The sequence below is a fragment of the Oenanthe melanoleuca genome, unplaced genomic scaffold (genome assembly GCF_029582105.1).
Source record: "Oenanthe melanoleuca isolate GR-GAL-2019-014 unplaced genomic scaffold, OMel1.0 S006, whole genome shotgun sequence".
In the NCBI taxonomy this organism is placed as follows: Eukaryota; Metazoa; Chordata; class Aves; order Passeriformes; family Muscicapidae; genus Oenanthe; species Oenanthe melanoleuca.
This window is the reverse complement of record NW_026612655.1, coordinates 44,037-174,637: the sequence shown is the minus strand read 5'-3', so window position 1 is coordinate 174,637 and position 130,601 is coordinate 44,037. Positions and strand designations below refer to the sequence as shown.

Sequence of the window (130,601 nt, the reverse complement as noted above, 5' to 3'; positions counted from 1 at the left end):
GATTTCAACACTGCTGTAGGGGCAGCATCAGCCCTGCCCAGGCTCCCTCTTCACCCAGCCCTTGGCAACTCCAGAGCAGGGCTGTCTATGAATCCTGGCATGGGTGTGTGGTGGGACTGGACACTGAGATCTGGAGTGGACACCCTGGTGGGGAACATTTGCCCACCCAAAACACTCCCTGTGCTGTGCCGTGTCTGATGAGGGGGATGTGGGGCCTGTGGGGCCAGGGGGGCTGTGCTGCCTCAGGGAAAAGTGACAGGAATGAGCCACAACACAACGAGCAGGAGAAAGAATTCATAAATGTGACCTCAGTGTGTGTTCATGTGTTTAGGAAAGCCAAAGCTCAGCTGGAACTAATGGAGGCTGCAGGCAACATCCAGAGCAAAGTGAATTCAGTTGCTGTGTTTGCAGTAAATGGCTGCAAAAGGAACAACCTGCTATTAAATGAAGCTAGGAGGGGCAAATCTAGGATCATAGAATTGTTTGGGTTAGGATCCTAAAGAGTATCCAGTTCCAATCTCCTGCCATGGGCAGGGACACCTTCCACTGGACCAGATTGCTCCATCCAACCTGGCCTTGAACACCTCCAGAAGTGTGGAGTCTGCAGCCTCTATGGGTAACCTGTGCAAGGGCCTCACCACCCTCACTGGGAAGATTTCTTCCCAATATCCCACCTAAACCTGCCTTCCTTCACCTCAGGGCCATTCCCCCTTGTCCTGTCACTCCCGGTCTTTGGACAAAGTCCCCTTCCAGCTCTCTCAAAGCCCCTTTAGGTGCTGGAATGGGCTCTAACATCTCCCTGAGCCTTCTTGTGCCCAGGCTGAGCAGCTCCAGCTCTCTTAATCTGACTGCAGAGCTGAGGGGTTCCAGCCCTCTAATGTCCATTGTGACACTGCAGGGTTCCTGTAACCAAGGGTCCATTGTCTCACTGTGGAACCATGGAGACCCTTGTGACACTGGGGTGCCCCATGGAAACAAGGGACTGTTGTGACACAGCAGAGCCCCATGGAACCAAGGAGAGCATTGTGACACTGCAAGGGCTCATGGAATCAAGGAACCCATGTGACAGAGGGGTCACAAGTGTCTAATGTGACATTGTGGGGCCTCAAGGAGCCGAAGGGCCATTCTGAAACTTCAGGGCCTGCTGAAAGCAAGGGGATCATTGTGGCACTTCGGGGTCTTGTATAACCAAAGGTCAGAGTGGTGCTGCAGGCCCTCATGGAACCAAGGGTCATTTTAAAGCTGCAGAGCCAAGCAGAACTTTGGGACACTGTGGGGCCTGACTGAACTGATGGGAATATCATGACACAGTGAGACCTTATGGAAACAGGGATCCATTGGGACCCTTTGAGGACTCATGTAAGCAGGAGTCCAACTATGACACTGCAGAGCCAAGGAGATCATGATAACATTACAGGGTCTCATGGAACCAAGGGGCCATTGAGACACTGCTACAAAAATCAGCAAAAAAACAAACCAAACTCATTAACAGCAAGGGAGCAGTAAGAAGCAGCATTCTTTATTCAGCCAGAGGCACAAGGGGAGAATAGCTCCCCCCAGAGGTGTGCATGCTGAGTACAGGGAAGTTCCTGCATACAAACTGTCTTTTACATGTTCAGTGATTATCCCAGAATAAACATACATATGATAATCAATTCCCTGAAATCATCAACATATTTTCCGTCCACTTCGCAGGTTTGTTGTTATGTTCTGGGGGTCTCTTTGGTGGCCTCTGGTGGCTGGTAATGCCAGTCTCATCTGACTGCTCAAAAACTGCTAAAAGTTGGCACAACTGGAGCTGGTCTCTTTCCAATTCTCACACAATGGGTGTTGTGCAGTTTCATGGGCCAGTGGGTTTTGAAGAACAAGCATTGTGTGTGCTCCCCTGGTAGAGATGGTTTCCATAAGGTAACATCCCCCATTTGAGGCTTGTGAAGCTTCTCTTCAAGCATCATATCTTCCTAAGCATCATATCAGTGTCTGCTGGAATTCAATCTTTCCCCATTCCCCAGCAGCCATGCATTTCTCTTCTCCAACATTGCTCTCCAGCACAGCCATGGAGGCTCTTTGGGCTCTTGACATTTCCTGCAGCCACCAAGGCCAGCTGAGCTCTGCCCTTGCCACAGCCAGCCCTGCCCAGCACAGGCAATGCACAGCAATTCCTTGTGTGTGCCTGGCCTTGCTGCCAGTCCCGGCAGCTGCTCCATGGCCCCTTTGTGCTGCGCTGGCCCAGCCATGGTGGCACAGCCCCTGTGCAGGCCCAGCCCAGGACAGGAGCATTGCGGGTGGGCACGGCCCCTGTGCTGTGGTGCCCACAGCAGCCCTGGGGCTCTGTGCCCCTGTAAGAGTCGGTCTGAAGTTTCTCTGATCTGCCTCACGACCATCATCAGAGACTGGGACCTGAGATTGCACCACTTGCCCTGAACCGGAGCTCTGGCCTGGCCGAGGTGGATGCTTGCAGGCCAAGGACTGTTTGTAGCTGTGCCTGGTGCTTGTCATGGTACGCTGCAGGGTACTGGTTATCGCACCCTGTCCCCGCACCTGCATCATGGAGCTACGATCGCCACATACAATAGTCCATAAATTTCCCCACCTTTTGGCCAGAGGCCATTCACTTTGGAAAAGGATGATAAAAAGTGACTTTCTTAAAGAAGACTTCGAAATCTCTTTCTCCCCAACGGATTGAAGACACGTCTTGTTTCGTCGGACAGCCATGAGGATGCGTCTTGTCAGTTGGTAGCTATATCCCATCCTTCTCTCTCTCTCTCCTTTTGTCTCTCTCTCTCTCTCTCTATTTCTCTCTCATACAAAACTTGGTTGTTCACTCAATAAACTGCATTATTGCTCTGCTTAACAAACCTGAGTCTCTCTGCCTTTTGTCTTTTGCACCCTGGGGTCGAACGAACCCTCATGACTCCCGCTCGGGCTGAGTGGATCGTGACAGCCCCATGGCCTCCCTGCTGGGCAGCCTCTGCCAGCTCCTGCACAGCCCGTGGCACCTGTGGGCCTGCACTGACAGCCCTGCCCCGGGCTCTGCCGGGCTCTGGGCCAGCAGAGAGGCCGGGCAGGGCTGGCCATGGCCGGGAACAGGCCCTGAGCCCCGCAGGAGGATGGAGCTGGGCCACAGCCAAACTCAGCCCCGGGCAAACCTGGGCTGAGCAGCCAGGGCTGGCAACAGCTGGGGACAGAGGCTGGCACTGACAAATGTCCTGGGCCCCCTCCCTGCTCTGTGCATGCCACCAAGGGCACAGAGCAGCCTCCTCTCTGGGCCACTTGCCTGTTTCCAATGCCTTCCACAGGCGCTGGCCCTGCCCCACAAGGCCTTGGCTGAGTCCTGCCCCTGCACGCTCAGCCAGGCTGAGATGGACACTGCTGCTTTCTCTGGCAGGCTCTCTCAGGCCAGCCCAGCTCCCTGCAAGCTGTGCCAGCTGCCCTGAGCTCTGTGCAGCACCAAGGGCCTCTCCCCAGCACAGCCCAGCCGGCTCTGGCCCCACAGCTCTGCTCAGGGCAGGGGGCTCTGGGCAGTGGCCCCACGGCCTCAGCCCCTGGCAAGGGCACAGCAGCAGCTGCAGCTCAGAGAGGACTCAGCCCCAGCCATGGGCAAGGTGCTTGGCCAAGGCAAAAGGAGGCTCCCTGTGTGCCCTGCTGCCCTCTCCCTGAGCTCCTGAGAGCTCTGCAGCCCCTGCTGCCATCCCATCTGCCCAGGCCAGCACAACAGCCCCGGCCTTGGGGCCCTGCAGAGCTGCTCCTGCTCCAGGCCCAGGGCCCATCCCAGAGCTGGGGCAGCCACAAAACTCTTCCCATTTCTGATCATTTCTGCTCTGATGAGGATGGATCCTCAGCCACTTGGAGTTTGATGATGAATTTTACTAGTCCAGACCTCTCCTCTTTCTTGAGCTCCTCAGTTTAGGAATTAAGCCACAAACGCTGATAAATATTTGTTCAAAACACCCAAACAAGAAAAGCCCCTGGGAATAATTTCAGTTTTCAATTCTTTTGTGGTTAATTAGACAGATTTCAGAAGTGCATTCAAAGTGAATATAATATGTTTTAAAAAATGGAGAGTGAACTTTTTTTTTTTTTTTTTCTAGTTTATAGATTGATATTACCAATGCTCAAAAGATATTGATCCCCACCACTTTCTAATGCAGTATTAATAGACATGAAAATAAAGACCCTTCATGGCTCACAATCAATAACACATAGTCCTCACCCCCTCCCCACCATTTACCTTATCCAACTAATTGAACACCTTTGGATCAGGAACAGTGTGTCCGGCAGGACCAGGGCAGTGATTCTTCCCCTGTGCTCAGCACTGGTAGGGCAGCAGTTTGAGTGCTCTGTCCAGTTCTGAGCCTCCCAATTTAGGAGGGACATGGAGGGACTGGAGTGTTTTCAGAGGAGGGCAAGAAGGCTGGTGAGGAGTCTGGAACACAAGTCCTCTGAGGAGCGGCTGAGGCAGCTGGGAATGTTTATCCTGGAGGAGAGGAGGCTCAGGGGAGACCTGATCACTCTCTACAACTCCCTGACAGGAGGGTGCAGCCAGGGGGTGGTCGGGCTCTTTTCCCAGGGATCAGTGACAGGACAAGAGGATGCAGCCTTAAGCTGCACAAGGGGATGTGTACGCTGGATATTAGGAAATATTCTTCATAAAACTTCTTACTAGGCCTTGCAATGCCACAATCACAACATCATTCCAGGCAGCCTGTACTGAGCATGTGACTCCTGAGTGGGGTTTCTTGTTTAGGAAACCTGCTCAGGCTTTTCCATTCTTTCTGTACCAACAGGAAAATTTCTCTTGGGCCTGTGTGCAGGCAGAGCCCTGAGGAGAGCAAGTAGGACATGGTACAATGGGCTGGGACACCCAGCTGCAAAGCTCAGGGGACAAGGTTCTGGTGCAGGGCACAGGGATGTCAGTCCCAGGTGGGCAATGTCAGACATGGTGAGGCTGGGGGTGAGGAGCAGATTGCCCAAACGTTAGCCTGCAGGAGGTCATTCTTCTGTGTCCCCAGACCACCTAAGGAGGCATTCATCATTCAAGATCTCTTCAATCGCTTCAATCACCTCTTCTCTAAACAGAAAAAAAAAATATTCTCTTGACTAAAAAAAATAATCATGAGTTGCATTTTGAAATCCCGTTCCTTAAGAGATCTCCAAACTTTCTCCAAGCAGAAGCAAAAGCCCTGGGACTTGAAGACAATTGAAGGAAGACAAAGAGCTCCCGAGTGCTTTCTGTATTTTAACGATCCCCATATGAGGTTTTGGGGCTGAGTCCAGGACACTCAGGCACTGAGAGAAGGTTAAAGAAGATGCTCCAGGAGTCAGAAGCAAAACTCCAAGTATTTGGAGCATCAGTGGCCCCACTGAGGGCAGGGACTGCCAAAGGCTCCCCAGGGACTGCTGAGAGCAGATCCTTGAGGGCAGGAATGCAGGAGCCAAAGGCTGTGAGCAGGGAACTGCAATGCTGAGCAAGGCCTGGGATGGTTGGAGGCAGCAGAAAGGCCAAGACCTGAGCCCAGGCCTGGCCCAGCAGGGCCTGTCCCTCACGGGTGGCTCGGGGCTGTTCCTGGGGCACTGGGATGGGAGGGGCAGCAAGGACAAATGTCATCAACCTGTGTGACACTCCAGATGCTCATGGAACCAAGGGCCAGTGTGACACTGTGGGGCCTCATGGAAAAAAGAGGCCATTGTGAGCCTGAGGGGCTGTAACACCCCAGAACTCTGAAATGCTGTGGGTAAACAAAGGTTCCTTTACTCGAGTTTGGTGCACAGGAGAATCCCCAGCCAGATATTCTCAAGAGGTCAAAATGACACAAAATTTTACTGGCAAAATATAAAAATCCAAGGAACTTTGCAAAAAGGATTTAATACAATATCCAATTCCACACAAAACACTTATCATGACAGGAACTTCATTAACTTAGCACATTACACCTAGAAACCTTTAAACACTTCAGTTGTTGAGATACCCAAAACTGTTCTATATAAAGAGCATTAGAAGAAGAGGAAAGAGAGACAGAAAGACAGAAGCTCTGTAGAAAGACACACACACACAGCTACCAACTCCTTGGGTTCCAGTGTGAGTGAGACTCAGATCCCAGCAGAAGGCAGGGTAAGGACCATGGGCTGAGTGCCTGCTCTGTGTTTTAAGCCCCTGGGCATTTGTGGGCCTCCCCCTACGTGGGACTTGTGATTGTTCAGGCAATGAGAGCCTGGGTCAGCAGCAGCCCACTGTGTGACTGACTGACAGCTCATCCCGAGGTGTCTGGGACATTGATCTCATCCAGCCTCTGACAGCGACCATGGTGACACTGCAGAACCTCATGGAACCATGGGTCAGTTGTGACAATGCAGGTTCAGGGACACCATGGAGACACTATGGAACCTCATGGAACCAAAGAGACCATTGTGACACTCTGGTTACTCATGGAATCAAGAGGACCATTGTGATACTCAAGATCCTTATGGAACCAAGGGTCAGTGATGAAGCTGTGGGGCCTCTAGAACCAAAGAGCAGAGAACCATTGTCACAGGAACCATTGTGACACAGCGGGGCCACATGGAGCCCAGGGGCCATGGTGACACTGCCAGACCTTATGGAAGCAATAGGCCTTTGTGGCACTACAGAAGCAAGAAGAATATTGTGGCAGTGTGGGGTCTCATGGAACCAAGGGAACAGGAAACAGGTCTGGCTGGCTAGGGGTCCTGGGGGCACCTGACAGGTCTGGCTGACTTTGGCATCTTGAGGGCTGCTTCTCATCTCAACTGAAACACTGGGGCTCTGGGCTTTCTTTCCTGTGCGAAAGAACTGTCCTTGTCCTCCTGGTGCCCATGGTCAATATGGGGAATCCACCTCCAGAATTCCCTATATCCATGGACAGCCCCCAGACAAAAGCTGCCATGACTGACAAGTCTGGCTGGCCTTGGCTTCCTGAGGGCTTGTTCTCATGTGCCTTTGGAAACACTGGGGCTCTGTGCTTTCCTTCCAAACAAAAAGAACTCTTCTTCCATTCCAGGCACCCACAAGCAAAATTGAGATTCTACCTCCAAAAATTCCTATGTCCAAGGATATCTCCCAAGTGAAAGGTGTCAGGAGAGATAGGTCAGACTGACTTGGCCCAAGGTTGGCCATCTCTCATCTTCTTCCAAAACACTTGGACTTCTCACTTTTCTTTCCTGTTGAAAAAACCATCCATCTAGACCAGGCAACCATGGCACAAAGTGGGATTCCACTGAACCACAGTATTCTGTTACAGCTTAAATAATTCTGTGTTTGAGGAAGCAAGTTATGGGATATCTTAGAAAGTTTAGAAGCTGGAGGTTAGGAATGTAACCCATAAAGGTATACATCTTAGTATAGGGATTAGAAGTTGATAAGGATTGATTGTTTAACATTCAGAACCAGCCAAAATACACATATGGAAGCATTTAAGTGAAAACTAATATACATTAGAAAATACTCAGAGCCAGCCAGGTGAGACCCATACATCATAAATTTTGACACTGAAACTAATAAAGACCAGAATGAAGGGATTAACAAGTCAGGTAGTCATAGTAACAGGAGAGAGTTAAAAAGTTTAGAGCCAGGTAGACAGTCCTTACTTCCTTCCCTGAAACCCTCCAACTCATTTAAAAGACCACCGACCCAATACCAAGGGAACACTATGCAACCACAATGAGTGTGCAACTAATTTTAATACCCAGCGGGGAATGGACGGTGACAGGTAATAAATATGTATAGATGTCATGGAATATGCATGACTTTTGTGAATAAATAGAGGGCTAAAAGCCTTTGGGAGCAATCCCCTGTGTCCACCCAGTGCTGAAATAAACATATCCTTTTGACTAAACTGGTTGAAAGTTATTTTGTCCTTGCCTTTTTGTGAATCATTTTGGGGGCTGCAGCAGGACCTTCTCTTCCTGCAGGAACAGACGGGAGCGTGACAGCTCCAGGTGCACCACCCGAGTCCCTCATGGACAAGAGACCTCCAATCCCACCTGCTTCAGTGCTGGAGACAGACAAGTTTGCTGGCCAAGGACAAAATGGTATGTCTATGATTTTAAAATTACTCCAGGGTAAGAGGGCTAATTGGTAAGACATAGAAGATATCCTACGCACATTGTGGGCTGAAAGGTATTGCTTGCAAGTAGAGAGGATTGTTTAGTTTACCGGTGAAGGGATTCTGCTGTGCCATAGAGGGCATCACTAGCATGTTCTGGGTGTGTGCTTGAGCGAATCCTGGTGTTTAAACATCCAGTGGAAGGATTTGTGGTGCTGTAGTGGGCACCGCTAGGAATTCTGGGGGTGAGTTTGCTCAAATCCTTGTTTATTGCTGCTGTTTTGGCAAGCTGTTGTTGTGGTTGTGATCGGATGTGTATGTTTCTGTGAGGAGTGCCACATGAGATTTTCTACAATTCATGTATTTTTTTTGAGGCAACACTACCATCTTGTGTCAAAAGTTGTAGTTGCAGTAAATTAAAAGTCAGTTCATTTGTGATACAACACTACCATCTTGTGCTAAAAATTATAATTGCAGTGAATTGGGAAATTTTGTGTAAAACGGGCCATTTGTTTGTTCCTAATAAACTGTTAAAAGTGGCCAGCAAAGCTCAGGCATGAGCTGCAAGTGCCCAACCATCCAGGGAAGGGCTCTCTAGATGGTTTGGGCTCCAACCAGGTGAATATTTAGCTGAAGGAGGAGACAGGGCTATTGTTGAATGGGGAAAAGGGAGGAGAGAGAGGGTGTTTTTTAGGGGATTGTATTAGATTTGAACAAGTAATTATTTGTTTTTTGTCCTGGTATGAAGGACAGTTATCTGCCAATAAAGGCAGAAGCATCTCTTTGAAATGGAGAATGTAAACCCCCTCCCTCCAAATTATTATAAATTTGAAATTAAGGGGCTCTCAGGTAAAGATATGGGAATTAAGAATAACAGTTCTTTACTGGGAAAATTAAAATAGAAAACAGTATTACAAAAAACAATCCCAACCCAGAGTCAGAATACAACCTGACACCCATCAGTCAGGGTGTTGGTAGCAGTCCAATCAAATGGTGGCTACAGTACTCCTGCAGTGGCAGGTGTGGTTCAGGTGAAGCAGTGCTCCTGTAGAAGGGTGCAGCCTTCCTTTAAAAGTCCAGGGATGACGTAGAAAGGTCCGGTTTTCCTCTGGAATCCAGTGGAATGAAGGTATCTTGGCATCCATAATCTCAGTTTTTATCTAGGTAGGAAAGGCTTGGCTCCTCCCCCTGGCTGGAGCATCTCCCAATGGGATGATGTAATTTTATCAGTCATACAGTGGGACTTAATGGCTCAGCACCAGAAGATATCTTCCTGGAGGGAGGATGAGTTGTGGAAAAGATAAAGATGATTGCCCCATCTAGTCTTAAAGATGTCCCACTAGCAGATAATATGTGCCATGGATATAAGGAATCACTACCCCACCCAGCTTTAACAGATTGTGATAGAATACACATTTCTGGTCACATCAACCCAACACATTATCCACCCCTTATTCTACGCAATCTGTGTAATGAAAACCTTACACACAGTTCTCATTTAAAATTAGGTTTTCCCTTCGGTACACAATGGGTTTCCCCATCTTTTTGCATTACCAAGTGTAACCAGGTCCTGGAGCAAAGACAATCCCATGGGAGAGATGGGTTTCTCATTGCCCGGGGTGGGACTAATCCAAACATTCTTTCCTAAAATATCTTCTATGTGTACTACAGGCACTTTATCTCCATACACTGTGTGCAAGGGTTCAGACTGGGCAGGACCAGCTCGATTGATGGACACTCGGGTGTTGACCGTCCAGGTGGCCTTTGCTAAATTTCTTTCCTAATTCTTGAAGACTCTCCCACCAAGTGCCTTCAGGGTAGTCTTGAGCAGGCTGTTGCACAGTTCAACTTTCCCAGCAGCTGGTGCATGATAGGGGATATGATATATCCATTCACTGCCATGTTCTCTGGCCCAGGCGTTGATAAGGCCATTCTTGAAATGAGTCCCGTTGTCTGACTCAGTTCTTTCTGACTCAATCAGACTTGCTTTTCCAGGTCCAGGATGGTGTTCCGAGCAGTGGTGTGAGGCACAGGGTAGGTCTCCAACCATCTACTATGGTCAGCACGTATCGCTTCCCTTGGTGGGTCTGAGGTAGTGTGATGTAGTCAATCTGCCAGGCCTCTCCATACTTATATTTGGACCATCACCCTCCATACCAGAGGGGCTTCACCCGCTTGGTTTGCTTGATGGCAGCACACGTCTCACAGTCATGGATAACCTGAGAAATACTGTCCATGGTTAGATCCACCCCTCGGTCTCATGCCCACTTATAGGTGGCATCTCTGCCCTGATGACCTGAGGCATCATGGGCCCATCGAGCCAGGAACAATTCTCCCTTGTGTTCCCAATCTAAGTCTATCTTTGACACCTCTATCTGTGCAGCCTGATCTACCTGCTCATTGTGCCAGTGTTCTTCATTAGCCCAACTCTTGGGAACATTGGCATCCACATGACGGACTTTCACGGGTAGCTTCTCTACCCGAGTGGCAATGCCTTTCCACTCATGAGCAGCCCAGATTGGTTTCCCTCTATGTTGCCAGTCAGCCTTTATTTACCTTTCCAGCTACCCCCACAGAGCATTGGCTTTGAGTTCAGCAAGTTGACTTGATCCATCTTCTCCTTCAGTAGCTTGTGCAACCTGTCGTGTGGGGCTCCATACGGCTGCTTTTCACTTCCAGTTCATTCCCATGATGTGGCAGGAAGCATCGGTGAAAGGAATGTAGCATTTTTCATCTGCTGGCAGTTGGTTGTAAGGTGGAGCTTCTTCAGCCCGGGTCACTTTTTTCTACTGCTCTTCATCGGTGAGACCAAAAACTTCACCTTCTGGCCAGTTTGTAATTATCTCCAAAATCCCTGGGCAATTTGGGTTTCCAGTATGGGTGCGTTGCTTGATGAGGGCAATCCACTTGCTCCATGTGGCATCAGTGGCGTGGTGGGTAGAGGGAACCTTTCCTTTGAACATCCACCCCAGCACTAGCAGTCGGGGTGCCAGGAGGAGTTGTGTTTCTGTGCCAATCACCTCTGAAGAAACTTGAACTCCTTCATAGGCAGCCAAGATTTCCCTCTCTGTGGGAGTGTAATTGGCTTCAGACCTTTTGTAACTTCTGCTCCAGAATCCCAGGGGTCGGACTCGGGTCTCACCAGACACCTTCTGCCAAAGGCTCCAGGACAGACCATGGTTCCTGGCTGCAGAGTAGAGCACATTCTTTACCTCTGCTCCCATCCTGACTGGGCCAAGGGCTACTGCATGAGTGATCTCCTGTTTGATCTGGGTGAAGGCTTGCTGCTGTCCAGAGCCCCAGTGGAAATCGTTCTTCTTGCGGGTGACCAGGTAGAGAGGGCTCACAATCTGGCTGTACTCAGGGATGTGCATTCTCCAAAAGCCTATGGCACCTAGGAAAGCTTGTGTTTCCTTCTTGCTTGTTGGTGGAGACACTGCAGTGATCTTATTGATGACGTCAGTGGGGACCTGGGCCCGTCCATCTTGCCACTTCACTCCCAGGAACTGGATCTCTCGGGCAGGTCCTTTGACTTTGCTCTTTTTAATGGTGAAGCCGGCTCCCAGCAAAACCTGGATGATCTTCTCTCCCTTCTCAAATACCTCCACTGCCATGTTCCCCCACACAATGATGTCATCAATGTACTGCAAATGTTCTGGAGCCTCACCCTTTTCCAGTGCAGCCTGGATCAGTCCATGACAGATGGTGGGGCTGTGTTTCCACCCCTGGGGCAGTCGGTTCCAGGTGTACTGCACGCCCCTCCAGGTGAAAGCAAACTGAGGCCTGCACTCTGCTGCCAAAGGAATGGAGAAAAACGCATTGGCAATGTCAATGGTGGCATACCACCTTGCTGCCTTGGACTCCAGCTCGTACTGCAGCTCCAGCATGTCCGGCACGGCAGCACTCAGCTGTGGAGTCACTTCATTCAACGCATGATAGTACACAGTCAATCTCCATTCTCCATCCGACTTGTGCACAGGCCAGATGGGACTGTTGAAGGGTGAGTGGGTTTTACTGACCACCCCTTGGCTCTCCAGCTCACGGATCATCTTGTGGATGGGGATCACAGCATCTCGAGTTGTCCAGTACTGCTGGCGGTGCACTGTCGTGGTGGCAATTGGTACCTGTTGCTCTGTCACTTTCAGGAGCCCCACTGCAGATGGGTTTTCTGATAGTCCAGGCAAGGTGTTCAACTGCTTAATGCTCTCTGTTGCTACAGCAGCTATTTCAAAAGCCCACCTGAACCCCTTTGGTTCTTTATAGTAGCCATTCCTGAGGAAGTCTATGCCTAGAATGCGCGATGCCCCTGGGCCAGTCACAATTGGATGTTTCTGTCACCCCTTTCCTGTCAGGCTAATCTCGGCTTCCAGCAAAGTGAATTCCTGGGATCTTCCCCTCACCCCAACAAGGAAACAGGTTCTTTCCCCACATGTTCTGATGGTATCAGGGTGCATTGTGAACCAGTATCAACTAGTACTCTATGTTCCTGTGGCTTTGATGTGCCAGGCCATCGCACCCACACTGTCCAATAGATCCTGTCATCCCATGCCTCTTTCTGGCTAGAGGCAGGGCCCCTCTAGCCCTGGTTATTATTTCTTTCCTGGGCATACATAGTGGAGGTTCCTTCCAGGGGATTAGGCAGACCATTCTCTCTTCTGTGATACCCTGCACATTTACCATGGGAGGTTGAGGCTACCTTTGTTTTAGCGCGGTTCCCTCAGTTAGCATTTCCCTCCCTGAGTTGACACACCCGTGCTGCCAGGACAGAAGTGGGTTTCCCATTCCATTTTCCCATGTCTACCCCATGGTCTCACAGGAAGAACCACAGGTCAGTTCGTGGGGTGTACCCTCTCTCCCTAGCTCGGGGGCGTTGGGTTCTAGATTTGGGGCCTATGACTCGCACTGGTGCTGCACTGATCTTTCTTATCTCCTCCCTCATCTCCTCTCTCATGTCCTCCATCCTATCTTGGACCTCTTGGAGGTCCCTGGCCACGGCAGAGGCATTGGCCTGCATTGGGCCATTCATCATACTCTCAAAATTTCTGAGTCTGTCTCTTGGTGATAATCAGCATTGATCATTGCAATGAAGGTGGTATACCAAGATGGCCCCAGGGTTGCCAAATTTCATAGCATCTGCCCTGTGCACCTGACCTTGTCAGGGTCATTGTCATGCTGTCCATCCCTCCCAAAGAGTACCTCTAATACTGCCACTTCTCTCAGCTGCTGGATCCCTTCCCCATGAGTCTTCCAGCCCATTCTACAGTGGTGCTCCTGCATTCTCTCTTTGTGGACAAACCTCTCTCTCACACTCATTAAAAGCCGGTCCCAGAGGGAAAGGAGGCCTTGCTCCCTTACAAATATCTGGTCCACACCTGAATCCTGGGCCAAGGATCCCAAATTCCTGCCTCAGTTCCATGCAGTTGCACACCTGTTCCCGTAAGGTCCCAGACCCGGAGTAACCAAGTTGTAAAAGGCTCACGGCCTCGCTGTGCAATGTCTTTACGCAGGTTACGGAGACTGTCGTATGAGAGGGACTCGGTGACAATCTCAGCCTCTGGCTCCCTTGCTGGTTGTGAGGACCCTCCTGGCTGATCCCCATTATCTAGGTGCCTTGTTTTAATCTTAGATTTTCTAGTTTCCACAGGGGCAACTGCTGCTGGCTGTGGCTGCCCCTGTGATCCAGCTGGAACCTGGACAGATACAACATCTATGGGTTCCACTGCAGCACCATCTGACTCTCCCTCTTTAGGGCAGGGGGAGGGTTTCTCACCAGCTGGAGAAAAGTGCTCCTTCAACATCTGGATGTGCTCCTTCAACATCTGGCCTCTTTCACTAGAGCTCCCACCCACTCTGGATGGTTCATTTCTGCGGTGGGCTGTGGGGCAGCATCCCTATCCCCTGGGGCAGGGTCATGTTTTGGGGCAACATCCCTAGTCTCTGGGGCAGGGGCAGGTTCTGGGGCAGCACCTCAATTTCCTGGGGTAGGTATCAGGGTTGTTATCCAAGCCAATATTCTCTTGTCTCTGAATGCTAAAAAGAACAAGGCATATCAGCAACACCAGCCACTGTGTGATATCATTAGCATTTAAAGCAAATCTGAAATCCTTGAAAACTGGTGGGGTAGCCTCAAAAAACTGGGTGATGGTTTGGGAGAAAATTTCCCTTGCATTCATTACCTCACAGTAAGTACCATTATTGAAATAACCCCAGAAACACGCAGTTAGAGTACGATAGCTCTGGATCCATGTGGCCACTTCCCAGAGAAAATTAAAAAAACATGAATTCCTGACATAATCAATCCATCAAACTAATCGGATAATAGCTACAGTAAGTTTGGTGAGGGGGCCCATATTCAAATAAGGGCTTGCAAATGGGAGAGAGATATCCATGACCACATGGAGCCCAAACCAGATTAAACTGGACAGCATGTTGCCACTCAAGAGAGCTGTTACTCCTGTCTCAACTCTCCACTCAGTGCCCTCTGCCCCACGTCTGGGGGCCAAAATCTTTCCTGGTTTGAAGGACAGGTGGCTACCAATAAAGGCAGAAGTTTTCCTTTGAAATAGAGACTTTAATTCCACTCTCCCCAAGTATTATAAATGTTTGAATCAAGGACTCTGAGGCAGAGATAAGGGGGTAGGAATAACAGCTCTTTTACTAATATATCTAACCGTACAAGCAGAAACAACAGTAGTTGTTAAAGTTACCAACAAAACAGGACAATAAACTCGGTTCCAGTCCTTTCTTTAGCTGTGGGCACACTTTCTCGTGGCGGGAGCAGAGGTGGGAGGGGGCGGCAGCGGCTATGCAGGTCTTGGGTGGGATCAGGCTGGAGAGGGCAGCTCCTCGCTCACCGTTTGTGTCCAGGTGATTCGCTGTGTCCTCAGAGGCAGGAGGCTGCAGCGGGGCAGATGCAGGGCAGGTGATCGCAGAGGGTCTGGCTCTCCTGCCTTCGGCCACATGGCTCCAGACTGGGGAGTCCTCCTCTGAGCTCACAGGAAACACGAGTCTCCTCCAGAAGGTCCTGGGTGTAACCTGGCCAGCTCCATTGGCATGATAATGGGAAAAATTCTTTAAATTGACACAGTAATAGAAAACCACTCAACCCCCAACACCTGGAAACAAAGAAGAACCAGGAAAACCTCAGTCAATAACCGCTGGTCAGGAAAATTCAGGGGGAGCCATGTGGGGGTTTGAACTCAGGGGGATCCTGCTGGGGTTGGGTGCCCCCTGCAGCATCTCCTCAAACACCCCCAGGCTTGGGGGCCTTGGTGGTCTCACCCCCCACCTCCATCCTGGGGCTCTCAGGAACTTGGGGTGTCCTTGTCCCACATCCCTGTGCTCCAGGTGATCTCGTGATGTTCTCCAGGTTGGGAGCAGCGAAAGCAGCCACAGGGTTTGGGGCTTGGGCTCTGCAGGAAGTTTTGTGTCTCCGCTTCGGTGCCATGTCCAGGACTTCAGGTCCTTGGCACACCCTTGGCACGTGTGATTTCCTAGAGTTGGTGGTGAGAAAACCTGGGTTTAGGTGGGAAAAGCTTGGTTTAGGTGGGAAAAGCCAGGTTTAGGAGGGAAAAGCCAGGTTTAGGTGGGAAAAGCTGTGTTTAAATGTTGCCTTTGGACAGTGGGAGAAACATTGGGAATTCTGGTGCTGACAGGGGTTCTGCAGCTTCCCTGAATATTTCCCTTTGCTTTGCCTTTGATGAATCTGAAAGAGCCACAGTCAGTCTGGGGTGAGCTCAAGACTCAAGAGAGATGGAAAAGATGTGGGAGAACCCAGAGGCTGACTGGGAACACTGGGAGTGAACTGGGAGCACTGGGAGTGAAATGGAAGCACTGGGAGGGAACGTCACTTCCAGAGTGATGTGGGGATAGCACTGGGAGCACTGGGGGAGACGGGGTGAAACTGGGATGATTCTGCAGGGAGCAACACTGAGTACACCAGGAGTGAACTGAGAGTCAGCTGGGAGCACTGGTTGGAACTGGGAGCACTCAGGGGAACCAGGGTGTCCTGCTGGGAACACTAGTTGGAACTGGGAGCACTGAGGTGAGGTGCTAGGAGCACTGGGAGGGGGCACTGGGAGCACTGGACACCCCATTGTGTCCCATTTACTTGAGTCCAGCTCCCCCCTGGCTGGGCAGGCGGGGAGGTATCGGGGTGTCCCTGCGGTTTTCGGGTTGCTCCAAGCAGTGAGGGTTTGATTGACAGCTGAGGGGGAACGGGTGGGGAGGATGCAGGGGGCTGTCCAGATGGGGGATTTGGGGTGTACTGGGAACAGGAGTGGCCCCCAGGAATGAGGGAATCCAGGAATGAGCAACCTGGAGCCCCTGAACTCCCCATTCCCAGACACAGAGACCCTCCTGAACCTCTGTTCCTGGGCACAGAGAGCCCCTACACTCCCTTCCCTGCCACTAGGACCCCCCTGAATGCCCTTATCCTGAACTGAGACCCCCCTGAACGCTCTTATCCTGAACTGAGACCCCCCTGAACACCCTTATCCTGAACTGAGACCCCCCCTGAATGCCCTTATCCTGAATTGAGACCCCCGCTGAACGTCCTTATCCTGAACCAGGACCCCTCTGAACACCCTTATCCTGAACTGAGACCCCCCTGAATGCCCTTATCCTCAAGCAGGACCCCCGTGAACCCCCTTATGCTGAACCAGCATTACCCTGAACCCTCTTATCCTGAACCAGGACCCAAAATGGGGAGATTATTCTGGAGGTAAAAGATGAAAAGTACATAGAGGCACTTTGAGTTTGGTGTTAACAGCCGTTCAAATGGAGGGTGAAATTAGTGAAGAAATAATAAATCAAGTGTTTCCTGGAGTGTGGGCTTCTTATGTACTAGGGAGGACAAAAACTGCACCTCCTATAGTAATTAAACTTAAGGAAGGAAAACAACCAGTTCGAATTAAACAGTATGCCTTGAAAAGAGAGGACAGGGAAGGAATTAGCCCGATAGTTGAAAACTTTTTGCAATTAGGGTTGTTAAAAGAATGTCAATCTGACTTCAGTACTCCCATCTTACCGATCCAAAAAGCTGGTGGGTCATATCGGATAGTACAGGATCTAAGGGCTGTTAACAAAATAACTGAAAATTTCTATCCCGTGGTGTCTTGGTTTGGAGGACAGGTGTCTGCTAAGAAAAGCAGGAGCTTCCTTTTTAAATGGAGAATGTGAACACCTTCCCTCCAAATTATTTTAATTTTGAAATTAAGGGGCAACGATACAGGAAATAGGAATAACAGTTCTTTATGAGGAAAATTAAAATAGAAATACAGTGTTACAAAGAACAAACCTAGAAACACTGACAAAGTAAGAATACAACCTGACACCCTGTCAGTCAGGGTGTTGGTAGCAGTCCAATTAAATGGTGGCTACAGTCCTCCTGCAGTGGCAGATGTGGTTCAGTTGAAGCAGTGCTCCTGTAGAAGGGTGCAGTTTTCCTCTGAATGTCCAGAGATGATGTGGAAAGGTCCAGTTTTTCTCTGGAGTCCAGTGGAAAAAGGGCTACCTTGGTGTCCAAAATCTCAGTTTTTATCTTGGTGGGAAAAGCTTGGCTCCTCCCCCTGGCTGGAGCATCTCCCAATGGGATGATATAATTTTATCAGTCATGCACTGGGACTTAATGGCCCATTAACAGGAGATATCTTCCTGGAGGGAGGATGGGTTGTGAAAAGATAAAGATAATTGTCCCACCTGGTTTTAACAGATAGCCCATTAGCAGATACTATCTCTCATGGAGATAAGGATCACTGCCCCACCTGGTCTCAACAGATGGTGATAGATTACATACTTTTGGTCTCATCCTGTATTGCAACCCAAGACATGTGATAGCAAATCCATACACTTTGCTAATGTGCCTAAGACCAGAGCTAACTTGGTTTACTGTTTTGGACTTGAAAGATGCCTTCTTTTGCCTCTCTCTCCATGAGGCCAGCCGATTTTTACATTTGAATGGGAAAACACTAAAAGCGGGTACAAATCCCAGCTCATGTGGACAGTGTTGCCTCAGGGATTTAAAAACTCTTCTACCCTGTTTGGAGAACAACTTGCCAAAGATCTGGAATCCTGGGAGGCTCCCCCAGAAGAAGGAAAGCTGCTGCAGTATGCAGACAATCTCCTCATAGCCACCTGGATGAAAGAGGCATGTGTAGCCTGGATGGTAAGCCTCCTAAACTTTCTAGGACTTCAGGGATAGAGGGTATCAAAGAAAAAGGCCCAGATAGTGAAGTGAAAGGAAATTTATCTGGGTTATGAAATTAGTGGGGGACAACAGACTCTAGGGCAATATTGCAAGGCAGCAATCTGCTAAACCCCAAAACCTCAGACAGTGAAGGAACTGCGAACATTCTTAGGAATGACAGGGTGGTATAGGCTATGGATACATGGCTATGGGCTGCTTGTAAAACGTCTCAGTGCGCTCATTGCAAATGGAAACAGAGACCTCCAGTGGACAAAAAGAGGCCACGTGGGCCTTTTACCAGCTGAAGAATGCTTTAATGTCAGTCCAGCTCCCAGACATGAGTAAACCTTCTTTCTGTTTTTCCATGAGAAGCAGGGAATTGCCCTGGACATACTGGCCCAGGACCTGGGTCCATACTGGAGAGCAGTGGCTTACTTCTCCAAGCAACTAGACACAACAGCCAAGGGATGGCTGGGATGCCTCAGAGCCATTGCTGTAGTGGTGCTGAATATTCAAGAGGCACGAAAATTCACCCTGGGCCAGAAAATTACTGTATTGGTGTCTCACGCAGTGTCTGCAGTCCTGGAAGTAAAGAGCAGGCACTGGCTCTCCCCACAAAGGTTCCTGAAATACCAAGCCATCATGGTGGAACAAGACGATGCAGAGATAGTTGTGACTAACATTATCGATCCAGCTTCTTTCCTTAGTGGAAATCAAGGGGAGCCTCTACACCACGACTGCCTGGAGACTATCAAAGCCACCTACTCCAGCCACCCTGATCTGAAGGACACCCCTTTGGATGACACAGAATCTGGTTCACTGATGTCGTCAGTGGGAAGCGACATGCTGGGTATGCAGTTACCACCTGCAAAGAGGTAATAGAGTCTGGACCCTTGCCAATAGATACCTCTGCACAAAAAGCTGAGATAATCGCTCTAACCCGTGCCCTAGAGATTGCAAAGGGAAAGAAAATAAGCATTTATACAGACTCAAGATATGCATTTGGGGTTGTACACACACATGGAGCCATCTGGATAGATAGTGGACTGATAAACTCACAAGGGAAGAACATCAAACATGTGCAGGAAATATTGCGACTACTGGAAGCAGTTCAGTTACCTGGGCAGGTAGCATTTATGCACATTAAGGCACACCAGAAGGTGAGCTCAGAATTGGAGGAAGGAAATGAGCTGGTGGAGAGAGGCAAAAGAAGCAGCAAAAGGTGAGATGATGATTGAGGGAGCTTTAATTCCAGATGGACAGGTCTCCCTTGAAGGTAAGCCAGTATATACCAGAAGAGATAGAAAACTAATAAAGGATCAAGGAGGAACATATAACCAAGAGGGATGGGGGTTACTGTAGAAGGGATGATGGTCATCCCTTCTCATCTGTTATGGCCATTAGTAACAGAAGAGCACCAGAAAGCATATTAGGAAGTAGATGCCCTGTATAACTATCTAATTGGAAAGATTAACTGTCAGAAATTTATACTCAACTGTCATTTAGGTAAGTAACACTGGGTGACAATGAACTGAAATTAAAACTTACTCAAGCAAAATGAGCACATTGTGGTACAGCCTGTAGAAATCTAGTCAATAGAATTGTTTTGTTTGTTTTGCTTGTAGTCATAAGTGTAATCCAGGAATTGGAATGTACCTCTAGCCAGAAATATGCTGAATGGCCTTGGTCCTAAGGTTTCATTCACTACACAAGATCCATGGAAAAGCATTCTGATATAAAAGATCTAAACCTATCAACTGTGTCATGCATGAAAACCAGGTATACAAAAGGCAAGAATGGCAAAAACAAAGGTTGTGGTCCACCAGAACCCCAAAGCAGGGACCCTCAAGAGAGGGGAACCCCCGGGATTCCCGGACCACCAGCGGGGGCTGCTGGGGCTGGAGGGGCACGATGGCCAGAAAGGGGTTCGGGGGATCCCAGTGCCAGAAATGGCTGCTCCCAGTATGAGCCCAGTCACTCCCAGTATGATCCTGGTCACTTCCCCTCACCGCCTGCATGATCCCTGTTTCTCCCAGTATGAACCCAGTCATTCCCAGTCATTTCTTCTTATGATTCAATTTGCCCCCAGCTGCTGACAGTTCCTCCAGATTTTGTCCAGTGTGTTCCCAGTTCTCCCAGTTGACCCTAGTATAGTCCCAGTCACTCCCAGTATGATGTCTGTCTCTCCCAGCAGGGCCTCAGTCACTCACACTTGCCCCCAGTTCTCCCCAGCACATTCCCAGTGGCTCCTAGTGTGGTCCCAGTCACCACCTGCATGGTCTCAGGCACTCCCAGTATATCCCAGCTGCTGTGAACATTTTCATAGTCATTGCCAGGCACTCCTAGTTACCTCAGTATGGTTCAGTTGCCCCAGGATTACCCCAGTCACTTCCAGTACATCCCAGCTGTCACCAACATGCATCCTGTCATTCCCAGTTCCTCCCAGTGTGTGCACAGTTGGCTCCCAGAATGGGCCTGGTAGCTCTCAGTAGCCCCCAGTCAGGGTCTGTTGACACCCACTATAATCCCAGTATGATTGTAGCCACTCCCAATATGATCCCAGTTGTGCTCTCAGTTCCCTCAATATGGTTCCAGTACCTTCCAGTTGATCCCAGTTGCTCGCAATGTCTCCACATTTGCCTCCCAGCATGGGCCCAGTAGCTCCCAATAACCCCCAGTCAGGTTCCATTCACACCCATTGTAATCTCAGTGGCTCCCAGGATGATCCCAGGAGGACTCATAGTCACTCCCAGTATGGTCCCAGTCACTCCCAGTATGGTCCCAGTCACTTCTGCTACAATACCAGTTGTTCCCAGTATGATCTCAGTCAGTCCCAGACATTCCCAGTATTATTCCAGCCATGCCCAGAGTGATTCCGTGTCCCTCCCAGTGTGGGCCCAGTTGCTCCCAGTCACCTCCAGCATAGTTTCAGTCACAGCCAGCAATTTTCCAGTCATTCCCCATCTGATTCCAGTAGGATCCCAGTCACTCTCAGATACTCCCAGTACTATTCCAGTCACTCCCAGTCTGATGCCAGCCACTTCCAGCAAGATGCCAGTATGACCCAGGCATGGGCATAGCTGCTCCCATTATTATCCAATGTGGTTCCAATTGCTCCAATTTACCCCCACTATGGTTTCAGTCTTTCCCAGTGTATCCCAGTTGCTGCTGGCATGTTCCTAGTCACCCTCAGTGCAGTCCCAGTTGCTGCCAGTATGATCCAGTATGGTCCCAATGTCCCTCAGCATGCTTGTAGTAATTCCCAGTCACTCCCAGTGATGCCAGTCCTGGGATGCCGCACCCCTCTCTGCGTTCCCCCCTCCCAGACTCCCGAGAGGAGCCCCAAGGGCTGGCAGTCCCTGCCCAGGGTCCCCACCAAGCCCCAGTTTGGATCTGCAGCCCCCAGACTTCCCAGTTTCCCTCTCCTGTTCCCCGGGCCGGGTTCCCCAGAGGGTGGGAGCAGCCGAGAGCCCCGCGCTGCCCATCCCGACCTGTCCCGGCTCCATCCCCGCTCCTGCCGCGGGCTGCGAGGGCTTCGGGAACGAGACACCGAGGGTGTCACTGCTGCTGGGGACAGGAGGGATGCAAGAGGAGAGCTGGACAGGGAGAAAGGATGGGAGTAGGAGAAGGAGGTGGGGCTAGGGAGACTTATTTGCTGACACCCAACACAAAAATGATAGAAGAACACAAACGTAGAGAGAAGAGGTTCGTCAATCAATATAAATCTGACTGGGATGATAACTTTAGGGCCTGGGATTTTGAAACCTCCAAAACTCTCCTTCTGCCTCAGACTGCTTCAGGGGCAGCCTTGAAACAATTGAATCAACTAGGTTGTTGGCTAAGTATGCAATCTCGTGCCATTTCTCTGGCACTGAGCAATTTGTTAATTGATGTTCATGGTGTGAGACATGCAACTCTGCAAAACAGAGCACAGGTCCATTTTCTTTTGTTAATGCATGGACATGGATGCAAAGACTGTTGGAATGTGTTGCATGAATCTCTCTGACCATTTGGTATCTATACATAAGAGCATACAACAATTCCAGGAGGATATGACCCAACTCAGAGTTGAAGAAGGAACATGGTTAAGTGATCTGTTTGGTTGGCTGAGCCTTACACCACTGTGGAGAGAACTTTTGAAAATAGGCATGTACGTGTTGATTGTCATCATAGTTATCATGGTATTTGTGCCTTGTGTACTTCATGTATCCCGCAGAGGTTTGACAAAGCTGTCCTTTCTCCTTGTGTCCAGTCTGGACCTCCCCAGCTGCCCTTGGTGCCAATATTTCTTTTTCAGGCTGTTTTATATAATGAAGGAAAGCTCCACTATCTGTGGAACCTCCCTTCAATCCCCCTCAGGCTTCTCCTGTTCTGTCCTCAGTCTCCACTGAGCCCAGGGCCCTCAGACTCTGCCTGATGGTTATGTGATGAGGCTTCCAAACCCAGTCTTGGGAGATTTTTGGGTCCTCTCCAAGGTCTTTGAAAATGGAAACATAGTGGTCAAAGTCCAAGAAAAATGGACTTTGATTTTCTCCCAGATCTTTCAGTGACAAAACAAGGGTCCATATCTTTAAACTGAATCAGGGTGGATTTACATTTGTTAGAAGGAGGAAATATTTTACAATGACAGTGGCACAAAACTGCAACTGCTTTTCCAGAGAAGTGTTGCTGTATAGGCGGGTGTGACACACACAGACACTGCACACTTCAGGTGGCCAAATCTGTTTATTACAATAGCATGCTGTCTTTTATACCCTCTACACAGTTTACAGTTTCTTCATTGGCTACAATAAATCAACATAACAATCATTGGCAGAAAAATCTTCACTTCTATTCTTCCCATGGCCTTTCTAATAATACTTTCCCAGCTGCAGGGCTTTCTTCCCTGGTTATCTTCTTTTTCCTTCTTTTCTTCTTGGTCTCCATGCCAATAGCCTTGGTCAGAGAATACTTTTCAAAACAACCTTCACTCACTAACCCTCTCTAACCCATAGACCAGCTGTGGGTCCTACCATAGAGAAGTAGATGCCCCATGCCAGAAATGCTCCAGGAGCAGGAACTTTGTGCAACCTGACATAGTGAAACCCCTCCCCAAGGATGGAATTCCTCTTGTGTGGGTTCTCTGATGTGCTGGGTGACCTCACAACACTTGTGGCCAGAATGTCTGCTGAGGGCCAGCCAGGCTGCTGCAGGGGCAGTGACCTCACAGCCATCACCATTGCAGCCCTGTGCCCTGGGCCTGGCCCTCCCCATCCTCGGTCCCTGTCTTGTCTCTGCTGGGATGAAGAGTTTTGTCATTAATATCTTGTCCCCACGGTGCTGGGGCCAATTGCTTCCCAGTCAGGTTCCTGGAGCACAAGTGGCTTTGCAGAGCCCAGCCAGAAATGACTCCTGAAGCAGCAGCTCTGCAGTGGTGGCCACCAGGCTGGCTTGCCAAGGGAGGCTTCTGGCCATGCCCTGGAAGCAGCTGCTGCTGCCAAGGTGCCTTTGGCTCTCCCTGGCACAGGTCCCACCATGGCACTGTATTTGTGCCTGAGCCCTTCCCTGTGTTGGAGCTGGCCTGGGGCTTTTCCTGCAGTGGGACCTGCCCTGGCCATGGCACAGGAAAGGCAGTTCCTGCTGGAGCAGGAGGCTCTGCCTGGAATGGGCTCAAACAACTCCAACAAGGCTCTGTTTGCAAAGCCCCTAGTGGGAAATGAAGTAGGGGGATCACACTGCTTTTAGGGTGAATAATGCTGAAACCAGCCTGACTCCTCCATCCCAAAGTTCAACATCCTGAGAGGGAGCTGAAGCTGTGGCAGAGCTGGGAAAATCCCCAGAGAAAGGAACAACCAAGTGCCACCACTGAGAACTTCTGCAGACCTGCTCAGCTGGCATGGCCTGGGCACATCTGACTGACAGGGCAGCACTTCAGACTGGAAAAGCCCCGTCCCAGATTGTAACAGCAGCGTGTCCTGACATTTCCCTCCTTGGAGGGTGTGGGCCTTCCTCCCTGGAGTGGGGACACCCCTCAAGGACACTGCTCCAGGCTGAGCCAATGGTTTTGGTTTGGGTGAATGATATCAATCTCTACTTAATAACTGGTTTTGCTTTAATACAATTGCTTCAAAATTGCTTCCTGTCTCACTCTGAGTGTCCCTGCAGAGGAACAGGGACACACACTTCCACAAGCTCAGGTTCTCCTTTGATGGGGAATCTGGGATGCAAATAGCCTTGTCAGAAGGATAAAAGCATAAGGAATGGACTAGAAAAAATTACCCTTCTTGCAGACAATGTTCACCAAGTTCACAAAGTTCACCTGCATTTCTCCTTTTTAGATTCTTTTTGTCATCTACTCTGGGCGGTCCAGCTTGGTCTAGTGCTTATCATGAACAGATTGTGCTCTTGATTTATACCAGTGCAAGAGATGTAGAATGATCTAAGCTGAACACAGAAACAAACTACGTCTGTCAGCCCATTTTCACCGTCTAGGTTACTTTGCAGGTGTCCATGGAGACGCGGGAATGATTATCACACAACTCTCCACTTCCAGCTGCAGGCTCTGGAGATTCTTTCTCTGAGTTCAGTCAAGGTTGCATTCCCTAACAATTCCTGGTACCACCTCCTGTTTTCCAAGCTTGGAACAATCACAATGAAAACCTTACCAACAGCACAACTCCCCAGACCACAAGGAAAAGAAAGGATAACTTGTAAAGTTCTCCAAACATTTGTCCTGCTTTGCTGCAGAACTTGTGCTGCAGCACAGTGTGGAAAGCCAAGAGAAGCTGCAGTTGGTGGCACAGCTTATGACAAAAGCTCAACCTCGTTCTCCATGAAAGGTTCTTGAAAAGAGCAGACAGGACTGTGGAGAAGATTCTTGGAAAACTGAAACAGCTTTCCAGAAGTGAAAATGGAAAGAAACGATCCAAGATGTTTTCATGTATTTATTTCTATGCTCCCCTTTTCTAGTGTTTTATTTAGTGTTGCACTGCTTTTCCATGCCATTAAGTCCAAATGGATCTCACCTCTAAGATCGATGGCTTGTGAGTTTTAGACACTCTAAAATACCATAAGCCACAAAGAGTTTGCCTTCCCCTGGTTTTGTTGGAAAGCAATGCTGGAGACATAAGTGCAGTGCTTGGCTCGGGCAGGAATCCTCCAGCCAGGAAAGGAGCCCCGACAGTGTCTGAGCCTCAGCAGGGCCAATGCACAGCAGGGACCCAGGGGATTCCTGTGTCCCCGTGCGGGAGTCAGGACTCTGGGCCTGGGCTCAACAGGGCAAAGTTCTCGTGTTGGGACAGACTCAGGGGCTGCCCCTGGGGCGCCGGGGCTCGGCCATGGGGCGTGTGGGGCGAGCGTGGAACGGACACGCGGACAAGCGGACACACGGACAAACGGCCCCGGCGCTTCAGTTGCGGCGGCAGCGGCGGCAGCGGCGGCAGCAGCAGCGGCGGCAGCGACAGCGAGTCTACAGACCCTCTCGATCTCTTGTTCCTCCTCTCTCGCAGTCCCGCATCCTCTTCCCCGGTGTCCCTTTCACGGACCCTCTCCCCCTCTCCCCTTCTCCCCCCCTTCCCCTGCCGGGCCATGCCCCGAGCCCGCCCCCGGCCCCGGGCGGTGCTGCCCCTGCCCCGTCCCCGTCCCCGGGCCCGCCCGTCCCGCCGCGGTCTCGCCTCCGCCCGGCTCTCGCTGTCCTGGCTGTGGCGCTGTTGTCTGGGCACCAGTGCCTGGGGCGGGGGCGGCATCGCCTCTCTTTGGCTCCGCTTGTCCCGGCCCCGGCCCCGGCCCCAGACTTGGCCCCGGCCCCAGCTCCAGCCTTGGCCCCAGCCCCAGCCTGGCCCCATCCCCAACTTTAGCCCCAATTTTAGCCCCAGTCCCAGTCCCAGCATTGGCTTCAGTCCCGGCCCCAGCCCCAGCCCCAGTCCCAGCCCTGGCCCCAGCCCCAGCTTTAGCCCTAGCTTTAGCCCCAGTCCCAGCCCCAGCCTTGGCTTCAGTCCCGGCCCCAGCCCCAGCCCCGACCCCAGCCCCGGCTCCAGCCCCAGCCCCAGCCCCGGCCCCAGCCCCAGCCCCAGCCCCGGCCCCAGCCTTGGCTTCAGTCCCGGCCGCAGCCTTGGCTTTAGCCCCAGCCCCAGCCCCAGCCCCAGCCCCGGCCCCGGACCCAGTCCCAGCCCCAGCCCCAGCCCCGGCCCCGGCCCCAGCCCCAGACCCAGCCCTGGCCCCAGACCCAGCTTTAGCCCTAGCTTTAGCCCCAGTCCTAGCCCCAGCCTTGGCTTCAGTCCCGGCCCCAGCCCCAGCCCCGGCCCCAGCCCCAGCCTTGGCTTCAGTCCCGGCCCCACCCGTGGCTTCAGTCCCGGCCCCAGCCCCAGCCCCGACCCCAGCCCCGGCCCCAGCCCTGGCACCGGCCCCAGCCTTGGCTTCAGTCCCGGCCCCAGCCCCAGCCCCGGCCCCAGCCCCAGCCCCGGCCCCGGCCCCGGCCCCAGCCCCAGTCCCAGCCCCGGCCCCAGCCCCAGTCCCAGCCCTGGCCCCAGCTCCAGTCCCAGCCCCGGCCCCGGCCCCGGCCCCAACGAGTGCTCAAACCCCGGCCCCGGCTCCTCCCGAGCTCCGCCGGGGCCCGGGGCGGGTGCGGATTCCCGGCCCAGGGCGGTCGGGGGGCGGTCGGGGGCCGTGTCTGGCCCCGGGCCGAGCGCTGACAGCCGCGTGTCGCCCGCAGGGAAGTCGCAGGAGGCGTTGCAGGAGCGGTACCGGATGGGTTCGCTGCTGGGCAGAGGCGGCTTCGGCAGCGTCTTCTCGGGCACCCGGCTCGCGGACGGCGCCCCGGTGAGTGGCGGGGCGGAGGACGAGGAGGAGGAGGGAGGAGGAAGAAGGAGACGAGGAAGGGGAGGTTGGAGCGCGGCGTGCCGGGCGGCGAGCTCAGCCCGCTGCTGCCCCTTGCTCGCAGGTGGCCATCAAGCGCGTGCCGCGGGGTCGCATCCGGCGCTGGGGCGAGCTGGTGAGTGAGCGGGGCCAGCGGCAGAAGCCGGGGCGTGCCGGGCGGCGAGGAGCCGGGGCCCGGCAGGGTGGGAGCCGCCGGGAGCCCTGCAGGGAGAGCGGGCGTGGGGTGAGCGGGGGTGCAGAGCATCCCGGGCTGGCTGAGGAGTCCCAGAGCCCTGGCACGGCCTCAGCCCCGCTGACGGCATCGTGCTCCTCGCGCAGCCCAACGGCGCCCGTGCGCCCATGGAGATCGTGCTGCTGGACAAGGTGTCCACTGGCTTCCCTGGAGTCATTCAGCTGCTGGAGTGGTTCGAGCTTCCCAGCTGCTTCTTGTTGGTGCTGGAGCGTCCGGAGCGATGTCAGGACCTCTCTGATTTCATCGCGGCTCGGAGGTTCCTGCCGGAGGAGGAGGCGCGGGGGCTGTTCCGCCAGGTGCTGGAGGCCGTGCGGCACTGCAGCAGCTGCGGGGTCCTGCACAGGGACATCAAACCGGCCAACATAATCATGGACCTGGACAGCGGGCAGCTCAAACTGATTGACTTTGGCTGTGGCACCTTTCTCCAGGACACAGTCTACACCCAGTTTGCAGGTGAGCCGAGCCTGGGGGATGCTCCTGGGCATCTCATGGCCCAGCCTGGCTGTGGCACCAGGGATTCCCCCCTTTGCTGCAGGCCATGGCATTGCTTCTGCAGCCAAGTTGCTTTTGGGTGGGGGTCAGAGGGGGGCCAGCTGCCAGCCCTGCCAACCGCATTCACCACCCACGCAGCCGTGGCTGGAGCTGGGGCAGCCAGCCCGACACAAACCCCATGGGGGTGGCAGAGAGGGGGTCAAACCTGGGCACCGCTCAGTTTGGTGTGCAGGCGAGGAAGGGCTTGGACTGCTTTGCTGCCCTTGTTTGCCTTAGCTTATTAATGTTTTTTGAGGGCAATGCAGGCAGGGAGGAGAGTGGGTTTTTCTCACCATTGGGTGGGTTTTTCTTCTGTGTGTCCTAGTTGCGCCTTCCCAGGGCTTCTGCTGCCCTCTCCCAATAGCAGTGGCTTCTTTTCCAGCCCCAGTTTTGTACACAAGAGCCAGGTGCTCACAAGGAGGCAGTGGGTCACCCCCTTTGCCACTGGTGCAGCCCCCCCATGCCCAGGGATGCTGGGGCGAGGCTCTGGGAGCAGCAGCATCCCCCTGATGAGCTCCATCTGTATTCCATAGGAACACTGTCCTACAGCCCCCCAGAATGGACCCACCTCAAATGCTACCATGGCGAGGCAGCAACGATCTGGTCCCTGGGTATCCTGTTGTACCAGATGGTCTGCGGGAAGCACCCGTTCAAGAAGGGCCGGGACATCATCTGGGGCCAGCTCAAGTTCCCACAACAGCTCTCTCAAGGTGGATCCTCATCTCTGGGCACAGGGAATAGCAGTGCTGGGAGACAGCTGTGGGCTCGTGACCATCCTGCTCTGGCAGCTGCTGAGGAGGTGGCACATGTCCTGCTGTCCTCCAAAACGGGGAATTGACTGGAAAGTTTAGGCACAGCTGTGAGAACATCCAGCAGAGCCCAGGCATGGGAATGGTGGGGCAAAGCAAACAGGATCGTTCTCCAACTGTCTGGTGATTTGTGGTTTCTCTCCCCAGAGTGCCAAGATATTATCAGTTGGTGTTTATCCATGCGCTCCTTGGACAGGCCATCTGTGGAAGATCTGTTCTATGACCCTTGGCTGCAGGGTGTTCATCTGCCCTAGAAAATGGGAGACATTCACAGGCACCATTTGATCCAGGAGCCTGGATCAAACAGCTCCACACATCTCTTGGTGATAAGAAGCAAAGAAACCCAGACTTCTTCGTCCTGCCTGTACCATGGAGCAGGGGTCATCAGATGGGAACATCTGTTCTGGAGCTGAGCTGGTCTTGCAAGCACTGGCGACCACCATCCAACCTGGTTTTACTTGTCCTGCTTCAGTGATGGCTGAGTCCCTGGGCAGAGCACTGACAGCCTGGTGTGGCCCCCAGGGAAGGAGAAGCAGCCCCTGGAGAAGCTGTCCCAGGTGGGCTGCTACAAGGACAACCTCAAGGATGACAACCTCTTCCTCGACCTGGCCACTGGCAGCTGGAGATGATCGACTTTGATTCTGGCACTTTCTTTAAAGACATGCTCCACACCCAATTTGCAGGTGAGTCCCCAGCCAGGGGAATGCTCCCAGATCTGGACATGGCGCAGCCTGGCCGGGCACCAAAGGTTCCCCCCTTTGCTGAGTGGATGCAGCAAATTCTTCAGTGGGCTGCCAAGCTGCTTTTTGGCTCTGGGCAGCTGCTGAGGGGCTGGATGTGCCATGGCTGGCTGCAGGCTGGGCACACGTGCTGCCCTCCTGCTCTGCTCTCAGAGGCAGCAGTGATTGGGAGGTTTGTGCCCAGCTCTGGGCACAGCCAGCATGGCCTGGGCACTGCGGGGGCTGGGACAAGGGGGACAGGAGCCTTCAGCTGACGGGTGGGTTCTGGTTTCTCTCCTTAGAGCTGGGCTCTGCAGATGCTGAGGAGCCCTGGGCTCTGCTGGGCTCAGCCCTGGGCACAGGGCTCTGCCCTCACAGGGCTCTGACAGCTTTGCATCAGACGAGCCCGTTCCGAGCACACCGCCTGAGCTTTCTGCTTTTGCAGGTGAGTGAGACGCTCCTGCAGGCCAAGAGATTGCAGTTAGGGACACACACCCAATTGGCAAGAATCCAAACTCTCCATGGTCCCAGCTGAACCCCTGGATCTCCACAGGATGTTTTGTCTGTTCTGCTCTTCATTCCTTCTTGGCTGGAATTGTGCAGTTGCACTTTCTCCTTCCTCTAGAAGTGCCACGAGTGGGCAAAACCTGGCGAGCCGTGTTCCTAAGGCAGTGCAGACTGGAGCTGATGGATGGAGAATTGTCCTTCTACACTTCCAAGCCAGAGCAAAAAGCTGTAAGTGGGACTTTCCATCTTTAAGAAATCACTGACAATTTAAAGGAAATGTGCACCTCATTTGAAGGGTGAGAAGGAAGGGCATCTTCTAAAGGATTTGGGGGTTGACAGAGTTTAGATTCCCAGTCCTGCTTGAAGCTGGCAGGGCACAAAGCCATTTCATCTTGCTTCAACCACAATTTAAAATAACAATATTGGAAATAAACCCCAAAATTGTTTTAAATAGTCTGCTGAGGTCAGTAAGATGGACCCATGCCATCACCATCAGCACAAAGTAAATAACTTAGTTCTTCTTTTAAAACAATCAGTTACTCCTTTATCCAAAGGTATGAACTATTTTTCAGTAACACCTTCATTTTGTTTTTATCTTTCACATTTTTTCCGTGGTTTTTCCTTTTATTTTTTCTTTTCTTTTCCTTAAACCAGAAAACATGCCATAAAAAGAGTGTCCTTGGCTCCTGGTTCCCGTGTGGAGCAGCTCCTTCCCGCTGGCTGAGCTGCTCAGGCAGAGCCCGGCAGCTCCTGGCCCTGCAGGGCTGAGGCTTTTCCCCGTTGCTGGGCACAGACTGATGGAGCAGCACTGCTGAACACGGGACACACAGAGGGACCAGGAGCAGCTGCCTTTGCCCTCCTGGAGCTCCAAGGGCCAAACTCTGAGCAGACAGGGCTGGAAGAGACTCGCAGCCTCCTTGTTTGCTGTGCTGCCCCACTTGTGCCCAGCCCAGCTCTGTGTGGGGCAGAGGGAGAACAAGGGACAACTCCCTCCCAGCCCAGGGACCCCTCTGGCCCTGGGGCTTGGGGCACTGTCAGCACCCACTGCTCCAGCCACCGCTTCTGCTGGCACTGACAGCAACACCCAAACTGTGGCTGGTCCCGAGGGAGCAGCAGCAGTGCCTGGATCTGATCCCTGACTCTGGGGCAGGGCTGGACAAATGACCCCCAAAGCAGCAGCAGCAGCAGCAGCAGCAGCAGCACATGGACCTGACTTTCAGCACAGCCCCTGCCACTCTTCCCTCCCGTGTGCAGTGGTGTCACAGCAGCCTGGGGCACCTGGGAGCCCCCAGTGCCAGCAGGGACTTGAGATGGCAGCTCTGGGCTCCTGGAGGTTGTGCAAGGAACAGAGGTGGGGACTCCCTCTCATGTGGGACTTCCAGATGTGGAAAAGGCTGCTGTGAGCAGGCAGCTCCAAGGACAGAGAAAGGAGGGGCTGGAGCCCTTGATCTGTGCCAGTTCCACAGCCCTGGGCAGCAGCCACTGAGCACAGGGGGAACAGAGGGCACAGCAAGAGGGACAAAATCAGTCAAGGTCAGAGACTGGGAAGAGCCAGAGCTGGAAGCAGGAACAGCTGCTTCATTGCACTCTTGGAGAAAGCTCTTGGCTGGTTCAAAGTGCTGAAAGGTGTGAAGGGAAGGGAGGAGGCGACACCAAACCATGCTCCTGGGTTCCACACCCTCCCCTCTCAGTGTCCCAGAAGGAATTGGATGAACTGTATTCTTCTCTCCGAGTCGTCTTGCCCAGCATGAGCAGCTTAGCACCAGGAGCTAAAAGAGCTGAAGCCTTAGGCCACAAGAGCTGAGCAAGAGGGAGCTTTTTGACCTAAGTAGTGCTGCCAACATGGACCTAACTGAGCCCAGCAGATGGAATCCTGGAATTACAGAATCTTTTCTTTGGGAAAGTCCTGCTGTTTACCCAGCACTGTCAAGCCCACCACTAGATCACATCCCTAAAGTACCAAAGCCTGGACAAGAGGCCCTGACTGAGGGCTGAACAACAGGCCCTGAGCCAAAGGTGACTCTGGATGAACCTTCCAACCAAAGGTTATCTTTGTATCCACTCATTAACGAAATATGCATGGTCATTAGCACTCTGATAGATGTGTGCACTCATTAGTGAAACATGGATTGACCTTTCTGTATTTAGAAGCTGAACAAGGCCATGGAATCCAACATGCCTTGTTTGGGGGTGTATGGTCAAAGTCAACTCCCTTGGTACCTCCTTGAGCCCTGGCCAGGCTTTGGGAGGAACCCAAGAGGAGAATGAAGCCAGCTGTTCCTGCACTAGGAGTGCTGTCAGTTTGTTTATTCAGCACTGTCAGAGCTGGGCCCTCTCACAGCGGGGTTGGAAGCCTCACCTGTGGCTGGAGGCACCTGCAGGAATTCCCAGTGTCCGGGAGTGGCTCTGCAGCCCTTGGCTGTGACAGCTTCCCCCAGCTGATGTGTGCACCTGGGTGATGGTAAAGTCTGGGGGTAACTGGTGATGGATCTTTCTAAATCACTGTGGGCAATCTTTGGTAGTGATGATTGGGTGCATTGCTGAGCTTCTCCTTTTGTGATTCTTTGCTGCTTTGAACTTGAGAAAATTACACTGATTCCTTCAGTTGGTGTCTGTGTCTTTGGTGCTGACCTTGCCCACTGGTAAAACCAAAGTGGCGTCGTCTGGTTGGATCACAACAAAATGTCACTTTTTAAATGCAAATGTAAGGAATCAGGCCCATCCAAAATTCCTGGATGCAAAGCCCTTCCCTAGAGTTCGCTGTCTCTGCAGTGGGCTGAGGTCAGAGCACTGTGTGAGCAGTGGAGCAGTCAGTTAAAAGAGGCTGAACCACTGGATGTCTTAAAATGCATCCAAAAATTGCATATGGAAAAAGGAAGAGAACTTATGGGTTTGGGATGATGAGGATGGATTTTGTTAACAGCATATTGGACACAGCACCAACCGAAGGAACAATTTTTTGTTGGAACGCTCCCACATGGAGCCACAGAAGAATTTTTAATCTTGAGTTTGAATTTCTTTGTACTAGTGAAATAATAATGATATAATATATATATATGTATCAAATATAATCAATTTGTATTTGTAGATAAAGTAAATAATAATAATGTGAAGTAATGCTGACAATACTAATGTGTTAGCTTTGGTTGCTCAGGGATGTAACACTAAATAGCCTACAGAAAAGCATTAACAAGGATATAAAGGTCATGGTGAACTTTGTGAGATTATTATGTATAATGAATAAAGTAGGAAGGGATGAAATTGGCTGTTTTAATGGGGTTTGCTGATACTGTGATGTGGAATGTGTTATCTGTTACTGTGGAAAACATGGTGATGAAGATTGCTGGGTTTTTCATATACCAGACTATCCACAATCTGGAGGATTGAACAGATGAATGTTTGTTAAAAGAACAGTTTAAAAAATGAAGAGATGAGAGCTTGTTCTGATGGAAAACCCATCTCCCAGATGTGCTCCATGCCCTTAACAATGGGCCCACAGGGAAATGGAAAGCCCCTGGATGTGCATGGCTGCACCCAGTTTGCAAATACAGCCATGGCCAGTGAGACTTGGACTTGCTGGGAAATTGTTCTGCGTGCCATGGCCCCTGACAGAGCCACCCCAGAGGCTGCAGAGGTGGACTTGGATGCAGTGGAATTCATTAGGATGAATCAGAAGCAAATGAGAGTTTTCAATACAGAAAGAGGAATTCCAATTACTCCAGGACACTTTGGTTGGGGAACTGCTCACTGGAGCTTGGCTTTGCAAAGTGTTCATGTCACAGGAAAAGTAATTGATGCAGATTGTCAAGGAGAAATCAAAGTAATCCTTTTACACAATAGTGAACAAGACTGGATTATTTAGCCCTATGACACAGTAGCACAATTATTGATATTTAAGTTTTAAAAACAGTAGTGAGAAAAAGAGACCCACCTCAAATCACCACTGTTTGTGGAGATAAAGCATTTGGATCCAGGAGCCCTAATAATGGAGGCAAAATGTGGATGCAGAGTCCAAATGCCCCTCCCAAGCCAGCTGAAGGAACAGCTCTGGGGAAAGACAGCACTTGAACCCTGAAACCTGGCCAGGAGCGATGGGAATGTGTCCCTGCAGCCGAGTGTCCATGTGAGAACAAGTGGATGTTATGGGATATTGTTTTACAGATCCTGCCAGACCAAATCTCCCTGTGTGCCCCAACATCTCTTTGGAAAATGCTCTGATCCACGGGGCTCCATGTGAAGGCTGATGTGACACTGAGGCACTTCCACACGAATTCCAACCAGGAGCCTGGGGCCCCTCAGGGACTGGGACCCGGCACCTCTCCAGCTGGAGGGGAAAGGACCCCACCAAGCCTTGTCACCCACAGACAGCACGGGAAAGCTGAACAGCAAAGGACCTTGGAGACATGATTCTGGAATTAAAAAGGCACCAGCTCCATGGACAATGGAATTATTGCTCCTAACCCGGATGAGACTGAGGAAAAAGAATGAGTAACCTTGTCCCTAAAGTACTGCTTATGTCTGTAAGTTGTATCTTGAGAGTCAGCCAGAATCTTGTTCACCAGAAACGCCTCTAGAGTTTCACCAAGGATTAGTCATGAAATTATTATGAAAATTTAAAGAGTGAAGTAGCCAAAATACTCCATGTAGCCAATTGCCGGGTATGTTCTCAACTGATGTTGGGAGGAGTGGGGTTCCCTGTGGGGTGGCAGACCTCTGTCAGTGGGCTCTGACTCATAACAGAGTCAGTGCAGGGACAGATACAGAAAACTGTACTGGGGAACAAAGGAATCAGTTTTACAGGATTCACTAAGATTTCTCTTCAGTAGAAACCGAACCCTGTTAGAGTTAGAGGCCACAATGTGAAAGGATTTCTGTGCTTTACCCTCACTCCCAATGTCAGTAGAACTCGGGGTGCTGGAGCTGGTCAGGGTCAGTGTTACAGCACTCCCAGCTGCAGGGCCACTGTGAAACTCCTCTGGCCCAAAGGCACTGGGGACACAACAGGAGCACAGGGAGGAGCCCTGGATCCATCAGCAGCCCACAGTGGGAAATGGGAAATCAGACCTTTGGTACTGGGAATGGGCCTGCTGGATGTGCAGAAACAATGCCTGTAAATGGCTTCCTAAAGGATGGTTTGGGTCCTGTTCCCAGGCTATGCTGATGCCTCCCTTGAGGGTACTTCAGCAACAACCACCAGGAAGAGTTAGGGCTGAGAGAACATTTTCCCCCTAAAGAGTGCCTTTGGTCTCAGGAAGCCAAAGACTCTGGTTCACCCTGTGCCCCATGTGCACTGCCTTGTCCTGTGGAGTTTACATTAATAAGCTGCATTGATTATTAGAAGAAGTAGAAAATGATACTGTGAAAATATCCAATAGCACATCCTATGAGCTCCAACAAACACAAATGGGCTCTACAGAACCGCATGGTTTTGGATTATCTGCTTGCTGGCCAAGGAGGAGCCTGGGCTATCATGTTAGAGTTGTTGTGACACTTTGTGCTGGGAAATTGAGTATTGAGACTTGTCTAAAAAGAGGCACAGTCTCAAGAAAAAGTGGGGATTTGATAAACAACAGAGAATACAACTAATTAGGCATGTTTTAGAAGGAATGTGACTTACAGCTCTGAGTAATGAACTTGAACAGCACTTAATTGAAGAACAAGAGGTGATGCCTTTATGCCTCACACCTAAATCTAAGACTCAAGTATTGAAAGAATTGTTATGAAGGTTGTAGTTCATGCCTTGGTCAAAGCACTGATTGAAGTACCAAGGCCTGAACACAGACTCTGAGCCAAAGCTGACCTCTAGATGAACCTTCCAACCAAATGTTATATTGTTACCTGCTCACTAATGAGGCATTTTTAGCAATATGATCTGTGTATGTCTGCATTGGTGAAACATTCATTTACCTTTCTGTGTTTAGAAACCAAACAAGATCCCATCTGTCTTTGTTTGGGGATATTTGGTCAAAGTCAACTCCCTTAGTTCCTCCTTGAGCCCTGGCCAGGCTTTGGGAGAAACCAAACAGGAGAGTTAAACCAATGTTCCTGCACTAGAAGTGCTGTCAGATTCTTTATTCAGCACTGTCAGAGCTGGGCCCTCTCACAGCGGGGTTGGAAGCCTCACCTGTGGCTGGAGGCACCTGCAGGAATTCCCAGTGTCCGGGAGTGGCTCTGCAGTCCTTGGCTGTGACAGCTTCCCCCAGCTGATGTGTGCACCTGGGTGATGGTAAAGTCTGGGGGTAACTGGTGATGGATCTTTCTAAATCACTGTGGGCAATCTTTGGTAGTGATGATTGGGTGCATTGCTGAGCTTCTCCTTTTGTAATTTTTGTTAACGATTATGTGCTTTGCTGAGCTTCTCCTTTTGTAATTATTTGCTAACAATTATGTGCTTTGCTGAGCTTCTCCTTGTGTGATTCTGTGCAGTTTTGTGTTATATAAATTACACATTCCTTCAGTTGGTGTCTGTGTCTTTGGTGCTGACCCTGCCCACTGGTGGAACTGAGTCTCATCCTGCTTGTTACCTTGGAAGACAAACACCATCACTCCAAATGTCCCCTCAATTCCTGCCTCCTTTCCCCACTTTATACACTGAGCATGATGTGCCATGGTCTGGGATATCCCGGGGTCAGTTGGGGTCACCTGTCCTGCCTGTGTCCACTCCCAACCTCCCCTGCAGCCCCAGCCCCTCCCCAGCGTGGCTGGACGAGGGGCAGGAAAGGCCTTGGCTCTGTGCAGGCTCAGCAAGAACAAAACCATCTCTGTGTGCTCAGCCCTGTGCTCAGCACCGAGCCCAGCAGTGTCTCAGTGCCAGCGGCCGTGGCATCAGCCCCTCCCAGGGGTTTCCATGGCAAGTGCCACCACAGGTGACCCAGGTGTGCTGTCCCAGGGATGGCTGCCATGGAAACAGTGCCCAGCTGACCTTTCTGTCTGGCTGACCTGGCCTTTGGCCCTGGGCTTTGCTGCTGGTCCCGCTGCGCCTGAGCAGCCAGCGCGGCACAGGGCAGGTGGCCACGGCACAAGCCCCCAGCAAGGGATCCCCTCTGGCTCTGGGCAGTGACACCAGCCCTGAGCAAGGGGCCCAGGGCAGGTTTCCATGACAAGCAGCCATCACAATGGCTCCAGGCCTTGGTTGCTGTGGCACAAACGAAGGAAGGGTCTCTGTGGCTGTGCCATGGCCCCTGACTGCATCAAGGAGCGTCAGTGCAATTGTACCAGGAACAGCCCTGGCACCGCTTTGTCCTGAGGGTGCCGTGGCAGCCGAGGACACAACAGCTCTGCATGCAAGTGGGCATGGAGCCTGACTGCAGAAATGGGTCCTTGGGGTGGTTTCCAAGGAAACTTGGACTGATGAGCATTGCCGTGGCACCCAAACCCAGCAGTGGGGTCAGTGCAGTGTCCATGGCCACAGTCCCTTGCAATGGCCCAGTGCAGGTTGGGATGATGATCCACCCTTCCAGCTGGCCCAGGGCAGCTCTGCAGTGGTCGTGGTGGTGCCTTGGGTTTGGCACACACTTGAGGAGGGTGTCTGTTTTCAATGGGGAGCTTTTTTTTTGTAGCAACCTAAACTATTTTAGACTGTTTGGCTGTGTGCAGCCGATTCTTCCAAGCAAAGCAGGTCTCAGGTGAGTGAGGAGAGACAGGATGGGGCTGGGAAATGTGAAGCAAGGTTGTCCACATTGGGTCAGACCTCAAGGCACAGCTTCTCTGAGCAGGCCAGGCCTCCTTAGGAGACACACTGGTTCAACATCAATCATGGAATGCTGCAATCACCTCTAAAGAGAAATTTAATAAAATACACCCTTGTCCTGGTTTAGAGCAAATTTGGGAGGAAACCTCTGAATGAGGGCCCTCAACTGGTTCAGGGAAAAAATATTCCCTTAGAGAGAAGTGGGGAAAAAACTGTTTATTTAACTGAGAAAGCACTTCCCCGCACAAAAATGAACAATACCAAACAGCAAAACCTCTCCCTGCTCCGAAGGAGTTGACAAATTCAGAGGAGTCTCTTCTGTGTGTTGCAGCCTGGCTCACTGAGGCTGTTCTCAGTCCCTCTGTGGGTCACAGCCCAGCTCACTCAGTCTGTTCTCAATCCCCTGTGGGTCACAGCCCAGCTCACTCAGTCTGTTCTCAGTCCCTCCGTGGGTCACAGCCCAGCTCACTCAGTCTGTTCTCAGTCCCTCTGGTGCTGGGAAATGCCGTGGCCCAGGCCAGGCCTGCTGGGCCACAGGTGTGAGCTCTCAGTGCTCTTCTGGGTTTTCGGTCCAGAGCAGGTTGCAAGAATTCCAGGGAAAAAGGAAAAGAGCAATCCGGGGGAACTCCTTTGCCTCAGCCAGCCAGAAAAATTAACTAAAAGCAAAAAGAAAGCTCTCTCCTGCCATCCAGTGCAGACAACACGGTCTGTGTGTAGCGTGTGGGGGAGCAAGTGCAGTCTCTGATAACAACTCTGTACCTCTTTCTCTCCCCCTTCACTCCTGAAACCAGTCTTAAAGCTGCAGAATTCAATATTCAACACCAACAGACAATTTGGGGATACAAGCATCAAAAAGTCACCCCAAGACATTCCACCCCTTATCCCCATATCGTCAGCTTACTACTACATCTAATATGTATTCTAATTCTATAAACACATACATCAGATATATAAATGTCCCTGTTCCAGCTCCCAAATTCCCGGTCTCCGTCCCTATCCCCATTCCCTGTCCCCATTCCCATTCCCTGTCCCCATTCCGGTTCCCTGTCCCCATTCCCGCTCCCTGTCCCCTCTCACCGGACGCCGCCGCCATCGCTCCGTTCCCCTCACGGCGCTCACGTGACCGCGGCAACCCCGCGCCGCTCCCGCCCACCAATCCCAGCGCGCGATCGCTCCCTGATTTGCATAACCACGCCCTCTGGCCCCGCCCACCGCCAGCTGCGGTCATGGCCGGGCGCTCTTTGCTCCCAGTTCCCTCCCAGCGCTCCCAGTAAGAGCGGCACTGGCAGGGAAAGCGCTCCCAGTTCCTGCCCGGGGCTCTCAGCATCGCTGCCGCTGCTCTCGCTGTCATTCCCAGCGCTCCCAGTATCACTCGCAGCGCCGCGCGGGTCGCAGCCGCTCCGACACCGCCCAGGGCAGAGCGCGGCTGCTTTTGGGTGTCGGCACCTGCCCGGGCCGGGCTGGGAGCGGAGGAGGAGCGGGAGGAAGAGGAGGAGCGGGAAGAGGAGGAAGAGCAGCAGCGGGAGGAAGAGGAGGGACACGGGAGGAGCGGCAGGAAGAGGAGGAGCGATTTTGGAACCACGCGCTTCTGCCGCCCGCCCGCACAGAGCGCAGCTTCCCCCGGGTGCGGCAGCATCGCCCCCCAAAAACCCGCAGGTGAGCGGGGAGGGGGAGCTCGCCCCAAATCCATCGTGGGGGGCTCCGGGAGGGTTTTATTTTGCGCTTCAGGGGATGTTCGGATGTTGCCGGAGCCCAAAGCCGAGGCGGGAATGGCCCTGGCGGGATCTTGGCGGTGCCGCGTGGCGATCGCCCGGTACCGGCGGGGAGGGGGCGATATCGGCTCTGGGGATCCCCGGCAGAGCCGGGGGGGAAGGCGGGAGCCCCGGAGCGGGGAGAGCGCCCAGGGGCGATCCCGGAGCCGGGGGACCCCCGGCAGCCTGGAGGGGTGCGGGAGCTCGGTGCTGAGCGGGCTCCGGGCCCCCGAGGCTGAAAGGGGCGCTGACTTCTCCAGCTGCCCTCGGGCAGCGCCACCATCAAACCCAACGAGCACAGCCCTTGTTTTCCTCCCCAGACCATCATTTCCCAAACTTGGGATGTATTGAGGAGGAGAAAGTGTCCGCGAGGAAGATGTCGATGTCCCGGGAGCCGCAGGCAGGTGAGGAGGAAGTCAGTGCCCCTTTCCCCCTGTGTCCTGCTCCATCTCCCAGCCCAGCACGGCCCCGGCTGCAGCACAGCCCTGGGGGGATCTCCTTGCCCTTCCCTCTGGCATGGAGGCAAATCCCATCCTGTCCTTGTCCTTCCTCCCCCAGACAAGGAGCTGAGCACGGACAGCAGGGAGGACAAATCCCCGCGGCACAGCCTCGGGCAAGAGGCCGTTTGCAGCGGCTCCACGGCGCAGGAATGCAACGGGGAGGAAAAGCCCCGCAGATCCCGCAGCAGGAGGGGCTGCAAACGCACAGCCCGGGGATCCCAGCAGGAAAGAGCCAGCCCGGGCCGGGGAGGCGGCCGGAGCTCGGAGCTGGGGCTGCGTGAGCAGCTTCACCATGGGGAAGAAGCCCCACAAGTGCTCAGAATGTGAGAAGATATTCAGGTGGAAAGCGGAGCTGATCAGACACCAGAGAATCCACACAGGGGAACGGCCCTACGAGTGTGGGGAATGTGGGAAGAGATTCAGCCAGACCTCAAGCCGGGCTGTGCACCAGAGGATCCACACTGGAGAGAGGCCCTACGAGTGTGATCAATGCAGGAAGAGGTTTCAGACCGGCTTCAAGCTCCGCCAGCACTATCGCACTCACACGGATGAGAGGCCTTATGAGTGTCCTGACTGTGGGCAGGGCTTCAAGCAGAGCTCTGCTCTCATCACCCACCGGCGCATCCACACTGGGGAGAGGCCCTACGAGTGTGATAAATGCAGGAAGGGGTTTCTGACCAGCTCTGATCTCCGCAGGCACTATCGCAGTCACAGGGATGAGAAGCCGTTCTGCTGCTCCGACTGTGGGAAGGGCTTCAAGTCCAACTCTGCCCTCAACAACCACCGGCTCATCCACACTGGGGAGAGACCCTACGAGTGTGATAAATGCAGGAAGTGGTTTCCGAACAGCTCTCGTCTCGTCAGGCACTATCGCATTCATACGGATGAGAGGCCGTTCAGCTGCTCCGACTGCTAGAAGCGCTTCAGGGAAAGGTCACACCTCGTCACCCAACAGCGCATCCACACCGCGGAGAGACCCTACGAGTGTCCCGAGTGTGGGAAGAGCTTCTCACAGAGCTCTCACTTGACCAGACACCAACAGGAGTCTCCACTGAGAGAAGCCCTGCGAGTGCCCCGAGTGCGGGAAGAGCTTCGTGCGCTGCTCCAGCTCCATCCCCCAGGGCAGGATCCGCGCTGGATGATCCCCAGTGACCCCCGGTGGGCAGAGCCCCGCTGAGCCCTGGTGCCGCTGATCCGTGTTGGGAAGACACCTGGCTGGGGGCTCCACATCCTCCTGGCTCCCATCCCAGTCCAATTCCCATTCCTGCTCTCCTTCCGTCTCCCTGTCCCGTATTCTCTGCCCGGTTGTTGTTCCCATATTCCCATTCCCATATTCCCTGTGTGTTGAGAAGGATAAGGATTTTACAGGAAGCTCTCACAGATATGTATGTACAACATTTCCATTTCTATATTTCCAGTGCAGTTCCCATATTCCTATTCCCAATCCCATTCCCATATTCCAATTTCCAGTCCCTGTCCCATCTTCTAAATCCCTATCACATATTCTCTATCCACTTGCTATTTCCGTATTCTGTGTCCCGTTCCTATATTCCGATTCACGGTTCCTCTTTTCGTTCCCATTACCATGTCCCTGTACCCATTCCTGGATATTGGAGTGTGGAACACAGAAGCCTCTCTGAGTCCCTCTGAGAGAGAACAGACTGCAAGAATTAAATTAAAAACCTTTTGAGAAATTAAACTACATTATGTCACACAGACATGCAATACAGGTCTGTGCTTTTGTTTTAATTAAGTAGAAATACTAGTTTGCATAGATATGAAGTAAAAGTATAAATCTTAGTTTGAAGTAAGTAACAATATGATTGAAGTGCCTTAAAAGTAAAAGCCTTAGAATCTGGTGTCAAAAATAACCTGCAGTGAAAACTCAAAACCACAGCTCTAGAGAAAATAAAAATATGTTAAGAACTTTTCCAATATTCTTCAGACAGAACAGACAGGCCATGTGCACAACTTAGACGTAAACTTCTGTATTACAGAACAATTCTAATAGATTTAGGAGAAATGCTTCAGGATCCTGTTTTTTGATCATTGTGAATTTTGTCAATAAAAATCCGTGTCTTGGAGCCAGAGCTCTCTCTTGCATCTCTCTCATCGCTCTCCCTTCCTCCCCCCCATCATCATCACCACTACCAGCACAGGAGAGAAGAATAAGAGGAAGATGAGGAAGAAAAGAACAGAAGAAGAAAGGCCAGGGAGCATCTGCCTCTGGAGACTCTGCACCAGGCCGCAGCTTCGACCTCTTGCAGCAGAGAGCTGCTCCTGCTTCCATCGGGACTTTGTGGCAGAGATTGAACAGGGACTGGAGAGCCTTGGGCTCTTTGCCTTTGGAGCCTGACGTGCCTTTACCAGAAACAACTTTACAGCAGCCAGCAGCTGCTCTGCTCTTGGAAGAACTAAAGCCAAAACCAATCCCCAAAGCTGGTCCCAGTCCCGGTCCCTGTCCCCATTCCCGGTCCCTGTCCCCATTCCCGGTCCCCATTCCCATTCCCTGTCCCCATCCCCTTCCCGGTCCCTGTCCCCTCTCACCGGACGCCACCGCCATCGCTCCTGTGGGAGTCCAGAGTATTCCTCTGGCTTCCCTGGAAGGTTTAAGACCCCCCTGGTGGGTCCCCAAAGACCCTCGAATGAGACCCAGGTGTCTCAGGGGCTGGATTTTGCTCCTTGGAACAATTTAACATCATTGAGAGAAGAAATGCAAGCTGCAAAATAAATAGAGTGTAAATTAGACTGTTAGAATGTAGAATTAGCAGATTTCTAGAATGTTTGTGATAAGGGACACGTGGCCAACATGGAGAATTGGGGGTGTGGATACCTCTTCCTCCTCTTTTCCGTGTCATCCATGCTGGGTGACATGCTGGCACTTTTAGATTGGATGAGGACAGAGCTGGACCATGTAACAAGATTGTATTGTATTGGGGGTCATTTGTAAATACCTTGTACGTAATTTAGACTATAAAAGATAAATCCTGCCTCTACCAGGCAGATTCTGCCCTGGACGTCTGGCGAGCAGACCGCTGTTCGCTGGACAAAGCATTCCTGAGATAAGGAAGAATAAACAACCATGAAAACCTGTAAGAACAGCCTCCTGCAGTCTCTCATCGGCGGGCATTGGAAAGAGCTGGGTTCCAGACCACCTGCATGTCCACCTAAGGTGATCTCAGGTCTAAGGAGACACCTCAGGATGTGACATTCACCCTGGAAAAAGCTTATGCACAGCAGAGGGGGTGTCATGGCCCACCAAGGGGTCCCCCCAAAGGTTCCCCCCAAAAGGGGACCCTGCACCAGAGCACTGCAGAATTATCCACAGTGCTGCAAGAGACAGTCTCAAACTGGACCCCTGCAGGGGAGGCACCTGGGTGTTTCCACCTGGCCAAATGTACATTAATCCACTGGATTCTGTGCTTTTCAGTGTAGTGGCGGGGATCCTCGCTACCAAGAATTCAAGATGGAGGGGAGCAATGAGCTGTGATTGGAAACCCCAGAAGGGTGATATATTTCTACCTAACACATCACTCTCTCCCTGTCCCCCCCAGGCCCCCTAGCACAACTCTTTTTCTAATTCTTTCTCTCTTCTTCTCTTTACCTCTTTTAATATTAAATAAAATATATTAATTTTTTGGCACTAACATCTAACCCTGTTTGGTTTTAATCACTTTTCTTGGGTGTATTTCAAACCTTTTTGAGTCCAACTAGTTTTATTCACAGAGGTTTCATTTATTTTGGTCTTCTGTGTTTAAACCAATTCATAACACCTCTCCAGGTCCCTCTGCAGAGCCCTCCTACCCTCTAGCAAATCCACACTCGCACCCAGTTTGGTGTCACCATGATTCCATGATGGCCTTAAGTGTCACAATGGTCTCCATGATCCCAGGAGGCTCAGTAGTGTCACAAAAGCCCCTTGGTTCCCCAACACCCTTGTGAGTCACAAAGGCCCTTTGGTTCCATTGGGCCCCTCGGTTTCACAATGGCCCTTGGTTCCCCAAGGCCCTGCAGTGTCACAATGGATCCTTGGTTCCATGAGGTCCCACAGTGCAGCAATGCTCTCCTTGGTTCTGCAGTGTCACCATGGCCCCTTGGTTATATGAGGCCTTGAAGTGTCACAGTGGTGTCTGTGGTTCCATGAGGCCTAACAGAATAACACTGGCCCCTTACTTCCCCAGGGCCCTGCCGTGTCACAATCATCACAGAATTACAGAATTAATCAGGTTGGGAAAGATCTTTGAGAGCATCAAATCCAACCTGTGACCCAACACCACCTTGACACCCAGACCATGGCACTCAGTGACACATCCAGTCTTTCCTGAAACACCTCCAGGGATGGTGACTCACCCATCTCTCTGGGCAGCCCATCACCCTTTCTGTGAAGAATATTTTCTAATGTCCATCCCCCTGGATGTTTCCTAAACATCCCCTGGTGCAGATAAGGCTGTGTCCTCTTGTCCTCTCACTGTTTTGGGAAAAGAGCCTAACCCTCACCTGGCTGCACTCTCCTGTCAGGGAGTTATAGAGAGTGATGAGGTCTCCCCGAGGGTCCTCTTCTCCAGGATAAACATCCCCAGCTCCTTCAGCTGCTCCTCCCAGGACTTGTGTTCCAGATCCTCACAAACTTTCTTGCCCTGCTCTGGACACGCTTCAGCCCCTCCATGTCATTCCTAAATTGGGGGGCCCAAATCTGGACACAGCACTTGAGGTGCTGCTCAACCAGTGCTGAGCACAGGAGAAGAATCACTGCCCTGCTCCTGCTGACTACACCATTCCTGATCCAGGCCAGGTGCCACTGGCCTTCCTGGCCACCTGGGCACACTGCTGGCTCATGTCCTGTCTGCTGTGCATCACTGTCCCCAGGTCCCTTTCTACCTGGCCACTGTCCAGCCACTCTGTCCCCACCCTGGAGCACTGCAGGGGTTGTTGTGGCCGAAGTGCAGGACCTGGCACTTGGTCTTGTTAAACCTCTTGTTAAACCCTGTTGGATCTGGGCCCTGGATCCAGCCTGTCCAGGTCCCTCTGCAGAGCCCTCCTACCCTCCAGCAGATCCACACTCACACCCAGCTTGGTGACATCTGCACATTTGCTGATGCTGCACTCAATGCCCTCATCCAGATCATCAGTGCAGATGTTGAAATCCATGCTGGCTGGCTCTGATCCCTCAGCCATCCTGCAGGTGCCCTGTGATGGCACTCAAGGTGATCTGTTCCATCACCCTGTTGGGCACTGAGGTCAGGCTGACAGGCCTGGAGTTCCCCAGATCCTCCTTCCAGCCCTTCTTGGGGATGGGCTCACATTGGCACCTCCAGTCCTCTGGGACCTCCCTGGTGAGCCAGGACTGATGGTAAATGATGGAGAGCAGCTTGGGGAGCTCATCCAGCAGCTCCCCCATCCCCCTACGATGAATCCTATCTGCTCCCAGAGACACCTGTGAGCATCTGAGTGGCTCAGCAGGTCCCCAGCTGCCTCCTCCTGGATTTCAGGGGCCTGTTCTGCTCCCTGTCCTCATCTACCAGCTCAGGAGAACCCTTGTCCAAAGGGCAAACCTGTCTTATTGTTGAAAAGTGAGGCAAAGAAGGGGTTAAGTAGCTCAGCCTTTCCCTCATCTTCAGTAATCATATTCCCCCCAGTAAAGAATGGAGGTTGTCCTCACCCCTCCTTTTGCCAATAATGTATTGATAAAATAATTTTTATCATCCTTCACAGGAGGAGACAGGTTGTCTTCTAATTGCGCTTTCACCTCTCTAATTTTCTTTCTGCATGACCTAACAACATCCTCAAACACTTCCTTAGGTACCTGCCCCTCTGTCCAAAGGTGATGTACACTTTTTCCCCTGGATTACTGGAAAAAGCTCCATGCCCAGCCAGACCAGTCATTTTCCTCGCTAGCTCACTTTTTGGCACAGAAATGTGTCCTGCTCCTTCAAGATTTCTTCTTGAAGTGTGTCCATCTTTCCTGGAACCCTTTGTTTTTAAGGGCTGTTTCCCCTTAAAAAATCAGTAATTGATTTGGCACTCCCCAAATCTGCATCCTGAACAGGCCAAAGTCTGCTCACTGTAGGTCCAGTGTAGAAGTTTTTTGATACCCCTCCTTCTTTCACAGAATATTGAAAAACACATTTATTTCATGGTCACTGTACCCCAGGCAGCATCTGACCACCATATATCTCACCATCCCTTCTCTTTTTGTGAACAGCAGGAGACATATTTTTCCTTGGGAGTGGGAGTGTTACCAAAAAGTCAGTAAAATTAAAAAATTCCTAAACACCAATGTAGCACTAAAAAGCAGCATTCTTTATTTGGCTGGATGCATGGGGAGGACATCTCTTCCCAAAGCCATGCATGCTGAGTACAGGAAAGTTTCTGTTTATATTCTGTATTTGGCATACATATTAATTGATTGTCCTGGACTAAGTACACATATGATAATCATTTCCCCAAAATCATTAACATATTTCCTCTCCCCTTTACCCATGCATTCTTCACTCCTGGGGGTCTCTCTGGTGGTCCCTGGTGGTCATGGACCCCAATGTTCCAGTGGGCCTGGTTGAGTTGCAGGACACTGAGGCTGGTGAATTCCAGTTCCCCTTCTTACACAACAGGCATTGGCGGTTTCCAGAGGCCAGTGGTTTTGGGGAACAAGCATTGTGTTAGCTCACCTGGGGTAGGCAATTTATCATCTGGAAATGTGAGGTCACAGAGAGGGCTATGACATCACAGAGTGGGCTGTGACATCACAGACTAGGCTGTGACACTACAGAGTGGGTTATGCGAGGTCATTGAGCATCAGGGCTGTCTGTGACATCATAGAGCTGACTGTGACATCACAGGAGGGCTGTGAGAGGTCACTGGGTTGGTCACTCTGCCCCAGCCCCCCTCACAGTTTTCCCAGAGAAGTCCAATGCTGTTCATGCCCAGCAGGGTCCCCTGTCCCTCTGTATCCCCCTGCTCCACCTGGAGCCACAGCCTCCCCCAAGGATGTTCCACAAACCAACCCCAGAGCCTGACACGGGGACAAGGGGCCAGGGCTGTGTGACCAGGACATCAAGGACGTGGATTATCCAGGTCACTGGGGCCTGGTTTGGGTTCCCCAGGGCAGGAAAGATGTCTGGCAGCTGGAGCAGGGTGAGGGAAGGGCCTCCAAGGGGGGCTGGAACCCTTTGGCTGTGAGGAGAGGCTGAGGGAGCTGGGCTTGTCCAGCCCGGAGCAGGGAAGGCTGAGGGGCTCCTCATCCCAGCCTGGACATGAGGAGATTAAATGAGTCAGGCTGATTTCAGGTTTTCTGCAACTCTAAAACTAGTCTGAGAACCCTTATCCATCCACCACTAGCAGCCTTGCAAATAGGACATTGAGCTGTTTTACCCCACTCCACACAGAGCATCCTGATACAACACCTTTATTGTGTTTCTATCTATCACAAAATCATCTTTGTCTAAAACTGGTTTTGTACACAAATCCCTTGTGGATGGTGGATGGAGGTTGCTGCTGGGAAATCACACAGATCTGAAGGAAGAGCTGTGATGGTTATTAAATTATATCATATTCAACTTTTATTTCTTGGCAATGAAGGAAGATTTTCCTGTGCCTCTGAGTCTCACCAGTTCCTGACCCCAAAGGACACAAACCTCATGAGTTGTGGTTCCCAGTGCAGGGGTGGCACTTGCACCTCCCTCCATCCCCACAGCAGAGCTCCCTTGTCCCAGAAAGTGCCTGGCAATGCAGGGATGAAGGAAACAGGACAGGCTGTGGGGATCAGGGGCAGGGCACAGCCAGGGATTTGGGGTGGTTGTGAGCCCAGGGCAGGAGCTGGCCCTTGGCCTTGGTGAACCTCATCCAATTGTCCTGGGCCCACGGCTCCAGCCTGTGCAGATCCCTCTGCAGAGCTTCCTGCCCTGCAGCACAGCCACACTCCCAGCCAGCCTGGGCTCACCTGGCAACTGACTGAGGGTGCCCTCGATGGCCTCGTCCAGATCAGCAATAAAGATATTGAACTGCCCTGGCCCCAGTCCTGAGCCCTGGGACACCCCTGGATAGTGGCTCCAATCCCCAGCACTCCTTGGTCCTGGCCATCCAGTCAGCTTCCTATCCAGGGAACAGATGCAGTAGAGCTTGTTGGATCAAGTTACTGTGAGCCCAGAATACTGGGATTAATGAAGCTGTAGCTCTGCACAAAAGAGCTCTGCAGCCACTTTCTCTCTTTTCCTCCTTCTGAGCATCGATGGAGATCATGACTTCAGTGTCTGACTTGTGTGTGCAAAGAAAAATCTCGACAGAATTGGGGCAGGGATGGTTTGGGGCATCTTGGGATCTGTGCTGGGCACAGAAGGTGTTTTCCATTGGTCTGAGACTGTCTGCTGTGGAAAGTGGATGCAATATCCAGCAGAGGAATGACTTTTTTCTTTTTTTAATGGATCTCTGCCATCCTTTGGTTTTGTTTGCTGAAGATAAACGAACATCCCTCTGTGTCTCGGGCAGCTCCTTCTCCAGGGAAAGCAGGTGGGAGTTGGAGCCAAGGAGCTGAAAGCTGCAGGCACAGCCTGAAGTGGAGGAAGCTCGGATTTGCACAAGGCTGCTCAGAGTGCCAGGGGTTGGATGAGCAGTGTGATATATGATATAATGTAATTCATGTAAAGTTGTAAATAAATGTGGAATGAGCAATGTCTGTATAAATAAAATAATAAAAGCTTGAAAACCAGGAGGGGCAAAGGGAGGAACAATGATTGCTTAATCACAACACTGTAACTTCCAACAAAAACTGAAAAGCTAAGGTTAGCAAGACAATAGATCTAGCCTGGTGGAGATGGCTCTGTCCAGGGAACACCCAAACCATAAGAGCCCGATAAGCACCCACAATTAGGGTAATCAGAGCCATCAAGAAAAATACATCTGAATGCCCGTTTCCAGTAAACCAAAATCTGCAAGTTACATCTCAATTCCATCTTCCTGTAAACCTGAACTTGCCCTCATCAAAATTCATCATCTCCCAGGATATGGTTTTGTCCAGCCCAAAGCGGTGAAAGAAAACTACATGAATATGTTGAACGACAAGAGAAGACAAAGACCTCCGCTCCGGGCAAGGAAAAACTGTATAAAAACTGGACTAACCAAAGCTGCTTTGTGAACATTTGGGGATTCGGAGCGATAGAGTTTGAATCATTGTGTGTTCACCCGATGCCAACCCCGGGCTCGGCTTTTTGATTGTGGCTATCGAGGACCATGTTTCGGTCGCAAAATAAATATCGCTTATTTTAATCATAATTAATTCGGCTTGATCTCGTTTTTATCTATAATAGCGGCAACAAAAATATCAGCAATAAACAAAGATTTGTCCAGTTCATCCCCAGAATTGTTGGCGGGTCCCTCTGACACAATAAATCCTTTCGCTGGCCACTACACCCTCTTGAGGCTTGCAAGCAAAACTGCACAGGCTTGCACTGAGTACAGAATGTCTTCTGCAACTTATCAGCTGCCTTTTAGCCACGTGTAAGTTTTACAGGCTACACAATATAATTTTAAACGTACCGTTTTGTCTGCAGTCCAGCAACAGGTCTTGTCTGTCCCTGCAATGAGCAGCTCGGGAGCAGAGCTCCCTCCAGGAAGGTCCGGGCCACACCAGAAACATCCACATCCCGGAGTGTTATTGTAACCAAACAGAGGAGTCCTGCTGTGGTCACCAAAGTGATGCAGAAACAAAGACTCTAACCACTTAAAGGTAGAAAGTGGTACGTTTATTATGATGCTGGGCACACCCGGGAGAAATCTGCCACAGGGGTATGTGAAGTACACAGGGCTCTTGCCTTCTTTTATCCACAGAAGTGTTACATATTTATATAATTACCCAATACACCTATACATATGAATTACCTAACACTGCCTAACCTTGCTTTGTATTAAAATTAGCTCAAAGTCCTTTTATGCTTGCACAGTTCCTTCCTTCAAATGGGTCAGTGGGTGTTTGAAATGGGTCAGTGGTCTCCTAATGATGAGGTCAGGTAGTCATCCTTCCCTTCAACTTTTCACCTTTCTCTTGTTGCTAGGTTCTTTGGCCCATTGGCTCCCCAGCCTGGTTCTGGCTGGTTTTGGGGCCCAGGTGCAATTACGGTTCTTCACTTTAACAATATCCCAACCACCCATTTTGACATGACAAAGCCATGCAAGTGATTAGTTGTGTTAGCTCTACTTCCTCAGCCACTAATAATTAACTTTCTGCATTGCTTCTACTCTGATCATTTTATGTATAAATTTTATTCCTTAGCTAAGCTCTTGCCGTTTGATTTTTGCTTCAGAAAGATGATGCTGTGATAGATACAAACACAATTAATATGTTATATCAGGATGCTGTGCCTGGAGTGCAGTTAAAACAGCTTTAAAAATACCCTATTTGCAAAGCTTTCAGTGGTGGATGGAGAAAGGGAGGTCATGCTGCTTTTGATGTTGAGGAAATGCTGCAACCAGCCTGACTCATTTAATCTCCTCCTGTCCTTTCTGGGATGAGGAGCCCCTCAGCCTTCCCTGCTCCGGGCTGGACAAGCCCAGCTCCCTCAGCCTCTCCTCACAGCCAAAAGGCTCCAGCCCCGCCTTGGAGGCCCTTCCCTCACCCTGCTCCAGCTGCCAGACATCCTTCCTGCCCTGGGGAACCCAAACCAGGCCCCAGTGACCTGGATAATCCACGTCCTTGATGTCCTGGTCACACAGCCCTGGCCCCTTGTCCCTGTGTCAGGCTCTGGGGTTGGTTTGTGGAACATCCTTGGGGGAGGCTGTGGCTCCAGGTGGAGCAGGGGGATACAGAGGGACAGGGGACCCTGCTGGCCATGAACAGCATTGGACTTCTCTGGGGAAACTGTGAGGGGGGACTGCAGCAGTGTGACCAGCCAGGGTCACCTCCTACAGGCTGAATTGGAGGCATTGCAGGTCAGGGACACCCAGTCTGTGTCTGGAATGCTCAGCAGATGCTCAGCCCGGGCAGCTCCTGCAGCCCCAGGGCCAGCCCTGCTGCCCAGCACAGCAACAGAGAGCTGGCCCTGGGGCTCCTCAGGCAGCTGCTGCTGCCCCAGGGACAGGGCAGCCTCTGTCAGGGCTCCTCTGCACCCCCAAGGGCTCCTGCTCTGCTCCTGGCACATGCCAGCTGCCCACAGAGCCTTTGCCAGGGAACACGTCTGTGCTGGCCTGAGCAGCCATTGCTGCAGCCCCTGCCCTGCTCCCCAGAGCCCCGAGCTGGGGCTGCTGCTCTGCAGAGCAGGGGGGCTGTGCTGCCCGGGGCCCTGGGCTGCCTCTGCTGGGCTCTGCTGCTCAGCCTGGGACACAGAGGCAGCTGATGGTGCTCCCTGCACTGACCCCCTCCCACACAGGCTCTGCTGGGGCCATGCAGGGGCTCAGAGGTGCCTGCCTTGTTCCAGCGCTGCCAGATGGCCTTGGGGCTGCCCTGCATCCTCCTGGGGAAGGTCCCTGAGGCTCAGAGCACTCAGTGCCCAGACTCCTCTCCCTGTGCCTGCTGTGTCCCTGGGGCTGCAGAGCTCTCCTGGGTCACAGCAGACATTCAGTCCTTGATCTCGGGGTGATCCCAGCCTGGACTGGCCTGTGTCCAGTGAGCTCCACTCCCTGCTGCTCCCTGGCACACCCTGTCCCTGCAGGTCCCCTGTGCTGTCCTGGCAGCTCCCAAGGCCCTGCAGACAAACATTGCCCTGCCATCAGCCCTGGCACAAGCTGCAGAGCCCCAGCAAGGTTCAGCACAGACCATTCACCATCTAATGGGCACTGGCCACAAACAAGCCAAACCTGACCCAGGCCTGAGTGCCCTGAAGGCCACACTGGGACCCTGATCTCATCCCACTGAGCCCTGGGAAAACAGGGAACACAAGGAGCCTCCTCAGAGTCTGTTCCTTGGGCCTGTTCCTGAGAGTGACTCTGGAGGAGAGCAAAGCCTTCCTGCCCTGCCCTCAGGAGATCCCTTTGCTGGTGGAGCTGCTGTGCTGGAGCCCAGCTGTGTCCCAGCTGTGCCCATGGCCTGTCCCTGCCTGTGCTCACAGCACGGACACGCAGCAGGACAGTGACCAAGCTGCCAGAGCACTGCGGCCTTACAGCCACAGAAGGGCTGGCAAGGAGAGGGTGGAGTTGGGAAGAGCAGATGTGGGAAGAGCCAGGGCCATTGTCCCTGGCTGTGATGCTGTGCTGAGAGTGCCTTCCCTCCACCTCTGCTCACAGGCACTGCCCTGCAGAGATAGAGAAGGGCTGATGAAAAAGCCTCGGACATGCAAGTCAGGGCATGGACTTGTTTTTATTGAAATGCACAGGGAACAAGCATCCTAAAAGTCATTAAATTTCAGAGGAATCTTCTTGAATCCCAATTTCAGCTCTTTTTTTGCCTGCAGGAGTGTTGGAGTCTGTAAGTCAAGAATCTCTCTGAAGAATTCAGAGAGAAATCAGAGTGCAGGGATTGAATTAAAACCTTTGGATGGATTCAAGTATGTTAAGTCACTCACACATAAAGTAGAGATGTACATTTAAGTTTTGGAATAAATAAGCAAGTAAGTAAGTAATTAGGAATATGCTTTAAGTGCTTTTAGGGAGTAAAACGTCTTAGATGCCAGAGTAGAAGAGTAGAAGTGTGAGTTTTAGTGAAGGTGGAAAAACCTAGTCCTAGATACTAGTGTTTCCATGGAGGTTGCAGGAACATAGTTTTAGACATAATCAAACTGTAGTAAGAAGATTGCTTACATTTTTCAGATAGAATAAGATAGACCATATGCATAGTTTATATATAACCTAGCATGCTAAAATACTAGAATTCTAATAGGTTAAGTGTGGGAGTCCAGGGTGTTCCCCAGGCTTCCCTGGGGGCCTCAAGACCCCCCTGGCAGGGTCCCCAAAGATCCCCAAATGAGACCCAAGTGTCTCAGGGGCTGGATTTAACTCCTTGGAACAATCTACCAACATTGAGGGAAGAAATGCAAGCCACAAAAATAAATAGGGTGTAAATTAGACTGTTAGAATGTAGAATAAGCCGATTTCTAAGAATGTTTATATTAAGGGGCTCGTGGCCAACATGGAGGATTAGGGGCTTGGTGTACTTCTTCTATCTTCTTCATGCCACCCATGTTGAATGACATGCTGGGACTCTCAGATTGGATGGGGACAAAACTAGACAGTGTAATAAGATTGTAGTGTATTGGGAAATAATTGTAAATATCTAGTGCGTAATTTAAAGTATAAAAGATAAGTCATGCCTCTGCCAGGCAGATTTCGTCCTGGACGTCTGGCTGAACAGACTGCTGTTCTCTGGACAAAGAATTCCTGAGATAAGAAACAATAAACAACCTTGAAACCTCTGAGAACAGCCTCCTGCAGTCTCTCTTCGGTGGGTGTCAGAAAAAACCTGAATTCCAGATCACCTTCATGTCCTCCTGAGGTGCTCTCAAGCATAACGAGACACCTCAGGCCGTGACAGTTAAGAAGTAGTGTTTTGAGTTTTTGTCTTTAGTTTGTTGGGAAGTTTCTATAAAAGAATCTTTTGGGGAATCTTTTTTCGCTTTTGCACTTCACTTCACTTTGCCTTTTGATTTTGTTCCTGCTCTCTCGCCACCATCATCATCACCCGAAGAAAATCGGAGCTGCCGCAGCAACATCAGCTTCCTGGGACCTTGACAGGAGCATTTCTACTTCTCATTGGGGTGCTATACCAAAACCTACGCTTGTGACTCTTTGCCTTTTGAGACGGATGTGCCTTTGCAATAAACAACTTTATAGTAATTATCTGCTTGGCTCGTTAAAGAAGACAATCACAACCAGACAAATGGTGCCTAGAGCATTGGAGAGTTAACCCCACAGATGAGAAGGCCAGTTCTTTTCCACAGAAATGGAAGCACAGAGCCCCAGTGTTTGGAATGCAGGTGAGAGCCAGCCCTCAGGAAGCCAAGGCCAGCCAAACCTGTCTGCAATGGCAGCTTTAGTGTAGGAGCAATCTTTGGATATAGGACTTCTGGAGGGGGAATCTCAATTTCAGCCATGGGCACCTGGAGAAGAAGGACAGCTTTTTCCCACTGGAAGGAAATCATACAGCCCCAGTGTTTCAGGGGTAGGTGAGCAGTAGCCACCAGAGGCCAAGACCAGCCAGATCCATCTGTCCTGGTAGCTTTTGTCTGGGAGCAATCCCTGGTTACACAGAATTTTGGAGGCCAAATTCCAATTTCATCCATGAGTGCCTTGACAAGGATGGCTCTTTCCTATAGGAAAAAGCATGGAGCCCCAGTGTCTCAGGGCAAATTAGGGGAGACCACCAGTTGCCAAGGTCAGCCAGACTTGTCTGTTTTGGCAGCTATCGGTGTGGAGAAACTCTTGTGGATAGGAATTTTAAAGGAAGATACCAATTTTGGCCATGAGTTTCTGTGCAGGAGGGACAGTTCTTTTCCATAGGAAGGAAAGCACTGAGCCCCAGTGTTTGAAGGCAGGTGAGAGCAAGCTCTCAGGAAGACAAGGGCACTCAGGCCTGTTGGTAATGACATCTTTTTGTCTGGGAGCAATCCCTGTATATTGGGAATTTTGGAGGTGGAATCCTGTTTTGACCATGGGTGCCTGGATGAAAAGGACAGCTCTTTTCTATTTGAAGGAAAGCCCAGAGCTTCAGTGTTGAAGGGGCACATGAGAAGAGACCCTCGACATGCCAAGGGCAGTTGGACCAGTCAGGCCAAGCCAACCACACCTGTTCTCTTGGTTCCCTTGGATCCATGGGGCCCTGCAGAGTCACAATGGTTGTGTCATATTGGATCCTTGGTTCCATGAGGCTCAGATGTGTCACACTGGCCTCTTTTTCTATGGGGCTCCACAGTGTCACAATGGTCCCTTGTTTCCATGAGGCCTTGCAGTGTCACAGGGTCTCCTTGGTGCCACAGTATCACAATGGACCCTTGGTTTCCTGGGAACTCACAATGTCAGAAGAGTCTCCTTGGTTCCATTAGGCCCTGAAGAGCCCCTTCATTCAACGAGGCCTCAAAGAGTCATCCTGGCCTCCAGGATTCCATGAGGCCCCACAGTGTCACAATGGACCTTTGGTTCCATGGGGTCCTGCACTGTTACATGAATCCTTAGTTCCATGGGGCTTGTAGTGTCACCATGGACTCCTTGGTTCAATGGTGCCACACAGAGAGAAAATCATCCCTTGGCCCGACAGGACCCCATAGTGTCACAATGGTTCTTTGGTCAATGAGGCCTGTAGTGTTACAATGGTATCCATTATTCCATAAGGCCTTGCAATGTCACACCAGACCATTGGTTTCACTGAACTCCACAGTGACACTACAGTCCCCTTGGCTCCACAAGGCTCAGAAGTGCATCAATGGCCCTTTGGTTTCAAAAGACCTCAAAGTGTAAAAATGGCCCACAGGGTTCCATGAGACCCTGCTGTGTCACAAAGCACCTTTGGTTCCATGGTGCCCAATAGTGTCACAATGGTATCCTTGGTTCCACGATGCCAGAATGGACTCTCCATCCCATACAGACCCACACTGTTCACTATAGTGCCCTTGATTCCATGAGGCCCTGCCATGCTGTAATGGCCTCTGGTGTTCCAGTGGGTCCCAAAGTGTCAGAATAGTCTCCATCATTCCATGAGGCTTCGTAATGTCACTGTGCTCCCCTTGGCTCCATAGGGCCCCACAGGGTAACAATGGACTTCTGCTTCCATGAGTTCCTCAGTCTCAATGGCTCATGGCTCCATGAGGCCAAGCAGTTTAACAACAAACCCTTGGTTCCATGAGTCCTTGCTTTGTAACAATGGACCCTTGGTTCCATGAGCTTCTGTAGTGTCACCATGATCTCCTGGGATGCGCATTGTCACAATGGACAATTGATTCCATGGGATCCTGCTGTGCCACAATAAACCCTTCAATAAACCCTTTGTGCCATGAGGTTCTGGAGTGTCACAGTGGTCTCTCTGATTCAACAAGGCCTTGGAGTGTCACAGTGGTCTCCCTGCTTAAACGAGGCTTAAACAGTGGCCCCTGGGTTCCCTTCTGAGGAGTGCTACCCCCTCACAGACACAGCATGGTTCTGTCGCCCCCCGCACTCAGGCACTGCTCTCCCTTGTGAACACAACCCGGTACTGCAGCCCTCCCCCTCCTTGAACAGTGCTGCCTCCTTGTGGACCCAGCCTGGTACTGCAACCGCCTGCTATCTGTGGAGTGTTGCCCCCTTTCAAACAGAGCATGGTATTTCAGCCCCACCTGCTGGGCACTGCTGCCCCTTTGTGGACACATCCCGGTACTACAGCTGCCCCACTCCCCCCAGCATTGCTGCCCCTTTGTGCACACAGTCCAACACCGAAGTCCTTCCCCTTGGGCAGCGCTGCCTCCTTGTGGGCACAGCATGGTACTGCAGCCCCTCCCTTCCAAGTAGTGCTGGCCATTTGTGGACACAACCCAGTACTGCAGCCTCCCTCCTTCTGAGCACTGCTGCCCCCTTTTAGACACAACTCAGTACTGCAGCCTCCCTCCTTCTGAGCAGTGTTGCCCTATGGGGTACCCAGCCCAGTATTGCAGCCCCCTCCCACCCAACAGCCCCCCCCCTCCCCCCCCCACCCAGCAGTGCTGTTTTTTTGTGGACACAGCATGGTACTGCACCCTCCAATTCTGAGTACTGCTACTCCCTCCTGGACACAGCCCACAACCTGGTAGTGCAGAAAACACGTCAGAGCAGTGCTCTTGAGTTGTGGACACAGCATGGTACTGCAGACCACACCACCCCCGAGAAGTTCTGCCCCCTTGTGAAAAAAAACTCTCCACTAACAGCGCTGCTCCCCTATAGACTCCACCTGGTACTGCAGACCAACATTTTGAGGAGTGCTGCTTCCTTGTGGACACAGCATGGTACTGCAGCCCCCTCTTATCTGAGTAGTGCTGCCCCATTCTGGACATAGCCTATTACTGCAGCCCCCCATTTTTGATTAGTGCTGCCTCCTTGTGGACACAGCCTGGTACTGCAGCCCCCTTCCCGAGCAGTGCTACCCTGTTGTGGATACAGCTAGGTACTTCTGCCTGAAGCCCACCCCCCACCTGAGCGGTGCTGCCCCCTTCTGCACACAACCTGGTCCTGCAGGCCTCCCCACCGAGCAATGCTGTCCCCTTGTGGACACAGCAAGGTACTGCAGCCCCCCCTCCCCCTAAGCAGTCCTGCCCCCTCGTGGACAAAACCAGGAACTGCAGCCACCCCCTCAGGAGTGCTGCCCATTTGTGGACCCAGCATGGTAGTGAAGCCCCCCCTTTTCCGATTACTGCTGCCCCTTTGGTGACACAACCCAGTATTGCAGCCCCTCTCCTCTGAGCAAAGCTGCCCCCGTGTATGCATAGCAGGGTACTGCAGCCCCCCCCGCCTTTCGTGTAGGGCTGCCCTCATGGGGACACAACCCAGTACTGCAGTCCCCCCTCTCCGAGCAGTGCTGTCCCATTGTGGACACAGCATGCACTGCAGACCACACCTCTCCTGAGGAGTCCTGCCCCCTTGTGAACAACACTCAGCACTGCAGCCCCCACCCTTCCACAAGCTGTGCTGCTGCCTTCTGGACACAGCCCGGTACTGCAGCCCCCATCCCCCGAGCAGAGCTGCCCCTTTTGTGGATACAGCATGGTACTTCAGCCTCCTCCTTCTAAGCAGTGCTGCCCCCTTTGGGACACAGCCCAATATTGTACCCGCTCCCTACTGAGCAGTGCTGCCTCCTTGTCAACACAGCATGGTACTGCAGACCCTGCCCTCCCTGAGCAGTGCTGTGCATTGGTGGACACAACCCAGTACTGCAGGCCCCCCCTTCCTTGTAGTGCTGCCCCATTGTGGGCACAACAGGGTACTGCAGCGCCCCTCTCCAAGCAGTGCTGTCCCCCTGGGGACACAATCCGATACTGCGGCCCCCCACTTTGACCAGTCCTGTCCTGTTGTGGACACACCATAATGCTGCAACCCCTCCCTCGCCTCTCTAGCAGTGCTGTCCCCTTTTGGATACAGCCTGGTACTGCAGCTGCTTACTTCTGAGCAGTGCTGCCCCCTTCTGGACACAGCTAAGTATTGCAGGCCCCCATTCTGTGCGGTGCTGTTCCCTAGTGGACTCAGTAAGGCACTGCAGCCCTCCCCCCACCAAGCAGTGCTGACCCCTTGTGATCACAACATGGTACTGCAGCCCATTCCCCCCAGGCAGTACTGTGCCCTTGTGGACAGAACTCTGTATGGCAACCCCCTCGTGGACACACCCCTCGAACAGTACTCCCTCTCTTATGGACACAGCTGGGTACTGCAGCACCTCCTTTCCAAGTAGTGCTGTGCCTTGTGAACACACCCCTGTACTGCAGCCCCTCCCTCCGAGGAGTCCTCTCCCCTTGTGGACACTGCATGGTACTGCAGCCCTGCTACCCTCCCCCTAGCAGTGCTGCCCCCTTGTGGACACAAGGCGCTACTGCAGATCCCTCCCCTACTGAGGAGTTCTGCCTGTTTGTGGACAAAACTCGGCACTACACCCCCCCAACACCCTGAGCAGTACAGTCCCTTTGTAGACACAGCATGGTACTGCTCTCCCCTCCCAGAGCAGTGCTGTCCCCTTGTGGACAGAACCAGGTATTGTAACCCCCCCCTCCTGAGCACTGCTGTGCAAAGGGTGCAGTCAGTTGGGTGTGGTCACTGGTTGTGGACAAGATGTGTGGTCAGTGGGTGTGGTGAGTTGGGTTGTCATTGGGGTGTGGTTAGTGGGTGTGGTCACTGGCTGTGGTGAGTGGAGGCGGTCAGTGAATGTGGTCAGTTGGGTAGTCAGTGGAGTCAGTCGGGCTGGTCATTGGGCATGGTCAGTTCGGTGCAGTCAGAGGAGTCATTTGGTGGGTCAGTGGGGTTTGGTCAGTGGGTGTGGGCAGCGGGTGTGGGCACTGGGTGTGGACAGTGGGTACTTTCATTGGGGTGGTCATTGAGGTGTGGTCACTGGGGGTTGTCTTTAGGGTGGTAATTGGTGTGTAGTCAGGGGGTACGGTCATTGAGGTGTGGTCAGTGGGTGTATGCTCATTGGGGTGTGTTTGGGGGGTGTAGCCAGTGGGTGTGGTCATTGGGTTGTTGCCATTGCTTTTTTGCATATGAGTGTGGTCACTGTGTGTGGCCACTGGTTATGGTCACTTGGGGTGTTTTAGTGGGGGTATGGTCACTTTGGAGGTCATTGGGGTGTGGTCAGTTGCTGCAGTCAGCGAGTGTAGTCAGTGGGAGTGGTCAGTGGGTGTGGAATGTGGGTGTGGTCAGTGGTTGTAGTCAGTTGGGTGGTCACTTGGTCTGGTTAGTGGGTGTGGTCAGTGGGCGTGGTCAGTTGGTGTGGTAAATTTGGGATGGTCATTGGGGAGGTGCTTGGCCAAGGCAAAAGGAGGCTCCCTGTGTGCCCTGCTCCCCTCTCCCTGAGCTCCTGAGAGCTCTGCAGCCCCTGCTGTCATCCCATCTGCCCAGGCCAGCACAACAGCCCCAGCCTTGAGGCCCTCCAGAGCTGCTCCTGCTCCAGGCCCAGGGCCCATCCCAGAGCTGGGGCAGCCACAAAGCTGTGCCCATTTCTGTTCATTCCTGCTCAGATGAAGATGGATCCTCAGCCACTTGGAGGTTGCTGATGAATTTTACTACTCCAGAGGCCTCTTCTTTCTTGAGCTCTTCAGTGTAGGAATTCAGTGACAGAGACTCATAAACATTTGTGCAAAACACCCAAACAAGCGAAGCTCCAGGGAATAATTTCAGTTTCCAATTATTTTGTTGTTAATTGGACAAATTTCAGAAGTATATTCAAAGTGAATATACTATACTGAAAACAATCCAGAGATAACTGTTTGGTCTTGTTGTCTTTTCTGTTCATAGATTGATATCAGCAAAGTACAATTGATTTTGACCACCAGCACCTTCTAATGCAGTCTGAATAGATATGAAAATCAAGACCCTTCATGCCTGACAATCAATCACACTTTGTCACCAGCCCCCTCCCCACTATTTCCCTCATCCAAGCCCTGGAACTCCTATGGATCAGGAATGGTCTGGCCAGCAGGACCAGGGCAGTGATTCTTCCTTTGTGCTGGGCACTGGTTGGGAAGAACCTGGACTGCTGTGTCCAGTTCTGGCCTCCCCATTTAGGAAGGACATGAAGAGGCTGGAGTGTGTCCAGAGAAGGGCAACAAGGCTTCTCAGGGGTCTGGAACACAAGTGATGAGAGGAGTGTCTGAGGGATCTGGGGATGTTTATCCTGGAGAAGAGGGGGTTCAGGGGAGACCTCATCATTCTCTGCAACTCCCTGAAAAGAGGGTGCAGCCAGGTGGGGGTCAGGCTGTTCTTCCAGAGAACAGTGATTGGAAAAAGAAGGCACAGCCTTAAAGATGCGGAAGGGGATGTTTAGGCAGGACATTAGGAAATATTCTTCACAAAAAGGGTGATTGGGAATTGGAATGGGCTGCCCAGGGAGGTGGGTGAGTCACCGTCCCTGGAAGTGTTTCAGGAAAGACTGGATGTGGCACTGAGTGCCATGGTCTGGGTGACAAGGTGGTGTTGGGTCACAGGTTGGCCTTGATGCTCTCAAAGGTCTTTTCCAGCCTGGGTGATTCTGTGATGATTGTGACACTGCAGGGCCCTGGGAAGCAAGGGGCCATTGTGACATTGCAGGGCCTCATGGAACTGAGAGGACCAGAGTGACACTGTGCACGACATGGCACCACAGAGCCAAGGGGCCACTGTGACACTGTGGGGACACATGGAAGCAAGGAGTCCATGGTGACACTCTGGGTCCTCGTGGAACCACAGAGGCCACTGTGACACTGCAGGGCCTTGTGGAACCAAGGGGCCATTGTGGCACTGCAGAACCAAGGAGAGCCTTGTGAGAGCCTGGGGCCCAATGGAATCAAGGGGCCATTGTCCCACTGCAAGGACTCTTGGAACTAAGGGAACAATTGTGACACTGTGGTGCCCCATGGAACCAAGGGTCTCTCGTGACACTGCAGGATCTTGTGTAACCAGGGCTCCATTGTGACACTGCAGCACCAAGGAATTCATGGTGGCACTCAGAGACCTCATGGAACCAAGGATCCACTGTGACACTGCAGGGCCTTTGGGAACCAAGGGACTATTGGGACACTGTGGGGCCCAAGGATCCAAAGGACACCAAGATGTACCATGGAACCAAATGGACATTGTGACACTGGGAGGCCTCATGGAATCATGGAGACCATTGTGACACTCTACAGCCTCATGGAACCATGGACACACCAAGGTGGCTGGGAGATTTCATCTGCTGCAGGGTAGGAGGACACTGCAGAGGGACCTGGACAGGCTGGATCCAGGGCCCAAATCCAAAAAGGTTATAACAAATGCTGGGTCCTGCACTTTGGCCACAACAACCCCTGCATTGCTACAGGCTGGGGACAGAGTGGCTGGACAGCAGCCAGGCAGAAAAGACCTGGGAGCACTGATGGACAGCAGGCTGGACATGAGCCAGCAGTGTGCCCAGGTGGACAGGAAGGCCAGTGGCACCTGGCCTGGATCAGGAATGGTGTGACCAGCAGGACCAGGGAAGTGATTATTCCCCTGTGCTCGGCGCTGGTTGGGCAACACCTTGGGTGCTGTGTCCAGTTCTGGGCCCCCACTTTAGGAAGGACATGGAGGGGCTGGAGCGTGTCCAGAGAAGGGCAACAAGGCTGGTGAGGGGTCTGGAACACAAGTCCTGTGAGGAGCGGCTGAGGGATCTGGGGTTGTCTAACCTGGAGAAGAGGAGTCTCAGGGGAGACCTCATCACTCTCTACAACCCCTGACAGGAGGGTGCAGCCGGGGCATTGGGCTCTTCTGCCAGGGAACAGGGACAGGACAAGAGGGAAAGACTTAAGCTGCACAAGGAGATGTTTATGCTGGACATTAGGAAATATTCTCCACAGAAATGTGATTGGGCATTGGAATGGGCGGCCCAGGGAGGTGGGGGAGTCTCTGTCCCTGGAAGTGTTTCAGGAAAGACTGGATGTGGCACTGAGTGCCATGGTCTGGGTGACAAGGTGGTGTTGGGTCACAGGTTGGACTTGATGCTCTCAAAGGTCTTTTCCAGCCTGGGTGATTCTGTGATGATTGTGACACTGCAGGGCCCTGGGGAAGCAAGGGGCCATTGTGACACTGTGGGGCCTCGTGGAACTGAGAGGACCAGAGTGACACTGTGCACGACATGGCACCACAGAGCCAAGGGGCCACTGTGACACTGTGGGGACACATGGAAGCAAGGAGTCCATGGTGACACTCTGGGTCCTCGTGGAACCACAGAGGCCACTGTGACACTGCAGGGCCTTGTGGAACCAAGGGGCCGTTGTGCCACTTCAGAACCAAGGAGAGCCTTGTGAGAGCCTGGGGCCCAATGGAATCAAGGGGCCATTGTTCCACTGCAAGGACTCTTGGAACTGAGGGAACAATTGTGACACTGTGGTGCCCCATGGAACCAAGGGTCCCTCGTGACACTGCAGGATCTTGTGGAACCAGTGCTCCATTGTGACACTGCAGCACCAAGAAATTCATGGTGGCACTTGGAGGCCTCACAGAGCCAAGAGGCCACTGTGACACTGCAGGGCCTTGTGGGACCATGCAGAGCATTGTGACAGAGCCGGACCTCGTGTAATGATGGGGCCCCTGTGACATTGCAGGGCTGTGTGGAACAAAGGGGCCAGTGCTGCTCCTCAGGGAGTCATGGAATGAAGGAAACATGTTTGACACCATGGTGCCCCTTGGGACCAAGAGGCCCTTGTGACACTGTTGAACCAAGGAGAGCATTACTGCACTGTGAGACATCATGGAACCAAGGATCCACTGCGACACTGCAGGGCCTTGGAGAGCCTAGGGACTATTGTGACACTGTGGTGCCCAAGGATCCAAGGGACTTTGTGACACCAAGAAGTACCATGGAACCAAATGGACATTGTGACACTGGGAGGCCACATGGAATCATGGAGACCATTGTGACACTCTACAGCCTCATGGAACCATGGACACACCAAGGTGGCTGGGAGATTTCATCTGCTGCAGGGTAGGAGGACACTGCAGAGGGACCTGGACAGGCTGGATCCAGGGCTCAAATCCAACAAGGTTATAACAAATGCTGGGTCCTGCACTTTGGCCACAACAACCCGTGCAGTGCTCCAGGCTGGGGACAGAGTGGCTGGACAGCAGCCAGGCAGAAAAGACCTGGGAGCGCTGATGGACAGCAGGCTGGACATGAGCCAGCAGTGTGCCCAGGTGGACAGGAAGGCCAGTGGCACCTGGCCTGGATCAGGAATGGTGTGACCAGCAGGACCAGGGCAGTGATTATTCCCCTGTGCTCGGTGCTGGTTGGGCAACACCTTGGGTGCTGTGTCCAGTTCTGGGCCCCCACTTTAGGAAGGACACGGAGGGGCTGGAGGGTGTCCAGAGAAGGGCAACAAGGCTGGTGAGGGATCTGGAACACAAGTCCAGTGAGGAGAAGATGAGGAAGCTGAGGATGTTTATACTGGAGAAGAGGATGCTCAGAGGAGACCTCACCACGCTCTACAACTCCCTGATAAGAGGGTGCAGCCAGGTGGGGTCAGGCTCTATGCCCAGGGAACAGTGACAAGACAAGGGGACCCAGCCATAAAGCAGCACCAGGAAGGTTTAGGCTGGACATGAGGAAATATTCTTCAAAAAAAGGATGATTGGGAATTGGAAAGGGCTGCCCAGGGAGGTCCAATACTCAGTCTGCACACGGCAGCCTTGAGCTCCTGGTTCCTCAGACTGTAGATGAGGGGGTTCAGGGCTGGAGGCACCACAGGATACAGAACTGACTGTGCCAGATCCAGGGATGGGAACAAACTTTCTGGCTGACTGCAGAGGCCACGACAAACCTGAGTGGTTTCCCTTGTGTCCCCCAGTCCTTGCTGGCCCCAGGGGCTGATGGCATTTGTGCTCACTCAGCTCCATCTCCCCACAGCAGCACCATGGGGGTGCTGACGCCTGCTCTGTGCAGTGCAAACAGGGGCTCCTGAGCCAGTGCTGCCGTGTCTGTGCCTGCAAGGATGGGGCACCTGTGTGAGCTGGGGGAGAGGCCAGGGCTGCAGAGGGGGGATGTTGTTGGCAGGTGCATGAGGACGCTCTGGGAGGCTGCCCTGGGGTGTCCAGCGCAGTGGGGATGGATCAGCCCCTGCTCTGCTGCTCCTTGCCAGGGTCTCCCCCTTGCAGGGACCTTGCAGAGCACCAGCCATGCTGTTTGCCCCCAGCCTGCCCACGGCCAGCCTGGGGCTGCTCTCAGGGGTTTTCTCTGCTCAGCATTGGCCTGGCCAAGTGTTGTGGAGAGAGCCTGGCCAAGGAGCCTGGAGCCCCCAGGCCCTGCCCTGAGGCGTCAGCGCTGCCCCAGCAGTGCCCATGGCCTGTCCCTGCTGCAGCCCCGGCACTGCCACCCCCAGGGCTGTGCCCGGCCCCGAGAGCACTCAGGCCCTGCAGCAACACGAGGGGCAGGAGGGCAGCGGGGCAGTGGCACGGGAGCAGCTCTGGCAACACCAAGTGCTGCTGCTGCTGGGCACAGCTGCTGTGCCAGCACTGATCTGCCCCAGCTCTGCACACAGACATTACTGCTGCAGCTTCAGGGAAGGGAACAAAAGGGGCAACTCTGGAGAAAACTTTTCTGGGACATCCTTTATTTTGTATAATGCCTCCAAGAGGGCAACCCCTTATTGACATAGTCGGTGGCCACAGGAAAGGTGGACAGAAAATATAATGTGAAAGAGCAAAAATAATGACATTTCTTTGTGCCTAATATTAAAAAACTAAAACAAGGGAAGGAACAAACCCTCAACTAAATCAATGGAACCATCAAATATTATTTATATTACAAGAGATTTGCAGAAATTATCCAGCAGTTTAATGTTCCTGAAATCCTTTAGTCATCAGTGTCCACACTGCAGCTTTGAGCTCCTGGTTCCTTAGGCTGTAGATGAGGGGGTTCAGGGCTGGAGGCACCACCGAGTACAGAACTGACAGTGACATATCCAGGGATGGGGAGGAGATGGAGGGGGGCTTCAGGTAGGCAAAGAATGCTGTGCTGACAAACAGGGAGAGAACAACCAGGTGAGGGAGGCAGGTGGAAAAGGCTTTGTGCCGTCCCTGCTCAGAGGGGATCCTCAGCACAGCCCTGAAGATCTGCACATAGGAGAAAATAATGAACACAAAACAACCGAAATATAAACAAACACTAACAGCAAGGAGACCAAGTTCCCTGAGATAGGAATTTGAGCAGGAGAGCTTGAGGATGTGTGGGATTTCACAGAAGAACTGGCCCAGGGCATTGCCATGGCACAGGGGCAGGGAAAATGTATTGGCTGTGTGTAGCAGTGAATAGAGAAAGCCACTGGCCCAGGCAGCTGCTGCCATGTGGGCACAAGCTCTGCTGCCCAGGAGGGTCCCGTAGTGCAGGGGTTTGCAGATGGACACGTAGCGGTCGTAGCACATGATGGTCAGGAGGAAATACTCTGATCCAAGAAAGAAGACAAGCATAAAGACCTGTGCAGCACATCCTGCATAAGAGATGTTCCTGGTGTCCCAGAGGGAATTGTGCATGGCTTTGGGGACAGTGGTGCAGATGCAGCCCAGGTCAGTGAGGGCCAGGTTGAGCAGGAAGAAGAACATGGGGGTGTGCAGGTGGTGGCCGCAGGCTACGGCGCTGATGATGAGGCCGTTGCCCAGGAGGGCAGCCAGGGAGATGCCCAGGAAGAGGCAGAAGTGCAGGAGCTGCAGCTGCCGCGTGTCTGCCAGTGCCAGCAGGAGGAAGTGGCTGATGGAGCTGCTGTTGAACATTTGCAGTGTCTTGGCAAGGGGATCTGTAAGAAAAGTGATCATGGAATAGTTTGGTTTGGAGAGGACTTTAAATATCCCAGCTCAGTTTGGGGCACTTTCCCCCCCCTGCCTGCCCAGGGCTCTGCTGCCTGGAGCTGTCCCTGCCAGCAGCTGCTTCCCTGTGCCCAGGGCTGGGCCCTGCCAGTGCTGCCAGAGCCCACCGCAGCCCTGGTGGCTCAGCTCTGCCCTGCAGACCCCTCCCAGCACAGGGCACTGCCCAGGGCAGCTCTGCCTCTGCAGGCTCTGATGGCAACATCACTGCAAGCCTGAGGAGGCTGGAAGAGAGACACTGAAGCTTCCTTAAGGGGCCCTGTGCTGTTCTGTCACTGCCTGGTTTATTGTGATCTGAGAGAAAATTTTTTTAATTTCCTCAACGTTAACTGAGAGATGAATATCAATGTGCAATTTCTCATCCAGGCAGCTGAGAGCAGCAGATGAAAAAACCACGGTTTTTCTCTTATGTGCAGCTCCTGCCTTACTGTACTCCCTGTATTATCTACTTGGAAATGTTCTGGTATTAAATATCATGCTAGGAGCAGTCCTGTATAATGCAACTTCCACACCACACAAGAAGAGCACTTCCAAGCTTTACTAGCTGTCTCCTTCCACCCAGACCTTGTCCCCCTGTGCTGTGAGCAGCTCCCAGGTCTGGCTGAGAGCTGTCCCTGGCAGGCAGCAGAGTCCCTGCCCCAGCTCAGCGCCCTGGGCTGCAGGACCCTGCTCTGCAGGGCAGCCCTGGGCACCCCTGGCTGCTCTACACAAAAGAGAATCAGAGAATGTACTCACAGAGTCTGTAGGCATTGAGATGTTCCAGCTATAGGAGATCACTCCAGCAGCTGCAGCTGCCTTGTCCTGCAGCCAGAGGCTTCCTGTGTCAAGGGCTGGGAGTGATTCTGCCCCAGTCACTTCCGAGCATCTTCCCAGCCCTGACAGATTGAAGCTCTCTGTGCCTCTGTGCTGTGCCCAGGGTGGCTGCAGGCAGTGCCCCAAACATGCTGGGCTGGGAGAAGAGCTGCTCATCAAGAGAAATATGTTTTTGAAGCTCTTCTCAGTTGCCAGGGGCTCCCTTTGTGCCAGGAGCCCAGCCGAGCTCAGCAGCACAACACAGAACAAGGTTCTTTAATGACCCTCTCGGGAGTTCTAAAATCCTGAACATCAGTCCCTGAAAGGGAGCTGAAGAAACCTCTCAAGAACTCCAAGGCAGAATCGAACTCCAAAGTTTCTTGAAGTTTTAATGGGTCCCACTGAGGGACAAAACTAAGAAAGTGTCCCCAGGTTCCAGTTAGAGCAGGAAATTGGAGGCAGAGATGACAGGTGGGGACAAAGAGAAGCCAAGCCTTGGTGCCCTGGGGCACAGCAGGGTCTGTGCCACCAAGGGCTGTGAGGAGACACCTTGTCCTGAGCCACTGGCACAGCCCCAGCAAGGCTGGGCACTGTCACCCCTTGTCCTGCCCTCAGCATCCCCCACATCCCAGTGGCCTCAGGGATCTGCTGGGACCAGTCCCTGGGGAGCCTTGGTCAGGAATGGCCCTGGGGGCTCCTTCATGCTCCCAGGGACCGCAGGTTTTTCAGAGGACTTTGGGTTTTGCTTTTGCCTTGGAGTATCTAAGATCTTTGTGCAATCATGGCCTCCAATTATCTGCTTTAATTAGTCCCTTGAGAGCTTTGTATTGACATAGAGTGGAGCTCATTAATACTTAGAGATACTCAAGGTTTCAAAGGTACTTTGGATTTTCCTTTCCTCTCTGAGTCTCTGAGACATTTTTGGGCAATCATGTCCTCCAGTTCTCTCCTCCAAGGAGTCCATGAGGAGCCTGTGTTGGGGCTGGACCTCAGTGGGACCCATTAATGCTTTGAGACACTTTGGGTTTTTCTTCTGACTTGGACTCCTGGAAAGGTTTGCGCAATCTTTTCTCAGGCCCTGAAATTCAAGGGCTCAGCAGCAAATGCACCATGGGGCTCATTGGGATCAAGCAAGTCCTGACAAACCATGGATCTGCCTTGATTCCCCTCTGGTCTGGTGCAGTTCATTGGGAAGTTTTCCTACTATTGTTATGGAGAAATAATTCAAAGAGCTTCTTAGCTCTTTAATAATTTATTATTATTGTAAAGGGTATGCTTTATTCCTGTTCACTTTAGAGCAGAAGTGATTGCAGCATTCTGTGATTGATATTGATGCAGGGTTTCTCTTCAGGAAGTCTGGCCTGCTCAGAGAAGCTGTGTCTTGAGGTCTGACCCAGTGTGGAGAGCCTTGCTTCACAATCCCCAGCCCCATCCTGTCTGGAACCTGCTCTGCTTGGAGAACTGTCTGCACTCAGGCAAACAGGGGTTTTCCTGATTCTTTTGAAGCAATCTGAAATTCCTATCTTTCCACATTGAAAACAGACACACTCCTCAGGTGTGTGCCAGTCCAAGGTGCCACCAATGAGGTTCCCTTTTCCCAAGGCAGAGCCATGCAAGGAATGTTTGAGACCTTTGGACTCCTTGGTTCCCTGAGGCCTTGCAGTGTCACCAAGGCCCCTTGGTTCCATGAGGTTCTGTACTGTCACAGTGGAGATTTTGTTCCATGTGGCCCCACTATGTCACAATGCTCTTTTTGTTTCCATGAGGCCTTGATCTGTCACAATGGACCCTTGTTTCCATGAGGTTCATTGGTGTCCCCATGGTCTCCTGGGTTCCATGAGGCATCACAATGTCACAATGGACCCCTGGTTCCATGAGGTTCCTGCAGCAGGACTTCCCCTATGGCCCAGCAGAGCTCATCTGTTCTGTCCATCAGCTGGGGCCATAACTCAGGGCATCTTCCCCCTCTCAGCAATTGCTGAGATAACCCAGGCTGGACATCTGTCCTGTCCTGAGTTCTCTCTGGTGCCAGGGAGGTGGAATTCCCAGCTGACCATGAACATCTTGCATTGAGAGCAGACTGAAGGGAGATAAGCCTTCAATTTCTGAGTGACACACACTTCACTTTACAAACTAGAAAAGCTACACAGAATTTCTCAAAGGAGAAGTCTACTGCATGGTCCCTGGAAATGCCTAGGGCTTGTCCCCCAAGTCTGGATATATCTTTGTGGTTCCTTTTCTGGAAGCTGAGTAAAAAGATTTTATGTGTACTCTCTCATCAATTTGTTGGTAAGTTACATTGACTCCTGATCTCTGCTATTTCTTCACTATCTGTAATATAGGAAACTTTATTGTGCACTGTGTTTGTATCTACCTGAATATCTTGCCTTGAGTGTTATAAATGAGCGCAATGGGCCATAAAAGATCGAATAACAATTTAAAAGATTTATTGGTTACAGAAAGCAAAAGCAAATTCAGCGCTGGGCAGCAGGGAGTCTCCACTCCACTACCTGCTGCACCCCACCCCCTTAGTTTGTTTCTTTTATGCTGTTCAGTTTTCGGGTTACGTGCTCCTCCTCCAGTAGTTCTGCGCATGCTCCTCCAGTTGCTAGGGGGTCTTTTTCTGCCTTCTGGTGGTCGGGGGATGAGGGTGACTAGTCTTCCTCAGCCACTGACTCCTTTCTTGGCACTTAAAACAATATGTGATTATGCAAGCAAAAGCAGAACACATTCTAGCTTTTTACTTTAAGGCCTATCAAGCAGAGCAAAACTATTAACAAGTTCTAGCGATATCTTTTTCAAGGTCTGTCTGTCAGAGGATCAAAGCAGAACAATTAACATCCTGGCCTCATAAGTCTTGGCAACATTCCTTCAATGTCAGGGAGCGAACAAAAGGCTCGTTATTTATTACAAGTCCCCCCTTTTTCTATATTATTACTTTTGTTCGCTAAATCTTTTTAATTCCCTCTTACTTAACTCCAGATCCTCCCACCCTATTAATGACCATTTAAAAGGTTCATGGCTTGCAAGCGCAGATTTCAAAAGCATTATATATAAGATTCCTAATTGGAGGTGGTAGCTTCCCCATTTTCCACAACTGCTCTTTTTATTTTCCTCCCAATTTACCTCAGACTTTTTCCTTTCCCTGTACTCTCGATAGCTCTGGGTACCTGTTCCTCGTTTTTTTTTCTTTTGCTCGGGCTCCCCCCTCCACTGCTCTCATCTCCTCTGCCTTGCCCATCAACTCATTTGCATCGAGCTATGGGGAGTTCCATCTTCTCGGCAGCAGTAGTATTCTTCAGGAGGGGTGTTTGACCCATGCTTTTTGATACATTTTATGTATTTATACCACTTGCGGTTCTTAATTGGAGGGGTGTAACAACTGAGTTCAGGTACCCACCGTCTGCACAGGGCGGCTACTATCCTAGCCACAAAGGGGGCAGGTTCATTAGAGTGATAACAATAGAACTGGGGGTTTATCCCCTTTGTAAAAATTTTCCACCACTCTTCAGACCCTCTTAAAAGTTCTCTGGCAGCCACTTTGGTAGCCAGGACCTGAGAGGTGAGTAGCCTTTGGTCCGAATAACAATTTTTACACACTCCCCGTGGAGGGTAACTGTTGCTGCAATGGGTCCACCACTCCTCCTTACAAACTAAACAAATAAAGCATACAAAAGGGTTACAATTTCTCCAGCAATTTTCAGCATTACATCTTATTCTTACTGCTGTATTCAGCAGATCTTCCCCCATAGGGTAATTTTCTGAGGTTACTTCGATTTACTCGCAAACAGGTAGGACATCCCTTTGTGATATGTTTAGCTATATCGTGGAGCCTGATGCTCATGTACCTAGCAGCAAAGTGATCCACCAGCCCCTGGGCTCCCCAATGAATTTTCTGATGTAACTTATACAATACCCTTTGAGCTATTGCCTTTGGTAACACTTCCCAGCCGTCTGCTAATATCCACTTTCCTGCTTCCTCTGTAACACCCATTCTTCTAAGTCTCTCTTTCTCCTCATTCGTAAAAATTGTGTCAGTGTTTTCACCGTCCTTGACTCCATCTTTTCCCCTTTGCCCCCCTTTTTCTTTTAGGACCATTTCCTTTAGGGCTGCCTGTTTTGCCTCCTGATCTGCAGCGTTATTCCCCCTGCTTTTAAAATCTATTCCTCGTTGGTGTCCCTTTAAATGAACCACTGCTAACCTTGTCGGCCCTCTCAGAGCTTTTAATATCTCAACTATAAGTTTCTGGTGTATCAAATCCTTCCCCTGTGAGTTGATAAGGCCCCTTTATTCCCATAGCTTTCCAAATGTATGGACTACTCCAAATCCATATCTAGAATCAGTATATATTGTCCCCTCCTTCCCCTCAAGAAGTTTCAAGGCCCTTAATATTGCATATAATTCACATGCCTGGGCAGACCATGATCTATCTAATGCACTCGACTCTACCACCTGTAAGTTCAGACCCTGCACTATTGCATACCCTGATTTTCTTTTCCCTTCTATTACCCTGGAGGATCCATCCACGAAAAGTCTTTCACCACTTTCTAATTCCTCTTCTTCTAAATCCGGTCTAATCTTCGTCTGCTCCTCTATTGTAGCTATACAGTCATGGGTCAAACACTCATGCTCCGGTCCCCCATATAAAAATGCGGCCGGGTTCTGTAGTGCAGTGGTTTCTAACGTCAAATTGGGTGCCTCTACCAGAATTCCTTCATACTTTAGAAGCCTAGCATCTGAAATCCATTTTTCTGCTTTTTGCTGTAATACACTCCGGATGTTGTGAGGGGACATTACTTTGAGATTACCATTAAAAGTAATTTTTCTAGCTTCTTCCACCAAAAGGGCACATCCGGCCACTATTTGTAAACAGGTTGGCCAGCCCCTACTCACAGGATCTAAAATTTTTGATAAATATGCAACAGGCTTCTTTTTCCCTGCCCAATCCTGGGTAAGTACCCCAAATGCAATACCCTCTTCTATGTTTACAAATAAGAAAAATGGTCTCCTCACATCCGGGAGGCTTAAGACCGGGACATGGACCAAACTTTCCTTTAATTCCTGAAGCTTCTCTGTGTCTTCTTGACTCCATTTCATTAGCCCTTCCTGTGTTAATTTATGGTAAAGAAATCTAGCTTTACTGCTATAATTTTCAATCCACTGCCTGCAGTACCCGGTAAGTCCTAAAATTTGATGAACTTGTCTCTTGTTTTTTGGAATAGGTAGTGACATAATTGCTTGGATCCTTTCAGGGTCTATTTTCTTCTCTCCCTTCTTTAAATAGTGCCCCAAATATTTTACCTCCTCTAAAAACTGAAGTTTAGTCTTAGAAACTTTTAACCCCTTAAGTCCCAGAAAATTCAACAGCCTTATACTTTCTTTCCTTACATCCTCCTCATGTTCCCCTGCCAGAAGCAGATCATCTACATATTGTATCAGGGTTACTCCCGGTCCTGTTTGGTAATCCTGCAAAATTTGTTCCAATGCCTGTCCAAACAAATTTGGAGATTCTGTGAACCCCTGGGGTAACACTGTCCACCTCAGCTGTTGCCTCCTCCCTGTATCGGGGTCCTCCCATTCAAATGCAAAGTAATCCCGGTTTGCCTCGTCGAGAGGGCAAGCCCAAAAGGCATCCTTTAAATCTATGACACTATACCATAAGTTATTAGGCCCCAATTTACTTCAGAGTGTATATGGATTTGCCACCAGGGGGAACCGAGCCACTGTGCGTTTATTAATTTCCCTTAAGTCGTGCACTAACCGATAAGTGCCATCTGATTTGCGCACAGGGAGTATCGGTGTGTTGAAGGGTGACATGCATGGTTCTAGCAGCCCCTTGCTCAACAATCTATCTACCTCAGGTTTCAATCCCCATCGACCCTCAGGGGATATGGGATATTGCTTTATTTTTACCGGGACTTCCGGATTTCTAATAATCACAGAAAATGGGGCTATTTTTAGCTGCTCCATGTTTCCTGGATTATACTATACTTCAGGGTTTATCTTTTCTTTGTCCTCCACTCTGAGAGGACAGTTTAATTTGTAGTTCCTTCTCTACTACTTCTATCCTAATTCCTAGTTGTATAATCATATTTCTCCCCAATAGATTATATTCAGATTCTGATACTAACAAAAAGTCTCCCAACCCAATTCTTGATTCTGATTCAACTGTCACCCTTTTAATAACCCCCACCTCAAAGGGTTCTCCCTTTGCTCCTACTACCGTGGCAGTCTCTTTAGATAGACTACATCCTTTTGGCAAAAACTGAATAGTTGATCTTTCAGCTCCTGTGTCAACCAGAAAAACTATTTCCTGGCCATGGGGACCCACCTTCAGTTTTATCAAGGGCTCCTTATGATGTTTCCGTGTCCCCAAGAGATAGAGCCCCTGACCCCTCTAATCTGTCTTGAACTCCTTTTCATCCCGAATCCTGACCCTACACTCTTTCTTGAAATGTCCTTTTTTTCCCACAATAAAAACACACCTTAATGTCCTGTCTCTCCCTTGAACTCCTAGACTCCTTAAGCTCTCTTACTGGCCGCCTCTGTGTCTCCCTCTGACCCTGTTCCCTACTTTCTCGTACCGCAGCAACCATCATTCTAACTTGCCATTTCTGACTTTCCTCTTCCCTTCGCACATACACCTTTTGGGCCTCTCTCAATAGCTCATCTAAGCCTCTATCCTGCCAATCTTCCAGCTTTTGTATCTTCTTCCTTATATCTTCCCAAGATTTAGACACAAAATGTACCTTCAACACTGCCTGTCCCATTTGACCATCTGGATCCATTCCTGAATAAAGCTGGAAATTCTTTCTCAACCTCTCTAACCACTCTGTGAGGGTTTCAACCTTCTTTTGTCTCTCATTAAATGCTTTATTGATGTTCTGGCCTCTCGGGACTGATTCCCTAATTCCCTGAACTATGATTGTCCTCAGGTCCTGCATGTGTGTTCGATGTGCAGGATTCTGATGATCCCACTGAGGATTTTGAAGGGGCCATTTGGTGTTAGCTGCAGGACCCTGAGCGTGTTGGGCATCCCAGATACGCATGCTCTCCCTCCTAATCATATTTTTCTCTTCGGCCGTAAACAGGATGTTCAAAATGGCCTGTAATTCATCCCAGGTATACATATTAGGACCCAGAAATTGGTCCACTCTTTCAGCAACTCCCAGCGGGTCTTCTAATAAGTGTCCCATTTCCTTCTTAAATTCCCTAACATCCCCTGAACTGAGGGGCACAGATAGAAATCCTATTCCTGCCTGAGGACCTCCCATAGGCATTTCTCTTAATGGATATAAATTTTCTTGTTGTTTCCTAGATCTCCCTCTAGTGACTGGTCCTGAGTAGCTCGAATGATCTGAATCCGAATCCTCCTCTGGGGGAGGTGCACTGGGGGCACATGTGGAGGGGGTACCATTAGGATTTCTTCTTTCCTAACTCCCTTTTTCTTATTTTTGTTATTCCCTTTTTCGGTCAATTTAAAGATAAAAACCTCAGGACGGGCTATCCAGATTTTTGCATACTCACTTTCCTCCAAACAAACATGTTTTTTTGTATTTACCCAAATATTTAATCTCTGTTTTATCCAATCCTCTGTTGACCCAAATATTGGCCAGAACACGTTTCTTGAAATCTCCTTCCCACCCCAGACTTCTACACAGTAATATATCATTTTTGCCTTATCCTTCCCTTCCGTTCCAGGGAAATGGTCCCAATTTTTTTAGTAAAAATCCCAAGGGACTATCTCTAGGTATGGGTGGGAATTTAACACTTGCAGGAGGTTTACTCTTCCCCTGCCCCATTTCCTCCGGAGTACCTTCACTCACACCAACAATCACTTTCGCTTCCCCTGTTTCGTGGCCCACGCCCTCGCGGGTCAATGGGAACCACACTACTAAGGGTCCGCACTCGCTTGGGGAATCTGGCTGCCAGTCCCCCTCTCACACACACACCACACGTTGTACTCCGGGATCCCGACCCCGCCCGAATGGATCCCTTATACTTACGCGTCCTGCGTCTTTGTCTGGACTTTGTGCACAAAATTTAAAGAGTCAACTGGGCCCTCCTACCTTTGCTTTTGCTTTCTTAATTTTAGGTTCGTCAGTCGAGGTTGGGATAGGACTCCCATCCCCGGGGCCACCAAAATGGTGGGGCGCGCCTCCCCGCAGGCAGAGAGCCCCTCCAAAATCTCGATCCGAGCCACGGGACCAAAATTTGTTATAAATGAGTGCAATGGGCCATAAAAGATCGAATAACAATTTAAAAGATTTATTGGTTACAGAAAGCAAAAGCAAATTCAGCGCTGGGCAGCAGGGGAGTCTCCACTCCACCACCTGCTGCACCCCACCCCCTTAGTTTGTTTCTTTTATGCTGTTCAGTTTTCGGGTTACGTGCTCCTCCTCCAGTAGTTCAGTGCATGCTCCTCCAGTTGCTAGGGGGTCTTTTTCTGCCTTCTGGTGGTCAGGGGATGAGGGTGACTAGTCTTCCTCGGCCACTGACTCCTTTCTTGGCACTTAAAACAATATGTGTTTATGCAAGCAAAAGCAGAACACATTCTGGCTTTTTACTTTAAGGCCTATCAAGCAGAGCAAAACTATTAACAAGTTCTAGCGATATCTTTTTCAAGGTCTGTCTGTCAGAGGATCAAAGCAGAACAATTAACATCCTGGCCTCATAAGTCTTGGCAACATTCCTTCAATGTCAGGGAGCGAACAAAAGGCTCGTTATTTATTACATTGAGAGCAGACTGAAGGGAGATAACCCTTGAATTTCTGAGTGACACACACTTCACTCTACAAACTAGAAAAGACACACAGAACTTTCACAAAGCAGAATTTTTCTGCATAGTCCCTACAAATGGGTAGGGCTTCTCCCTCATGTCTGGATGCATTTTGGTGGTTCCTTTTCTGGAAGCTGAGTGAAATGGCTCTATGTGTACTCCCTCATCAATTTGGTGCTAAGTTACATTGACTCTGATCTCTGCCATGTCTGCAATAGCTGTAGTAGAGGTAACTTTATTGTGCACTATATTTGTATCTACCTGTACTTCTTCCATTTATCCTGTGAAGTAAGCAGTCTGTTTAAAGTCTCTTGTCATTTAATCTTGAGTCCATTCAGTAAATAACTCATTTTATAAATCACGTAATCAGCTATTTTTAAGAATTTGTGAGCAAGAGCAATTTGGTGTGCATGTTGCTTGAAACAAAGCTACTGCCAGAAACCTGAGCATAAGGCAGGACTTGTCTATGCTTTCACTCCATATCTAACATATTTCATTTAAAAACAATGAGAGAGAAGATATTTTTTCCCATTTATTCTTTTCATATTTATGCACTGATATCAGCAATCTCCAGTTGACATTGATCCCAAGCACCTCCTAATGCAGTCTGAATAAATGTGAAAATCAAGACCCTTTATGGCTGAAAATCAATCAGACTCTGTCCCTACCCCCACCCCACCAATTCCCTCATCCAACCCTGGGACTCAGAGCAGTCTTGTGCAAATCTGAGCTCTTCCAGTCCAAGCTCTGAAGCAAAAATCAAAGGGTTAAGAGCTTAGCAGAAGGATAGAAGCTATACATATAATGATTAGAGTAGAAGCAATATGGAAAGAGGCTGAGCCGGTGGAGCTAAGACAATAAATCACTTGCTTGGCTTTGTTGTGTCAGGATGGGTGGATGGGATATTGTTAAAGTGAAGAAACTGTAACTGCACCTGGGCCCCAAAACCAGCCAGAACCAGGCTGGGGAGCTTGAGCTATGACCAAGGGGCCCGAGAGCCCAGCAACAAGACAAAGGTGAAAAGTTGAAGGCGAGGAAGACTCCCTGACTTCTTCTTTAGCAGAACACTGACCCATTTCAAACACCCACTGACCCATTTGAAGGAAGGAACTGTGCAAGCGTAAAAGGACTTTGAGCTAGTTTTAATATGAGCGAGCCTAGGTTGGGTTAGATAATTCTTATGTATAGGTGTATTGGGTAATTCTATGAATATGTAAGACTTTTGTGGATAAAAGAAGGCAAGAGCCCTGTGTACTTCACACATCCCTATGGGAGATTTATCCCGGGTGTGCCCAGCATCATAATAAACATGCCACTTTCTAACTTCAATTGGTTAGAGTCTTTGTTTCTGTATAAATTTGGTGACCACAGCAGGACTCCTCTGTTTGGCTGCAAGAACAGTCCGTGATGTGAAAGTCTCTGGCACTGCTGGGACCTTCCTGAAGGGACATCTGCTCCTGAGCTGCTCATTGCAGGGACAGACAAGACCTGTTGCTGAACTGCAGACAAAACGCTATGTTTAAAATTATACTGGGTAGCCTGTAAGACGTACGTGTGGCTAAAAGGCAGCTGATAAGTCACTGAAGGTGTTCTGCACTCAGCACAAGGCTGTGCAGTTTTGCTTGCAGGCATCAGGAGGGTGCAGTGGCCACAGAAAGGGTTTGTTGTGTCATGGGACCCACCAGCAGTTCTAGGGGTGAACTGGACAAATCTTTGTTATTGCTGATATTTTTGTTGCTGCTATGTTAATCGTTGTTATTTTGACTATGTCCTGATTGTGTGAGTGACTGTGTGTGATTGGTGAGATGCACTTAGCACCAGTCAAGTGGGAGCTGGGATTGGCGCTTTTGATTTTGGGCAACCAAAATAAAAAAAAAAACAGCTGGAGAAGGGCGAAGCGATTGGGGTGACCATTTAAAATGGCTGTATACTGTGTGCTGTGTTGACAAGAGGAAAATAATTCGTCCCCTAATAAAGAGATGCCCTTCCCCGCAGTGATTTTAACTTTGGGATTCGGGTTGTGCGTGGGGAATTCCTGTTTAGTGGGGACGGCGTTCCCTGTAACACTGGGTGCTCGGGCTTAACCGGTCCCCTGCCGCCGCTGGTCATTGTGTATTTTAGAGTAATTTTGCAATCTTGTGACAAAAGTTACAATTGCAGCAAGCTGGTAATTCTGCTCTGTGTTTCCTGTGTTGTTCCTCGGGCTGTGTTGTTGGCTGTGCTGTTGCAGTTTGCTGATAGAAGTGGCTGCTGAAGCTCGAGCCCAAGCTGGAGGAGCCCGGCTGTCCAGGCAGGCTCTGTCTAGATGGTTTCAGCTTGAGCCAGGAGAGTTTTTGAATACAAAGGGCTGACAATCTTCCACTGGGAACTGCAATGGCATTCAGCCTGGGTTCTTCTCCGGTGTAAGAAGTGTTAGAACAGGTGGTATTGTACATCTTACAGGAGGAGACCTGTGTGCCCCAAGTGTCTACTGGAGCTGCCGTGGTACGATAACTGGGAGGCAGCCCACACTAAATGTGAGGTAGTAAATTTAGCCTGTGGAAAAGATCATTTAGCCCACAATGACTGGGACGTTTTTGAGGAAGAATGGGAGAGGACGAAAGAATAATGTAAGTCTGGCAAGACGAATTAGAGGAATTTCCTTTCTGCAGTTTTGTGTCCCTGACCCTTGGGAATTGAAGATATAACGGGGTCATATTTGAGGGCTGTCAGAGTTTTGGTGTGCTGGTCTGAGCGTATTTTCAATCATGGCTAGAAGAGTAGAAGGAGTCCCCCTCCCTCAGTGGTTTGGACTGGATCCCTGTGTTATAAATATGATTCATGCTAATTAAATTGTAACTATATTAGCAAAATTGTTGCTTTATAATCAATAGAAAAATTGTATTTAATTGTTACAAAGCAAAAAGGATAAAGGAAATGATTAAACAAAGCAGATGGAATTATCCTCCAGATGTTTGGTGGAAGTGAGGATAGTAAGGGTATAGGTCTAAGAACAGCATCTAGAAATAAAACTTTTGACCTCGAATTGGGCCAAATTGGGATGATTCCAGGCATTGGACACTGGAATAAGACCTGTTGTGGGAACATATATTTAATTATATAACCCTAAGCTTAGTGTGCCTGCACTACGCGCAAGGTTAAAGAGCAAACGCTGAGGAAGACCCAGAGCCTTCATGGGAAACAAGAGCCCTGAAAGGAGGAGAGACCCCCGACCACTGGCAAAGCATGCTCAACACAACATAGGGATGTAGATTTTGGGAATAGAAACTAGGAGGAGCTTTCCAGAACATTCTGTATTAATATGTATTAGCATATAGTATATAAGTGAGATTTTTAGCTTGATTGAGTTGGTACAGTGTAAGTGGAACGGCCCTGACCATACCCCCAGTCGGTGTATTCCCCAGTCACTTTTGCTTATGCTTTATTCAAACCAAACCTCAAGTGTACTAATTTACTGCCAAATTTTATATTTAATTAAATATATGTACTAATATACTTTGATTGTATTCATTTATATACAATTGTTGCTTTTAATAATAAATTGCTACTAAATTTAATTTTGTTGTTGGATTAATTGGAAAAAATCAAACAATCCAAAATCCATTCATAACAAGATACAAGGGGATCATATTTGTGGACTGTCAGAGTTATAATGTGGTGGTTTGAGCATATTTTAAATTGTGCCTAGAAGAATAGAAGGGATCCCCTTCCCTCAGTGGTTTGGACTGGAACCTTAGGAATTTGTGAATCCAGTGAACTATTGGATAGAAAGAGGAAATGATCAGGTTCATCTGGAAGGAATATACAGAACTTTAGCAGGGAGACTGGTAGCTTTGGATTGGAAACAGCCTGTGCAAGAGGATATGGATATTCAACAGAGAAGAGGAATAGTATGTTTTTGCAGGTGTTAAGAGGCTTTTGGGACTTCTAGAGGTTGGCACTACACATGGTTACTGTTACAGTGTAGGACTTGTGAAAAATATTGGTATTGCTCCTCTGAGACACAGCAAGGGGTATGCTCTCAGGGTAAATCGAGGCATCCTAACCATGATGATTTTGAACCTAAGATTCTAAAGTTTGTGTATGGAAAATCACATTTAGTCTCTGCAACTTGGGCATGAGTGTGGCAGGAAGATAGGGAAAGGACTGTGGGCCTGTGTGGAGAGAGATTTGGTGAAAGGAGGACCAGACAAGAAGAAGGAGATAATGAGTACTAGTCAAAGCAAGGAGATTTCTAAGGCTAGTCCCTCAGGCTGTATTTTGACACACTGGAAAGAATTAGTAGGGTATGGCAGCACTGAAAATAAGGGAAGTTTAATCAAATTGTGCATGCAGTGCACAATTTATAAGCTGGGAGAAGGTCTCAGAGGCCCACCGGCTGGGACTTTAGACTATGAGATTTTATTGCAGCTGATTCTATTCTTAAGGAGAAAACAAAATGGGAGGGGGTGGCATATGCAAATATATTTTACTCTCTCAGGAATCATCCTGATTGACAAGGAGATTGGGTATCAGACCCCCTCTGATCCCTTGGTATTGGCCCTTGAAAAGGACAGTAAGGGTAACAGTGGGATCCCATAGGCACTGCTAAGTGATTAAGATTTATAATTAGACAACACAGACCTGACTGGGCTGACATTCAATTACTGTTGGAAGTTTATTAAGCATGAAAAGGGAAGCTATAATCAGGAGGGCTGTGAGGTTACAGGGAAAGAAAAAGGAAAGCTTGTCATCCCCTCCTATTTTTTATGGTCACTATCACATTGGGGAGTAGATGCTTTGTACAATTACGTAAAGGACAGAATTATGGCCAGAAATTTACAGGGGACAGTCATTTAAGTGACCTGACAATGTAGTCTTTGCCTCCAAACTAAGCTCAAAAATATCACCAAGCCAAAGCTAGGGCAAATTGGAAAATGCTATGGGCCTGGACAATAGTGGCAAATTGATTTCTCAGAGAGGAAAGTAACACTGGGTGACAATGGACTGAAATTAAAACTTACTCAAGCAAAATGAGCACATTGCGGTACAGCCTGTAGAAATCTAGTCAATAGAATTGTTTTGTTTGTTTTGCTTGTAGTCATAAGGGTAATCCAGGAATTGGAATGTAGCTCTAGCCAGAATTATGCTGAATGGCCTTGGTCCTAAGCTTTCATTCAGTACACAAGATCCATGGAAAAGCATTCTGATATAAAAGATCTGAACCTATCAACTGTGTTCATGCATGAAAACCAGGTAAAAAAGGCAAGAATGGCAAAAACAAAGGTTGTGGTCCCCCAGGACCCCAAAGCAGGGACCCCCAAGAGAGGGGAACCCCCGGGATTCCCGGACCGCCAGCGGGGGCTGCTGGGGCTGGAGGGGCGCGATGGCCAGAAAGGGGTTCGGGGGATCCCAGTGCCAGTGGCTGCTCCCAGTATGAGCCCAGTCACTCCCAGTATGATCCTGGTCACTTCCCCTCACTGCCTGCATGATCCCTGTATGAACCCAGTCATTCCCAGTCATTTCTTATTATGATTCAATTTGCCCCCAGTTGCTGACAGTTCCTCCAGCTTTTGTCCAGTGTGTTCCCAGTTCTCCCAGTTGCCCCTAGTATAGTCCCAGTCACTCCCAGTATGATGTCAGTTTCTCCCAGCAGGGCCTCAGTCACTCACACTTGCCCCAGTTCTCCCCAGCACATTCCCAGTGGCTCCTAGTGTGGTCCCAGTCACCACCCCAATGGTCTCAGGCACTCCCAGTATATCCCAGCTGCTGTGAACATTCCCATAGTCATTGCCAGGCACTCCTAGTTACCTCAGTATGGTTCAGTTGCCCCCAAGATTACCCCAGTCACTCCCAGTACATCCCAGCTGTCATCAGCATGCATCCTGTCATTCCCAGTTCCTCCCAGTGTGTGCACAGTAGGCTCCCAGCATGGGCCTGGTAAGCTCTCAGTAGCCCCCCAGTCAGGGTCTGTTGACACCCACTATAATCCCAGTATGATTGTAGCCACTCCCAGTATGGTCCCAGTCACTTGCAGTCTAATTCCAGTCACTCCCAATATGATACCAGTGGCCCCCAGTGTGTTCTTAGTTGCTCCCTGTAAATGCCAACATGACCCCAGTAGCCTCCAGTATGATCCCTGTGACTCTGTCTCTCCCAGTGTATCCCAGTCACTTGCACTTCCTCCCAGTTCCTTTATGCATGATTCCAGCTGCTCACTGTCAATGCCAGTAAGATTTCAGTAACTCTCAGTGTGATCCCAGTATGATCCCAGTTGCTGCCAGAATAGTTCCAGTTGTTCCCAGTTCCTTCCAGTATGATCCCAGTTGCCCTTAGAATAGTCCTAGTCCCTCTCAGCATGATCCCACTCACTCCCAGTTGTCCCCAGCATGATCCCAGCTGTTCTCAGTGTGATTCCAGTCCCCCCACATGGTTACAGACACTCCCATTATATCCCAGTTGCTCAGTAAGGTTCTAGTTACCCCAGAATCATCCAAGTCTTTCCCAGTTACTCCCAGTTGCCTCCAGCATGACCTGTTTCTGTCAGCTGCCTGAAGTATAGCCCCACTTGCTCCCAGTATGATCCCAGTTGTGCTCTCAGTTCCCTCAATATGGTTCCAGTAACTTCCAGTTGATCCCAGTTGCTCCCAATGTCTCCACATTTGCCTCCCAGCCCAGTAGCTCCCAGTAACCCCCAGTCAGGTTCCATTCACACCCATTGTAATCTCAGTGGCTCCCAGCATGATCCCAGTAGGACCCATAGTCACTCCCAGTATGGTCCCAGTCACTCCCAGTATGGTCCCAGTCACTTCCAGGATGATCCCAGTCACTTCTGCCACAATACCAGTCGCTTCTGGTATGATCTCAGTCAGTCCTAGACATTCCCAGTATTATTCCAGTCATGCTCAGAGTGATTCCCTGTCCCTCCCAGTGTGGGCCCAGTTGCTCCCAGTCACCTCCAGCATAGTTTCAGTCACAGCCAGCAATATTCCAGTCATTCCCCATCTGATTCCAGTAGGATCCCAGTCACTCTCAGATACTCCCATTACTATTCCAGTCACTCCCAGTCTGATGCCAGCCACTTCCAGCAAGATCCCAGTATGACCCAGGCATGGGCATAGCCGCTCCCATTATTATCCACTGTGGTTCCAGTTGCTCCAATTTACCCCCACTATGGTTTCAGTCTTTCCCAGTGTATCCCAGTTGCTGCTAGCATGTTCCTAGTCACCCTCAGTGCAGTCCCAGTTGCTGCCAGTATGATCCAGTATGGTCCCAATGTCCCTCAGCATGCTTGTAGTAATTCCCAGTCACTCCCAGTGATGCCAGTCCTGGGATGCCGCACCCCTCTCTGCGTTCCCCCCTCCCAGACTCCCGAGAGGAGCCCCAAGGGCTGGCAGTCCCTGCCCAGGGTCCCCACCAAGCCCCAGTTTGGATCTGCAGCCCCCAGATTTCCCAGTTTCCCTCTCCTGTTCCCCGGGCCGGGTTCCCCCGGCCCCAGAGGGTGGGAGCAGCCGAGAGCCCCGCGCTGCCCATCCCGACCTGTCCCGGCTCCATCCCCGCTCCTGCCGCGGGCTGCGAGGGCTTCGGGAACGGGGCACCGAGGGTGTCACTGCTGCTGGGGAGAGGAGGGATGCAAGAGGAGACATGGACAGGGAGAAAGGATGGGAGTAGGAGAAGGAGGTGGGGTTAGGGAGACTTATTTGCTGGCACCTAACACAAAAATGATAGAAGAACACAAACGTAGAGAGAAGAGGTTCGTCAATCAATATAAACCTGACTGGGATGATAACTTTAGGGCCTGGGATTTTGGAAGGAGGTTTACAGCAACTCTCCTTCTGCCTCAGACTGCTTCAAGGGCAGCCTTGAAACAATTGAATCAACTAGGTTGTTGGCTAAGTATGCAATCTCGTGCCATTTCTCTTGCACTGAGCAATTTGTTAATTGATGTTCATGGTGTGAGACATGCAACTCTGCAAAACAGAGCACAGGTTCATTTTCTTTTGTTAATGCATGGACATGGATGCAAAGACTGATGGAATGTGTTGCATGAATCTTTCTGACCATTTGGTATCTATACATAAGAGCATACAACAATTCCAGGAGGATATGACCAAACTCAGAGTTGAAGAAGGAACATGTTTAAATGATCTGTTTGGTTGGCTGAGCCTTACACCACTGTGGAGAGAACTTTTGAAAATAGGCATGTACGTGTTGATTGTCATCATAGTTATCATGGTATTTGTGCCTTGTCTACTTCATGTATCCAGCAGAGGTTTGACAAAGCTGTCCTTTCTCCTTGTGTCCAGTCTGGATATGCCCAGCTGCCCTTGGTGCCAATATTTCTTTTTCAGGCTGTTTTATACAATGAAGAAAAGCTCCACTATATGTGGAACCTCCCTTCAATCCCCCTCAGGCTTCTCCTGTTCTGTCCTCAGTCTCCACTGAGCCCAGGGCCCTCAGACTCTGCCTGATGGTTATGTGATGAGGCCTCCAAACCCAGTCTTGGGAGATTTTTGGGTCCTCTCCAAGGTCTTTGAAAATGGAAACATAGTGGTCAAAGTCCAAGAAAAATGGACCTTGATTTTTCTCCCAGATCTTTCAGTGACAAAACAAGGGTCCATATCTTTAAACTGAATCAGGGTGGATTTACATTTGTTAGAAGGAGGAAATATTTTACAATGACAGTGGCACAAAACTGCAACTGCTTTTCCAGAGAAGTGTTGGTGTATAGGCGGGTGTGACACAAACAGACACTGCACACTTCAGGTGGACAAATCTGTTTATTACAATAGCATGCTGTCTTTTATACCCTCTACACAGTTTACAGTTTCTTCATTGGCTACAATAAATCAACATAACAATCATTGGCAGAAAAATCTTCACTTCTATTCTTCCCATGGCCTTTCTAATAATACTTTCCCAGCTGCAGGGCTTTCTTCCCTGGTTATCTTCTTTTTCCTTCTTTTCTTCTTGATCTCCATGCCAATAGACTTGGTCAGAGAATACTTCTCAAAACAAACCTCACTCACTAACCCTCTCTAACCTACAGACCAGCTGTGGGTCCTGCCATAGAGAAGTAGATGCCCCATGCCAGAAATGCTCCAGGAGCAGGAACTTTGTGCAACCTGACATAGTGAAACCCCTCCCCAAGGATGGAATTCCTCTTGTGTGGGTTCTCTGATGTGCTGGGTGACCTCACAACACTTGCGGCCAGAATGTCTGCTGAGGGCCAGCCAGGCTGCTGCAGGGGCAGTGACCTCACAGCCATCACCATTGCAGCCCTGTACCCTGGGCCTGGCCCTCCCCATCCTCGGTCCCTGTCTTGTCTCTGCTGGGATGAAGAGTTTTGTCATTAATATCTTGTCCCCACAGTGCTAGGGCCAATTGCTTCCCAGTCAGGTTCCTGGAGCACAAGTGGCTTTGCAGAGCCCAGCCAGAAATGACTCCTGAAGCAGCAGCTCTGCAGTGGTGGCCACCAGGCTGGCTTGCCAAGGGAGGCTTCTGGCCATGCCCTGGAAGCAGCTGCTGCTGCCAAGGTGCCTTTGGCTCTCCCTGGCACAGGTCCCACCATGGCACTCTGTATTTGTGCCTGAGCCCTTCCCTGTGTTGAAGCTGGCCTGGGGCTTTTCCTGCAGTGGGACCTGCCCTGGCCATGGCACAGGAAAGGCAGTTCCTGCTGGAGCAGGAGGCTCTGCCTGGAATGGGCTCAAACAACTCCAACAAGGCTCTGTTTGCAAAGCCCCTAGTGGGAAATGAAGTAGGGGGGATCACACTGCTTTTAGGGTGAATAATGCTGAAACCAGCCTGACTCCTCCATCCCAAAGTTCAACATCCTGAGAGGGAGCTGAAGCTGTGGCAGAGCTGGGAAAATCCCCAGAGAAAGGAACAACCAAGTGCCACCACTGAGAACTTCTGCAGAGCTGCTCAGCTGGCACGGCCTGGGCACATCTGACTGACAGGGCAGCACTTCAGACTGGAAAAGCCCCGTCCCAGATTGTAACAGCAGCGTGTCCTGACATTTCCCTCCTTGGAGGGTGTGGGCCTTCCTCCCTGGAGTGGGGACACCCCTCAAGGACACTGCTCCAGGCTGAGCCAATGGTTTTGGTTTGGGTGAATGATATCAATCTCTACTTAATAACTGGTTTTGCTTTAATACAATTGCTTCAAAATTGCTTCCTGTCTCACTCTGAGTGTCCCTGCAGAGGAACAGGGACACACACTTCCACAAGCTCAGGGTTCTCCTTTGATGAGGAATCTGGGATGCAAACGGCCTTGTCAGAAGGATAAAAGCATATGGAATGGACTAGAAAAAATTACCCTTCTTGCAGACAATGTTCACCAAGTTCACAAAGTTCACCTGCATTTCCCCTTTTTAGATTCTTTTTGTCATCTACTCTGGGTGGTCCAGCTTGGTCTAGTGCTTATCATGAACAGATTGTGCTCTTGATTTATACCAGTGCAAGAGATGAAGAATGATCTAAACTGAACACTGAAACAATCTACGTCTGTCAGCCCATTTTCACCGTCTAGGTTACTTTGCAGGTGTCCATGGAGACACGGGAATGATTATCACACAACTCTCCACTTCCAGCTGCAGCCTCTGGAGATTCTTTCTCTGAGTTCAGTCAAGGTTGCATTCCCTAACAATTCCTGGTACCACCTCCTGTTTTCCAAGCTTGGAACAATCACAATGAAAACCTTACCAACAGCACAACTCCCCAGACCACAAGGAAAAGAAAAGATAATTTGTAAAGTTCTCCAAACATTTGTCCTGCTTTGCTGCAGAACTTGTGCTGCAGCACAGTGTGGAAAGCCAAGAGAAGCTGCAGTGGGTGGCACAGCTTATGACAAAAGCTCAACCTCGTTCTCCATGAAAGGTTCTTGAAAAGAGCAGACAGGACTGTGGAGAAGATTCTTGGAAAACTGAAACAGCTTTCCAGAATTGAAAATGGAAAGAAACGATCCAAGATGTTTTCATGTATTTATTTCTATGCTCCCCTTTTCTAGTGTTTTATTTAGTGTTGCACTGCTTTTCCATGCCATTAAGTCCAAATGGATCTCACCTCTAAGATCGATGACTTGTGAGTTTTAGACACTCTAAAATACCATAAGCCACAAAGAGTTTGCCTTCCCCTGGTTTTGTTGGAAAGCAATGCTGGAGACATAAGTGCAGTGCTTGGCTCGGGCAGGAATCCTCCAGCCAGGAAAGGAGCCCCGACAGTGTCTGAGCCTCAGCAGGGCCAATGCACAGCAGGGACCCAGGGGATTCCTGTGTCCCCGTGCGGGAGTCAGGACTCTGGGCCTGGGCTCAACAGGGCAAAGTTCTCGTGTTGGGACAGACTCAGGGGCTGCCCCTGGGGCGCGCGGGGCTCGGCCATGGGGCGTGTGGGGCGAGCGTGGAACGGACACGCGGACAAGCGGACACACGGACAAACGGCCCCGGCGCTTCAGTTGCGGCGGCAGCGGCGGCAGCAGCAGCAGCAGCGGCAGCGACAGCGAGTCTACAGACCCTCTCTCGCAGTCCCGCATCCTCTTCCCGGTGTCCCTTTCACGGACCCTCTCCCCCTCTCCCCTTCTCCCCCTCTTCCCCTGCCGGGCCATGCCCCGAGCCCGCCCCCGGCCCCGGGCGGTGCTGCCCCTGCCCCGTCCCCGTCCCCGTCCCCGTCCCCGGGCCCGCCCGTCCCGCCGCGGTCTCGCCTCCGCCCGGCTCTCGCTGTCCTGGCTGTGGCGCTGTTGTCTGGGCATCAGTGCCTGGGGCGGGGGCGGCATCGCCTCTCTTTGGCTCCGCTTGTCCCGGCCCCGGCCCCGGCCCCGGCCCCGGCCCCAGCCCCAGCCTTGGCCCCAGCCCCAGCCTGGCCCCAGCCCCAGCTTTAGCCCCGGCCCAAGCCCCAGCCCCAGCCCCAGCCTGGCCCCAGCCTTGGCCCCAGCTTTAACCCCAGCCCCAGCCTTGGCTTCAGTCCCGGCCCCAGCCCTAGCCGCGGCCCCAGCCCCAGGCCCAGTCCCAGTCCCAGGGACATCAAACCGGCCAACATAATCATCGACCTGGACAGCGGGCAGCTCAAACTGATTGACTTTGGCTGTGGCACCTTTCTCCAGGACACAGTCTACACCCAGTTTGCAGGTGAGCCGAGCCTGGGGGATGTTCCTGGGTATCTCATGGCCCAGCCTGGCTGTGGCACCAGGGATTCCCCCCTTTGCTGCAGGCCATGGCATTGCTTCTGCAGCCAAGTTGCTTTTGGGTGGGGGTCAGAGGGGGCCAGCTGCCAGCCCTGCCAACCGCATTCACCACCCACGCAGCCGTGGCTGGAGCTGGGGCAGCCAGCCCGACACAAACCCCATGGGGGTGGCAGAGAGGGGGTCAGACCTGGGCACCGCTCAGTTTGGTGTGCAGGCGAGGAAGGGCTTGGACTGCTTTGCTGCCCTTGTTTGCCTTAGCTTATTAATGTTTTTTGAGGGCAATGCAGGCAGGGAGGGGAGTGGGTTTTTCTCACCATTGGGTGGGTTTTCTTCTCTGTGTCCTAGTTGCGCCTTCCCAGGGCTTCTGCTGCCCTCTCCCAATACCAGTGGCTTCTTTTCCAGCCCCAGTTTTGTACACAAGAGCCAGGTGCTCACAAGGAGGCAGTGGGTCACCCCCTTTGCCACTGGTGCAGCCCCCCCCCATGCCCAGGGATGCTGGGGCGAGGCTCTGGGAGCAGCAGCATCCCCCTGATGAGCTCCATCTGTATTCCATAGGAACACTGTCCTACAGCCCCCCAGAATGGACCCACCTCAAATGCTACCACGGCGAGGCAGCAACGATCTGGTCCCTGGGTATCCTGTTGTACCAGATGGTCTGCGGGAAGCACCCGTTCCAGAAGGGCCGGGACATCATCTGGGGCCAGCTCAAGTTCCCACAACAGCTCTCTCAAGGTGGATCCTCATCTCTGGGCACAGGGAATAGCAGTGCTGGGAGACAGCTGTGGGCTCGTGACCATCCTGCTCTGGCAGCTGCTGAGGAGGTGGCACATGTCCTGCTGTCCTCCAAAACGGGGAATTGACTGGAAAGTTTAGGCACAGCTGTGAGAACATCCAGCAGAGCCCAGGCACGGGAATGGTGGGGCAAAGCAAACAGGATCCTTGTCCAACTGCCTGGTGATTTGTGGTTTCTCTCCCCAGAGTGCCAAGATATTAGTTGGTGTTTATCCATGCGCTCCTTGGACAGGCCATCTGTGGAAGATCTGTTCTATGACCCTTGGCTGCAGGATGTTCATCTGCCCTAGAAAATGGGAGAGATTCACAGGCACCATTTGATCCAGGAGCCTGGATAAAACAGCTCCACACATCTCTTGGTGATAAGAAGCAAAGAAACCCAGACTTCTTTGTCCTGCCTGTACCACGGAGCAGGGGTCATCAGATGGGAACATCTGTTCTGGAGCTGAGCTGGTCTTGCAAGCACTGGCGACCACCATCCAACCTGGTTTTACTTGTCCTGCTTCAGTGATGGCTGAGTCCCTGGGCAGAGCACTGACAGCCTGGTCTGGACCCCAGGGAAGGAGAAGCAGCCCCTGGAGAAGGTGTCCCAGGTGGGGCTGCTACAAGGACAACCTCAAGGATGACAACCTCTTCCTCGACCTGGCCACTGGCAGCTGGAGATGATCGACTTTGATTCTGGCACTTTCTTTAAAGACATGCTTCACACCCAATTTGCAGGTGAGTCCCCAGCCAGGGGAATGCTTCCAGATTTGGACATGGCGCAGCCTGGCCGGGCACCAAAGGTTCCCCCCTTTGCTGAGTGGATGCAGCAAATTCTTCAGTGGGCTGCCAAGCTGCTTTTTGGCTCTGGGCAGCTGCTGAGGGGCTGGATGTGCCATGGCTGGCTGCAGGCTGGGCACACGTGCTGCCCTCCTGCTCTGCTCCCAGAGGCAGCAGTGATTGGGAGGTTTGTGCCCAGCTCTGGGCACAGCCAGCATGGCCTGGGCACTGCGGGGGCTGGGACAAGGGGGACAGGAGCCTTCAGCTGACGGGCGGGTTCTGGTTTCTCTCCTTAGAGCTGGGCTCTGCGGATGCTGAGGAGCTCTGGGCTCTGCTGGGCTCAGCCCTGGGCACAGGGCTCTGCCCTCACAGGGCTCTGACAGCTTTGCATCAGACGAGCCCGTTCCGAGCACACCGCCTGAGCTTTCTGCTTTTGCAGGTGAGTGAGACGCTCCTGCAGGCCAAGAGATTGCAGTTAGGGACACACACCCAATTGGCAAGAATCCAAACTCTCCATGGTCCCAGCTGAACCCCTGGATCTCCACAGGATGTTTTGTCTGTTCCGCTCTTCATTCCTTCTTGGCTGGAATTGTGCAGTTGCACTTTCTCCTTCCTCTAGAAGTGCCACGAGTGGGCAAAACCTGGCGAGCGGGCCGTGTTCCTAAGGCAGTGCAGACTGGAGCTGATGGATGGAGAATTGCCCTTCTGCACTTCCAAACCAGAGCAAAAAGCTGTAAGTGGGACTTTCCATCTTTAAGAAATCACTGACAATTTAAAGGAAATGTGCACCTCATTTGAAGGGTGAGAAGGAAGGGCATCTTCTAAAGGATTTGGGGGTTGACAGAGTTTAGATTCCCAGTCCTGCTTGAAGCTGGCAGGGCACAAAGCCATTTCATCTTGCTTCAACCACAATTTAAAATAACAATATTGGAAATAAACCCCAAAATTGTTTTAAATAGTCTGCTGAGGTCAGTAAGATGGACCCATGCCATCACCATCAGCACAAAGTAAATAACTTAGTTCTTCTTTTAAAAAAATCAGTTACTCCTTTATCCAAAGGTATGAACTATTTTTCAGTAACACCTTCATTTTGTTTTTATCTTTCACATTTTTTCTGTGTTTTTTCCTTTTATTTTTTCTTTTCTTCTCCTTAAACCAGAAAACATGCCATAAAAAGAGTGTCCTTGGCTCCTGGTTCCCGTGTGGAGCAGCTCCTTCCCCCTGGCTGAGCTGCTCAGGCAGAGCCCGGCAGCTCCTGGCCCTGCAGGGCTGAGGCTTTTCCCCGTTGCTGGGCACAGACTGATGGAGCAGCACTGCTGAACATGGGACACACAGAGGGACCAGGAGCAGCTGCCTTTGCCCTCCTGGAGCTCCAAGGGCCAAACTCTGAGCAGACAGGGCTGGAAGAGACTCGCAGCCTCCTTGTTTGCTGTGCTGCCCCACTTGTGCCCAGCCCAGCTCTGCGTGGGGCAGAGGGAGAACAAGGGACAACTCCCTCCCAGCCCAGGGACCCCTCTGGCCCTGGGGCTTGGGGCACTGTCAGCACCCACTGCTCCAGCCACCGCTTCTGCTGGCACTGACAGCAACACCCAAACTGTGGCTGGTCCCGAGGGAGCAGCAGCAGTGCCTGGATCTGATCCCTGACTCTGGGGCAGGGCTGGACAAATGACCCCCACAGCAGCAGCAGCAGCAGCAGCAGCAGCAGCAGCAGCAGCAGCAGCAGCAGCAGCACATGGACCTGACTTTCAGCACAGCCCCTGCCACTCTTCCCTCCTGTGTGCAGTGGTGTCACAGCAGCCTGGGGCACCTTGGAGCCCCCAGTGCCAGCAGGGACTTGAGATGGCAGCTCTGGGCTCCTGGAGGTTGTGCAAGGAACAGAGGTGGGGACTCCCTCTCATGTGGGACTTCCAGATGGAAAAGGCTGCTGTGAGCAGGCAGCTCCAAGGACAGAGAAAGGAGGGGCTGGAGCCCTTGATCTGTGCCAGTTCCACAGCCCTGGGCAGCAGCCACGGAGCACAGGGGGAACAGAGGGCACAGCAAGAGGGACAAAATCAGTCAAGGTCAGAGACTGGGAAGAGCCAGAGCTGGAAGTAGGAACAGCTGCTTCATTGCACTCTTGGAGAAAGCTCTTGGCTGGTCAAAGTGCTGAAAGGTGTGAAGGGAAGGGAAGGGAGGAGGCGACACCAAACCATGCTCCGGGTTCCACACCCTCTCCTCTCAGTGTCCCAGAAGGAATTGGATGAACTGTATTCTTCTCTCCGAGTCGTCTTGCCCAGCATGAGCAGCTTAGCACCAGGAGCTAAAAGAGCTGAAGCCTTAGGCCACAAGAGCTGAGCAAGAGGGAGCTTTTTGACCTAAGGTGCTGCCAACATGGACCTAACTGAGCCCAGCAGATGGAATCCTGGAATTACAGAATCTTTTCTTTGGGAAAGTCCTGCTGTTTACCCAGCACTGTCAAGCCCACCACTAGATCACATCCCTAAAGTACCAAAGCCTGGACAAGAGGCCCTGACTGAGGGCTGAACAACAGGCCCTGAGCCAAAGGTGACTCTGGATGAACCTTCCAACCAAAGGTTATCTTTGTATCCACTCATTAACGAAATATGCATGGTCATTAGCACTCTGATAGATGTGTGCACTCATTAGTGAAACATGGATTGACCTTTCTGTATTTAGAAGCTGAACAAGGCCATGGAATCCAGCATGCCTTGTTTGGGGGTGTATGGTCAAAGTCAACTCCCTTAGTTCCTCCTTGAGCCCTGGCCAGGCTTTGGGAGGAACCCAAGAGGAGAATGAAGCCAGCTGTTCCTGCACTAGGAGTGCTGTCAGTTTGTTTATTCAGCACTGTCAGAGCTGGGCCCTCTCACAGCGGGGTTGGAAGCCTCACCTGTGGCTGGAGGCACCTGCAGGAATTCCCAGTGTCCAGGAGTGGCTCTGCAGTCCTTGGCTGTGACAGCTTCCCCCAGCTGATGTGTGCACCTGGGTGATGGTAAAGTCTGGGGGTAACTGGTGATGGATCTTTCTAAATCACTGTGGGCAATCTTTGGTAGTGATGATTGGGTGCATTGCTGAGCTTCTCCTTTTGTGATTCTTTGCTGCTTTGAACTTGAGAAAATTACACTGATTCCTTCAGTTGGTGTCTGTGTCTTTGGTGCTGACCTTGCCCACTGGTAAAACCAAAGTGGCGTCGTCTGGTTGGATCACAACAAAATGTCACTTTTTAAATGCAAATGTAAGGAATCAGGCCCATCCAAAATTCCTGGATGCAAAGCCCTACCCTAGAGTTTGCTGTCTCTGCAGTGGGCTGAGGTCAGAGCACTGTGTGAGCAGTGGAGCAGTCAGTTAAAAGAGGCTGAACCACTGGATGTCTTAAAATGCATCCAAAAATTGCATATGGAAAAAGGAAGAGAACTTATGGGTTTGGGATGATGAGGATGGATTTTGTTAACAGCATATTGGACACAGCACCAACCGAAGGAACAATTTTTGTTGGAACGCTCCCACATGGAGCCACAGAAGAATTTTTAATCTTGAGTTTGAATTTCTTTGTACTAGTGAAATAATAATGATATAATATATATATATATATGTATCAAATATAATCAATTTGTATTTGTAGATAAAGTAAATAATAATAATAATGTGAAGTAATGCTGACAATACTAATGTGTTAGCTTTGGTTGCTCAGGGATGTAACACTAAATACCCTACAGAAAAGCATTAACAAGGATATAAAGGTCATGGTGAACTTTGTGAGATTATTATGTATAATGAATAAAGTAGGAAGGGATGAAATTGGCTGTTTTAATGGGGTTTGCTGATACTGTGATGTGGAATGTGTTATCTGTTACTGTGGAAAACATGGTGATGAAGATTGCTGGGTTTTTCATATACCAGACTATCCACAATCTGGAGGATTGCACAGATGAATGTTTGTTAAAAGAACAGTTTAAAAAATGAAGAGATGAGAGCTTGTTCTGATGGAAAACCCATCTCCCAGATGTGCTCCATGCCCTTAACAATGGGCCTACAGGGAAATGGAAAGCCCCTGGATGTGCATGGCTGCACCCAGTTTGCAAATACAGCCATGGCCAGTGAGACTTGGACTTGCTGGGAAATTGTTCTGCGTGCCATGGCCCCTGACAGAGCCACCCCAGAGGCTGCAGAGGTGGACTTGGATGCAGTGGAATTCATTAGGATGAATCAGAAGCAAATGAGAGTTTTCAATACAAGAGGAATTCCAATTACTCCAGGACACTTTGGTTGGGGAACTGCTCACTGGAGCTTGACTTTGCAAAGTGTTCATGTCACAGGAAAAGTAATTGATGCAGATTGTCAAGGAGAAATCAAAGTAATCCTTTTACACAATAGTGAACAAGACTGGATTATTTAGCCCTATGACACAGTAGCACAATTCTTGATATTTAAGTTTTAAAAACAGTAGTGAGAAAAAGAGACCCACCTCAAATCACCACTGTTTGTGGAGATAAAGCATTTGGATCCAGGAGCCCTAATAATGGAGGCAAAATGTGGATGCAGAGTCCAAATGCCCCTCCCAAGCCAGCTGAAGGAACAGCTCTGGGGAAAGACAGCACTTGAACCCTGAAACCTGGCCAGGAGCGATGGGAATGTGTCCCTGCAGCCAAGTGTCCATGTGAGAACAAGTGGATGTTATGGGTATTGTTTTACAGATCCTGCCAGACCAAATCTCCCTGTGTGCCCCAACATCTCTTTGGAAAATGCTCTGATCCACGGGGCTCCATGTGAAGGCTGATGTGACACTGAGGGACTTCCACACGAATTCCAACCAGGAGCCTGGGGCCCCTCAGGGACTGGGACCCGGCACCTCTCCAGCTGGAGGGGAAAGGACCCCACCAAGCCTTGTCACCCACAGACAGCACGGGAAAGCTGAACAGCAAAGGACCTTGGGGACATGATTCTGGAATTAAAAAGGCACCAGCTCCATGGACAATGGAATTATTGCTCCTAACCCGGATGAGACTGAGGAAAAAGAATGAGTAACCTTGTCCCTAAAGTACTGCTTATGTCTGTAAGTTGTATCTTGAGAGTCGCCAGAATCTTGTTCACCAGAAACGCCTCTAGAGTTTCACCAAGGATTAGTCATGAAATTATTATGAAAATTTAAAGAGTGAAGTAGCCAAAATACTCCATGTAGCCAATTGCTGGGTATGTTCTCAGCTGATGTTGGGAGGAGTGGGGTTCCCTGTGGGGTGGCAGACCTCTGTCAGTGGGCTCTGACTCATAACAGAGTCAGTGCAGGGACAGATACAGAAAACTGTACTGGGGAACAAAGGAATCAGTTTTACAGGATTCACTAAGATTTCTCTTCAGTAGAAACCGAACCCTGTTAGAGTTAGAGGCCACAATGTGAAAGGATTTCTGTGCTTTACCCTCACTCCCAATGTCAGTAGAACTCGGGGTGCTGGAGCTGGTCAGGGTCAGTGTTACAGCACTCCCAGCTGCAGGGCCACTGTGAAACTCCTCTGGCCCAAAGGCACTGGGGACACAACAGGAGCACAGGGAGGAGCCCTGGATCCATCAGCAGCCCACAGTGGGAAATGGGAAATCAGACCTTTGGTACTGGGAATGGGCCTGCTGGATGTGCAGAAACAATGCCTGTAAATGGCTTCTAAAGGATGGTTTGGGTCCTGTTCCCAGGCTATGCTGATGCCTCCCTTGAGGGTACTTCAGCAACAACCACCAGGAAGAGTTAGGGCTGAGAGAACATTTTCCCCCCCTAAAGAGTGCCTTTGGTCTCAGGAAGCCAAAGACTCTGGTTCACCCTGTGCCCCATGTGCACTGCCTTGTCCTGTGGAGTTTACATTCATGAGCTGCATTGATTATTAGAAGTAGAAAATGATACTGTGAAAATATCCAATAGCACATCCTATGAGCTCCAACAAACACAAATGGGCTCTACAGAACCACATGGTTTTGGATTATCTGCTTGCTGGCCAAGGAGGAGCCTGGGCTATCATGTTAGAGTTGTTGTGACACTTTGTGCTGGGAAATTGAGTATTGAGACTTGTCTAAAAAGAGGCACAGTCTCAAGAAAAAAGTGGGGATTTGATAAACAACAGAGAATACAACTAATTAGGCATGTTTTAGAAGGAATGTGACTTACAGCTCTGAGTAATGAACTTGAACAGCACTTAATTGAAGAACAAGAGGTGATGCCTTTATGCCTCACACCTAAAACTAAGACTCAAGTATTGAAAGAATTGTTATGAAGGTTGTAGTTCATGCCTTGGTCAAAGCACTGATTGAAGTAGCAAGGCCTGAACACAGACTCTGAGCCAAAGCTGACCTCTAGATGAACCTTCCAACCAAATGTTATATTGTTACCTGCTCACTAATGAGGCATTTTTAGCAATATGATCTGTGTATGTCTGCATTGGTGAAACATTCATTTACCTTTCTGTGTTTAGAAACCAAACAAGATCCCATCTGTCTTTGTTTGGGGGTATTTGGTCAAAGTCAACTCCCTTAGTTCCTCCTTGAGCCCTGGCCAGGCTTTGGGAGAAAGCAAACAGGAGAGTTAAACCAATGTTCCTGCACTAGAAGTGCTGTCAGATTCTTTATTCAACACTGTTAGAGCTGGGCCCTCTCACAGCGGGGTTGGAAGCCTCACCTGTGGCTGGAGGCACCTGCAGGAATTCCCAGTGTCCGGGAGTGGCTCTGCAGTCCTTGGCTGTGACAGCTTCCCCCAGCTGATGTGTGCACCTGGGTGATGGTAAAGTCTAGGGGTAACTGGTGATGGATCTTCCTAAATCACTGTGGGCAATCTTTGGTAGTGATGATTGGGTGCATTGCTGAGCTTCTCCTTTTGTAATTTTTGTTAACGATTATGTGCTTTGCTGAGCTTCTCTTGTAATTATTTGCTAACAATTATGTGCTTTGCTGAGCTTCTCCTTGTGTGATTCTGTGAAGTTTTGTGTTATATAAATTACACATTCCTTCATTTGGTGTCTGTGTCTTTGGTGCTGACCCTGCCCACTGGTGAAACTGAGTCTCATCCTGCTTGTTACCTTGGAAGACAAACACCATCACTCCAAACGTCCCCTCAATTCCTGCCTCCTTTCCCCACTTTATACACTGAGCATAATGTGCCATGGTCTGGGATATCCCGGGGTCAGTTGGGGTCACCTGTCCTGCCTCTGTCCACTCCCAACCTCCCCTGCAGCCCCAGCCCCTCCCCAGCGTGGCTGGACGAGGGGCAGGAAAGGCCTTGGCTCTGTGCAGGCTCAGCAAGAACAAAACCATCTCTGTGTGCTCAGCCCTGTGCTCAGCACCGAGCCCAGCAGTGTCTCAGTGCCAGCGGCCGTGGCATCAGCCCCTCCCAGGGGTTTCCATGGCAAGTGCCACCACAGGTGACCCAGGTGTGCTGTCCCAGGGATGGCTGCCATGGAAACAGTGCCCAGCTGACCTTTCTGTCTGGCTGACCTGGCCTTTGGCCCTGGGCTTTGCTGCTGGTCCCGCTGCGCCTGAGCAGCCAGCGCGGCACAGGGCAGGTGGCCACGGCACAAGCCCCCAGCAAGGGATCCCCTCTGGCTCTGGGCAGTGACACCAGCCCTGAGCAAGGGGCCCAGGGCAGGTTTCCATCACAAGCAGCCATCACAATGGCTCCAGGCCTTGGTTGCTGTGGCACAAACGAAGGAAGGGTCTCTGTGGCTGTGCCGTGGCCCCTGACTGCATCAAGGAGCGTCAGTGCAATTGTACCAGGAACAGCCCTGGCACCGCTTTGTCCTGAGGGTGCCGTGGCAGCCGAGGACACAACAGCTCTGCATGCAAGTGGGCATGGAGCCTGACTGCAGAAATGGGTCCTTGGGGTGGTTTCCAAGGAAACTTGGACTGATGAGCATTGCCGTGGCACCCAAACCCAGCAGTGGGGTCAGTGCAGTGTCCATGGCCACAGTCCCTTGCAATGGCCCAGTGCAGGTTGGGATGATGATCCACCCTTCCAGCTGTCCCAGGGCAGCTCTGCAGTGGTCGTGGTGGTGCCTTGGGTTTGGCACACACTTGAGGAGGGTGTCTGTTTTCAATGGGGAGCTTTTTCTTTTGTAGCAACCTAAACTATTTTAGACTGTTTGGCTGTGTGCCGCCGATTCTTCAAGCAAAGCAGGTCTCAGGTGAGTGAGGAGAGACAGGATGGGGCTGGGAAATGTGAAGCAAGGTTGTCCACATTGGGTCAGACCTCAAGGCACAGCTTCTCTGAGCAGGCCAGGCCTCCTTAGGAGACACACTGGTTCAACATCAATCATGGAATGCTGCAATCACCTCTAAAGAGAAATTTAATAAAATACACCCTTGTCCTGGTTTAGAGCAAATTTGGGAGGAAACCTCCGAATGAGGGCCCTCAACTGGTTCAGGGAAAAAATATTCCCTTAGAGAGAAGTGGGTAAAAAACTGTTTATTTAACTGAGAAAGCACTTCTCAGCACAAAAATGAACAGTACCAAACAGCAAAACCTCTCCCTGCTCCGAAGGAGTTGACAAATTCAGAGGAGTCTCTTCTGTGTGTTGCAGCCTGGCTCACTGAGGCTGTTCTCAGTCCCTCCGTGGGTCACAGCCCAGCTCACTCAGTCTGTTCTCAGTCCCTCCGTGGGTCACAGCCCAGCTCACTCAGTCTGTTCTCAGTCCCTCTGTGGGTCACAGCCCAGCTCACTCAGTCTGTTCTCAGTCCCCTGTGGGTCACAGCCCAGCTCACTCAGTCTGTTCTCAGTCCCTCTGTGGGTCACAGCCCAGCTCACTCAGTCTGTTCTCAGTCCCTCTGTGGGTCACAGCCCAGCTCACTCAGTCTGTTCTCAGTCCCTCTGGTGCTGGGAAATGCCGTGGCCCAGGCCAGGCCTGCTGGGCCACAGGTGTGAGCTCTCGGTGCTCTTCTGGGTTTTCGGTCCAGAGCAGGTTTGAAGAATTCCAGGGAAAAAGGAAAAGAGCAGTCCGGGGGAACTCCTTTGCCTCAGCCAGCCAGTAAAATTAACTAAAAGCAAAAAGAAAGCTCTCTCCTGCCATCCAGTGCCGACAACATGGTCTGTGTGTAGCGCGTGGGGGAGCAAGTGCAGTCTCTGATAACAACTCTGTACCTCTTTCTCTCCCCCTTCACTCCTGAAACCAGTCTTAAAGCTGCAGAATTCAATATTCAACACCAACAGACAATTTGGGGATACAAGCATCACAAAGTCACCCCAAGACATTCCACCCCTTATCCCCATATCGTCAGCTTACTGCTATATCTAATATGTATTCTAATTCTATAAACACATACATCAGATATATATATGTCCCTGTTCCAGCTCCCAAATTCCCGGTCTCCGTCCCTATCCCCATTCCCTGTCCCCATTCCCGTTCCCTGTCCCCATTTCCATTCCCTGTCCCCATTCCCGATCCCTGTCCCCATTCACATTCCCTGCCCACATTCCCGTTCCCTGTCCCCATTTCCATTCCCGTTCCCCATTCCCGTTCCCTGTCCCCATTCCCGTTCCCTGTCCCCATTCACATTCCCTGTCCCCATTCCCGTTCCCTGTCCCCATTCCCGCTCCCTTTCTCCTCTCACCAGACGCCGCCGCCATCGCTCCGTTCCTCTCACGGCGCTCACATGACCGCGGCAACCCCGCGCCGCTCCCGCCCACCAATCCCAGCGAGCGATCGCTTCCTGATTTGCATAACCACGCCCTCTGGCCCCGTCTCCCGCCAGCTGCGCTCATGGCCGGGCGCTCTTTGCTCCCAGTTCCCTCCCAGCGCTCCCAGTAAGAGCGGCACTGGCAGGGAAAGCGCTCCCAGTTCCTTCCCGGGGCTCTCAGCATCGCTGCCGCTGCTCTTGCTGTCATTCCCAGCGCTCCCAGTATCACTCGCAGCGCCGCGCAGGTCGCAGCCGCTCCGACACCGGCCGGGGCAGAGCGCGGCTGCTTTTGGGTGTCGGCACCTGCCCGGGCCGGGCTGGGAGCGGAGGAGGAGCGGGAGGAAGAGGAGGAGCGGGAAGAGGAGGAAGAGCAGCAGCGGGAGGAAGAGGAGGGACACGGGAGGAGCGGCAGGAAGAGAAGGAGCGATTTTGGAACCACGCGCTTCTGCCGCCCGTCCGCACAGAGCCGCAGCTTCCCCCGGGTGCGGCAGCATCGCCCCCCAAAAACCCGCAGGTGAGCGGGGAGGGGGAGCTCGCCCCAAATCCATCGTGGGGGGCTCCGCGAGGGTTTTATTTTGCGCTTCAGGGCATGTTCGGATGTTGCCAGAGCCCAAAGCCGAGGCGGCAATGGCCCTGGCGGGATCTTGGCTGTGCCGCGTGGCGATCGCCCGGTACCGGTGGGGAGGGGGCGATATCGGCTCTGGGGATCCCCGGCAGAGCCGGGGGGGGAAGGCGAGAGCCCCGGAGCAGGGAGAGCGCCCAGGGGCGATCCCGGAGCCGGGGGACCCCCGGCAGCCTGGAGGGGTGCGGGAGCTCGGTGCTGAGCGGGCTCCGGGCCCCCGAGGCTGAAAGGGGCGCTGACTTCTCCAGCTGCCCTCGGGCAGCGCCACCATCAAGCCCAGCGAGCTCAGCCCTTGTTTTCCCCCCAAACCAGGATTGCCCAAACCTTGTATGCATTGAGGAGGAGGAATAGGCCGTGAGGAAGAGGAAGATGTCCCAGGAGCCGCAGGCAGGTGAGGAGGAAGTCAGTGCCCCTTTCCCCCTGTGTCCTGCTCCATCTCCCAGGCCAGCACGGCCCCAGCTGCAGCACAGCCCTGGGGGAATCTCCTTGCCCTTCCCTGTGGCAGGAGGCAAATCCCATCGTTGTCCTTGTCCTTCCTCCCCCAGACAAGGAGCTGAGCACGGCCAGCAGGGAGGACAAATCCCCGCGGCACAGCCTCGGGCAAGAGGCCGTTTGCAGCGGCTCCACGGCACAGGAATGCAACGGGGAGGAAAAGCCCCACAGATCCCGCAGCAGGAGGGGCTGCAAACACACAGCCTGGGGATCCCAGCGGGAAAGAGCCAGCCCGGGCCGGGGAGGCGGCCGGAGCTCGGAGCTGGGGCTGCGTGAGCAGCTTCACTGTGGGGAGAAGCCCCATAAGTGCTCGCAATGTGGGAAGGGATTCAGGTGGAGATGGGAACTGACCAAACACCAGAGAGTCCACACGGGGGAACGGCCCTACGAGTGTGGGGAGTGTGGGAAGAGATTCAGCCGGAGCTCAAACCTGAGTCTGCACCGGAGGATCCACACTGGAGAGAGACCCTATGAGTGTGTGGAGTGTGGGAAGAGATTCACCAGCAGCTCAGGCCTGACTGTGCACCAGAGAATCCACACTGGGGAGAGGCCCTATGAGTGTGATAAATGCAGGAAGACATTTCTGGGAAGAGCCTGTCTCATCAAACACTATCACACTCACACGGATGAGAGGCCTTACAGGTGTCCTGATTGTGGGCAGGCCTTCAAGGACCGCTCCACTCTCGTCATCCACCGTCGCATCCACACTGGGGAGAGACCCTACGAGTGTGGGGAGTGTGGGAAGAGATTCATCCAGTGCTCACAGCTGACAAAGCACCAGAGAATCCACACTGGGGAGAGGCCCTATGAGTGTGATAAATGCAGGAAGAGGTTTCAGACCAGCTCCGTTCTGCTCCTGCACTATCGCACTCACAAGGATGAGAGGCCTTACGAGTGTCCTGAATGTGGGAAGGGCTTCAAGCAAAACTCCACCCTCTTCAACCATCGGCGCAGCCACACTGGGGAGAGACCCTACGAGTGTCCCGAGTGTGGGAAGAGCTTCTCAAGGGGCTCTCACTTGACCAGACACCAACGGAGTCTCCACTGAGAGAAGCCCTGCGAGTGCCCCGAGTGTGGGAAGAGCTTCGTGCGCTGCTCCAGCTCCATCCCCCAGGGCAGGATCCGTGCTGGATGATCCCCAGTGACCCTCGGTGGGCAGAGCCCCGCTGAGCTCTGGTGCTGCTGATCCGTGTTGGGAAGGCACCTGGCTGGGGGCTCCACATCCTCCTGGCTCCCATTCCAGCCCAATTCCCATTCCCGCTCTCATTCCCTCTCCCTGTGTTGTGTTCTCTGCCCAGCTGTCGTTCCCATACTCCCAGTCCCATATTCCCTGTGTGTTGGGAAGGATAAAGATTTGATAGGAAGCTCTCACAGATATTTATGAACAACATTTCCATTTCTGTATTTCCAGTGCAGTTCCCATATTCCTATTCCCAATCCCCTTCCCATATTCAAATTTCCGGTCCCTTTCCCATCTTCTAAATCTCCATCCCATATTCTCTCTCCAATTGCTATTTCCATATTCCGTGTCCCATTCCCAAATTCCGATTCCCGGTTCCTCTTTTCATTCCCGATCCCATGTAACTGTACCCATTCCTGGATGTTGGACAGGGGAACACAGACACCTCTCTGAGTCCCTCTGAGAGAGAACAGATTGCAAGAATTAAATTAAAAGCCTTTTGAGAAATTAAACTACATTATGCCGCACAGATGTGCAATAGAGGTCTGTGCTTTTGTTTTAATTAAGTAGAAGTATTAGTTTGCATAGATACGAAGTAAAAGTATAAATCTTAGTTTGAAGTAAGCAACAATATGTTTGAAGTGCCTTAAAAGTAAAAGCCTTAGGATCTGGTGTGAAAAATAACCTGCAGTGAGAACTCAAAACCACAGCTCTAGAGAGAATAAAAATACATTAAGAACTTTTCCAATATTCTTCAGACAGAACAGACAGGCCATGTGCACAACTTAGACGTAAACTTCTGTATTACAGAACAATTCTAATAGATTTTGGAGAAATGTTTGGGTTCCTGTTTTTTGATCATTGGGAAATTTGTCAATAAAAATCCGTGTATTAGAGCCAGAGCTCTCTTTCGTTCCTCTCACGTTGCTCTCTCTTCCTCCCCGCCATCATCATCATCACTACCAGCATGGGAGAGAAAAAGAAGAGGAAGATGAAGAAGAAAAGAACAGAAGAAGAAAGGCCAGGGAGCATCTGCCTCTGGAGACTCTGCACCAGGCCGCAGCTTCGACCTCTTGCAGCAGAGAGCTGTTCCTGCTTCCATCGGGACTTTGTGGCAGAAAGATTGAACAGGGACTTGAGAGCCTTGGGCTCTTTGCCTTTGGAGCCTGATGTGCCTTTCCAAGAAACAACTTTACAGCAGCCAGCAGCTGCTCTGCTCTTGGAAGATCTAAAGCCACAACCAATCCCCACAGCCGATCCCGGTCCCTGTCCCCATTCCCGATTCTACTCCTCGTCCCTGTCCCATATTCTGGCTCTGAGTCCTGTAGTCCCGGTCCCTGTTCCCACTCCAGGTCCGGAATTGCTGCACTCAGTTCTCATTCCCTGCCCTGTGCCAGTCCTGGGCCCTTTCCCCATTCCCACTCCCTGTCCAGTATTCCCGGTGCCATTCTCGGTGTTGGTGCCAATCCCCAAATCCTGGTCCCTTTCCCAATTCCCTGTCCCATAGTCACAGTCCCTGTCCCCATTCCCTATTCCCTGTCCCCATTCCCATTCCCTGTCCCCATTCCCGGTCCCCATTCCCCTTCCTGTTCCCTCTCCCAATTCCCGGTCCCTGTCCCTATTCCCAGTCCCCGTTCCCATTCCCTGTCCCCATTCCCATTCCCTGTCCCCATTCCCTGTCCCCATTCCCAGTCCCTGTCCCCATTCCCTATTCCCATTCTCTGTCCCTGTCCCCATTCCCGGTCCTTGTCCCCTCTCACTGGACGCCGCCCCCGTCATTCGGTTCTCCTCACGGCGCTCACGTGACCGCGACAACCTGGCGCTTCCCCCGCCCACCAATCCCAGCGCGCTATCGCTCCTTGATTTGCATAACCACGCCCTCTGGCCCCCCAAAAACCCGCAGGTGAGCGGGGAGGGGGAGCTCGCCCCAAATCCATCGTGGGGGGCTCCGCGAGGGTTTTATTTTGCTCTTCAGGGGATGTTCGGATGTTGCCGGAGCCCAAAGCCAAGGCGGGAATGGCCCTGGCGGGATCTTGGCGGTGCCGCGTGGCGATCGCCCGGTACCGGCGGGGAGGGGGCGATATCGGCTCTGGGGATCCCCGGCAGAGCCGGGGGTGGAAGGCGAGAGCAGAGCGCCCAGGGGCGATCCCGGAGCCGGGGGACCCCCGGCAGCCTGGAGGGGTGCGGGAGCTCGGTGCTGAGCGGGCTCCGGGCCCCCGAGGCTGAAAGGGGCGCTGACTTCTCCAGCTGCCCTTGGGCAGCGCCACCACGAAACCAAACGGTTTCAGGCCTTGTTTTCCTCCCAAGAACAGCATTTCCCAAACTTTGGATTCATTGAGGAGGAGGAAGTGGCCGTGATGAAGTGGAAGAGGTCTCGGAAGCCTCAGGCAGGTGAGGAGGAAGTCAGTGCCCCTTTCCTGCTGTGTCCTGCTCCATCTCCCAGCCCTGCACAGGCTCGCTGCCAACGCCCTCCTGACGGGGATGCCTTGGGGGGATCTCCTTGCCCTTCCCTGTGGCACGGAGGCAAATCCCATCGTGTCCTTGTCCTTCCTCCCCCAGACAAGGAGCTGAGCACGGACAGCAGGGAGGACAAATCCCCGCGGCACAGCCTCGGGCAAGAGGCCGTTTGTAGCAGCTCCACGGCACAGGAATGCAACGGGGAGGAAAAGCCCCGCAGATCCCGCAGCAGGAGGGGCTGCAAACGCACAGCCCGGGGATCCCAGCAGGAAAGAGCCAGCCCAGGCCGGGGAGGCGGCCGGAGCTCGGAGCTGGGGCTGCGTGAGCAGCTTCACCATGGGGAGAAGCCCCACAAGTGCTCGCAATGTGGGAAGAGATTCAGGTAGAGATGGAAACTGATCAGACGCCAGAGAATCCACACGGGGGAACGGCCCTACAAGTGTGGGGAGGGTGGGAAGAGATTCAGCCAGACCTCAAGCCGGGCTGTGCACCAGAGGATCCACACTGGAGAGAGGCCCTATGAGTGTGATCAATGCAGGAAGAGGTTTCAGACCGGCTTCAAGCTCCGCCAGCACTATCGCACTCACACGGATGAGAGGTTATATGAGTGTCCTGACTGTGGGCAGGGCTTCAAGCAGAGCTCTGCTCTCATCACCCACTGGTGCATCCACACTGGGGAGAGGCCCTACGAGTGTGATAAATACAGGAAGGGGTTTCTGACCAGCTCTGATCTCCACAGGCACTATCACAGTCACAGGGATGAGAAGCCGTTCTGCTGCTCCGACTGTGGGAAGGGCTTCAAGTGCAACTCTGCCCTCAATGACCACTGGCTCATCGACACTGGGGAGAGACCCTACGAGTGTGATAAATGCAGGAAGTGGTTTCCGAACAGCTCTCGTCTCGTCAGGCACTATCACATTCATACGGATGAGAGGCCGTTCAGCTGCTCCGACTGCGGGAGGCGCTTCAGGGAAAGGTTACACCTCATCACCCACCAGCGCATCCACACCGAGGAGAGATCCTACGAGAGTCCTGAATGTGGGAAGAGATTCTCACAGAGCTCTACCTTGACCCAACACTAATGGAGTGTCCACTGAGAGAAGCCCTGCGATTGCCCCGAGTGCAGGAAGAGCTTTGTGCGCTGGTCCAGCTCCATCCCCCAGGGCAGGATCTGCGCTGGATGATCCCCAGTGACCCCCGGTGGGCAGAGCCCCACTGAGCCCTTCCTGTTGGGAAGACACCTGGCTGGGGGCTCCACATCCTCCTGGCTCCCCGTTCCCTGAATTTTCTTTGCATTTCTTTTTGTCCTTCCCAAATACCCACATCTAGGTTAAAATGAAGAATTTGAGCAAAGACGTGCTTGGGGATATAGGGGGATCTTCCAGAGGATGTGGGGGTCGCTGGGCTCTAGGGATTTAAAGGGTCTGATACCTTGCTTCCATGTGGCCCCCTCAGTGTAAAAGCGGCCCCTTCATTCCATGAGGATACAAAAGCCTTGTAGAAACATTGAGCAGATCCTGCTTAACACATCTGGGACATCTGTTTGCATTCATAAAAGAAGTTAAATCTGAGAATGGCACCAGCAGCTTCCATCTGCAACAGAGACCCAGGGAAAGGACAGGGACAGAGAATTCAGCTGAAAGACTCAGAGAATTCTACTTACAGAAATCATTGCTAGTCACACTGTCCTTTGTAGAAAAGTGACATCATACCAGGCAGCCTGTACTGAGCATGTGCTTCCTGAATGGGGTTTGCTGTTCAGGAAACCTGCTCAGACTTTTCCATTCTTTCCTTACAAACAAGAAAACTTCTGCTTGGCCTGTGTGCAACCAGAGCCATGAGGAGAGCAGGTGGGACGTGGTGTAATGGGCTGGGACACCCAGCTGCAGAGCTCAGGGTACAAGTCTCTGGTGCAGAGCACAGGGATGTCAGTCCCAGGTGGGCGTTGTCAGACATGGTGAGGCTGGGGGTGAGGAGCAGGTTGTCCAAACAGGGGCAAGACCTCAAGGGGCTCATTCTTCTGTAGGCCCAAACCACCTAGGGAGACATTCAGCATCAAGATCACTTAAGGAATGCTTCAAATCACATGTTCTCTGAACTGAAAAACAAAAAGCATACTTGATAAAAAAAAAAAGTAATGAGATGCCTATTGAAATCTTCCTCCTCAAGAAAACTCCAAACTGACTCCAGTGAGTTGCACAAGCCCTGGAGACATGAGTACAATTGAAGGAAGACAAGGTGGTCCTGAAGGATTTCTGTATTTTAATGTTTCCCACTGTGGATTTGGGCCTGAGTCCAGGACCCTCAGGCACTGAGAGAAGACTGAAGAAGCTGCTCAAGGAATCAGAAGCAAAACTCCAAGTCCCTTGGAGCATCAGTGGCCCCACTAAGGGCAGTGACTGCCAAAGGTTCCCCAGGGACTGCTGAGAGCAGATCCTTGAGGCCAGGATTGCAGGAGCCAAAGGCTGTGAGCAGGGAACTGCAATGCTGAGCCAGGCCTGGGCTGGTTGGAGGCAGCAGAAAGGCCAAGGCCTGAGCCCAGGCCTGGCCCAGCAGGGCCTGTCCCTCACGGGTGGCTCGGGGCTGTTCCTGGGGCACTGGGATGGGAGGGGCAGCAAGAACAAATGGCATCAACCTGTGTGACACTCCAGATGCTCATGGAACCAAGGGCCAGTGTGACACTGTGTGGCCTCATGGAAACAAGAGGCCATTGTGAGCCTGAGGGGCTGGAACACCCCAGAACACTGAAATGCTGGGGGTGATCAAAGGTTCCTTTAGTTGAGTTTGGTGCACAGGAGAAACCTCAGCCTAATATTATCAAGAGGTCAAAATGACACAAAATTTTAACAGCAAAATATAGATAACAAAAGAATTTTGGTGAAGCATTTAATACACTATTCAATTAAACATAAAGCACTTATCATAGCAGGAACTTCATTAACTTTGCCAATTTAATCTAGAGACCTTTAAACATTTAAGTTTTTGAGGTACCCATAACTTTTCCATATAAAGAGCATTAGGAGAGGAGAGAGACAGAATGACAGAAGCTCTGTAGAAAGACACGCACATGGCTACCAACTCCTTGGGTTCCAGAGTGAGACTCCTGGGGTGACATTATGGTGCTTGTATCCCCAATCATGTGTTCTGTTTATGCCTGGTATTATGTTCTGTGCTTTCAGGACTGACTCTGAAAGTGAAGGTTTATTTTGTCTGCTTATTATCTGGCTCATCTCCCCCATAGTCTGTGCTTAGGAGAGGCTTGCTTGCTTTTGCTTTTGCTTATTAGTTTAGCTAGGCAGTCCAATTTCTTTCCGTGGACTGTTTTTTCTTTCTTTCTTTTCCTTTCCTGAATACCATCTGAACCTGTTCTGGACCAGGACCTGGGAAACACCAAGGAACACTGGAAGTCTGCATTTTGTGATCTGCAGCAGTCACCCCCAGTGCTGGAGATGGATAACTGGCCGACCACTCACAGGAGAGACTTTCTGAGTTTGTGTCACGGTGTGATTTGGGTTTTGCCAATTTTAATATATTTAATTTCTTTTAGAGATAGGATTTAGGAGTAAAGAAAACACAGGCTGAAAACTGAAAGGATATAAGGAGAGATTTATTAATAACACAAAAAAGAATTCAGAATAAGATTTCTAGATTATTCCTTCCTCCCTTCATTCCACATTTCTTAACAACATCATACAGAAAACACTTCAGTCAGTTATCTACTTAAATAATAATTTCAGTTCACTTTAGAGAGAAAAGTTCCTTTTCTGGTTTAGGCTTAGGGGGTGTCTTCATCTTCACAATTTACATCCGCCCTGGAAATACTGCAGACTATGACTTCCTCTCATTTTCACAGTCCTTCCAGAGCTGTGCTATGAGTTATGATGCACACCTGGGATACTACTTTTAAAGGCAGGCTGCCAAAAAACAAAATTCTCTTCATCTCCTTCTCTATCAAATGTCTCAGTTCATATTCCAGTCCCAAAACAGAGAGCTCCAATTTCCCCAAGGCAAAAAGTCGTCTTCTCAAGCACCCATCCTCCCCAAGTATATTTCACAGTTTAAAGGAATTTTAGTGAAGTCACAATCCCCTTAGAGCCCCACAAAAAATGGTTTTCAGCTACTTATCAGTTGCATCTTTTCAATCTCTTCCCATCAGGAACTTTATCTTCATTCCGCTGACTTCTGTGGACTCCATGCTTTATTTCTTCTCATTCAGGGGAGCTCAGGAGATTGAGAATCTTATCCAGGCATTAAGAAGTTAAAATTATATCCAGATAGTGAAGAAGCCACATGGGCAGCTGGAGGCCTCTTCTGCCACGTGGAGAGCCAAGCCGAGATGAGCCAGGGGCCAGCAGGACTGGGGCCAGTGCCAGAGCCATACAGCCAGTGCTGGAGCCTTGCGGAGCCGGGGGCCAGCAGGACAGGACCGGTGCTGGAGCCGGGGGCTCCCTGCAGAGCCAGTGTTGGGTCGGGGTGCCAGGCCGGGCCCCCGCCGCCAAGCCTGGAGCCGGACCAGGGAGGGGGGCATGGGCCCTGGCCAGAGGCCACCCCACCTCGCCCAGGAGCTGGAAGCCAAAAGAGAGCAGTTAACTTAATCCAATGTGATTTGTGAAAGCGAAATAACTTTTATTAGGTTTCCCGAGCTGTCCACTACTAAATCAGTTCTCTGATTGGTCCCCGCAACTGACAGGGGAAGCCCCCAGAGATGGGACAGCCCCTCCGTTCCCCCGGCACGGTGCCTTCCCTCAGGCGAATCCACCCCATTCCCCTAGCACGTGAAACCAACACAGTTTGTCATCCTCTCAGAGCAGTGAAAGAGTTTTTTGTCATCTGGGGCTGTTCATTTTTTTTTTTCCTTTTGTTGGGGAGTTTTTTGTTTGTTAAATAAATAAAACAAGGGTTTTTCACTTTTCTCTGAGGAAATTATTCCCGAACCCAGTGGTGGGGGGAGGAGTCGTGGGGGTTTGTTTTCTGGGGGTTCCTTCCGGAGGTTTTCCCCAAATTTGCCCTAAACCAGGACAGGCTCCCAATCCTGTACTGTTTATTCCAGTTACATCTCTTCCTGTTCTGTCTTTAAAGTGAGCCTGCTTCCTGAGCCATGCTGCTCAACATTCAAAGGATGTTTTCAGAAAAGGGGAGCAGGCTGGCTGAATTTTTGAAATGTTGATTTGCATTAGCAGCTCAACATGCTTGAGAGACCATTCTGGCTTAAACAGCAATTGCTGTTGGCCCATGTTTCTTAGCTCATAAGGTCCAATTTCTTAAATCTTTGGTTCAGGCTTAAGTGGCATGGTTAGGACTCAGGTGGTCCAGAATTTTTTGTGTCTGTATTGGTAAGGTTACGTCATTCTGAGGTTTAACATAGACTTGAGTTCTATTGTAATCACCTTGAAAAGACTCGGCTTCACACCCCTCTATTTTAAATCTGAATACAGGACAGTCAGTTAAGCATGTGTCGCAATATTCCGTACCAATTCAGACGGGTTTTATAGATCCTTGTTGGAATCCTGTACAAATATAAATTTACAACCCCAGATGTCTTTCCCTGTCCAGACAGCTGCGTTTGTGATTTGTAACTCCTGCCTGTCCTGGTTTGAAGGACAGGTGTCTGCCAATAAAGGCAGAAGCTTCTCTTTGAAATGGAGAATGTAACCCTCTCCATCCAAATTATTATAATTTTGAAATTAAGGGGCTCTCAGGCAAAGATAGGGGAATTAGGAATAACAGTTCTTTACTAGGAAAATTAAAATAGAAATAGAGTATTACAAAGAGCAATCCCAACCCTGACAGAGTCAGAATACAACCTGACACCCTGTCAGTCAGCGTGTTGGTAGCAGTCCAATTAAATGGTGGCTACAGTCCTCCTGCAGTGGCAGATGTGGTTCAGGTGAAGCAGTGCTCCTGTAGAAGAGTGCAGTTTCCCTCTGAAGGTCCAGGGATGATGCAGAAAGGTCCAGCTTTTCTCTGGAATTTGGTGAAAAGACAGTATCTTGCTGTCCAAAATCTCAATTTTTTATCTAGGTAGGAAAGGTTTGACTTCTCCCCCTGGCTGGAGCATCTCCCAGTGGAATGATGTAATTTTATCAGTCATACAGTGGGACTTAATGGGCCAGCAGCAGATGATAGCTTCCTGGAGGGAAGATGGGTTGTCAAAAAGATAAAGATGATTGCCCCACCTAGTCTTAAAGATGACCCATTAGAAGATAGTATGTGCCATGGAGATAAGGAATCACTACCTATCAACAGATGGTGATAGAATACACATTTCTGGCCACATCAACCCAACACATTATCCATCTCTTATTCTATTATCATCTGCATAATGAAAAAAACCTTACACACAGTTCCCACTTAAGATTAGGTTTCCCTGTGGTACACAATGGATTTCACTGTGCCACTTTGTGGCCCCATGGAACCAAGAAGTCCGTTGTGACACTGCAAGGCCTCATAGAAGCAAGGAAACATTGTGACACTGTGGGGTCTTGTCCGGCCAAGGGGTGATTGTGTCACTGTATGGCACCGTTGAACCAAGGAGTCCATTGTGACACTACGGGGCCCCACGGAACTAAGGATTCATGTAACAGTGCAGGACCCCATGGAACCAAAGGTCCATTGACACTGCAGGGCCTCATGGAATCCTGGAGGCCATGATGACACTATGAGGCCTCATTGAATCAACGGGTTCTGCAGGACCTCATGGAACCAAGGAGCCCCTTCTGCCATTGTGAGTGCCCATGGAACCAAGGGTCCATTGTGATACTGCGGCACCAAGGAGACCCCTGTGACACTGCAAGGCCTCATGAGAGCAAGGGACCACTGTGACAGTGTGGAGCCCCATGGAAACACAGGAACAGGTAACAGGTTTGGTTGGCTTGGCCTGACTGGTCCAACTGCTCTTGTCATGCCCATTGCCATGCTCTTGTCATGTACCCCTGTAACACTGGTGCTCTGGGCTTTCCTTCAAATGGAAAAGAATTGCCCTTCTCACTCAAGCATCCATGGTCAAAATGGGATTCTCCCTTCAAAATTCCCAATATTCAAGGATTGCTCTCAGACACAAACTGCCATTACCAACAAGTCTGGCTGCCCTTGTCCTCCTGAGGGCCGGCTCTCACCTGCCTTCAAACACTGGGGCTCTGTGCTTTCCTTCCTATAGAATGAACCATTCTTCCTGCACAAACACCCATGGCCAAAATTTATACTTTTCCTCCAAAATTCTTATCTGCAAGGGTTTCTCCCAGATAACAGCTGCCAGGACACACAGGTCTGGCTGGCTTTGTCCTCTGGTGGTCACCTCATTCTGCCCTGAAACACTGGGGTTCCATGCTTCCCTTCCCATGGGAAAGAACCATATTTCTTCTCCAGGTGCCCATGGCCGAAATTTGGATTCCACCTCCAAAAGTCCTAGATTCAAATATTGCTCCTACACAAAAGCTGCCATTACAGCCTTGGCCTCCTGAGGGCCAGCTCTGACCTGCCTTCCAAACACTGGGGCTGCATGCTTTCCTTTCTATGGAAAAGGACTGGCCATTTCCTCCAGGCAAAAAGGGCTAAAATTAGGATTCAACATTCAAAATTTTGAATATCCAAGGGTTTTTCCCAGACAAAATCTGCCAGGACAGACAGATCTGTCTCGCCTTGGCTTCTGGTGACTGCAGTTCATCTGCCCCTGAAACACTGGGGTTTCATGGTTTCCTTCCTGTGGAGACAATAATAACATTGTGGTGCCTTCTGAAATGAAGGGGCCATTGTGACACTGTGGGGACGCCATGGAACCAAGGGACCTCTGTGACACTGCAGAGTACCATGGGTCCCAGGGACCATTGTGACACTGTGGGGATGCTGTGGCACCAAGGACATCACTGTGGCACTGCTGGGCCGCATGGTCCCAAGGGGGCAGAAGCAGGGCTTTGTGGAACCAAGAGGCCATTGCTGCATTACAGGGCCGGTGTGATCCTGCAGGGCACCGTGGATCCATGGAGACCACTGTGGCATTGCAATGCCCATGGAATCATGGAGACCATTGTGACACTGTGGGCCCCATGGAACCAAAGGGCCATTGTGACTGCAGGGCCTTATGGAACCAAAGGGCCATTGTGACACTGCAGAAGCAAGGAGAACACTGTGACACTCTGGGGCCTCATGAAGCCGAGGGGAGATGGAACAGGTCTGATTGGTTTGGCCTCCCAGGGGTTGTTGCTGTGGAGAAAGATTACGGAGCGGCGAGAAAAGACAGCAACAAGACACTCTCTTGCTCGGTGCAGGAAAGCAAGAAAGAACAATTATTGAAAGAAATCATTGCCTTAAATAAAGCAGTTCGTGCAAAACAAAATACAGACAGTTCATTGGTCAGAAAAATAGACACCTCTTGTCCCTGGCTTTCCCATGGACCTTGCAGGTGTTTATCTCTGTTATAATTCTTTCTCTTATGTTTACAGCAAAGGAAAAGGCTCTAGCCTGGGAAAAATCCTGGCTGGAGCTGAGAAAGTTTCATGGCCTGAGAAAAATACTTAGAACTTGAGAAAAAGGCCTGACAGCTTTTGCCCAGGCCTTCAGCAGTGTCCACAATTCCCCCTTTTAGTTTTTAAAAAAGGAAAGAAAGAGAAGTGTTTGTAATCCTCCACAGGGCCCTTCACAAAGGAGGACAAACACCACTCCTCAGGAGATTTGTGGACACCTGAAATGCCTAGGGAACTCTTCATACCTGGTGCTTTTAACAAACTTAATTCCAAAACTTAATCCTAATTACAATTCAGAAACATCTGCCTCACCACTCCCTCCTCCCATGCCAACTGCAGGAATGAAACCAGCTCCCGCTGCTCCTCCCTTTAAAGTGAGGGCAAATCCATCGTTGCTGGCAGCACAGGGTGGGAGCGGCGAAGCAGCTGGAAATGCTGATGGAAGGGTCCGTTCGTGGGGCCCAAAAACAGTACCTTTCTCGGGTGGGGGAGAAAAGCAGACTGGCGCTGCTCGCCGCTCTCGCTGTGCGGGCTCCCGGCACTCGATGAGGCCGCTCGGCTCCTGCCCGCTGTGCTCGGCTCTGCACCGCGGGGCTCCGGGCGCTCCGCGCTGCGGGGGCTCCGGGCCGCTGCCGCTCCGAAACGAGCCCATGGGCTCCTGAGCTAAAAGCTCTTATTACCGCTCTCGGTGGGAGAGGAGAAAAGCCGGCGATTTCTGCGGGTTTCCCGTCCTGCCGTAGTCAGGGGGGTCTCCGCGATGTCCCAGATGGCTCTCGACTCCGGCCGTCGTCACGGCTCCGGTCCTGGCCCCAGGTTCGCAGTCCTGGTATTCTGGGATGCTCAGTCTGCTCGGTCAGCTCTGGCTATAAACCTAGCACGGGCCGCACCCCGGTTTGACAGGCCTCCAGGGTCCGTCCCGGTGTTTGCAGGCTGTCAGCTCCGAGTTTTCCCGGTGCTGTCCGTCGGTCAGAGATCGCTCAGGGCGATCCGGGTCCACTCGAGTAACAGTATCTCGGTGGAACCTCCAAATGTTGCCGTGGAGAAAGATTACAGAGCGGCAAGTAAAGACAGCAACAAGACACTCTTTTGCTTGGTGCAGGAAAGGGCAAGAAAGAGCAATTTACTGAAAGAAGCCATTGCCTTAAATAAGGCAGTTAGTGCAAAACAAAATACAAACAGATCATTGGTCAGAGAAAGAGACACCTCTTGTCCCTGGCTTTCCCATGGACCTTGCAGGTGTTTATCTCTGTTATAATTCTTTCTCTTATGTTTACAGTAAAGGAAAAGTCTCTAGCTTGGGAAAAATCCTAGCTGAGGCTGAGAAAGTTTCATGGCCTGAGAAAAATACTTAGAACCTGAGAAAAAGGCCTGGCAGATTTTGCCCAGGCCTTCAGCAGTGTCCACACTTTCTATTCTATAACAAAAGAAGGGTGCATATTAGAGTGGGGCTTAGAGTAGGTGATTTGGGAAGTCTGTACCTTCCAATTACCAATGGGGAAAAGAAGAGGGTAATTCAGAGGAGAATTTAGGATAAAAAGGAGGCTGCATCACCCAACCATTTGAGACCCCCCATGGGAAATGCCCTATAACCTCTCCCAAAGTTACAGGATGCCTCTGTCTCCTTTTTGGACATGAACCTTTGACATTGGGGATCAATTTTCCTAACAAAATGCAACTCATCTGGTATTCTTTCACCATCCAGGGACAGCAAGTGGAGCTGAAGGCGCCCCTCACTCAGTTTTGGTGATCAGTTCGTTTCAGTGGAGGCTGGCACTGTGCAGTTGATTTGGTACCTGGCAGTGTCCACTTGAGACTGACAAATGACAGAGCAGGGAGTCCCTGAAGAGTCCACAGGGAAGGACCACTGAAAATCTCACCAGTCAATGGCATATTCAGGGAGTAAACCTGAGAGGGCACCCATGCAGAGTAGCACAGGTAAAGGCAGCTCCTGGCAAAAGGGATGATGTCTTCTGAAATATCTCCAAAGAATCCTTTGGGAGAATGTTGAGGTAGTTTGCACATTCTCCCAGGGGTAATTAAAGACAATTCATGCCCGGGGAGGCAATAAGGGGAGTTGAGAAGGGGTCTCAGCAACAGAGGGAAGGACTGGTTGAAACAGAATGTGTAGGAATATGGTCATGCTGCAGGGCCAGCTGCAAGGGGCCACGTTCAGACACTGTGGCAGGACAGGGGCTGGCTGTAGTATACAGTGTATGGTGAAAAGGGTGAGCACAAAGAGGAGGAACAGGAATATCTGGGAAATGAAGATTATATGTGGAAGGATTAGGCTTTTCTTTGAAGGATTTTGTTTGGGTCATTGGCGAAACAAATGATGAGTGCCCAGAGGCAGTATGGGGGTGGGGGCTAGAGGAAGGAGAGAATAAGCCCCTGGATGAACAGGTTAGAAAGATACAGCATGTTTATGAAAGAAGGGATGAGGAAAAGGCGAGGGCAAAGGTGATGGCAGTGTTCTTGCTGCTGTGGAGGGCCCAAGGGTGCAGAAGGGGCACCCAGGACAGAAAGGAAGGGATTGGCCACAAGGATGTGGCAGAGGCATTCCTTCCTCAACAGGGGAGATCCAAACAAACAGTGTCTTGGAAGGAATCAGTGTGCTATCTGCAGGGACACTGAAAGTGAGATTGTCTGAAGAAACAATGGGATCCTCAGCAGGAAGGAGTCCAGCGATTAATGGAGAAAACTCAGAAGGCAACACTTTTGCCAGAACTCTGGAAGATTCTCCTTTGCTCCCAGTTGACTCAATGACTGCCAGAGAAGCTGTCTTTTCCTCCAAAAGAGCTGGAGATAATTCACAATGGCCAGGCAAAGAAAAAAGGGGATAATTGGTTTACAAGGAATGGCAAAGAATAGAGACCAGAAGAATAGATACAAGTAGTGGAACAACTCCATGAAGGGAGTCATTGGAGTTCTTAAGGACGGGCAGAAGCCTTCTCAAGATGTATGTTGCTTGTAAGGGTGTTTTTATCTGGCATAATCAGCTGTTGAAGGCTGCTTGATCTGTGCTAAAGCCCATAACAGTGTTACAAAGAAAACTGCCAAGAGAGGGAAGCCATGGTATGTCCCTTCCAAAGATGCCAAGAGGATTTTGCTGAGATGTCCCAAGTGGGAAGGCTTAAATATCTTCTGGTCTGTTAACAAGGTGGCAAGCAACATTTTCAATTGCTTCAGCAATTACTGCATCAGTTATTAAAGTATTTTTGGAACAAATAATTCCAAGACACAGGACTGTAGAAGCAATACAGTCAGATAGGGGAACTCATTTTACAGGAAAGATCCTTCTAGGGGTTGTGGCTACTTGTCTTGGTTTAGTTTAGGTTTGCCAATTCTAATCTACTCAGTTTCTGTTGTGGGATAGGATTACAGGATTAGGAGCAGAAAGAAGGCAGGCCTAAAACTTAAAAGGGTATAAAGAAGAAATTTATTAACAATACAAAGAAAATAAGAAATTTGGAATAAGATTTCCAGATCACTCTCTCATCTCCCCACCTCCCACATTTCTTAACAACAACATACAGAAATCACTTCAGTCAGTCTTTCACTTAAATAATCGTTTCAGTTCCCTTCAGGAGGAGGAGATTCTTCTTGTCTGGCCATAGGGATTTTTTCCAAGAGGAAAAAAACATTCTCTAAAGGGAAAAATTGTCAGGAAGTTCTTTAATTATTCAGCAGGTAAGTGAAAAAGAGGTGTGACCTTGTTTCATTCAATTAGTACATGTGGGAGTTAGGTTTGAAATGCAGGAATTTCTGTTTGTTCCTATTTGTAATTCTAAGTTACTGGGAAGGGATTTGCTGGCTACATTGGGAATGCAAAATAACATTGTAAAAAGTGATACAGAAGCCAACACAAAACCAGACAAAAAAAAACCTCTGTGTGTGTGTGCCTTTCTTTTAGGTGACTTCCATGTAAAACCAGCACACTACTTTAGGAAAACAATGGATCCTCCATATCCCTGGTTCTGCCAGAGCTTCTACTCTTTTTTTTTTTTTTTTTTTTTTTTGGGTAGAAAAGAATGAATAAGGGAAAAATAGAAACACCTTTTGAAGCTGTAATGGAAACCAAGACACCACTGGTAAGGCTTTTGCCATTGGTTTGCCAAGATAAAAGGATAGACACAGAAGAGACATTCAGTTATCTTCCTTTGAATACTTGTTTGGAATTCCTTACCCAGGTAATTCTCAATCCAATGAGGAGTGGTGATAAGCAACATATATTTAAAACAATTTGTGGCCAGGATACTCTCTCTTGGGCAATCTCCTTCAACAGGAAGCTCAGCTGGCACAGCTCCTGTCTTTGGACTTTGCTGTTCATAACATCCAATCAGGGGATTTAGTCCTGGCTAAGGAGTGGAAAGAAGCACCACTGGTGCTGAAGTGATGTTGACTTTCCAGGTGTTACTGACCACAGAAACAGCTGTCAAGACAGCTGAACACAGGTGGAACCATCACACTCTGCCCATGATCTCTAAGGCCCCAGAGATTTGGACATCTCAGCTGGCAGAGAAGGACGGCAGGCTGTGACTGACACTCTGCAGGAGTGGGCTGGAGCAGCAGCAAGTGCACTGACATCAAGGGAAGCCCCGTGTGCCTGCCCATAGATTGCCAGCTGAAACAGTCTGTATGGGCATCCCTTTAGAATCTCCACCCACCAGGGGGGCTACTTGCTGTCACTGTTTTCTTTATTTGAAGTGGTTTCTCTGCCTTCACTCACCACAGGTGGTGCAGAAGACAAGGTGAAAATAAGCCTAGGTCATTATAATACACTATTAGAATATTTTCCTTACTAACTCTACTTTCATACTGTCAGCTAAGTCTAGGCCAGAAGAGGAAGAATCAATTTGCAACCTTAGGAGAAGAAGTAGTGAGAGTTTTTAACCTTAGCAATTGTTGGGTCTGGAGAGAGCCAGGAGCATCTGAAGAGTGGCTGACTCACCCAGTGGAACCTAATGGTGGGTCAGCACCCTAACTGAGGTCCATAATGGGATGGGATGTGGGGACAAAGAAGGAAGTCCATGGTGACTTATTGCCTAAATAGGACAGGGACATCTACGTAGGAAAAGCATTTGTGAATTGATTACATCTTAGGGTTTAAACAATTGGGTTTGGACTCCCTATTACCCTCCTTACAATTATTCCAAATATCAAGGCAAATGCTATCAAATGCCTATTTAGCTCACTAATGGTAGCTGGGTAAGGTGTTCCTACCATAATTAATGAAAAGATTTGGAAGGCTGTAAAGCAGTGGAGAGGGACAAGGGTTTTTTTGACCACCTGTTTTTAAGCTGCCACTGAGAAAATTCCACAAGCAGAGCACATGTTGTTTGTGATTATCAGTCAAGCAATGGCAACACGGGAAGGGAATTTGACCCCTTTTTAGTGAGTTCTGCTCCAAGTCCAACCAAACAGCTTGCAGATGTAAATCTAGATGGAAAGCCCATGCAAATATTGTGACCCTCATGGTGGGGCTACTATTGTTGAAGGACTGTTAGGCCAGGAAAAAAAGCTGCATTTTGACCCACCAATTGATGACAAAGGGTCAGATGGCCTTTTGCTAACGCAATATGGGCTTTGAAAGAACATTATTGCATTTGTGGCCAAGATGCTTATTGCAGGTTACCTCCAAACTGCTGAGGGATCTGTTAAATGGAGCTTAAATTGACTGTTGTGCTTTTTCCTACCACAAGTTGAGGGAAATCACTTAGGAATCAAAATCTATGAAGATTTAATTAGAGAAAAGCAATCATGCAGCTCTGGCTGGAGAGAGCACCCCAAAATGGGGAAAAGATGAATGGCCACAAGAAAAACATTATATTGCATCACAGACCAGCCACTTGGAATTAAAATCAGGTGCCAGATAACCCATTTATAATTTGAATGGAATAATTAGGCTACAAGCTGCCTCTTAAACAATAACCAAGCAGACAGCTACAGCTCTTGACCTTCCTGCCGACCAATCCACTCAAATGAGGAATGCAATATTTCAACATTGGATGGCATTAGGTTATCTATTAACAGAAGAAGGAGGAGTTTGTGGAAAATTAAAGTTTTCAGACTGCTGTTTGCAAAGAGATGGGAATGGAAAAGTGGTCAAACAAATAACAAACGAAATAAAGTCAGCTCATGTACCCATCCAAATGTGGAAAAGATGGGAATGGGACACCTTTTCATGGTTACCTGGCAATCTATGGGTTAAATGAATCCTATTTCTGCTCTTATGAGCTATAGCAACATTCATCTTTTTACCATGCACGACACCTTGCTGAGTGCAACTCTTTCAGCAGGTGATCAAGGGGATGCAGGTAGCAGCCACACCTACTGATGCAGAAATTATTACAAAAGGATGGAAAACTATGTCACTGCAAATAGCTGCAAAACCAAAGAAGACTCAGGAAGAAAAACCTAAATCAATGATAATTATGGTCTGTAAAGGCAAATACTAAGAAAATAAAAAGAGAAGGGATCGAAAGGAATAAGATGAATGTGTCTTTACAAACAGACCATATGAATCTGCTAGTAGACAAAACTAGGGACTTACAGACAGTGAAGTAACAGAAGACACTCTTCATTCTAGCAACTGTTACTAATCAACACAGACATTTGCTCAGCCAAGGCCATGTTAAATTCCTGAACCTAGACCAAGACAAGAAAGAGTTAATAGAATTAGGAAGAGCTTTTGGTTTTTCTTATGTATTACAAAAGGAGGAGTGCATAATAGAGTGGGGCATAGATTAGGTGATTTGGGAAGTCTGTACCTTACAATTACCTCATCCAGTGGGGAAAAAGAAGAGAGTGATGCGGTTGAAAATTTAGGATACAACGGGGGCTGCATCTCCCAATTATTTGAGAGACCCCATGGGAAATGCCCCATAACCTCTCCCTTTATTCAAATAAAGTTACAAGACTCTTCTTTCTCCCTTTTGGATAAAAACCTCTGGCATTGTGGGTTAATTTTTCTGACAGCAGCGACCTGTAAAGGAGTAAAGTGGTTCCCCCGCACGGTACATCGCGCTGCACCGCCCCGGGACTGCCTGCAGTGCTCCATCCCTTCCCCAGGGCTGCCTGCAGGCTGCGGACCCACCTCGCTACCTGCACGGGCTGGGGCCCCGTCAACAGCAGCCGAGGGGCTGCAGGGCGGGCAGCTGCAGCACCATCAGCCTTTTTATGCAGGGCGCTGCTGCTGCCTCCATCTCCATCTCCTCCTCAGCTCGCCCCTGGCTGCGCGCTCACGGGCGTCCGCCTGTTCAGTCTCACCGGGAGCCTGCTGCCCCCGGGGCTCTCCCAGCAGTGCCGCGCCCCGACTCCACGCGGATCCTGGCAGTGCCCGGCTGCGTGGAGCTCTCGTGTTGTGCAGCAGCCCACGGTGCAGGCAGGGGGCCGTGGCAGCACGATGAGAGGAGCCACAGGCAGGACGGTGAGTGGTGTGGCTATGCGCTTCTGTTCCCTGTCGCTCGGTGGCTGTCCCTGGCCGTGTGACCCCGCGGAGTGGTGGGCCTGGCCGGGCAGTGCACAGCCAGATGTGTGGCCAGCGGCGGCCGCAGCAAGGGACTGCTGGCACTGCTGGTGGCGGTGAGAGAGGGGGGCCAAAGACAGGGACCAGTAGAAAGCAGGGTAGACCTGTTACCCTTCCCTGGCCTTAGTCGCTGGCGGTCAATGGCAGGGTAGACCTGAGAGTGTGGATTTGCTAGAGGGTAGGAGGGCTCTGCAGAGGGACCTGGAGAAGTGTTATGAATTGGTTTAAACACAGAAGACCAAAATAAATGAAACCTCTGTGAATAAAACTAGTTGGACTCAAAAAGGTTTGAAATACACCCAAGAAAAGTGATTAAAACCAAACAGGGTTAGATGTTAGTGGCAAAAAATTAACATATTTTATTTAATATTAAAAGAGGTAAAGAGAAAGAAAGAGAGAAAGAATTAGAAAAAGAGTTGTACTAAGGGGCCTGGGGGGGACAGGGAGAGAGTGATGTGTTAGGTAGAAATATATCACCCTTCTGGGGGTTCCAATCACAGCTCATTGCTCCCCTCCATCTTGAATTCTTGGTAGCGAGGATCCCCCGCCACTACACTGAAAAGCACAGAATCCAGTGGATTAATGTACATTTGGCCAGGTGGAAACACCCAGGTGCCTCCCCTGCAGGGGTCCAGTTTGAGACTGTCTCTTGCAGCACTGTGGATAATTCTGCAGTGCTCTGGTGCAGGGTCCCCTTTTGGGGGGAACCTTTGGGGGGACCCCTTGGTGGGCCATGACACCCCCTCTGCTGTGCATAAGCTTTTTCCAGGGTGAATGTCACATCCTGAGGTGTCTCCTTAGACCTGAGATCACCTTAGGTGGACATGCAGGTGGTCTGGAACCCAGCTCTTTTCAATGCCCACCGATGAGCGACTGCAGGAGGCTGTTCTTACAGGTTTTCATGGTTGTTTATTCTTCCTTATCTCAGGAATGCTTTGTCCAGCGAACAGCGGTCTGCTCGCCAGGGCAGAATCTGCCTGGTAGAGGCAGGACTTATCTTTTATAGTCTAAATTACGTACAAGGTATTTACAAATGACCCCCAATACAATACAATCTTGTTACATGGTCCAGCTCTGTCCTCATCCAATCTAAAAGTGCCAGCATGTCACCCAGCATGGATGACACGGAAAAGGAGGAAGAGGTATCCACACCCCCAATTCTCCATGTTGGCCACGAGTCCCTTATTACAAACATTCTAGAAATCTGCTAATTCTACATTCTAACAGTCTAATTTACACTTTTTTTATTTTGCAGCTTGCATTTCTTCTCTCAATATTGGTAAATTGTTCCAAGCAGCTAAATCCAGCCCCTGAGACACCTGGGTCTTATTCGAGGGTCTTTGGGGACGCACCAGGGGGTCTTAAACCTTCCAGGGAAGCCAGAGGAATACTCTGGGCTCCCACAGGAGCGACGGCGGTGGCGTCCGGTGAGAGGGGACAGGGACCGGGAATGGGGACAGAGACTGAGGATGGCGACTGAGAATGGGGACAGGGACCTGGAATGGGGACAGGGACCGGGAATGGGGATGGGGACAGGGAATGGGAATGGGGACAGAGACCGGGAATGGGGACAGGGAATGGGGATGGGGACAGGGAATGCGGACAGGGACCTGGAATGAGGACAGGGACTGGGAATGGGGACAGGGACCGGGACTGGGACCGGCTTTGGGGATTGGTTTTGGCTTTAGTTCTTCCAAGAGCAGAGCAGCTGCTGGCTGCTGTAAAGTTGTTTCTTGGAAAGGCACGTCAGGCTCCAAAGGCAAAGAGCCCAAGGCTCTCCAGTCCCTGTTCAATCTTTCTGCCACAAAGTCCCAATGGAAGCAGGAGCAGCTCTCTGCTGCAAGAGGTCCAAGCTGCGGCCTGGTGCAGAGTCTCCAGAGGCAGATGCTCCCTGGCCTTTCTTCTTCTCTTCTTTTCCTCCTCATCTTCCTCTTAGTCTTCTCTCCCATGCTGGTAGTGATGATGATGATAGTGGGGAGGAAGAGAGAGCAACGAGAGAGAAGTGAAAGAGAGCTCTGGCTCCAATACACGGGTTTTTATTGACAAATTTCCCAATGATCAAAAAACAGGAACCCAAACATTTCTCCAAAATCTATTAGAATTGTTCTGTAATACAGAAGTTTACGTCTAAGTTGTGCACATGGCCTGTCTGTTCTGTCTGAAGAATATTGGAAAAGTTCTTAACATAGTTTTATTTTCTCTAGAGCTGTGGTTTTGAGTTTTCGCTGCAGGTTATTTTTGACACCAGATTCTAAGGCTTTTACTTTTAAGGCACTTCATACTGTTATCTACTTCAAACTAAGATTTATACTTCTACTACATATCCATGCAAACTAATATTTCTATTTAATTAAAACAAATGCACAGACGTCTATTGCATGTCTGTGTGGCATAATGTAGTTTAATTTCTCAAAAGGTTTTTAATTTAATTCCTGCAGTCTGTTCTCTCTCAGAGGGACTCAGAGAGGCTTCTGTGTTCCACACTCCAATATCCAGGAATGGGTACAGGGACATGGTAATGGGAACGGAAAGAGGAACTGGAAATCGGAATATGGGAACGGGACACGGAATACGGAAATAGCAAGTGGATAGAGAATATGTGATAGGGATTTAGAAGATGGGACAGGGACTGGAAATTGGAATATGGGAATGGGATTGGGAATAGGAATATGGGAACTGCACTGGAAATATAGAAATGGAAATGTTGTATGTACATATGTGTGAGAGCTTCCTGTCAAATCCTTATCCTTCCCAACACACAGGGAATATGGGAATGGGAATATGGGAACAACAGCCGGGCAGAGAATATGGGACAGGGAGACGGAAGGAGAGCGGGAATGGGAATTGGACTGGGATGGGAGGCAGGAGGATGTGGAGCCCCCAGCCAGGTGTCTTCCCAACACGCATCAGCAGCACCAGGGCTCAGCGGGGCTCTGCCCACCGGGGGTCACTGGGGATCATCCAGCGCGGATCCTGCCCTGGGGGATGGAGCTGGAGCAGCGCACGAAGCTCTTCCCGCACTCGGGGCACTCGCAGGGCTTCTCTCAGTGGAGACTCCGTTGGTGTCTGGTCAAGTGAGATCTGTGTGAGAAGCTCTTCCCATGCTCGGGACTCTTGTAGGGTCTCTTCCTGGTGTGGATGCGCCGGTGCAGGACGAGGTGTGACCTTTCCCTGAAGCGCTTCTAGCAGTCGGAGCAGCTGAACGGCCTCTCATCCGTATGAATGTGATAGTGCCTGACGAGACGAGAGCTGTTCAGAAACCACTTCCTGCATTTATCACACTCGTAGGGTATCTCCCCAGTGTGGATGAGCCGGTGGTTGTTGAGGGTAGAGTTGCACTTGAAGCCCTTCCCACAATCGGTGCAGCAGAACGGCTTCTCATCCCTGTGACTGCGATAAGTGCCTGTGGAGATCAGAGCTGGTCAGAAACCCCTTCCTGCATTTATCACACTCGTAGGGCCTCTCCCCAGTGTAGATGCGCCGGTGGGTGATGAGAGCAGAGCTCTGCTTGAAGCCCTGCCGAAAGTCAGGACACTCATAAGGCCTCTCAGCCCAGTGAGTGCGATAGTGTTGGCGGAGCTTGAAGACGGTCTGAAACCTCTTCCTGCATTGATCACACTCGTAGGGCCTCTCTCCAGTGTGGATCCTCTGGTGCACAGCCCGGCCTGAGGACTGGCTGAATCTCTTCCCAAATTCCCCACACTCTTAGGGCTGCTCCCCTGTGTGGATTCTCTGGTGTCTGATCAGCTCTGCTTTCCACCGGAATCCCTTCCCACACTGCGAGCACTTGTGGGGCTTCTCCCCATGGTGAAGCTGCTCACGCAGCCCCAGCTCCGAGCTCCGGCCGCCTCCCCGGCCCGGGCTCGCTCTTTCCTGCTGGGATCCCCGGCCTGGGCGTTTGCAGCCCCTCCTGCTGCGGGATCTGCGGGGCTTTTCCTCCCCGTTGCATTCCTGCGCCGTGGAGCCGCTGCAAACGGCCTCTTGCCCGAGGCTGTGCCGCGAGGATTTGTCCTCCCTGCTGTCCGTGCTCAGCTCCTTGTCTGGGGGAGGAAGGACAAGGACAACGATGGGATTTGCCTCCGTGCCACAGGGAAGGGCAAGGAGATCCCCCCAGGGCTGTGCTGCAGCCGGGGCCGTGCTGGGCTGGGAGATGGAGCAGGACACAGGGGGAAAGGGGCACTGACTTCCTCCTCACCTGCCTGCGGTTCCCGGGACATCGAAATCTTCCTTACGGCTTATTCCTCCTCCTCAATGCATCCAAGGTTTCGGAAATGATGGTTTGGGGGGAAAACAAGGGCCGAGTACGTTGGGTTTGATGGTGGCACTGCCCGAGGGCAGCTGGAGAAGTCAGCGCCCCTTTCAGCCTCGGGGGCCCGGAGCCCGCTCAGCACCGAGCTCCCGCACCCCTCCAGGCTGCCGGGGGTCCCCCGGCTCCGGGATCGCCCCTGGGCGCTCTCCCCGCTCCGGGGCTCCCGCCTTCCCCCCCAGCTCTGCCGGGGATCCCCAGAGCCGATATCGCCCCCTCCCCGCCTGTACCGGGCGATCGCCACGCGGCAGCCGCCAAGATCCCGCCAGGGCCATTCCCGCCTCGGCTTTGGGCTCCGGCAACGTCCGAACATCCCCTGAAGCGCAAAAGGCTCCCGGAGCCCCCCACGATGTATTTGGGGCGAGCTCGCCCTCCCCGCTCACCTGCGGGTTTTTGGGGGGCGATGCTGCCGCACCCGGGGGAAGCTGCGCTCTGTGCGGGCGGGCGGCAGAAGCGCGTGGTTCCAAAATCGCTCCTCCTCTTGCTGCCGCTCCTCCCGTGTCCCTCCTACTCCTCCCGCTGCTGCTCTTCCTCCTCTTCCCGCTCCTCCTCTTCCTCCCGCTCCTCCTCCGCTCCCAGCCCCGCCCGGGCAGGTGCCGACACCCAAAAGCAGCCGCGCTCTGCCCTGGGCGGTGTCGGAGCGGCTGCGACCCGCGCGGCGCTGCGAGTGATACTGGGAGCGCTGGGAATGACAGCGAGAGCAGCGGCAGCAATGCTGAGAGCCCCGGGCAGGAACTGGGAGCGCTTTCCCTACCAGTGCCGCTCTTACTGGGAGCGCTGGGAGGGAACTGGGAGCAAAGAGCGCCCGGCCATGAGCGGAGCTGGCGGTGGGCGGGGCCAGAGGGCGTGGTTATGCAAATCAGGGAGCGACCGCGCGCTGGGATTGGTGGGCGGGAGCGGCGCGGGGTTGCCGCGGTCACGTGAGCGCCATGAGGGGAACGGAGCGACGGCGGCGGCGTCCGGTGAGAGGGGAAAGGGAGCGGGAATGGGGACAGGGATACGGGAATGGGGACAGGGATATGGGAATGGGGACAGGGATATGGGGACAGGGATCTGGGAATGGGGACAGGGATATGGGGACAGGGATATGGGGACAGGGAGGCGGAATGGGGACAGGGAGGCGGAATGGGGACAGGGAACAGGAATGGGGACAGGGAACGGGAATGGGGACAGGGAACGGTATTGGGAATGGGCAGGGAACGGGAATGGGGACAGCGAACGGGAATGGGGACAGGGAGCAGGAATTGGGACAGGGACCGACACTGGGACCAGCTGTGGGGAATGGTTGTAGCTTTAGATCTTCCAAGAGCAGAGCAGCTGCTGTAAAGTTGTTTCTGGTAAAGGCACGTCAGGCTCCAAAGGCAAAGAGCCCAAGGCTCTCCAGTCCCTGTTCAATCTCTGCCACAAAGTCCCGATGGAAGCAGGAGCAGTTCTCTGCTGCAAGAGGTCGAAGCTGCGGCCTGGTGCAGAGTCTCCAGAGGCAGATGCTCCCTGGCCTTTCTTCTCGTCTTCTTTTCTTCTTCATCTTCCTCTTCTTCTTCTCTCCCATGCTGGTAGTGGTGATGATGATGGTGGGGGAGGAAGGGAGAGCGACGAGAGAGGAGGGAGAGAGAATTCTGTCTCCAAGGCATGGATTTTTATTGACAAATTTCCCAATGATCAGAAAGCAGGAACCTGAAACATTTCTCCTAAACCTATGAGAATTCTGGTTCTCCTGTACAAATGCTTACGAAAAACTTGTGCACATCTCCTTTGTTTTCTCTCTGAAGAATATAAAAACTATTTTAATTCTATTTTTACTCTGTCTAGAACTGTGTTTTAAAGCTCTCAATGCAGCTTGTTTTTAGCACCACGCTCTAAGACTTTTACTTTTTGAGGCACATAAGAGATATTTCTACATACTTCAAACTAAGATTTATACTTCTATTTCATATCAATGCAACTTAATATTTCCACTTACCTAAACTAAAGCTCCAACCTCGATTTCATATTGCTGTGGCTTAATGTATTTTATTTCTCAGAAGTTTTTTAATTCGAATTTAGCAATCTGCACTCTCTCAAAGGGACTGAGAGATGCTTCAGTGTCACACATTGCAACAATTGGGAATGGGGACTGGGAGATGGGATCGGGAATAGAAACAGGAACTGGCAATGGGAATACGGGAATGGGACAGGGAATATGGAAATAGCAATTGGAGAGAGAATATGGAATGGGGATTTAGAAGATGGGACAGGGAATTGAAACTGGAATATGGGAACTGCACTGGAAATACAGAAATGGAAACGTTGTATGTACATATCTGTGAGAGCTTCCTGTCAAATCCTTATCCTTCCCAACACACGGGAATATGGGACTGGGAATATGGGAACGACAACCGGGCAGAGAATACGGGACAGGGAAGGAGAGCGGGAATGGGAATTGGACTGGGATGGGAGGCAGGAGGATGTGGAGCCCCCAGCCAGGTGTCTTCCCAACACGGATCAGGGGCACCAAGGCTCAGCGGGGCTCTGCCCACTGGGGGTCACTGGGGATCATCCAGCGTGGATCCTGCCCTGGGGGATGGAGCTGGAGCAGCGCACGAAGCTCTTCCCGCACTCGGGGCACTCGCAGGGCTTCTCTCAGTGGAGACTCCGTTGGTGTTTGGTCAAGTTACTGCCCCTTGAGAAGCTCTTCCCACGCTCAAGACAGTCATAGGGTCGCTTGCCAGAGTGGATGAGCTGGTGCCTGACAAGGTGTGAGTTTTGCTTGAAGTGCGTCCCACAGTCGTGACACTCATAAGGCCTCTCATCTAAGTGACTGCGAAAGTGCTTGAGGAGATGGGATCTGCTCTGAAACTTCTTCCTGCATTTATCACACTCGTAGGATCTTTCCCCAGTGTGGTTCCTCTGGTGCAAAGTTAGCTTTGAACTCTCGGTGAATCTCTTCCCACACTCCCCACACTCGTAGGGTCTCTCCCCAGTGTGGCTCCTCTGGTGCACAGTCAGGTGTGAATTCTGGGTGAATCTCTTCCCACACTCCTCACACTCATAGGGTCTCTCCCCAGTGTGGCTCCTCTGGTAGGCCTTCAGATTTGAGCTCTGGGTGAATCTCTTCCCACACTCCCCACACTCGTAGGGCTGTTCCCCCCTGTGGATTCTCCGGTGTTTGTTCAGTTCCGATCTCAACCTGTAGCTGTTCCCACATTGCGAGCACTTGTGGGGCTTCTCCCCATGGTGAAGCTGCTCACGCAGCCCCAGCTCCGAGCTCTGGCCGCCTCCCCGGCCCGGGCTGGCTCTTTCCTGCTGGGATCCCCGGCCTGGGCGTTTGCAGCCCCTCCTGCTGCGGGATCTGCGGGGCTTTTCCTCCCCGTTGCATTCCTGTGCCGTGGAGCCGCTGCAAACGGCCTCTCGCCCGAGGCTGTGCCACGGGGATTTGTCCTCCCTGCTGTCCGTGCTCAGCTCCTTGTCTAGGGGAGGAAGGACAAGGACACGATGGGATTTGCCTCCGTGCCACAGGGAAGGGCAAGAAGATCCCCCCAGCGCTGTACTGCAGCCGGGGCCGTGCTGGCCTGGGAGATGGAGCAGGACACAGAGGGAAAGGGGCACTGACTTCCTCCTCACCTGCCTGCGGCTCGTGGGCCGTTGACCTCATCCTCATGGCCTCCTTCTCCTCCTCCTCGCTGCCGAGCTTTACGAAATCCTGGTTTGGGGGAAAACAAGGGCTGAGCGCGCTGGGTTTGATGCTGGCGCTGCCCGAGGGCAGCTGGAGAAGTCAGCGCCCCTTTCAGCCTCGGGGGCCCGGAGCCCGCTCAGCACCGAGCTCCCGCACCCCTCCAGGCTGCCGGGCGTCCCCTGGCTCCGGGATCGCCCCTGGGCGCTCTCCCCGCTCCGGGGCTCCCACCTTCCCCCCCGGCTCTGCCGGGGATCCCCAGAGCCGATATCGCCCCCTCCTCGCCGGTACCGGGCGATCGCCACGCGGCACCGCCAAGATCCCGAGGGCCATTGCCGCCTCGGCTTTGGGCTCCGGCAACGTCCGAACATGCCCTGAAGCGCAAAATAAAACCCTCCCGGAGCCCCCACGATGGATTTGGGGCGAGCTCGCCCTCCCCGCTCACCTGCGGGTTTTTGGGGGGCGATGCTGCCGCACCCGGGGGAAGCTGCGCTCTGTGCGGACGGGCGGCAGAAGCGCGTGGTTCCAAAATCGCTCCTCCTCTTGCTGCCGCTCCTCCCGTGTCCCTCCTACTCCTCCCGCTGCTGCTCTTCCTCCTCTTCCCGCTCCTCCTCTTCCTCCCGCTCCTCCTCCGCTCCCAGCCCCGCCCGGGCAGGTGCCGACACCCAAAAGCAGCCGCGCTCTGCCCCGGGCGGTGTCGGAGCGGCTGCGACCCGCGCGGCGCTGCGAGTGATACTGGGAGCGCTGGGAATGACAGCGAGAGCAGCGGCAGCGATGCTGAGAGCCCCGGGCAGGAACTGGGAGCGCTTTCCCTGCCAGTGCCGCTCTTACTGGGAGCGCTGGGAGGGAACTGGGAGCAAAGAGCGCCCGGCCATGAGCGCAGCTGGCGGTGGGCGGTGCCAGAGGGCGTGGTTATGCAAATCAGGGAGCGACCGCGCGCTGGGATTGGTGGGCGGGAGCGTCGCGGGGTTGCCGCGGTCACGTGAGCGCCGTGAGGGGAACGGAGCGATGGCGGCGGCGTCCGTTGAGGTGAAAGGGAGCGGGAATGGGGACAAGGAGCGGGAATGAGGACAGGGAATGGGAATGGGTAATAGGAATGGGGACAGGGAGCGTGAATGGGGACAGGGAGCGTGAATGGGGACAGGGAGCGGGAATGGGGACTGCGATGGGAATGGGGACGGGAATGGGGACAGGGAATGTGAATGGGGACAGGGATCGGGACAGGGACCGGCTGTGGGGATTGGTTGTGGCTTTAGATCTTCCAAGAGCAGAGCAGCTGCTGGCTGCTGTAAAGTTGTTTCTGGTAAAGGCACGTCAGGCTCCAAAGGCAAAGAGCCCAAGGCTCTCCAGTCCCTGTTCAATCTCTGCCACAAAGTCCCGATGGAAGCAGGAACAGCTCTCTGCTGCAAGAGGTCGAAGCTGCGGCCTGGTGCAGAGTCTCCAGAGGCAGATGCTCCCTGGCCTTTTCTCAGGGTCCACAGCACATGCAGAGTCCTGGTGGGTTCTTTTAGGGATCTCAAAGCACAAAAGACACAGCAGGGGACAAAACCAGGTAACTTCTGCAAAAGATGCACTTTTCTTTAGTGCCAACAAAATGCAATAGAGGGACAGAGAGAAAGAGAGAGAGAGAGAAAAGGGGTTGGGATTAGAGCTACCAAGACGGGCAGACGATCCTCGTGGAACCAGCCAATAGATGTCCGTTGCTGTCCGGGGTGATCACAGGGGTCTTTAGTTTGAGGATGTCTTTCATAGTCTTTTCCAAGGCATCGGGCGACTGGCCAAAAGGTGGGGAGATTTATGGACTATTGTATGTGGAGATCGTTGCTTCAAGAAGCAGGTGGAAACAGGACTCTGAGCAAGTGTCCTGGGTGGGAGCAGTGCATCATGGCAAGCTCCAGGCACACCAACAGTCCTTGTGACCAGTTCTGCAGCAAGTAGCCTGCATAGGAGCAGCACACCGTGACCAGGTCATTGTTCTCACACCTGTGGGAGCAGACCTGCCCTGGTTGGGATGGGTACCACCTGAGAACAGTCACTTGGCATTCTTCTCTTCCCTGGCCAGTGCCTTTAAACTGCAGTTCTTTAGGCCTCAGGCGAGGGTCGTTGGGCAGAACATGCGAGAGGCTTTTAGATGGAATCTTATACCTTTCTTCTTCATCTTCTTCTTCATCTTCCTCTTCCTCTTCTCTCCCGTGCTGGTAGTGGTAATGATGATGGTGGGGGAGGAAGGGAGAGCGATGAGAGAGGGAGAGAGAGCTCTGATTCCAAGACACGGATTTTTATTGATAAATTTCCCAATGATCAAAAAACAGGAACCTGATGCATTTCTCCTAAACCTGTTAGAATTGGGGTTCTGTAATACAAATGTTTACATCTAACTTGTGCACAGGTGGTGTTTGTTCTATCTGAAGAATACAGGAAAATTTCATAACATATTTTTATTCTCTCTAGAGCTCTGGTTTTGAGCTCTCACAACACGTTGTTTTTCACACCAGATTCTAATGCTTTTACTTTTAAGGCACTTCAAACATATTGTTACTTACTTCAGACTAAGATTTATATTTCTACTTCATATCTATGCAGACTAATATTTCTACTTAGAAACAAAAGCACAGACCTCTATTTCATGTCTGTGTGGCATAATGTAGTTTCATTTCTCAAAAGGTTTTTAATTCCTGCATTCTGTCCTCTCTTGGAGGGACTCAGAGAGGCTTCTGTGTTCCCCAGTCCCACATCCGGGAATGCGGACAGGGACATGGGAACGGGAAAGGAAACAGGAACAGGGAATGGGAGTGTGGGAACCGGACAGGGAATATGGAAATAGCAATTGGAGAGAGAATATGGAATGGGGACTTGGAAGATGGGAAAGGGATTGAAAATTGGAATACGGGAATGGTATTGGAAATAGGAAATGGAAATGTTGTATGTACATATCTGTGAGAGCTTCCTGTCAAATCCTTATCCTTCCCAACACACAGGGAATAATGGACTGGGAATATGGGAACGACAACCGGGCAGAGAATATGGGACAGGGAGAGGGAAGGAGAGCGGGAATGGGAATTGGACTGGGATGGGAGGCAGGAGGATGTGGAGCCCCCAGCCAGGTGTCTTCCCAACACGGATCAGCGGCACCAGGGCTCAGCGGGGCTCTGCCCACCGGGGGTCACTGGGGGATCATCCAGCGCGGATCCTGCCCTGGGGGATAGAGCTGGAGCAGCACACGAAGCTCTTCCCACACTCGGGGCACTCGCAG

The 130,601-nt window shown here is 51.2% G+C and overlaps 5 protein-coding genes and 1 pseudogene across 5 annotated transcripts in view; 2 read left to right on the top strand and 4 right to left on the bottom strand.

The window, feature by feature from the left end:
• The first annotated feature begins 25,562 nt into the window (after positions 1–25,562).
• LOC130266262 (serine/threonine-protein kinase pim-1-like) lies at positions 25,563–29,210 on the top strand. The gene is made up of 6 exons (XM_056515586.1): positions 25,563–25,687; positions 26,757–27,042; positions 27,164–27,214; positions 27,418–27,784; positions 28,396–28,572; positions 28,819–29,210. Exons 1-6 carry the CDS (start codon positions 25,563–25,565, stop codon positions 28,923–28,925), a joined length of 1,113 nt encoding a protein of 370 aa, XP_056371561.1. The 3' UTR covers positions 28,926–29,210.
• An 8,454-nt stretch (positions 29,211–37,664) lies between these two features.
• On the bottom strand, positions 37,665–39,223 carry LOC130266268 (uncharacterized). Its single transcript, XM_056515588.1, has 2 exons — positions 38,665–39,223; positions 37,665–38,386 (listed from the first exon to the last, which is right to left on the bottom strand). Exons 1-2 carry the CDS (start codon positions 39,221–39,223, stop codon positions 38,244–38,246), a joined length of 702 nt encoding a protein of 233 aa, XP_056371563.1. The 3' UTR covers positions 37,665–38,243.
• Positions 39,166–105,803, top strand: LOC130266260 (zinc finger protein 345-like; annotated as a pseudogene).
• LOC130266261 (olfactory receptor 14C36-like) lies at positions 64,715–65,739 on the bottom strand. Its single transcript, XM_056515585.1, has one exon. The coding sequence runs from the start codon at positions 65,687–65,689 to the stop codon at positions 64,715–64,717; it is 975 nt and encodes a 324-aa protein (XP_056371560.1). The 5' UTR covers positions 65,690–65,739.
• Positions 105,804–122,575: 16,772 nt separating the features above from the next.
• On the bottom strand, positions 122,576–128,358 carry LOC130266259 (zinc finger protein OZF-like). Its single transcript, XM_056515584.1, is given in 6 exon segments — positions 122,576–122,753; positions 122,836–122,897; positions 122,982–123,204; positions 126,329–127,145; positions 127,300–127,378; positions 127,794–128,358. Coding segments are annotated over 5 exon segments (1,317 nt in total). The 5' UTR covers positions 127,337–127,378; positions 127,794–128,358.
• Positions 128,359–130,537: 2,179 nt separating this feature from the next.
• The window catches only part of LOC130266264 (zinc finger protein OZF-like), a 2,051-nt gene continuing 1,987 nt past the window's right edge, over positions 130,538–130,601 (bottom strand). Inside the window, exon 3 of the mRNA XM_056515587.1 lies at positions 130,538–130,601. This exon is cut by the window's right edge and continues 1,255 nt beyond it. The gene's annotated coding sequence lies outside the window, so the exon portion shown is untranslated.

What these genes read in the sequence shown, in the direction of transcription:
- LOC130266262 (XM_056515586.1), top strand. Translation starts at nt 25,563, where the DNA reads ATGGGGCGTGTGGGGCGAGCGTGGAACGGACACGCGGACAAGCGGACA. An exon ending in CAGCAGCGGCGGCAGCGACA is followed by an intron (nt 25,688 to 26,756) that starts GCGAGTCTACAG and finishes TGGCCCCAGCTC; the next exon opens with CAGTCCCAGCCCCGGCCCCG. An exon ending in GGCTCGCGGACGGCGCCCCG is followed by an intron (nt 27,043 to 27,163) that starts GTGAGTGGCGGG and finishes CCTTGCTCGCAG; the next exon opens with GTGGCCATCAAGCGCGTGCC.
- LOC130266268 (XM_056515588.1), bottom strand. Translation starts at nt 39,223, where the DNA reads ATGCTGCCGCACCCGGGGGAAGCTGCGCTCTGTGCGGGCGGGCGGCAG. An exon ending in AGCGATGGCGGCGGCGTCCG is followed by an intron (nt 38,387 to 38,664) that starts GTGAGAGGGGAC and finishes TGAATTCTGCAG; the next exon opens with CTTTAAGACTGGTTTCAGGA.
- LOC130266261 (XM_056515585.1), bottom strand. Translation starts at nt 65,689, where the DNA reads ATGATCACTTTTCTTACAGATCCCCTTGCCAAGACACTGCAAATGTTC.